This window comes from Muscardinus avellanarius (assembly GCF_963383645.1).
Source record: "Muscardinus avellanarius genome assembly, chromosome: 13".
Classification (NCBI taxonomy): domain Eukaryota; kingdom Metazoa; phylum Chordata; class Mammalia; order Rodentia; family Gliridae; genus Muscardinus; species Muscardinus avellanarius.
In genome coordinates, this window is record NC_137799.1 from 20,982,943 (window position 1) to 21,127,121 (window position 144,179).

The following is a 144,179-nucleotide window of genomic DNA, read 5'->3' on the forward strand; positions in this document are numbered from 1 at the left end:
CCCAGCCTGATTCAAGGTTTCCCATGAACTGTCTTCTGGTCTCAGACAGATCCTGTGCCTCAGCCATAATCATGCTTTCCATACCATGCTTTTTATGTCTTTGCCATTCCCTCTTACTTAGACTGTATTTCCCTATATTTTTCACCTACTCATATTCTCGTTCAAAATTCAGTCCACTCCTGGATCTCTGTCCAAAGAGACTAAAATCAGATTTTATAGTGATACATGCATATCCATGCTTCATAGCAGCACAATTCACAATAGCCAAATTATGGAACCAACCCAGGTGTCCATCAGCAGATGAATAAATTACAAAGTTATGGAATATACACACGGTGGAACTTTTCTCAGCAATCATTTTTCAGGAAAAGGAATAGACCTGGAGAACATTTTGTTAAGTGAGATTAGCCAGTCACAGAAAGTAAAGGGTCCTATGTTTTCTCTCATATGTGGAAACTGGAGTTATCAGGATACCCGAGTGACTTTAGATAATGGAGGAGAAAGCGCAGTGGAGCCAGGGAAATGGTCTAGGGAAAAAGTAGAGAGGGAGATCGATGAAGAAATCACTTCCACTGACATTGTATACCTATGTGAGAATACCATTGTCAATCTCTATACCCTGTATGGGGAGGGTGCTGGAGAAAAACTTACAAGTACTTTGTGCATGTATGTCACTACCACTACATTACGATGTGAAACTATGATGCCCAAATAAAAGTATAAAAAAATCAGTTCAGGTACCACCTCCTCCAGGATGTAACCTTGACAATGAAGTTTTAAAAGGATAATATTTATTATTTATTTTTATTTTTATTTTTTGTGGTACTGGAGATGAAACCCAGGGACACTGAACCTCTGAGCTACACTCCCAGCCCTATTTTTTATTCTTTATTTTGAAACAGGGTCTTACTGAGTTACAATCGCCTCGCTAAGTAACTGAGGCTGTCCTTGAACCATGATCCTCCTGTTTCTACCTTTCAAATGCTGAGATTATAAGCTGTGTCACCACACCTGGTAAAAAGAGGATTTTTAATATAGTGTGTTACCCCTATACCTTGAGCACAACTGCAATAAAAACCAATCTTCAACAAAGGACAAATGCCCTTGCCGTTCCTGACTTGGGTATCCCTTTGTCACCAGTTTTGTTTGTTCAGAAAGCCCAGAGCTTGGAGTTGTTTTTGTGCTTTCGCCTCTGGGCTAAAGCAAATCTGAGGGTGATGACATAACAGGAGAGGAGGAAGCCATCCCAGGCCTGGACAGGAAACCGTCTCAGGACACAGACTTCACGGAATGCCCCTGTTTTCAGAGGTGGCCCCAGGATGAAAGCATGCATTCCTTGGAGTTTGGAAAAACCAGTACCAGGGACAGAGGAGGTCTGTCTGGGGATTTGAGGTTAAGTCACAAGATATGGCTGGAAAGCTGAAGGTTATAACAGGGATCAATCAACAGCTAGTGGGAGGAATGAATGGGCTCAAGGATGGGATGGGGACAAAGAGTGTTCTATCTTTGTGCATAAAGAAAATCGCAGCCCAGGGGAAGAAATGCACAATGGCTAAGAGTATGGTTTTGGCATCAGAAAGCCCTGCGTGACCGAATTTGTTAACTTCTCTAAGTTTCATTTTCCTCTTGCATATTAAAGGCAAAATAATTGCCCCTATTTCAGAAGGTTGTCATGGCAGCTCAATGACGTAGTTCCTAGTGCACTTTTCAGAAGTTAGCATTCAAGGTAGGTGTTTGATTGCCGCTTTTGGTGTTGCCACCTGTCATTGAAACGGTTGTTAAAAAGACCCCACCAGAGAAGCAGTTCCCAAAAGTGTGTCTCGCGATCTTAAGAAAGAGCATTCTCATGAGGTACGTGTTAAAGAGTCTTCTGTGTTCTGTGGCCAAGTGAGTTTGAGGAAGGCTTGGCGCTGTCCCGTTTTTAAAACTTACAGCTCATATGTCTATTCGATATGTAGTTCTGAAGGACTGACAATACCCTAAAAAGGCAGACAAGATTTTTTTATTCATGAAGTTCACATTGCTGTGGAATGCCCTACCCCATATGGGCTTCTGTAACAAAATGCCATAAACCGGGTGGCTTAGAAACAACAGATACCCAGTTCTCATAGTTCTGGAGGCTGTAAAGTCTAAGAATAAAATGCCTGCAGATCTGGTGCCTGGGAAGGGCTCGCCTCCTGTTTCATGGATGGTACCTTCTAGATGTGTCCTTCAGTGACAAAAAGGCAAGGGAGCCCTCTGGGGCCTATATTTTATTTTATTTATTTATTTATTGGTACCAAGGATGAAACCCAAGGGTAGTCTACCTCTGAGCTACACCCCCAGCTCTATTTTATTTTTCTTTTTATTTTGAAACGGGGTCTTAAGAGGTTGCATAGAGTCTTGTTACATTGCCATGGCTGCCCTTGAGAAAGAGGATCTTTCTGTCTCTGCCTCCCAAGTACTGAGATTACAAACATGTGCCACTGCTCCCGGCTTAGGGCTTCTTTTATAAAGGCACTAATCCCATTCACAAGGTCATGCCATGCCCTTGAGACCAAATTACTTCCCAAAGGCCTCATCAGCTAATATTATCATGTTATTAATTAGGTTTCAACATATGAATTTTGGGGATTACATAAATAATAAAAAGGAGTCAAATATACTTACAGCACAATTTCAGGTTGTGATATTTGCTCAGAATAAATATAAAATAAGGTAAGGGAACAGACAGGGGCTGAGACACAGCACAGAGGTATCTTCAGGGCAGACATCTGAGTGAAAGTGGGAACAAGCCTGGTAGGCAGGGGCTGGCAGTTTGGCTTTTATTCTTTGTGATTGGAAGGGAAAGGAAGGTTTAGGGCAGCAGAGCACATGATCTGAGAAATTCTATGTCAATTAATCTGTTCATCTTCAGTGAACCTGGTATCCCCAAACCGATTTGACCACAGGCATCCTTTTCCAGAGGACCTGAAAATACCTTGGAACATAGTCTGGGGAACTCTTCAATGAAGTCCAGGCTTCATAGGTTTCTAGGCTTCATAGGTTTTAAAGGATCCGTAAGTTTGCTCTTACTTGTTTAAGTCTATAGTAGAAAGCCAAATAAACCACTTGGGCCAAAACAGGCATGCCCAGGGCAGGAAACCTAACTCTAGAGGTAGAGACACGCAGGGTGTCATCCTAATTAGCAAAACCTTTTGGCTCAGATAATCAGTGAGCACAGCCAAACTTGGGCAGATTCTAGAACCCTCTCTAGGCCAAAGGAAACTTGCCAGCATCTGCCCAGGAGCTAAGAAGCATTTGCAAACAGTACACCTTGGCTTAAGTGTTCCCTAAAGAGGAAGTGTATAAAGCTTGAGATCCAGCCAGAAGCTCTGGGGGAAGACAGAGGTCAAATACTTTGGTGTTTACACGTGGACAACCACCAGAGAGCCTCCGGAGAGCTAGGAATTGTAAGGTGAGGGCATCCTCTCGAACTCCCATCTCTCTCCCTTTATTGAACCCTTTAAATGCAGACATTTAAGGTGAACTGAAGTTGTCTGAGGAACCGAACCAGGAAAGTCCCTTGCGGTTGAAAGCATGCATTCGAGAACCACAGAGCAGGGTTAAAGTCGGTTCTGCCTTTTAAGCCAATTTCTGAGCCACTCCAGGTCTCAGTCTGATTCCAAATAGGCATAGTAATAATGGCTTCACTAGGTAGTCATGACAAATGACAAGATAAATGATTGTATGTGTAAAGAGCAATTAGTGTAAGGTTTGGCACAAAACAGGTATATAGTAGAAGCTCAACAACATTTTAGTTTCCTTCCTGTCCAGATGATATTTGGTTGGTGGTAGCTATCATTTACTGAGTGACTACTATATTCCAACAGGAATCAGCAGACTATGAGGTGGCAGCCTATTATTATAAATAAAACTTTACTGGAACATAGACGTGCTGATTTGTTTGAATGTTATCTATAGCTACTTTCTCTACAGTAGTAGACTTGAATAGCTGTGATAGAGACCATCTGAATGCAAAACTCAGCATATTTACTATCTGGTCATTTAGAGGAAAATATTTTCTGATCCCTGCTAGTCACCATAGTAAGTTTTAATACATAGTTTCCGGTCACCATCGCCTAGAAAATACAAAGAGATTGAAATAGAAATAAAGGTTCATCTAATAAGACCCCTTCCAAGAACATAATGACAAGTTCCATCCCTGAAGGAAGCTTAAAAGAATGATGAAAGAGTTAAGTAATTTGTATGATTCATCTTCTATTTACTCATCTTCTTGATTTGTATCTTTTTCTTTCTTCCTTTTTTTTTTTTTTAAATCATACGAGGGATCGAACCCAAAGGTGTTCTAACTTCAAGCCACACCTCCAGCCCTGTTTTATTTTTATTTTAAAACAAGGCCTTGCTAAGTTGCTGAGGGTGATCTCCAACCCGTGATCCTCCAGACTCAGCCTCCCAAGTACTGGAATTACATGTTTGCACATCGCCACACCTGGCTGATTTCATCTTTCTCTGGCTAAATTTATTTCCTGCCAGATAGTAAAATAAAGGATCCCATCTATGAGGAACTTTCTCCCTCCTCCCATCTAGAAGGAACTCCCCCCCTTTTTTACATATTTACATACAAATTCATGATTTCAAAGATGATAGTAATAATTTTCAGACCCTCTAAAATACTCTGACCCTAAACTGGCTTCATAGAAACTGTACATGTTTGGGGGGGGTTGTTTGTTTGTTTGTTTGTTTGTTTGTTTTTTGGTGGTACTGGGGGTGGAACCCAGGGGCTTTTCTACTTTCGAGCTATACTGCCAGACCTACTTTATATTTTATTTGGAAACGGGGTCTCACTTAGTTGCTGAGAGCCTCACTGAGTAGCTGAGGCTGGCTTCGAACGCGTGCAATCCTCGTGTCTCAGCCTCCCAAGCGCTGGGATTACAAGGATGCGCCACCACGCCTGGCAGAACTGTACATTTTTTTTAGACAGTACATAAGTGTAAGGCCCAGTTTTTCCAAAATGGTAGATTGTTAAGTTCCCCTGTCTGCTACTTCTCACTTCTTCCTACTCTCCCTTATTAACCTTCTCTTCCGGCCAGACTGAAGGAAAAGGAGGCCGCTCCCCAGGAACTTGAAAGACTTTAGAATACTCTTGGCTTTGTGCCTTTCCCTCAAGATCAAAACTGTAAATAAAATCATCACATGCGCCCCAATTTTCCAACTCCACCTTCTCACATGGTCCTGCTTGTGGAATCCAACAACTCTACTTACATTTATGACATTGATTTTTCCCCTTGGTATTTATTACATAAAGATTAATTATTGAAATCATATCATATCATAGCAGGAAAATACAAACACTGCTCCTTAATACATAAACTTGGCTTTGCAGTAAAATGGCATCTGTAAAGTCCCAGGCGTGGAATAAATACTAACTGTTTTCCTCACTTGGTTTAAATTGCTTGAGATCTTCCATCCAAGGCTTCACACTTCATCAAAGACAGGTGACAGTTAGGTATAGCACCACCCTTTCCATCTAATATATGAGGAAAAGAAAGGAGGAAGGGTCTAGAATTTGTTCTGTCCTTCACTTCCCCCATTGTGCGCCACCCAACCTCATCCTGTGATGCATTTCAAACACGAAATAATTAAATAAGTTTGGGAAACTCTCTATAAACTGCGCTCTTTCTTGGAGATTTCCACAAACACTAGCACGTAAAAGACCCTGGAAAATCCTGAAGGAAAGGAAGCTGTTTAACCTGTTTGGCTTAAAATAACATTGAGTTTAAAAATAGCACTTTCCAAGCATGTTTAATTAGGAAATATTTGCCCCCTGCATTAATACCTCTTAACATGTTATAGATTACGCTTCTGAAAAGGTTGTTTCAAGTTGCATAGTTGAGTTAATCCCAAATCAAGGTTGAGACTTATCTCTGTTTCTCGGGCCCTTTTGCCATCGCAGTCTGTTAATCATAAAGATTTCCATTGCCGGTAGTTATTTGGGACCCTGGCGCTGGGTCCTTTTGATGTTGTTCCTTTGAACTAAGTCATGCAAACCATCCTTTGACATCATTAAAATGCTGCAGTAAAGCTCATGGTTAAGAATGCAGTCTCTAACCCATGAGTCAGGCCGCCTGAATCCAAATCCAGTCCTCCCCCCTCCCTTTTTTTTTTAATAGCTGTGGGACCTGGAGCAATGTAAGCCTCAGTTTCCTCATTCGCAAAGTAAGGAAACTAGCTCTAGTTACCTCCGAGGTCTCAGAGAGGAGTCAATGAGATAGTCTACATAAGACAAAGAAGCACAGAAGTGTTCCATCGATGTTAGTAATTATCACAGTATGTAAATCGTCCCCCTGTGAGGGAAGAAAAGTGGACAGTATGTTTGTTTCTTTTTAAAAAAAAGTATGTTTGCCTTGCCTGAGGGCACACAAATTATTTCCTGAAGTAGTCTCTGTTTTCTCTGAGCATCCAGTTTTCTGCTAACAATCTCAGAGACCTATTTTCATGGCAGAAGTCATCCCTTCTATCAGAAAAGGATCCATTTCTATCAAAGTGTAACACACTTTACTCAATTTGATTCCTGGCAGCTTTCATAATAGCCTGTGGTTCCATCTGGCTCCCTCTGAGGCATACCTCAGTTAAGCAGAATGCTGTTCATTTGAACATCAGCACATTGGGTCAGAAAAGATTTCCAAACCTTTCTAATCTGCTATGCCAAATATGTGATGCATGTACCCACACTCCCCTGCTCCTCGGTTGAGCTACCTCTGTAACCTATCCTTCGTAGATAAATCTCTTTAATTTCTTAACCTTGGTTGGAGCTCTTGGGAATCCACTTTCCAAGACTTGTGAAAGAGCCAACTGGATTTCTTAAAATTCTGGATGAAGGACAAAATAGAGGAGGTCATTGTTCCATTGGGAAATGAGTTCAGATCTATTTTTGAAACAATTTTCCAGAGTTTTACAGGAATCTATATTATTGCCACTTGGTCAGACCCACTTTTTTATTTTCTTTTCTGTCTAGGCAAGAAATCGAAAAGGGAAAGCAAGTGCTGTGCTGAAGTTTTATTTCAAAAATTGAAACCAGACCATACTAGGCCAATTTGTGGTCTGAATGTATCAATGGATCTAGTCATATTTCATCTGAGCTTTTCTTAGGTATACTAAACCACAAATATGAATCTCATTATTGTGTCTAGATGGAAATATTTTATGGATTAAGTTTTGTGGATTTAATTTGGCTGGTAATGAAACTTCTGTTTAAGGGGTGGGAGGAAAGCAGAAGCCAGAAAGCACCGTCAACCAACACTTGTGTTGAACAACTTAAGAAAGAAACACCCATATTGGGGTGGAGTGGGGGGAAGGTATGCTTAATAGTGGCTATTTGGCTTGGGGATAAAGTGGAATCCAAATATAAGTTTGACCAAGATATTGCCATATTAACAATAAGCCACATGTTACTAGGCCCAAAGAGACCTTAGAATTGGACCACACAGAATTGATTATTTTACAGAAGAAACTGAGGCCTGAAATGTGGAGGTCACTTGCCCAAGGTCTCACAATGAGTGGTTGGCAGAGCTAGGGCTCAGAGTTACTCTTCCACCCTTCTCCTTGGTTACACGTTCTACTTCATGACCCCATGAGAGACTCCAAATCTCTCAGAACTTAAAATGCACAATTAAATGTCAATATTCAAAAAGAGGGAGGGTGACCTAATTTTAATGGGCAGAAATATTGCAATGAATATTGGAAGGGCTACTGATGGGTAAGCCAGGATATTTCCTTTATACCAAAATCAGAGACCCATGCTGACTATGAAAGGCCTGGGCAATCTACCTCTACCAACAAAGCTCACTTTGGTCATACAGAAAGCTCATCTCCAAGCGGACAGCTCTGGGCTCTCAGGAGTCTCTGGCTTATTGACTAGACTCTCATGGGAAGGAAGGAGGTCTGTCTTGGTCACTTCTGTTACCTCTGAACTTAATGTGGTGTCTGGAAGTGGGCATTACTTGTTGAACTCCTAAATAAATAAAAAATGAGCCAATTATAGGATGGAGACTATAATGAATTGCTTGCTATATATTGCCTTGAGATAACAGAACCAATTATATTAAGATCATCAGGAAAATTAAAGTCTTTGTTCACTCATTAATTCCACAGATATGAGGACCCACTGATGTGTAAGTTTAAACCAAGAAATATACTCAGTTTTATTTATTTAATATGGGAAATATGATGAATTTGTTATGTTCTGGACAAAGTATTTCATGCTCTTTGCAGAGATGAATATCTCAGATACAGTCCCTATTTCATGGAGCTACAGTCTACATATGGTTTAATTGTAAGCAGATAAGTTACATACAGACTACGTGTACATAGACTAATTGTAGTTCAATTAAGTTTAAGTAAGACTAATTACAGTTGAACGATAGTTTAACTAAATTCAACTAACCTCTAAATTCAAAGTAAAATTAGCTAATTTCCTAAGAATGTATACATACATATTTATGCATAATAAAGCTTCCCAAAATCTTTTTAAAGTGATACACAATTGAAATGATATCAGATGAGATGCTCAGTTCCCAAAAAGAATAAATTAATTTTGACTGAAGTTAACTGAGAAAACTTCTAATAATAAATTTTCATTTTAGTTTCATTCCATGCCACTTTTGAGCAACAATGTCTGCCATGTGTACCACAATGATAGGGGTGGGTACCACTGACTTGCCACCAGTAGACTCAGCCATCTGCAGTTGCCTCTAAGATGCTCAAATATGATTTTGCTCTATGATCTGATTTCTGTCAGTGTGTGGAAAGTGCTGAGAAGTTGAGCCAAGTGTTTCCCATTAGGAACACAGTCTTGAAAGACCAAACCACAGGCAATCTGTTCTGGAGAAATCCCTGGCTCCACAGCATAGATGACCATTCCAGGAGCAGCACTGTCCCGGAGTGGCCAGAGTACTGACCTCCCAGCAAAGAGCCCCACCCAGGCTCACTGTCCTGCTACAGAATTAGACTAGAGAAGCTAGGAGGAAACCAGGGCAGAACCCTCACCTCTCACTAAGTACTTCAGACTATGTCTGCTACGTGACTGGCTGAAACACTAGGGTTACACACTCCTATAGCAAAATTAACACTAGCATTTTCCTGGAAAACAAAAGTAGTGGTCCTTCTGGGCAAAGGGGACTTCCAAAAATTCTTTTATGAATCTCTCACTGGTCTGAGACAACTTTCTGCTAGTAGCAATCTTCAGACAAAAGACACAAGCAGTCATACACACACTTGCTAAGACCTGCTTCTTTTTGAGTGTTAGCTACTAAGTGTTCTGTGTGCATTATTTCATTTAATGGCTTTTTCTTACTTGCAGTAGAACGAACTTTATTATAGAGCTGATATTACTGTTGTCACTTTACAGATGAGAGAAACAAAGGCCCAGAGAGGCAACCTCACACATCCAAGGTTATAGCTCTTAGATGGAGTCACACAGAGTTGCCACCAGGCAACCGATTTAAGAAAATGGTGGCTCAAGATGGTCAAACTAAGAACAAATGGCAAAGCCAAGTTTTGACAGCATTCAGCTGATTCTAGAGCAGATTTCCTCAAACAGCACATACTGTTCTTGAATATTTGTCAATGTTAGCACTTATCACTCTTTCCATTAAGGATCTGCTGACATGTCTGCCTCCTTTACTGTATTGTGAGCTCATTGGGAGCAAGACCTGTCCATCATTGATCTCAGAAACACTCCATGACCCCTGATTATCTCAGAGCCCGTAACTACACTCATTCAACTCATCTCTGTTGAATATAAGAATAAATGATTTTTCATGAGTTAATTATCAGGCCTCTGAGATTATTACTGGCTCCACTAGCATCCTAATTGGGCACCTTCTAACTGTATCCTCTGGAGCCACAGAGACAAGCCAGCTTTTGCTTTCCTAGGATTTTTATATGGTAAATCTGCACCATGCTACCTAAAAAAACAATTGCTTCTTAGTGCTGGAATTCAGACACCTCAGGTTTAGAGGGGCTCTAGCTCATCAGTGTTTTTTCAGTTCTTTTATGACCCAGGCTGGGTTGGATTCACTTAACAATGGGGATAAGATGTATTTGGGGGGGGGGTACACATTTAAGGCTGTTTCCTGGCTTCTGACACATTCCAAGAGGGAATTTATGGATCTTGGGAAGGAAAAGGAGTGAGGAATTTCTAAAACACTTAAGAACATCCATGTAAGCAACTCTGTGCTTGAATGACTGGGCATAATAAAATTATTTTGCCTAGAAGCCAGAAGAAGAATGTAGTGGAAGCTGCCTCATGTATTGCCAAAATGGTGTGGAGACAAAGTCATCTGCATTTTTTTAAACAGCAGGAATCACCCTCGTCCCTCCAATCCCAGGGTATTTCTCATAGTACCTAACTCAACACAATAAATATATTCCATGAGTAACTAATTCTGAAATAGGTCTTTAGCCAGTTGGAAGCTTTCTCTTTATCTAAAAATGAAATTGCTGATTATTTATTATCCAGCTGTGACCATGAAAAAATTCAAAGATTGTCGACTCCTTTATCTAGCCATGGTCTTTGTCCTGTGGTGAGGTGCTTAAAAATAACCATTAGTTTACTGCATGTCGCTTTCAAAAGGTTAGATACCAGAAGCTCAGCTCCAAGACTCTTTCTTCCATGGGCTGAAATCTGCCCTCTTGTAAGCAACTCCCAACATACACACACTTTAGCACTTGTTCTGACCTGGGGTGCTATGGAGACAAGCTAGTTTCTGCTTCCCTGGGTTCTATATTTGGGAACCCTGCTCCCCTCAACCTGGGTCTCTCAACTACAGGGTAAACAAGCACAGTTCTTTCTCCTACAATGTTTTCCAGACCTTTTATTACAGGTCATATCCTATAAAGATAAGAATCTACTGTGCTCTTTTAAAGACCTTCTGTAGCACACTTGCTCAATCTGAAATTATAAAATCCCTACTCTCAGAACTTGATTCTTGATGTCTAACCTCAATCTCCCAAGCTACAGTCTCAAGTAATTTTCCTTAAGTCTATCCTCAAAGGAGACGTAAACCAGCCAGTAGTCTACGAGAGAATAGTTTGCATTCTTAAAGGCCATTACTGGCTCCCTAGTTTTCCCCTCTCTGAGATAAATAGTTTTAGTTCTAGTAAGCCGATCTTCACAAGGTTTAACTCCTCGCCCATCAGCAATTTCTGTAGCTCCTCTGATCCAGATCTAAGTTGTCGCTTAGCTTAGGACTGAATTCAACTATGAGGTCAAACTCCAGCTTAAGTAAAAGGAGGATATTGGTGTGGATTCTTACCTAGTTTTTTTTTCCCAGGAGTGCAATAAAATAGCAGCTACTGTTTAATGAATGCCTACTATGGACCTGACACCATGCTGAATGTTTTGTGTACCCATCTCTAATCCTTAATTTCCTCTGGAATGATTTTGACCTCCAGCTTATAAAGGAGGTCATGGTTCATAAAGGATAAAAGTTTGCTAAAGTTACAGGCTCAGTAAGTGGCATGAACCCAGGTGTGTCTAATTCTAAAGCTTAAGCATTTTTTACAACACTAAAGATATGATGGATATTTCCCACAATTACAAAACCCGCACTCAAACCACCATAAATCAGTGGGAAATATACAACACTCAAGAAAAATATGTTCTCCCTTCCCCCAAAAAACAGTGCCTAGTCTGACTGTGCCAGCACACATCTCTTAAATACACAGTGAGAAATCCTCACCGACCCCACACTCTGGCCATTATTACCTTCAACTCATTGCCTTAAGAGTCTCAACCAACAGCTCCAGGGGCTTTTTAGATGGAAATCTAAGTCATTTAGCAGCACACACAAAAGCATTGGGTAGAAGTCCAAAAGCATTTCAAGCTTGGCCCATGGCTCTTCCTCAAGGTCAAAAGGGGGAGAGCCAAGAATTAACAGGAAGAGGGGAGAGAAGAAAAAGTCTGTGAAGGCAAAGAGAGTTAAACAACAGACATTCCAGTAGAGCATGCAACCAATAAATACTTGCAGGATAAACAAAGAAGATGGACCATATTAGTCTGAGAGAAAAAATTGGCAAGTTCTATTCACAATAATCTACATTCATTGGCCTTCCCTACACCATAGATGTCCCCCTCCAAAAGTCATCATTTAGAAAACTTATTTGAATTTAAAAAAAGCATGCTCAGAAGTGTTTTGGGCCAGGCGTGGTGGCGCATGCTTGTAATCCCCGTGCTTGGAGGCAGAGACAGCAGGATTGCGCAGGTTCAAAGCCAGCCGTGCTGGCTTAAGAGACCCTGTTTCCAAAAAATAAAAAATAAAAAAGTATAAAATAGATTTGGGAGTATAGCCCAGAGGTAGAGGGCTTCCAGAAACCCCAGTACCACCACCACCACCCTCCAAAAAAGTAAAAGTGTTTGGGTTTTGTTTCTCTTCAATCATCACTTGGCTTGTTGGTAAATTATCAATATGACTATAATTAGTGTGTGGTATAAACTTTGGATAGGAAGTTCTTGATTAAATGCATAACTCATATTAAGCAGGTCTTCAGACCTCTGCTCATTACTACAGAAATTATTCTCAATTCAGTCCTCTCTATCACAATACCTTTCCAGGTTTTGCAAAGACTTTCTGTCATAGGACAAAGGCGATTATGTGTGATCATGTCAAAGCATTATATCATTGCAATAAGATCTTTTTTGGGGAAAAACTTAGGAAACTTCTTACAAGATTAGCTATCCAAATATCATGTCTAATTGACATAAATAGCTAACTTAGAATGTGCAAGAATAGCATAAGCATATGGAAACTTCATTTTGTGAAATGATTTACTAAAATTCAAATAGTTTAACTAGTGGTATAACTCTGTGATAGAGCACATCCTCACACACACAAGGCCTTGGGTTCAATCCCCAGCACTGTGTGTGTGTGTGTGTGTGTGTGTGTGTGTGTGTGTGTATCATTTTTTAAATTCATGTATACTTCCTAATTAAAGAGGTTCATGAACAACTTTATGCCATGTTTAGATAACTTACATGCACCTAAGGAATTTGTTAATATTAAAATTATTCAAGCTAGGCATGGTGGTAAACACTTGTAATCCCACACTACTTGGGAGGCTGAGATAGGAGGATCACAGGTTGGTGGCCAGCCTACACAACTTAGTGAAGTCCTTGGCAACATAGTGATATCCTATTTTAAAATAAAAAATAAAATAGAGCTGGGGCTATAGTTCAGAGGTAGAATGCTCGTGGTTCAATTCCCACGGACACACACACACACACACACACACACACACACATACACACACACACAAACGTATGTATATTCAAAGTTTAACTATGTCTTCTATCTTCACTTGCTAATTTCTCAATCACTTTTGATGATTCCCCTTTTCTCTGATACCTGACTGATTGCCCAGACAGGTGAACAGCAGCCATATGACAGATGAAGAAGACAACTTAGCAAAGTCAGAACTGCTTTGTAGTCCCATAGGCTCCTCCATACTCTGTTTTCTTCTTGCTTGTTAAACTCACCTCAAATTCCACCCTGTCCAATAAGCCACACTCTGCTATTCTTTTGTCTATTCGTTTTTCAAGCACCATTAGCCATTAAATTCTATAGCCATTAAATAAAACCTTTACACTCCTTCTTTTGTTTTCTAAGTATTGAATGGATAATTTCATTTTCTTCTGATTTCTATAATTAAGTCCCCTGAGGGCAAACATTTGGTCTTTTTTTTTATTTTTACCATCCACAGAACTCTGATTGCTGTAGAAAATTAGCAAGAAATCTATATATAGAGGTGAATTGGTGAAGGTTTCAGAGGCTCATGGACATCCTTTCTTAGTCATCTATTTCCATAAATCTTCGTTTAGATAATCAGTTCAGGACTACTCTATCAGGTTCTTCTAAAAACTGCATATCTCTGTTATCATTCTCACAGCTATAAACGAAAGACCTGACCATATGACTTAGAGGAAAGAGTATTTATTTGCTCAGAATATTTGGAGATTCTGGGGTTTAGTCCATGTGAGCCTAGAGACCAAAATTCTCAGGGCATGGTGGCAGGAAATAGAGAGAAGAAAACACAGGGCTTCACTCTGACACTGTGGAGGCTGGAAGCAAGATAGTAAGGGGAGAAGAAACCACATATAATCACCAAGGCCACAGCCCCAGGGATGCACCTACCCCAGCCACATCCTCTCAGCCCAGGCCACCTCTCAGATAAGTCCACTATAATGGATGTATCTACTTCTGAGTCTACAATTCTCAAGACCTAACTGTATTAACCCTGAATATTAATAAATGAGCTCTTTAGGGAACATTCTGTATCTAACTATAACACTAAAATTCTGAAGTTTTGGAATATAAACCAAGGAGAAAGGTAAGTAAGATGCAGAGAGAGTACTATGGAAATAGCCACACAACTAAAAAGAAGCTCATCTGGGATTGAAACTCAGTTTGCTTTCTGGAGTCCTTCACCTTCCCCTCTGCCCCCATGGCTGAAGAGCACCGGTAGATAGGGTTAAGTTCAGTTGGGAGGGTCTTTGATAAGAGACAGGAGTGAGTGACAGAACGTCTACTGGAGCTGTCACCTTCACATCACTCCTATACCAATTTACTCAGGTGGGTTGGCTAATAAATACTGAAGGAATTTATAACTTCCTGAGTGACTTAATACTCTTACTTATATCCATCTTTTTACCCTGACATTAGTCATTTTATATTCAATGTATATAAAGTGAAATAAAGAAAAGGAAACTGATAGAATTTACCCAAGGGCCCAGAGACAGATGAGATACCAACTCAAGTTGACCTTATTCCAGTAGTTTGCCCTTTTGTCTGTATCTTGCTCTCTCCCTAAATTCCACATTTTGGCCAACATTCTTACTGCTGTAATCCGAAGCAACTGACCACACAACATAGGGATGATTAATTTGCTCACAGTTACCTGGAGACTTCAGGTTAAGTCTATGTGAGGCCAGAATTTGAAGCTGAGGGAATGACAAAGGGAAACAGCCCACAAAGCTCTGCTCTCATATCATGGAGCCTGGAAAAACAGAAAGAACTAGCAAGCAAGGGGATTTGAGGACACAGACACAATCCCTCAGGCCATACCGCCAGGGACCCACCTTCTCCAACCACACCCCATGGATTTATCTACTGATGAGATTACAACCTTACACCCTCCATGACTACTATCTCAACTCTGAGTTCTTCAGAGCCACTCTATATTTGACCATAACCTTCTTCAGAAGATGAACAGTGAGTAAAACCACTTCTTCAAGACTACAAAATTCTTTTAAGGATCATTTTATCTCATCACTACACAGTATGTAATGAAGAAACATCAGAAAATCTTGAAACTCAAGAAATATAAAACTAATACTCACTTGGAAGTAAAGGTATCTGACAGATTCAGTTAGCAGAAAATACTAATACATTTATCTTTCTCTTTGTTTACTTGTAGAATATCATTCTTTCAAGAAGATTGGGGACAACTGATTTGGATTCTGGTTCTGCACATTCAAGTCCCCTGTTCTACTGAAAGACATCCTAGAACCTCAGAAGCACCTAGCCAAACCTACCTCCACCATGGGGGTCCTGACTCGGCTATTGCCGGGCATCTTTCTCGTCATGCTTGCCCTTCCTTCTGAAGGTGGAGTCCTCAAGAAAGTCATCCGGCACAAGCGTCAGAGTGGGGTGAACGTCTCCTTGCCAGAGGAGAATCAGCCAGTGGTGTTTAACCATGTCTACAACATCAAGCTGCCCATAGGGTCACAGTGTTCTGTGGATCTGGACTCAGCCAGTGGGGAGAAAGACCTGGCCCCACCATCAGAACCCAGTGGCAGCTTCCAGGAGCACACTGTGGATGGAGAGAATCAAATTGTCTTCACGCACCGCATCAATATCCCCCGGCGGGCCTGCGGCTGTGCGGCAGCTCCTGATGTGAAGGAGCTCCTGAGCAGGCTGGAGGAGCTAGAGGTCTTGGTGTCTTCCCTGCGGGAGCAATGCACTATGGGAGCAGGCTGCTGTCCTCAGCCTGCAGAAGGTAGGAGCTGGTGATGAGCACCACTACTCTCTGCACAGATGGGAAGCATAGGCGATCCATCAGTTGTTTCCAAAGTGGGTTCCCTGGGAAACTAGTCTGCCCAGACATCCATTTAAAAAAAATTTTAAAGCTGGGTGTGGGGATGCATGCCTGTAATCCCAGTATTTGGGGGGCTAAGACAAGAAGAACAGATTGTAGGATCCAGTTTAGGTTTAGCAACTTAGCAAGACACAGCAATTTGGTGAGATCCTGTTTCAAAATAAAAAATTAAAATGGATGGAGTTAGAGTTATACAGTTCAAAGGTAAATGTGACCCTGGATTTAATCCCCAGTGTAAAAAAAAGATACTTTAAAGTCAAATAAATGTAAAGAATGTGGCCATCTTTAAATTCAAATAAGTGTGGAGAATGTGGCCATCTCTCCTGTAAGTTATGTATTTGTGAATATTTCACAAAGAAAGTTTCAGGCCACTGAAAAATCTGTTTTTAAAGCCTATTTCACTTTAATTATATGTTAAAAAATATATTCTGGCCATTATCTGCCTATTCTTTTTTATTATTTTTATTTTTATTTTTTATTTTTTGGTGGCACTGAGGGTGGAACCCAGGTGCTTTCTACCTCCGGGCTATACTCCCAGACCTCTCTTTTATATTTTATTTGGAAACAGGGTCTCACTAAGTTGCTAAGAGTCTCACTCAGTAGCTGAGGCTGGCTTTGAACCTATGCGATCCTCCTGTCTCAGCCTCCCAAGTGCTAAGATTACAAGCATGTACCACTATGCCCAGCTATCTGCCCACTCTTTATCTCCAAACCTGTGAATGTATCATGAAATTTCTGCCAAAGGACATTCTATAAAAGGTACTGTTCTGGCTCCCTCGCCTCACAGTACAAACAGGGAAACTAAGGCCCAAAAGGAGGGTGGGATACTCAAGGTCCTGCAGTGGGGGGCTGAGGTCGGTCTTGGGCACTGTATTCTACACCCAAGTGTTCTTACAAATGAACAGTGCTGGAGGTGGCCGTGCTGAGTCTGTGGGACTTGGAGAAAAGGCTCCAATTTAACGGAGCACTAACTGCACTGATAATGGTGGTCTCAGTCATCACCAAGCCCCTGACGAGTACCAGGCTCTGTCATGGTTATCTTTTTTGATCTTCCCAACAACCCTTTAAGCTAAGACTTAATACTTGTTCTTCAGACCTAAGAATTGGGACTCAAAGAAGCTAAATGTCACAGATGACACAGAGTCATAAGGGATGGGGCTTTGAATGTGTCTATGTTTACAAAGCCCATTCTCTCCCTCTGACTGCTGGTTCCATGTGCATCCCATGTTAAGGAATTTTACTGCTATGGAGCTCTGTCTTCACTCCCAAAAGTCAATAGAGCTATGGAAATTTTGATGTTAAATCAAAAATGCAAATCTGCATTTCTACCCCTCAGAAAAAAATTACCAGAAAAGACTTCAACCATTCTTTTAAGAGCAGATCAAACTACTATAAGTAGAGAGTTTGGCAGAACATGCTCTAGGATCCTAAGGCGGCATTTTTTAAGAGGTTTTCTTTATGCATAAATTATTTTATAATTTATCCCTGTCAACTTTCTGTAAAAACACAGATTAAGAGGATGCACAGTAGTAATTCTGCTCAAGAGTAGGTTGAAATCATTGTTTACAAGAATGTTGTCCAATAAAACTGTAACATGACTGCATATATAATCTTAGATTTTTCAGCAATACATGAAAGAAAGAAAAAAAGATACATGTAAAAACACCTTCAGTTATCTACTGTATTTAACTCAATGTAACCAAAATATTCACTTTTCAGCCTAGAATCAAAATAGAAATTATTAATGAATGTTTTACATTTTTCCTTTTATGCTAAGTCTTAGAAATCTAGTGTGTATTCTAGGCTTAACAGCACATTTCAGCTCAGATGAGTCACAGTTTTCAATTCAGTTTCAAATTTCAATTCAGATGAGTCACAATTTTCAGTAGCCACATGTGGCCAGTGGCCACCATCATAGACAATACAACATTAGATTTTCATTTTCCAGATCAACATTAAAAACAATGTCTTCCTTCTCACAGTCAGGAAAGAGCTAGCACAGAATCATGCAACTGTATCTGAGTGAAAAGAATAGAAAAGCGCGTTTTGCTTCTCCTCCAGCTCCATGAGGTTGGGACCAGTGGCCCTTGCAACTTGAGCTAAGTCAGTATTTAGGATTCGAAAGGCTGGAGATGTGTCAGCCCTGACCCAGCATTCCCCAGGTCAGCCCACCACCGCAGCCTTCCAGAGAGTGAGCAGAAAAAGACAAGAGGCACGGGAGCTTCCTGGGGGCAGAGCCTAACCAAAGAGTGTCTTGACAGAATTAGAAAGCCACTGCTCAGCTGCCTCATTTCAGTTACAGAAAATTAGAAAGTTTTTGCCATCTAAGCCTACATACCAAAGTGAGTCAATTCCGAAAGCGCTTTGGGAAATAAAACAGTAAATCATAAGGAGCGAAAGAGTAAGCTGGTAATGTCCTCACTTAGCCCTGGCGTGCCCCTGGTAAGAGGGCTTCGGGCCACTGGACCTACCAGGATGCTGAGCTGCCAAGAGTCCACATCCCTTCCTGCACAAGGCACAGTTCTGGAATACAAAGTCAGAGCTCAGTTCAGTTCAGCAACTATTTCTTGGGCATCTCTGATGTGCCCGACCTTGACTAGGCACCAAAGAAGTAGCAACATAGCAGCACCGTGCATTCCGCAGGCAGGACCCTAACCCTAACTCTGGAGCCAGGGAACCCCTTGGAAATGTGATGGAGACTGTGGATCCTGTCCCTAGAGGTGGAAACACACACACACACCTACTATCTTTGCTTACTATAGACAAGTGCATACATGCACTATCTTTGCACACAATTTGAGAAATTCTTACATGTGTAACTAGAGGAGTGTCCCCATACTAACTTCATACATTAAGCAACAGGTTTTGAAACCAGGTAGAGCCTGCAGATGCAGTGGTCCTCTGGCTAAATTCGGACCTGGCTCTTGCAGACAGATAACAGGATATTCTGTTCATAGACAGCTGAAAGCCTCTGTCTGTTCACTGCAGGCCGCCTGGACACCAGGCCCTTCTGCAGCGGCCACGGCAACTTCAGCACAGAAGGCTGCGGCTGCGTCTGCCAACCCGGCTGGAAAGGCCCCAATTGCTCCGAGCCCGAGTGTCCGGGCAACTGCAACCTCCGAGGCCAGTGCATCGATGGCCAGTGTGTCTGCGACGAGGGCTTCACCGGTGAGGACTGCAGCCAGCTGGCCTGCCCTGGCGACTGCAATGACCAGGGCAGGTGTGTGAACGGGGTCTGCGTCTGTTTCGAAGGCTACGCCGGAGAGGACTGCAGTCGCGAGGTATGCCCAGTGCCTTGCAACGAGGAGCATGGCGTGTGCGTGGACGGCCGGTGCGTGTGCCACGATGGCTTTGCGGGCCATGACTGCAGCGAGCCCCTGTGTCTCAACAACTGCTACGGCCGTGGGCGCTGCGTGGAGAACGAGTGCGTGTGCGACGAGGGCTTCACAGGCGAGGACTGCAGCGAGCTGGTGTGCCCCAACGACTGCTTCGACCGCGGCCGCTGCGTCAATGGCACCTGCTACTGCGAGGAAGGCTTCACGGGCGAGGACTGCGGGCAGCTCACCTGCCCCCACGCCTGCCACGGCCGCGGCCAGTGCGAGGAGGGCCAGTGCGTGTGCGACGAGGGCTTCGCGGGCGCCGACTGCAGCGAGCAGCGGTGTCCCTCCGACTGCCACCACCGCGGCCGCTGCATCCGCGGGCGGTGCGAGTGTGACGACGGGTTCACGGGGGACGACTGCGGGGAGCTCCGCTGTCCCCACGGCTGCAGTGGCCACGGCCGCTGCGTGAACGGCCAGTGCGTGTGTGACGAGGGCTACACCGGCGAGGACTGCGGCCAGCAGCGGTGCCCCAGCGACTGCCACAGCCGCGGCCGCTGCGTGCAGGGCAAGTGCGTGTGCGAGCAGGGCTTCAAGGGCTACGACTGCAGCGAGATGAGCTGCCCGCATGACTGTCACCAGCACGGCCGCTGCGTCAACGGCATGTGCGTCTGCGACGACCGCTACACCGGGGAGGACTGCCGGGACCTGCGATGTCCGCGGGACTGCAGCCACCGCGGCCGCTGCGTGGACGGCCAGTGCGTGTGCGAGGACGGCTTCACGGGCCCCGACTGCGCCGAGCTCTCCTGCCCCAGCGACTGCCACGGCCGGGGCCGCTGCGTGGACGGCCAGTGCGTGTGCCACGAGGGCTTCACCGGCAAAGACTGCGGGGAGCGGCGGTGTCCCGGCGACTGCCACGGCCAGGGCCGCTGCGTGGACGGCCAGTGCGTGTGCCACGAGGGCTTCACGGGCCCCGACTGCAGCCTGCGCTCCTGCCCCAAAGACTGCAGCAACCAGGGGCAGTGCGTCTCCGGGCGCTGCATCTGCAGCGAGGGCTACACGGGGGTGGACTGCTCGGAGGGTGAGTAGCAGCATGCTTGCCCAGGTGACAGTGGCCCTGGTGGAATGGTACGTGTCGGCACACACAGATTCGTGTGCGTGTGCATATATACTGGTTATATAAAATACATAAAGGATAGATCGATGGATGGATGGATGGATGCTGGGGATTAAACTTTAGGGCATTCTACCTCAAGGCCACACCCTCAGCCCTTTGTAATTTTAATTTTTTTCTGTTAGTTTTGAAACAGTGTCTTGCTAGGTTGCTGTGGGTCTCCCTACATTTCTGAGATCCTCTTGTCTCAGCCTCCCAAGGACTGGGATTACAGGTATACATCACGCCTGGTTTACATTATATATTTATGTTAAATGCACATGCATGCACACTGCCTCTTTGAGGGGATGTGGTCCTTCTCTAGGTACAGGGCTGCCCGACTGAGGGCTTGAAGAAGCTATGTAATTGTTTCAAATTCACACAGTGAACACCTCACAGAGCTGGATCTGCCTAACTCATCTGAGTTTAACGTCCAGGGCCCAGGGGAGGGAGGTGAAGTGATGACTCCCCTTTTGCTGAGCATTAGCTTTATTCTCTACTCTCTACTGACTTCAAGCCAATAGTGAACAAAATCCCAATATTGGAGTAAATAATCATTTAGCTAAACCAAACAGTGGGATTACATGAAACAAATGTTTCTCATTGAACACTCAGCTAAAAACTGCCAGTCATCTCCAAGGTAGACCTGTCTCTTAAGTTGTCTTTTTTTGTCACTGATGTAACCCCAAGGGCTGTGTGTTTTTTTAAAGGAGCACTGTTCCCTGTTCCCCACAGGTAGCACAGGATATGGTATGTGGCAAGTGATCAGGAAACACTGGCAGAATGAAAACAAAGACCAACAACGCTCATGTTCAATGAGGCTTCTTTGTACCACTCTCATTCACCCGTATTATATTTGCAATGATAGTGAATTTCTGCCACTGGTAGCCAGGAATGAATAAATAGCAGTCTTCAACATAGCAGAAGCAGGGAGACCTGGTTGGAAAGAATACCAGGCTAGCAGAGAAGAGATCTAAGTCTGATGAAGTTAGCAAGTTAGGCAAGCTCACACTGGGCGGTCTTGTCCATGAGCGGGATCTGAGCTAGGATCAGGGATTGGAGAAGAAGGAAGAGCCATGTCACAAAGAGCACTGGCCGCCACACTGCTGGCCGGAGCGGCAGCCTGAAGGCAGTGTAAGGATGGCTCACATCCCAGCAGGGATCCCCAGTGAGTTTTGCATTGCAGAGATGACTGATGGAAGCTGGACTTCAAGGAAAGAGCTTCAGATCTCTGTGGAGGACAGAGGTCAAGGGAAGCAAGCCTAAAAGGTTCACACTCCTGACCCCAGGTGTCCTTTCTTATTCATGCCAGTGTCCCCTCCCAAAGACCTCATCGTGACTGAAGTGACAGAAGAGACCGTAAACCTGGCCTGGGACAATGAGATGCGGGTCACGGAGTACCTCATCATGTACACTCCCACCCACGCTGACGGCCTAGAAATGCAGTTCCGCGTGCCCGGGGACCAGACGTCCACCACCATCCGGGAGCTGGAGCCCGGTGTGGAGTACTTTATCCGAGTGTTTGCCATCCTGGAGAACAGAAGGAGCATTCCTGTCAGCGCCAGGGTGGCCACCTGTGAGTGAGCAGAGCTCGGTCCATGACCCGCCCATGAGCTACCCCCTCCTCTAGCCCCGAGTTGTCTTTTTATACTGATACCAACCATGAGCCTGGGACCCCATTGAGTCTACTGAATATCTTCTTAAAGAAATTCCTCATTTTCTCCTCATTCTTCCCCCATGCCCTCCCAACTTTCTTCCTACATTTCATTCAGGTAACACCCAGTTAGCAAGTTAGCAAGTCTTCATGGGGAACCAGTGTTCCCCATGCAGAAGACTTTGTCTTAAGCACCATACATATGCGAACTCATCTAACCCTACGAGACAGGATCTACTGTTAATCCCATGTACTGATGAGGGAACTGAGACTCTGAGTGGTTAAACATCTCACCCCAAATCCCACAGCTAACAAGCAGAGACAGGTTGACCTTGGTAGTCCTGGGGGACTTTTTTGCTCCTAGCCACTCCACTGTCTTTCTCTGAAGATCACTGTCTGTTTTGTTTTTGTTTTAGTAGAAATGTTAGGGTTCATATTGTTCCCTTAAGAGTCCAGCATCAGCATAATCACCTTCATACCTGAAAAGCAAGCTGTGGCTATAAGCTGGCCTTTTCTTGCTTATATCAGCGGCTGTGGTTTATTGAACTTGGGCTACATGCCAGGAGACAAGTCCAGAAGTTCTCATGGAATAAATCAGTGCCTTCCCAGCTAGTCATGCTCCCCTCCTTCCCATCAAGGAATACTCTCCAGGAAGTCTGTGCAACTTGCCCAAGATCACCATGTTAGTAATGGTGGAGCTCAGCTTCTGGTCCAAATCTGATTCCACAGCCTGTGCTTTATTAGAGTTAACCATATGAAACTGCAAGTATTTAATCATATTAGTCACACTATTAATTTCCATACTGCCTCATTGTGAACAACACCCTAAAAGAATCTTTAAGCAGCTGTGGCTCTGGTATCAGCCCCAGGATGATGGGCATCCGCCATAGATGGGCTTAGTTCAGTCAAGATTTTGTTGCCCCTACCACATGTGTCTAATCTGTCCATCCTTATGGCCCCCTCTGTGCTGTTTCTTATAGACCTGCCTGCACCTGAAGGCCTAAAGTTCAAGTCTATCAAGGAGACATCTGTGGAAGTGGAGTGGGATCCTCTAGACATTGCTTTTGAAACATGGGAGATCATCTTCCGGAATATGGTAAGAGACCCTAGGAAACAGGTATATTTGACCCCGGAAATATGAGAGTAGTTAAAAGATTCTGCAGAATTTTGTATCACTCAGTTTCCTTAGTGTTGGGTGGAAGACGGTCTCTAACTAGCACCTTGTGTGTGTGCATATATATTTTAAGTGATGCTGATTTTCTTCTCATTTTTTTTTTTTTTGGTGGTACTGGGGTTCCTGGAAACCCTTCTACCTCTGAGCTATACTCCCAGACCTATTTTATATATTTTTTGGAAACAGGGTCTCTTAAGCCAGCGAGGCTGGCTTTGAATCAGCACGATACTCCTGTCTCTGCCTCCCAAGCACAGGGATTACAAGCATGGGCCACCATGCCTGACAGTTTCTTCTCATTTTAATAAGTCAAAGTGTAGCATGTAAGGCTAAAAGCCTAGACATGTAAAAGTTAAGACATCTCTAGGTTTCTTCTTGCAAATCTCAGAGGCAAACAAAAGATGACCCAGTCTCTCCTGCAAAATATTTCCAGGTATAACTGGGATTAGAGCAGCTTTTTCCCCCCAAAAGTGTACGTAGGGCAGAGCACCTGGTTTCTGATTTTAAGCCCAGTTTCCACTACCAACTAGCTGTGTAACCATGAAATAATCACTCAGCTTCTGTGACTCTGGCCTCTTCATCTATCAAAGGAGGGGCTGAATTGGTAGCCTCAGAATACTTAGGCTCTCACATTCTGCATTTGACTTGCATACCCAGAGGTAAGTAGTGCAATTTGCAAGGAGAGATGAACTTGAGACCTGCCTATAATCTCTGTATCCTCAGCACCTACCATGCTCATCTGATACAGAGTATCCTAGTGAATAAAGGGCTGAGGACAGGAGGAATGACTGAACACAGACTGAGTGAGTCACATGGATGAAGAAGCTGGCTCCTTCTTTAAGTCTTACCAAGGCACTCCTATCTTTCAGAATAAAGAAGATGAAGGAGAGATCACCAAAAGCCTGAGGAGGCCAGAGACCACGTACAGGCAAACCGGCCTCGCTCCTGGGCAAGAGTATGAGATATCTCTGCACATCGTGAAAAACAATACCCGGGGCCCTGGTCTGAAAAGGGTGACCACCACCCGTGAGTATCCACTGCAATGGAGCCTTCCTCTGGTATTAATAAGTGCCCTCTCACATCCCATCCGCATCGAGTAGCTTTTCTGATTAACAAAAGTCCAAATGTAGAGGCTTTAGTAACTAACAATTCTGCAGGTTCGTAATTCACAGTTGGGCTCAGCTGAGCAATTAATCTGTTCTTCACTAAGCTCACTCATGCATCTGTGTGGTCTGGGGCCGAGTGGCCTAGGATGGCCAAAGCCAGGATGGTGACATTCTGCACCACGTGAGGCTGTCCACCTGGCTGCTGAACAGGCTGAAAACCAACACTACATCACTCTGTCAAAGCAAATCCCCAGGCTGTGGGCTTTGAGAGGTAAGGAAATTAATCCATCTCTTAATGAGAGGAGCTTCCAAGGGATATAGATGCAGGCAGTTAAATAATCAAGGCTATCACAAAACATGTACCACATCATCTAATTTAATACTAGCACCCAGGCCCCTGATAGTCAGGGCAAATATTCATATTCTTGTTTTTTAGAAGTAGAAACTAAGGCTGATATCATTTTAACTAATATCATAGGGTTAATACAATCAGGGCCACAACTTCAGGCGAGGGTTCACTTTAGATGTTGACCTCCAGCCAGGCATGGTGGCACACTCTTGTAATCCCTGTGCTTAGGAGGCTGAGACAGGAGGATTCCACAGGCTCAGCCTTAGGTACTGAGTAAGAGCCTCAGATACTGAGTGAGGCCCTCAGCAACTTAGTGAGACCCTGTTTCCAAATAAATTATAAAATAGGCCTCGGAGTATAGCCAGGAGGTAGAAAGCCCCTGAGTTCCACCCCTCAGTACCACAGGAAAAAAAAAAAAAAAGAAGTTGACCTCCATTGAATAATCTGTATTTTGCAAAATATTGATGCCCTTTATTCGACAGAAACTTATCAAACCCAATGTTGTCAAAACTTCTGGGAGTGGAATAGGATTTAGTACTACTAGTCATTTGGTGGGTAGGTGGTAGGCAGAAAATCTAAATTTGGAGCTGCTCTACCAGGAAGCAATTTTTTTAAAAGAAAAGAAGAAGAAAATGATTTTGCATTGCTATTAGGGGAAAAAAACCCTCTTTGTTTTTGCAAGATAACATATGTGCCAACTCTGTAAGGAATTGAGTCTTCTTGGCAGGGGGTTGTTGGAAAAATTAAATCTGTTGACTAATAACAAGACAGAACATCTTGCATTTAAATGTTTGCACATTTTGCCTAGCTCAGAGCAAGTTCATAGGACTGTCTCCTTCGTAAGCAAGTGTTTTCCATCATGCTGACAACATCATGCTGTGGTAGGTAGAAGGCAGGTACCAACAGGAAGAAAATCATTAGGTCACCAGAAAGGCTTAGAAAAGATGAAGCAAATGCGTATTCACTGTGGTGAAAGCACATGGAAAACACAAAAGACATTTCTTTCACCTGCTCTTTTGTTTTTAACCTAAATTTGAGGGTTGTCTGCTTTGTTTTCTTCTTATTGAAGAGCCCAGCATTCCAAGATCATGTAAATATCCACACAATGTAAAGATATTTACCTGTTCATCTTGTTAATATGCCTAAAGTTTTTCCAAGATTTTAAAGACCCTAAACCTTCAGTGCAAAACATCTTAGGCTTCTTCTTTCTGGCATGTGGACAGAGGTTGTATTATAACTATTTTCAACATATGAATATTTTTGAGAGGCATGGTCAACTGTAAACTATCCATCACAAAAAGGGAAAGAGCATAGGCTTTAGATCCAGTCAGTTCTGAACTTAAATACCTTTTTCCTCATTCATCATTGCTTTGGAAAAGCCCATTCCTTTAATCCTCAGATCCAACACTGGGGAGATGGGTTTATAGTACCCTCCTGGTCAGATTGTCCTAAAGATAGAGTCACAAATTATAAGGTTCCATGCTTGAAATATGGTTAGCACAGATCAAAGCTAGTTTCCACTATTCAAGGGATCCAAATTAAGAGAAAGATTGTCAGTATTCTTGACTGAATCACAACCTCTTCAATAAAAGGAGTGCTGAGGAGGTCAGACATATTTGATGTGTGCTTGCTAACAGCTCTAAGAATATAGGATGGGGAGCATTACTGTTCAAGTTAGAGTAGCATTTTTATCGGGCATTTTATGGTCTCATCATCTGAGAGCTGAAACTGATATATCAACATCTGGACCTCAAGAAATAGACCGTAGCATCTCATGGTCAACTATGAACTATCCCTTCTCATTCTTTGCAGAAAGCCTAGAAGCCTAGTGTCTTTTTTCTTTCTTTTCTTTTCTTTTTTTTTATTTTTTGTGGTTCCGGATCGAACTCAGGGGCATTCTGCTTCTGAGCTACACTCCCAGCCCTTTTTATGTTTTTGTTTTGAAATAGGGTCTCATTAGGTTGCTGAGAGTCTTGCTACATTGCTGAGGCTGCCCTCCAATCTATGATCCTCCTGTCTCAGTCTCTCAAGTACTGGGATTACAAGAATGTGCCACTAGGCCTGACTAAGTCTAAGTGCCTTCTGTTTAAAATTTTTATTCATCCAATGTGAAAACAGATATCCAACCATATTAAAAAAGGAATAAAGAAACCTTAACTGAATGCCTGGCATGTGCCTGGCTCTATCCTGGGGTTCCAGAAAGGCCAGTGACTCATTCTTTGAATGAATGAATGGACAATCCCGTCAAACTTGATTCAAAGTACAGGAAAATCTGCTATAGGACAGAGACAAAAGTAATGTTAGTTACAAAGTTCTTTAGGGGCAGTAACAGCCACTGCATGGGATATGTAATTACCTGGTTATAGTACAGTGAAGGAAACTCCTTGCTAGGGAGCACCATGTAAGTGAAATTTCAAAGGATGGACAGGAGAGTTTTAGATGGGGGAGGATAATCTCAGGGAGAGGAAACAAAGGAACAGCATGTTCAGAAACCAAGAGGGGCCACACAGCACGGTAGTGTGCCCCCAGAGCTCTGAACAGCCATCTGCTGTTAGAGCATTGGATACCAGGGTAGGTGGGGCAGGAAGCAAGCTTAGAGAGACAGGCTGAAAACCAAGATGAGGATACAGGATGGTCCAGGCTTAAGATAGCAATGACTTTCTAGACTGAATTATTTTCATCAAAAACAATCTTCCTATATACCATCAAAACAATCTACTGCCTTATAGCTTGGTTCCCTAATTCTGATGAAAATTTCCCTACTATTCAGGAATAAGTTAATTGTAATTTTAAAAATATCAGCAAAACTAGATCACTTTTGTTCAAAGGAAGTATATACTAAACATGTAGCTTAAAAGAAATGAAATAATAACAATACCCACCAAGGAAGGGCCTTTGGTGATGCCAAGCCCTGAGCCGGGTTCTATGCTGGATACTTTGCAAGACTCACCATCTCCTTTACTAACTGAAAACAGCAAAGACAAAACCCTAGAGGTGGCTTCACAATCCTTACTTACAGTTCATCAAACAGGAAACAGGCTCAACAACAGGCTCCATAGGTGAAATGGAGTCAAATGTCCCGGATGTACCTAAATATTCACCCACAGGTCTGAGGATGCTGCAGCATCCCCTCCCTGCTCAGCCCCTGGCCTTGATCTCCAAGACACTTTTGTCCTCTGCCCATCACAGGCTTGGATGCCCCCAGCCAGATCGAGGTGAAAGATGTCACAGACACCACAGCTCTGGTCACCTGGTTCAAGCCCCTGGCTGAGATTGATGGCATTGAGCTCTCCTACGGCATCAAAGATGTGCCAGGTGACCGCACCACCATCGACCTCACACATGATGAGAACCAGTATTCTATCGGGAACCTGAAGCCAGACACAGAGTATGAGGTGTCTCTTACCTCCCGTAGAACTGACATGTCCAGCAACCCAGCCAAGGAGACCTTCACAACAGGTAACGGGCCCTCCCCTCTTAACAGGTACAGACAGGGAAAGATGGCGAGATTCCTATCCTGATTCATGCTGGGTGTTTTTGAGGCTCATTTTACAGTAAGAAGAGTAAGAAGGGGATTTCCACTCCTTTGCATTTATTTAAAGATATGGTCACAATTAATTTTCCAAGAAAAAAATTCCAAATAATCTTTTGAAGCCAGGCATGGTGGTGCATGCCTTATAATCCCAGTACTTGGGAGGCTGATACAGAAGGATCACAGGTTTGCAGACAGCCTCAGTAATGTGTGTGTGTGTGTGTGTGTGTGTGTGTGTGTGTGTACCAGATTCAGGTCTGATATTCTCAGAATTCTCAGACAAAAAATTCTATTTAAAATAAAATTCAAATAAACATTTAAAAAGTAAAACACAGTATAGAGGAAACATGAATGACAGAGAAGCACCTAGACTCAGCCTATGGCATTATTTTAAAGTACCAAAGTGTCAACTGTTTATTCAATAAATATTTTTTTCAGAGCTCAGTAAGCTCTGTGTAAATTATTTCAGATACAATGAGGGAACGACAAACCAGCTTTCACACTCATGGCCTTATTTGTAATTTTATTGTTCTATAAAAAATCAAAAGTCTGAGAAAAACACAGATGATTAAAACATCTTGCCCATCAATTATGGGAAAAGATGCCAAATCTGTAGCATTTGTTTAGATCTGTGTATCAGCTATGAAGACACAGAGGTGCAGGGGCAATTTTGTTCTTTCTTTGCAGTGGCAGGTGTATTTTATATGTCGTCTTGAACTGCCAAAGACACCTGCTCTCCTGGTGCCTGGCATCTTCGGTGCAAATGTTCCTTCTCCCACACAGGTCTGGATGCTCCCAGAAATCTCCGACGTGTCTCCCAGACAGACAACAGCATCACCTTGGAGTGGAGGAATGTCAAGGCAGCCATTGACAGCTACAGAATTAAGTTTGCACCCATCTCTGGAGGCGACCATGCTGAGGTTGATGTTCCAAAAAGTCAACAAGCCACAACCAAAACCACACTCACTGGTAAGTTCTGCATCCTGATTCAGGGGGCCCAGGTAGGACCCCCCCAAAGGTCAGGAACCTGCTCCTGTGTGACCCCATTTTGCAACCCTCTAGAGAGAGAAATAAGCCCAGTGCCCAGCAGCTCTTCTCCCATAAATGTCAATAAGTTTGTTTGGACACATCCCAGATATCGAAGATTCAGTGTCTAGGAACCATTTTCATGGTCCCATGAAATCCTTTCCAGTTCTAGGCTAACTCTCAACCTGTGTATTCTCGGTTAGGTCTGAGGCCGGGAACGGAGTATGGCATAGGAGTTTCCGCTGTGAAGGAGGACAAGGAGAGCGACCCAGCAACCATCAACGCAGCCACAGGTGAGGGGCACCTGGGATTTCCACCACAATTGAGCTGACACAGTATGTGACCTTTTGAAATTGGCTTTTTACCTTTCATATAATTATTTTTAGATTCATCTAAATTATATCTCATGTCAAGAGTCTATGCCCTTTAAGCGCTTTTAACTGAGTAGCATTTTGTGGGATGGCTATGCCATCATATTACTTTTAATTTTCCAGAAATATCACAAAGTAATGAATAACTAGGTCCATTTATGAAAAAAGAAACCAAAACTCAGAGAGGTGACCACCCTGTAGCCATACGGCCCCTGCGGGCAGACCCAGGAACCCAGCCCAGTCAGTTAGTTGACTTTCTGCCCTTCAAGCATCTGTGCCTCACAGCATAAACATATCTATCTCTGCTTTCTCCCAGAAATCGATGCACCTAAGGACCTTCAAGTTTCTGAAACAACAGAGAACAGCCTGACCTTGGTCTGGAGGACACCAACAGCCAAGTTTGACCGCTACCGCCTCAACTACAGCCTCCCCACAGGCCAGCCATCTGAGGCCCAGCTTCCGAGAGACACCACCTCCTATGTCCTGAGAGGCCTGGAACCCGGACAGGAATACGCCATCCTCCTGACAGCCGAGAAGGGCAGACACAAGAGCAAACCCGCACGTGTGAAGGCTTCTACCGGTGAGTCCCCCAGACCCCCTGAGCCCTCTGCTGATCCTGAGCTTTCTGGACCCCTTCAAGCCAGTTTTCCTCATCTGAGAAGCCAGACAGGGAAATGTGTTGCTCTCTCTACACATGAAGCTTCTAAATTCCACTTTGAAAGAGCTGCTTATCTTTCTTTCCCAGGTAATGATTTTTTTTTCTCAAATCAGCTGATTCAGCAAAGTTTCCTCACTGAATTATAGTGGGTTTAAATATTTCTTTCTAGGAGAACTTAAAACTTAAAACATTGGAGCTTGTTTTTATTTGATATGTTTTTTGTTTGTTTTTATCTTCTTTTAAAGCTATGTGTTTTATAGAATCTTCAAAATTGTTTACATCTCTTCTCTAACTCAACAAATAATTTACCTTGTGTTATTTTTAAAGGTGAACAATATGCTAGTAATAATTTTTGGTTATTTTCCATAAAATGCTTTTATTTCAGGTCTTTCCTCTCTGGTTACCTCTGAAGAGCTGCCTGTGGTTCTCCTAGCCACCCCTCGATACTCTTCTTGTTTTCTCAATTCTTTTAGTCATGGAGAGGTTAACCTAAGTTATCCATGGTGACAGCTGAGTTCTGACTTGCGGTTCTTCTATCTCTTTCCTCCTGTTCACTGACCCTGCTGCCACATTTTCTCAGTAACTAATTCAAAGAAATAAACAGGGAAAAAAAAAGAATTGTTCCTATATGAAAAATAACACATGCAGTTGGGGCCACTAAATTTTATTCATGATGTGTGGATGGAAAATATATTTTTCAGGATGGAAAATATTATTTATTCAGGGTTTAACAAGTAATCATCTTAATTTTGAACTTAATTAGTAAGCATGTATTGAGCACCACCAGCATACATAGGAGTGTGCTGACAGTTGAGCAGTGGGTAACAGACCATTGTAGAGTCAAGTCTCCTGCTCGGAGACCTTGGGGAAAACTAGATAATCAGAAGCAGAACTCAGATGAAGGAAGGGAGTGATTAGAAGGTGGGTCAGGAGAGCTAGGTTGAGGACATCATGATGGAGCTGTTACCCCAGCTGAGCCTGGATAATTAGATTACAGTGGGAATATTTGGCAATGCCTCAAAGCATCTTTGTCATTTATAAACATCTTCAACTAAATCTAATAGGACACTCCAGAAACAATCACCTAAAAGAAAAGTTGTTTTCCTCTCTCGTAAAATGAATCTGGAGTGGGATGGTTTGGGGGTAGAAGAGCAGTTTCAGATGATCAGGGACTCAGGTTTTTTCTGTCTTTCTGGCCCCACGTTCTTAGTCTTGGGCTCTCATCTCTTAATATCACAATAGGGCTGCTGCAATCCAGTCATTACCTCTGTGATCTAGGAAGCATGACCCAGGGAAAACCAAAACTGCAAAACATGACGGTCTTCTGCAGGAGTCTTTTCTGAAACTATCCCAATCACTTTTCCCCAGGTCACTGGACATTCTTAGATCTAAGTGATGATGAGAAAGGTAGTCTGTCTGAAGATATTATGGGCATAGCATCATGGTTCTTTGTAAAAAAAAAAAAGCAAGAAATTTAGTAGACAAAGAACATTGTTTGTCAGGGAGTATAACATGAGCCAAACAGACAACCCTCTGGACTCTGTGCATGAACCACTTTCTGCTCAGACATGGGAAAACTGTGGAAGATGTTCTAAGGCAGAGTTTAATCAAATGTGGAGGAGACACAGAGCAGAATCAAGAAGAAATAAATCTATAGCAGAAATGTGAATACTTCAGCTCATTTTAAGAAATTGAGGAAGAAAAAAATATACCCAAAACATATGAAGTTTCTCTCCTCCCTTCTCTTTCTACTTTTTTGTGAGTTTGACAAATGCTATATCGTAACACCAGTCATCCCAGCCATCTTCTCTCCCTTGTAGCACTGTCATCTTCTTTATCCAGTGGGGAAGCCAGAGACCTTAGCAGCTCAGGGAGAGAAAACTTTCCTAGTAAAGCGGCTGGAAACCCTTTGCTTCCAGCTGAGCAGGTCCCAAAGCCTCAGTGATCCCATCTCCCTCCCTCACCGTGCCTGCTTACAGCCGGGCGTGGTGGCGCACGCTTGTAATCCCTGCGCTTGGGAGGCAGAGACAGAAGGATTGCACAGGTTCGAAGCCAGCTGTGCGCACTGGCTTAGGAGACCCTGTTTCCAAATAAAAATGTAAAAATAGGTCTGGGAGTGTAGCCCGGAGGTAGAAGGGCTTCCAGGAACCCCAGTACCACCAAAAAAAAAAAAAAAAGACATCATGTTTTATGTTTAAAGATGTTCTTCATTCATTACAGGGGGAAAAAAGTGCCAAGTCTTTTTTATTGGCTCTCCTCCATTATGTGTAGAACACCTTCCACCATGGCTTTCTCCACAGAAATTTATATTTTATTAAAAGGAGAGCAGATGTGTCTTTGCTCTCTTGAAGACTGCCTTTCAAAGTCTCCTGCTTTCATTAAGCCAGCGAAATACTAGAGTACCACACTCTCTGTGCCAAGTTCTGGGGCTACCAGAGCAAAGAAGGTAGACCTGTGTTCCCGGAGCTCAGTGTCTAGTGTCTAAGCCAGTGCCAGCAGAGCATTGTGCTCCCCACCACCCAGACATTTGCACATGCAAGTGGTCCTACTCCCCGGAACTCCAGGGAACTCTCTACTCGATTCTCTTCTTTATTTCAATCAGCTCAAGTGTCATCCAAAGCAGAAGACGTCTCTGACCACTCAGTGTGGAAAGGCTCTCCTCCTCACCCCCTCTCCATGCTGCTCTTGACGGTAGGCAGTCACTGGCTTAGTACCTAAGTGTGGCCTCCTCATACTGCCAGAACGCAAGCGCTCTTCCTTCTACCCACTGCTTAAGACCCAAGGGTCTTAAGCACAGCTAAGCACATGGTATGAGCTCCGTGAGCATCCGGGGCCCCAGCTACTCCAGCCGGCATGGCCATTAAATCTTCTGGAACTTCTTCCACCTCTATGTTAACAGCCAGTTATCTCCCCTAAGGACTAACGAAGAAGAAAGAAAATCATTTCCCTGAAAAGTCTTTAATTCATTGTAATTCATATGGGAAAAGGGAAGGGAAAGGAAAGGAGACTCTTTCTGTTAGAACTGAAGAAAATCCATGTGTGCCAGGCATTTTTCCCTCTGTACCCTTCCCTCTCCCTCTCTTCCTCTCCTTTTCCTCTCTGTCTCTCTGCATGTAGAGTCGGATAAGCCCATTTAAACTCTGCTTAAGGTCAAACCAATGAATTTGCTGTGAGCCATGGGAGGGTTAAGGAGAGATGATGGGTAGAAACACAGAAGCAATAAAGCATCTTTCCACAGCCAAAGATTTAGCAGTGATGGCCCAGTAACTCACGTAAATGCTGAAAGTGGGAAAGTAGAATTTCACTGTTAACTACAGCGTGGATACTGGAGAAATTTTTACTCTGATGTTCCATTTTGATTATCTAATATAGCAAACTGAAATGTATTCAAATATTTACCTTGCCAATAAACATGTATTTCATACATACATACTGTGAGTCAGGCAATGTCGGTAGAGAGGCAGAAAGACACAGCTGCTGCCCTCAGGAAATGATGCTCACTGCAATGAGAAAATAGAGAAGCAAAGCCCAAAGTGGAAGACTGGAGCTCACCTGTTTTAGAGGGGCATGTGGGATCCACAGAAGGATAGAGGCAGGAGCCTACCTCACACGACCAAAGCGGGAAAGAGCTCAGAGAAGGCTGGACATGGTGCTGCACACCTGTAATCTCAGTACTTGGGAGGCTGAGACGGGTTCGAAGCCAGCCTCAGCAACTTAGTGAAACCCTAGGCAAGTTACTGAGACCCTGATTCAAGATAAAAAAAATAATAGGGCTGAGTGTGTAGCTTGGAGGTAGAATGTCCCTGGGTTCAATACCTGTTACCACAAGACAGATGAATAGATAGATAGGATGATGATGAAGAAGAAGAAGGAAGAGAAGGAAGAGGAGGAGGATAGATAGATAGATAGATAGATAGATAGATAATAAGATAGATAGAAGTTTGGGAAAAGATGATAATGCTTGGCTGAATCTTCAAAAAGGAAAAGTAGTTGGGCAAGTAGTGAAGAAATAGTGGCCTTTCCAGCAGGAGGAACAGTATCTGAAAGGATCAAAGGCCTGAGAAATTTTATACTCAATCTGTGTGGTCCTTCTGTGTGACAGAATGGAAGGGGATCCGGCTATAAGGCTAGCGATATCATCAAGAACATCTGCAAAGGGCTGTGAATATTATGTTAGGGGACGTGGTCCTCATTCTTGATAGTTACAAAGATTCCCTAAAAGGTTTTAAGGCAGCTCATTTCAATTGTCTTATCTCTAGATTGAGGCCATTTAATCTATTCCTTAGAATCCTCAGGCTAAGATTCAACCATCCCTTTCTGTGGGAGAATCACCCTTTTTCCCATAAGCAAACAATCATCAAGCCAGCACTTGGTAATTACCAAGAGGGTGGGAATCTAAAGATGTGAAATTGACAGTGCCAGAAATTCTTCTGGCCAGCTGCTCTACCCACCATGAGCACAGAGATTGGATTTCGAAATCCTAGTTTCCCAGGCCCACTGACATTGTTTAGAGGGTAGATTCCAGTGCACAGCTGTAAGAAAAAGACAGCAGCCTTTTCATCAAAAAATGCCAAGGAAGTCTGTGTGCGACTGTACAATGGAAACACTTGGCTTCTAGGGCAGGAAGCCCACGAGCATGTCATTTGCTATGGAAATGTGGAGTCAGCGATTATGAGAAACTTCTTAGTCTACACCTCAATTGTTGTACTTTAATTCATAGCATCCCCCCTCTTTTATAATTTCAATTCCTCTCTCTTTGATTTATGTTCATATTTGATTCCTAAAGTCAGACCTCTTATTTAATCTGACTAGCATTTGTTCCTTGAAGTGTTCTGGGTGGGGTACTAAGAGCACACACCTGCCCACATGCCCACAATACTTCTCTTAAGTAATAAACCAGTGCTCTTTCTTGATTTACCTACCAAAAAAAAAAAAAGTAGAATAGCCAAAAACTATGAGAAGATCATCACTGTGACTATTACTATTTATTGACCGGTATGGCATTATGTGAAAATTCCTCTTTCAAAAGACAAAAGAGGATTGTGTGGGTCACTGTACAAAAGCATCAATGACATGTACCAAAGCCAATTCAAAGAGATGAGATGATGCTCATCGAGGAGAGGTGTCTCCAAGGTTTAGTGCCTCTTCTGCCTCTTCTCTTTCTATCTGTATGTAGCAGCTTAATTTGTGAACTCTAGTCACCTCTTCCCTTCCTCAGTTGGATAAGTCTCCCCCACATCATTTGCAAACTGGAATTTGAAATTTTCATCATGGGGAAAAATTTTTATGACATAATTAGAGATCAGGTTTAAAATACAAATACCTGGAGAGAAAAGACAGAACCTTAATTCACACAAAGGTATAAATTGTTCATGTTAGATATGTTTCTGGCAAAGATTTTGGAAAGTGGGAGAAAAAAAGGAAGGGAAAGGAAGCTAAGAGGGAGAATTTAAAATCCCTAAAATCAATTTTATCTTTTGCTTGGATTTGTTTCTGTCCTGCATCTCTTTATGAACAAAGACTATTAGAATATGCAAGGAAGAAAGCTCCCAAGTTTAGTGGTGCTTGAATCAGAAGGTCAAGGTTATAGCCGGATATAATCATTATATCTGGAAGCACTGTTTCTGGCCCTTGTGAGGGCAAATGGCTAAGTGTTGAATGGGAGCTGCTTCTTCCTTTTTGTCCCCTGAATCTAAACACATCCCTTTGGTGTGGGGTCCTTTCCTTCTCATAGGGATCATGCTTAGGTGGGCCAAAACTGCAATACAGCCTTTGGCATGAGATCCAAGACATGAATTTGGTTTGAACGAGGTATCCATAAACTGTAATTCAGAGTCAGGTATCACAGATATTTTCTGAACAGGGCCAAATGGTAACTATTTTGGATTTTGCAAGCTCTACACTTTGTGTAACAACCGCTCAACTGTGGCATCACAGCACAAAGCAGCTATTGCCCATATGTCAGGGAGTAAGCATGACTGTGCTCCAATAAAACTAAGTTTATGACACTAAAATTTGAATTTCATTTGATTTTAATGCATCATAAAATATCATTCTTGTTTGGATTTATTTATCAATCAGTTAAAATGTAAAACCCAGTGTCAGCTTGCTGTCAAAGTGGGAAGCAGCCAGATGTGGCCCCCAAGCTGTGAATTGTGTAACTATGACCTAGAAATTTGAATGAGTTTAAGGTTTGTCAATATGAAGCAACTACACAAAAAAGTTTCTCCAGAATTTGGAAAACAATGAATTAAATAGATCCTAGAAAAGAAACGTTTTCATCTCTGAAAGGATGCCTTCAGTCAAATTATAAGCTAACGTTTTCAAGTTAAAAGATTTCTTTCTTGGACATATAGGACTCGTTTGAAATAAGCAGGAATGGAGAGGCATACAGAGATAAACTATTTGTTATTCTGAATGCATAAAGGCAGTTGATAGGGTTCATTTGCAAAGAAATCCTTTCTTCTTAGGTCACCCAAAGTCCACTTAAGCTCAGCCCCAGGCAATGATCTCCCTTAAGGCAGATCCAGACAAGTGGGTTTTTACTGAATTCCTGTATCCCAGAGATGAATAAAGAGGGTGCATTCAATTTTAATTGAGCATAGTAAGCGGTTCTCCCAGGACTTCAGGGTTTTTTTTTTCCTATCCAATAAGGGAAACGTTTTCAAAGGCTGGTCACCTTTCTCAGTTTAACCTTAAGAGTACTGTGTTCATTTACCTCTAATCTTTACTGAAGTGGCCCAATAAGACTGATTCAAACTCTAGAAACTGACACAAATCATAAGATAAACTATAGTATACTTGCCAGAGGCAGCACAAAAAGAAAAGAAATCTAAGAGAAGCCAATTTCTTCAACTGCCTTCAAATACAGCAGGTTGAACCAAGACCCCAGCAGCAGCTGAGGGCCACCACCCTAGGATGAGAGATGCTTCCCCAAATGGAAAGGGAGCCTGGAACAGAGGTAACATGATGTGTAGCGTGGCCTAGATCTGGAGAAAAGTTTTCCTGGAGATGAATCTTGATATGCATGAAGGCAAAATAAGCATCCACTTGGTTTTCTGTTGGTGTTCTATTGGGAACAGCACTGCTAGGTGATAGAGAGAGCTAGACCTTGCTCTCAGATTCCCAGGGCCTTTCAGTACAAGCTATGGGGTTGTCATTTCTAGGTTCGCCCAAGGAAAGAATGTTGAAGAATTGTTGAACTGACCCATCTCTGTCATTATCCAGAACACATCCCCGAACTGGACAACCTCACAGTGACCGAGGTCAGCTGGGCTGGCCTCAAACTCCACTGGACCACAGCCGACCAGGCCTATGAGCACTTTGTCATTCAGGTGCAGGAAACCAACAAGCTGGAGGAGGCTCAGAACCTCACGGTGCCCGGCAGCCTCCGGGCTGTGGACATCCCGGGCCTCAAGGCTGCCACCCCTTACACAGTCTCCATCTATGGGGTGATCCGGGGCTATAGAACGCCTGTGCTCTCTGCTGAGGTCTCCACAGGTACTTTCTACCTTTATACCTACAGCTACTATTTTTTCCAATGGGAACCTGCCCAAGGATGATCAGAAACAAGTAGATTTTGAAATGCACTGGCTCTGCTCCAAGCTACAGAGCCATGAAGTCTGGTAATGGACAGCCAGCCCATTAGGTGACACAATTCCAAGGCCACTTGAATATTTCACTCCATGTAAACAATATCCTTTGGAGCTAGACAGAGCCTATCCTGTGGGACAATTTGCATGGGGTCCCCCATTGGCCCCAGAAACAGGCTTTCTCTTGTTTAAAGGATATCAAAAGAGTATGCAGCAGGAAAAAGTGGCAAATTAATTTCTTTATCTAATGATATTTAGAGAATTCTTTAACAAGATAAAGAAATATTTTTACATACCTCATCCTCTGTTCCACTTATAAAATTTAGACAGTTGCATGATGCATGTTTATCTAAAGAATGTCACATTTTTTTAAGTGATACAAAGCCGATCCTTGTGTTCAAGATGCCCTGGATCTTGGTGTATGGTTTAAACCAACTCTTTGTCCTTCTCCAGGGGAAACTCCTAATTTAGGAGAGGTCACGGTGGCCAAGGTGGGCTGGGATGCCCTCAAGCTCAGCTGGACTGCTCCCGAAGGGGCCTATGAGCACTTTCTCATTCAGGTGCAGGAGGCTGATATGGGAGAGGCAGCCCAGAACCTCACAGTCCTGGGGGGACTGAGGTCCGTGGACCTGCCTGGACTCACGCCAGGCACTCGCTATAACATCAGCATCCGCGGGGTCGCTCCTGACTTCAGCACAGCCCCTCTCTTTGTCGAGGTCCTGACAGGTATTCTAGACTAATTCGCTTATTTGCTCCCTCCTTCTCTGTTTCAGCAACTGAGTTTAGCCTCTACCACGTTGGGGAAATACTGGTGAATCATCCCTGCTTCTCTCCCAAATGTCATATCCCTTATTTGGCCCTGATGGAGTCGTAGCTCAGTAGCCAGTCCTGTGGAAAATTCCACCTATTCTTCCTTGACCAAAGTGAGAAATTATTCTTTCCTAAGTAAGTTTCAGCCACAATACCTAAGAAGTTAGAAAGCACAACTAGTAAGTAAAAAAAATAAAAAATAATTTTCAAAAAGCTCTGAGCTCATTTTAAGAAAACTGAAGGACTCCCCAAAGCCCTATTTGTATGTCAAGAATAGAAGTGGTGAAGAAAATTAAAAACCACCTTCCATTCCCAAAAGCCGAATAGAAAAATCCTGGATTTAGAGCCCACAAATAGAGTGTGCTCAACACTGCCATAAACCATGCATCTGTAATCAACACTAACCAGACACCTCATCCTAACCTTAGCCAAAATGCCATCTCACCTGAGCTCCAGCATGCAATCGCCTTTGTTAGTAACTCAGCAACTCTGTGTCCTTATGCAGAGGAGGTTCCTGATCTGGGAAACTTCACAGTGACCAGGATTCCCTGGGATGCTCTCAGACTGGACTGGACCACACGAGAGGGGACCTATGACCAGTTTATCATTCAGATCCAAGAGGCTGACCGGGTAGACGAGGCTCACAATCTCACAGTCGCTGGCAGCCTGCGCTCCATGGAAATCCCAGGCCTCCGGGCCGGAACCTCTTACACAGTCACCCTGCAAGGCGAGGTCAGGGGCCGCCGCACTCGACCCCTGGCTGTGGAGGTCACCACAGGTATATGACCCCTTCCAGAGCAGAGATGTGATAAGAACCGACCTGTCACCGAAACGGAAAAATATTCTCTATGTGACAGGATGTCCTTCCTCGGTGAGATTGGCAGGCAGCATGAGTCTCTGACTCAGGAAGGCTTGGGCTAGAATTCCATCTCACTGTCACAATACCTAAGAATACACGATATCTGAATACTCTTGAGTATAACACTTTCTGTCTCTGAGCCTTCTTTTCTCATCTTCAAATCAGAGATAATAGTCCTACTTCAGAACACAGTCTATGAGCAATAAATGAGTTCATAAATGAGTGTGCTTAACAATGGGCCTAACCTGTATTCCGTATGGAATAGTAAACAGCAAAATGCATTGCATAGAAACAAGCATCATGAAAAAGAGCAGAAACAGCAGGGCTTTGGCAGGAAGGTAAGGTGAGCATTACTGGCCTCAGTGTCCCTAGCATTCAGCTCCTAGTCTCATCTCTCCAGAATGGTCTAGGCATCTTCTACTGAAATTATCCAAGTCCCTCTCTTCATCAGATACCCAAGACAGTAACATTCCCAGGAAAGAACAGCACATTTGAATGAATTGCTTTTCATTCAACTCGGGGAGAAAAAAAATTCATCTTAATTTATCCCCTGAAAACGTGCTTGTTTATCTATAATAGAGAACTCTGTGCTCGGTTCACAAGGTTTCTAAAAATAGCTTCAAAAGATATTATGAGCAAATGAACTGAAGCCGTGGTAAGAAGGGTTTTACTAAGCCCGTGCCCCTCTCTTCATACACGGTCATTTGATGCCAACCAAATTATCCCAAATAAAATGGGTTTTCTTGTTCATTTATACCAAATATATCTGATGAGTGCTAGAAGCTACACATGATTCCATAAAATAAGAAAAATAGCATTAGCACTTACATAAGTTGGCCAGGTTATCATCCCCTTGTGTTCCTTGAAATATTTTCAGACCAAACAAGAGCAAAGAGGACCTTTGAGACGTGCGTGGTCTGGATACAAATGCTGATGGTCCACAAACCTTTCTTTTTAGCGGAAACACTTTTTTAGCAAATGAAATCTCTCAGGGATCCCCTCTATATGACAGACAAAGATCTGTTCTTAATAAGCTGGGAAGGAAGAAAGGGATCATTGCATCGGCGTCTCTAAAGCAGTCCTTCCAGAAAAGTGCCAGCTTTGCACAGAACAGAATTAAAAAAAAAAAAAAAAAAAAAGGAAGAGGTTGCTCAGACTCTCAGAGCCCACTGAATCCTGGGATACCTGAGGACAAGAATTCCCCCCTCCTTTTTTTTTTTGTTGCAATCCCTGCAGATGTTTTCCTCCCCAATTTCTAATCCATAGTCACCTTAGCCTTAAAAAGAGAAACTGAGAAATTGCATTTAAGCCCAAGAAGCAACTCACAAAATCAGTAGGTTTTTTTCTCTATCTCAAATTCAAATATTTCAAATGAGCAATAGTAACTATATCAGATGTCCTTCCTATAGCATAGAAAAATTAATAGCGGGTCCTGTTCCACACCATTTGCTGAGCAAAACATAATCATTTTTAATTAAAAGTAGGCACACTCATTTCACAGGAACAGCCTTGCTTTCTGACACCACCATTCATCACACAAAGTGCAACAGAAGAAGGTGGGGGAAGAGGAACCATGCAAGTGTCTGGTACAACACCTCTACTCTCTGAAAGCAGAGAAAACCCAGAGATAAACATCACTTCTATTCAAATTTGCGACCACAGATGCTCTATCAAGCCAGGCAGGCAGCAGGCAGGCAGTAATGAGGTGCACTCTAATTTCAAATAAAGAAATGAAGCAGGTCCATCCCTACAGGTGACTCAAAAGTTCCAAGAGGAAACACCTGGGCAATGGTTTAATTTCTAAGCTGCCACTCTACGGTGCAATCCAATGAAATGATAACATCAGCTCCATTGGAAGGCAAAGACAGCGAGGCTCATAGAAGGCAGTGATATGCCCAAGAGGATGCAAATAGCAGTGTTGGAATTCTAACCCAGTTCTGTCCACCTGCCAAGCCTGCACTTTTAACCATTCCCAATCCCTTACCCACAGCCTCAGATTTTCCCTGCACCCTTCAGCAGCAGGCTGTTCATGCCCAGAGCTTTCCAAAGGCTCCTGTATCAGCAGACCCCTGTACCCTCTGAAGGCTGAATGATACAGCCTCTGCCCTCTCTGACCATCTCCAACTCCTAGACAAAGCTGTAGCCAAAGTACCAAGTGCCAGGCACCGGTGCCTGAAGACCAGAATTGTCAATCAGCTCTTCTTTCCCTTTTCTTTCTTGGAGGTGGGCTGTGGGTTGCTGGGTTTCCTCCTTTTTTGTTTGCAGAACTGACAGATACTTCTTTGTCCTTCAGAGGAGCTCCCCCACCTGGGAGACTTAGTCGTGACCGAGGTCAGCTGGGCTGGCCTCAAACTCAACTGGACCGCAGCTGACCAGGCCTATGAGCACTTTGTCATTCAGGTGCAGGAAACCAACAAGCTGGAGGAGGCTCAGAACCTCACGGTTCCCGGCAGCCTCCGGGCTGTGGACATCCCGGGCCTCAAAGCTGCCACCCCTTACACAGTCTCCATCTATGGGGTGATCCGGGGCTATAGAACGCCTGTGCTCTCTGCTGAGGCCTCCACAGGTACCCACCCCTCCATCGTTCCTGTTTTTCCCCCAAGGTTCCCTGCTTCTTCTATAATAGCTGGCTCTCGGAGTCAACTTCCCTTCATAGCTGAATCCTTTCCATGTTCCCTCAGCTGCTGGCCATGCATGCTCAGAGACCTCCCTGTGCGCTGCACCTTTGTCATGGCAATGATGAGCCCTACAGGTACTGCCCTCTGGCCTCCAGCCCCCCAGCCCCTCTCTCCCATATTTACCTGGCCAATCCTATTTCCTTTGCATGGTAGCTTTTGGTCTCAGGAACCAGCCTGATGATTTTAATTCCTTCTCTAGGGCTGACATATATGTAGAAGTCCACCCTTCTCCCACTATGTAAGCTGTGGTGGAACACGGACTATTTACGTTAGAGAGTCTTTTGTCACTTGAAAATGGTGCTCTACTACCTCCAGATTCCACCAGAGTATGGCCCCTGTGGTTCTTGCATTTAAGAAATGTTTCTTTAAACAGCACCGAGTGGAATAAGAATACTGAATTACCCTCCCCCAGGCAGTTGTCTCAGATACTGAGTCATTGTTAGAACATCAAATTAGCAAATACCTAGACTCAAAAGAAAAAAAATAAATCATACAATTATGACTAAAGACTGTACCAAAGAGAAAGCCATTCATTAGCAGAAGTATACTCAGTAGCATTGGAAGTAAGAATTGTTCCAGGCTATGAGTTCACATTCACAAGAACGGATATCTTTTTTGCTTTTTGAATCAGGAGTCACTCCCCAGGGTGTTGACCTTCGAGTGACAAACTCCCAACCTTAGATCTGGGGGAGTATGCCATGGTTTACTCACTGCTCTGCTCCAGTTTCAAGGCAGTCAGTATTTTCTTACAATGTGCCTACTCGGTTTGCGGCTCAGTTAAGGCTACGCTGCTTTTGTTTTGCACATGACTGCCTCTCTTTTTATAATGCCATTGCAACAGACCCTTCATGGCCAACCTGTACATCCTCCTTGCTTAAAAAGCATAGCTCTGCAATTTAGCCTGTCATTTCAGTAACACACACTGAAATAAACATAAACCGCAGGCCACCACCGCACGGGCACCAACCCTAGAACAACTAGAAATTGCAGTAGTGTCTGCCCTGAATGTTCCCGGAGCTCTTTTTATCTGACATCCACAAATCATCCTTTCCGAGAAGGCAGGGGAATCACCCACCACTTCTGATCTTTCCTGCAGATCTATGGTTTGGACTGCCATTAGTATTTTTATGTGTGTGTTTTTCTTTTTAATGATAGCGACATTCTTGCCTCTGATGACTTGGCCGGTGGGGAGGAAGGGCCATAATTCCATCTGATCTGTGTCTCCACAAATCTGTTAGGATGGTCTCAGAGGCCAGGAGTCTCCCTGCTTGCTCATCAGACAGTGCTAGCTTTTCAATCCCTGCTCCTGCCTGCCCCCTGCATGTTATTTCTATTGCTTAGAAAAGCACTGGCAGGACCATCTCCGAGACAAAATATGATGTCTTGGCCTGAAAGCATAGCCTACACTGCCTTGTCCTGGCTTAGCTCTGTTGGTTGGCAAGACGCTGTGAGCCTTCTTGGCAATAAAGAGGAGACTAGCTATTTTAACAGAATATGAGGACAGCTGGTAGCCCTTATCTGAAGTAGGAAAAAAATACCAAGAATTATACTGGGAAATTGGCAAATCCCTTCAAGTCACAAAATCAGAAGTCTCCAGGTAATATCGTGGGAGGTTAATGTGTCAGAATTATTTAGCCCTTATTTGAATAGATGGGAACTCCTTCAAAGCAAAGGATGTCTCCGAGAGGTGTCCAAGTAATCTTGGCCTCCTGAGTGCAGTTCAAGAGACTGGAAGCTGCCAACACTCCTGTCTTTTGATCAATGGCCACCGGCCCCAAGGTGGACCTTCTGGAGGGGGAAGGGAGCTAACAGAAAGCTGTTCCCGGGGAGATTATGCAGCCCATCTTCTCTCTTGAAGGATCTTGCCAGGGCCTGACCATGCATGGCAAGTGCAGAAGGGAAATCTAATTGCCATGCCTTCTTTTTTAACTTTTAACAGAACTCCTTTTTCTCTCTTATTGTCCCTGATTGGTAACATGGCTCCACCTCTCCATAATCCTGAACTATGGAATCTCTCTCCCCAGCAACAGTTCTATTAACAACCTAAATTTTAAAATGCAGCCAAATAATTAACTCAATTATTTTTTTCTTCTCTCCTACCTTCTCTCTCTCTCTTTTCAGCTGAAGAACCTGAAATTAGAAACTTAAGTGTTTCTAACATAACTTCTGAGAGTTTCAATCTCTCCTGGACAGCTACTGATGGAATCTTCGAGACCTTTACCATTGAAATTATTGATTCCAATAGGTTGCTGAAGACAGCAGAATATAATATATCTGGTGCTGAGAGAACCGCCCACATCTCAGGGCTCCCCCCTAGTACTGATTTCATTGTCTACCTCTCTGGACTTGCTCCCAGCATCAGTACCAAAATCATCAGTGCCACAGCCACCACAGGTACATGTGCCTCTCCTAATTCTAACACTATCTATCCTCAGTTTTCTCTGCAGGGTGAAGCCACTCCCTTTTCTTACCCACCAGAGAACATGCCAACGCGTGCTGAATCTTCTATGATTCTAGGCTGGAGCGCTTTTTAACATGCCTTTCTCCCAACAGCAGCCCGCGTGGTGGATCTTCATAAGGCCACATACCTGACTACTTATCATTGAGGAGAATGTTTGCAGCATGCAATGTAGTTTGGTCCAGCTTGCCATAGAGAAAAGAATTATCTCCTTTAGTAATTCATATCTCATAATGAAAACTGTCCTTCCTTGGAAGGTGTCTACACCAGTCCAAGAGATCTTAAAAGTGTATTTTTGTGATACCCTCATGTCTTTGTCTTCCTAGAACCTCCTCTTATCCAATATCCTAGTGATTTAAAGAAATGGTTGATAGTGCTGTACTTTGTTTCATTTTTGAGAATATGAAGAAAAAGAGCAAAAGTTACTATCAAAAGTGTACATGAGGTAGCCAGGCCACGAGGGAGCCCCAATTTCAACGCCATGTCTAAGAGATAAAATCAGAGCACGCTGTCTTGTTCCTCAAACAGTGACTAGTGTATGACAAAAACGAAAGTAGAATAGCCATGTTCAGACAAGGAGCTTGATGATAAAAGGAGTAAACTGTGCTCACTTTGAATTTGTGGTGTCTGGGCATGTTCTAAAAAGAACCCTACACGAATTTAAAAGGGGAAACTTTGGCCATTCAAAATAGCATTCTTTGCACATTTTAGACAAGGCCTTCTCTTAATAGGTAAGCTAAGACATCACAAACTGAAAATAAAAGAAATATTTGTAGAAAAAATACTGGAAAATTCTTCCTTACAATTCACAAAAAGAGGTTCCATCTTCTGGAGAATCCAAGAGAAGGATTGACATTGTATAATCAATATTACTTCATTCTACATGAGAATGGAGTTGTTATCAGGATGTTCCCTAAAAATGTTAGGGAACTGGCATCATCTAATTCCTACCCAGCTTAGCCAAATTAATGAATAAAAAATCCTAGGGGAGAAATTTGGTCAACCATATATATATTTGGCTCAAATTAGTCTTCAGCAAAGAAGTTCCTAGACTAGAAGGCAAAGTCTAAAATGTTATGGATTTAGTCTGTTTTGAGTTTTTATTTATTTATTTTTGGTGGTACTGGGGATGGAACCCTTCAACCTCCGGGTTACACTCCCAGACCTATTTTATATTTTATTTGGAAAGAGGGTCTCTTAAGCCAGCAAGGCTGGCTTCAAACCTGGGCGATCCTCCTGTCTCCTCCTCCCAAGCGCGGGGATTACAAGCGTGCGCCACCACACCTGGCTGGTCTGTTTTGATTTTGAACTGTAATAGTGCTTTAACTTGACACACTTTCCTGGTTTTCTTCTCAACTTTGGTAGCTGAACCTCTGTTTAGTCACCTCACTGCCTCAAGTGTTACCTAGGGCAGTGTATTCATCTCGTGGAAAGTTCAAGTCTGCCTTTGATAGCTCTCTTATAGAAATTAGGAATTCTGACCACCCCCAGGAGATGGTGGCGCACTCCCTGCCCAGGGCATCCCACAGCTTTCTCATCAGGAACCTCAAAGCTTCTAATTACATTGCCCAGCTTCATGGGTTGATTGGTGAGTAGCATGTTCAGACCCTGATGGTCCAAGCAACCACAGATATTTCCCACCGTAGATTCTTTACTTGCCATTGAACTTCCTAAGAATGGCCTTCCAAATATCAACTCACTTTCATCCTTCTAATTCCACGAGAAACTTTTCAGATTTGATGGAGATAACTAACTTAGATTCTGAAACCTTTGAAATAACCCTCACCCCCAACTTAAGGAACTTCAGTGTCTAATCTCTTTTTTTTTTCTAAATATTCATTCCTATTTGGAGTTGCTCGGCTTGTTTATATAGAGTTAACATGACTTGTTTTGATCCAATTTCTAAACCATCCTTTCATCCCATCATGAATAATCCTTTTCTTTGCCACCCATTATCATCTGCCTGTGGTCTTTCTAATCAAAGTTTGCCTGTGTCACATGCAAAGAAATGCGTGCATGTCACTTTTTGGTACCATGGTCAAAATGATGTACCTTCTCTTTTCTATCTGCCAGAATTTTAAATGATGGTGGCCCCAGCATACTGAGAGAAGAATTCCAACCACAATCCAAGAACCACATGAAAGGACCCACTGGTCTAATCTTGGTCTTGGGATTTTTATTTTCCTGGATTCCTTACAGACAGCTCTTTTGTTGACATTTCCTCTGTTAAGCATGTGTTATCAACCACTGATATCTGTTACAAAGTGTCAGAATCCTCTTTGCATCTATCATCTTATCTAAATCTTGGTGCATGTTGTACAGATTCAGAGCAGTCAGTTGTTTTTTTTTTTTTTTTTAACACATCTATCTTTCCCGGAAGCAGGGAGCATGTCAAGGTACTGTTCCAAAAGGTTAGAAATGGTGGGGGAACAAGATCCCTTGCTTGCATGGAACACTGGCCATACCCTAACTAGCATTATTTTTCTGTGTTTTCTTTGCATCTCCCATTTGAGCTTGGTTGTGCCTTTTGGAAGTCAAACAAAAGTACAACTGACCTCAAGAACTCAGGTCTTATTCTAGATAATAATTATGTTGTCACCTCCAGTCTTTGACAAGTAGCATAAAAAGAATCTCAGCATGTACCCTTAATTCAGGAAATTGCTTCTACAACAAAATATAGGAAAAGAACAAATTGCATTTGGAGTTTCTTTGGTGTAGTTAAAGAAAGTTTCCAATGCTAAGGCTCAAATTTTCAACATCATTAACTTTCCAAACTAATTGATAACTAGGAAATCCCATGCTATTGCTTATGGTTATATTCTGTTTCTAAGCCAGGTCCTATTTAACCTTAGAGACTTTAGAGAATTGAGTTATGCCATGTATTTGTAAAGTTTATCCAAAGGAGCCATTTTCTTTTCTTCAAATGTTTGAGCTGAAGCAAAACAACTCCCTTATCCTTGGGAGAAATAATCTGCCTCTTCCCAATCCCGAATCCAGTCCCTAAAATCTCAACACTTCAAGATTGTTGCCTCTCTATAAAATACAGTCTGGGCTGAACTTATTTTATTATTTGTATTATTTGAAAAATCACATATATTTCCAAATTATCCAATCAGTAAATTTCCTAATCAGAAAATGCAATGCTTAAATTCAAGTGTTCTCTTGGCTTTTGCATCCACCAGCAATTTTTAATGGAATCCATTCTTCTTCTTTACAATAATTAGGATGAGATCTGGATTTTCCTACAATGCCTACATCTTGATTACTAAATACTGTTGGCGGAATATCTCTTATAAGAATATTAGCCTTAAATCTAACTAGATCAAAAGAAGACTACGAAAACTCAGAAGAGCAATTTTTAAACCATGCTCAGTCAAGCACTATCTTTTTTGGATGTTAAAATAATATTCCTTCTTAAGATAGGGGATCATTAAGCAATAAGTTCATGATGGGCTAAACAAAATTAAATTGATTTATTTACTAAGCCAATTCATCAGAGCTTTGAAAATGCTAACACTCTCTTTGAATCTCTACATTAAGATACAAGATTTAATGCCATATATATATATATATATATATATATATATGTATATATATATATATATATATACACACACACACACTTCACCGTGATGCTGGCTATTCTTGGAACATCTCATAAGGCTACTGTCCTATTAGACTTTTTGAAAATGTAGCCATTAAAGCCTTTATCTTAATCCTATCTACTGCTCTAATGACTTCTTCACTTCTTTTTGTCACTGTCAAATGGCCGTGCCGACACTGTAAGACAATGCACATCAACACCTGCAGAAAAAGCAACATATTCTCTGTCATTAGAAGAAATGTGGGGTAAAGCCTGACACAGTCTCTTTTCTGCAAATGTTTGGAGGTGTAGGTGCACTGATCGTCTATGGCAACATCCTAGAGAAATCTGCTGCTTCCTCTAACAATGTTTCTCTCGCTCTGTCCGTGTTCCTTCCCCTTCAGAACCAGAGCCACAGCTGGGCACGCTAATCCTTAGCAATATCACTCCTGACAGCTTCAACGTGTCATGGACCGCTCAACCTGGGCTTTTTGCAAAGATTATTATTAACGTGAGCGACGCTAACTCGCTGCATGAACCCCAGCAGTTCACGGTCCCAGGAGATGCACAGCAAGCTCACATCTCAGGCTTGGTGGAGAACACTGGTTATGACGTTAGTGTGGCAGGGACCACCTGGGCTGGTGACCCCACCAGACCCCTCACGGCCTTGGTCCTTACAGGTATTCGGAGGTTCTCACTTGTCTGTTTAGAATTATGACGCAGGGAAAGGGAAAAAGGACATAGACACTCTAAAGGAAATTTCAGTCCAAAATGTGACCTTTGCACTAACTATAAACTTTTATTCATTCATTCATTCATTCATTCATTCATTTTATTTAAAGTTTCCTCTTTAAAATATTTATTATTTAAAATATTTGTTTTTAAAGTTTCCTCTTTACATATAGTATGGGGGATTGAACCCCCATACCATATGTAAAGTAATTTAAATATTAAATTATATTTAATATAATATTTAAAATATATAAATATTAAAAATAATATTTAAAATATTTAAAATAATAAATATTTTAAAGTTTCCTCTTTAAAATATTTATTATTTAAAATATTTATTTGTTTTTAAAGTTTCCTCTTTACATATGGTATGGGGGATTGAACCCAGGGGCATACTACCTCTGAGCTCCACCTCCAACCCACTTTTTAATTTTTATTTATTTATTTATTTATTACTTTGAAACAGAGACTCGCTAAGTTGCTGAGTGTCTTGCAAATTTCTGAGACTGACTTTGAACCTGAGCCTGTCATATGTTAGCCTCCCAACTCCTGGGATTACATGAGCATGCCACCATGCACACGCATTCTTAAAACTGACATAACAGATGGATGAAGGTTCAGCCTCAGACCACAAACAAATCATAAAGCTCGTTAAAATCTTACCCATTTGTTAAACATGACTCCTGACTCTGAATCACATAAAGAAATGGTCATCTATTTTCTCTATTGATAGGATATTTACTGATATTTGTAACAATGCCTACAAATAGTGTGAGTTTACCAAATCTCTAGCTTGAAAAAAAAAAAACCTCAAAAATTTTAGATATTAAATATTTAGAAGTTAAATATTTAGAAATTATTTAAATATCATTTAATTATTTAGAAATTAAATAGTTAGAAGTCTAGCTAATTGTCTTTAGCTAATGATAACATTCAGGAGACATTTGTGCCATTTGACTTTCATTTTAAACATATCTTTCCCAAAGTCTACATTTAATAAATACAATTAAATATTTACTTGGAGGCTCTAAGGTATCCTGGAAGAGTGAGGGTTTTGAGATCAAGCCTGTGTGGTTTCTAATCCTCTCTCACATCTTCTTCCCTACATAGACTTGGCAAGTTCCTAACTTATTTAAACCCCAATTTCCCTATAATGGAGAGGATAATAAGAGGATGCCCACAGGTGCCTTTGGCACCTGGTCTCAGGGATAAAGCAGATATGATCAAATGGAACTTCCTGGCATCCCAGTGGGTGTTTTATATTTGTTTTTTGGCATTAGGGATTGAGCTCAGGGGCATTCTGCCTCTGAGCGACACTTCCAGTCATATTTTTAATTTTTTATTTTGAAACAGAACTCACTAAATTGCTGAGGCCCTCACCAAGTTGCTGAGCTGGCCTCAAATCTGCAATCTTCCTGTCTCAGCCTCCCAAGAACTGTTGTTATGGCATGCACCGCCACGCCTTGTTCAGTGGGTGTTAAAGATGCCAGGTCCTTTTTGATCTCTCCCAAACAGCATGAGGAAGATGGTTTTCTTAATACTAGCCCACAAAGCTAGGGGTCTAGCTCAGTAGTAGAGTCCTGACCTTGGATTAAATGCCCAGCACTGTAAATGAATAAACATATAAGTAGATAAAAGAGGTTAAAAACAAAGAGAGCTATGCAATCACCACTTAATAACACTGGTGTTCCTAAAACTAGCCAAGAAAACTTGGGGTGCTGCTCAGTGGTAGATCACTCAGCGACTTAGATTCAATCTCCAGTGTCACAAATGAATCCGTGAATGAATGAATAAAACCAAGGCATCAAGGTTAAAAAAAAATAGAGCTATGTAATCATAACTTCCCTATCATTTCTAATAGGACATTGGATATGTTTTTTGTTTTTTTGTTTTTTGTGGGTCAGTCTGGAGATGGAATCCAGGGGCATTCGACCTTCAAGCTACACCCCCTGCCCTATTTTTTATTTTTTTATTTTTTTGAAACAGGGTCTCACTAAGTTGGGGAGGGCCTCACTAAGTAGCAGAGGCTGTCCTTGAACCACGATCCTCCTGTCTCCTCCCAAATGTTGGGTTTACAAGTGTGCGTCACCACGCCCAGATTGGATGTTTTAATGTAAAATTAAAAAGCACTTTTTTTTTTTTTTTTGCCCAGTCATGGAATGTGAATTGAATCATTTAAATCCACTTTCAAAGGCAAAACATAGGAATTTCTGAAGGAGCCTGGGAGGAGGAGGTTTGAGATGAGTGTCCCACTGGTTAGAGGACAGGAACAGGTCCCATCAGGCCTCTTGCAGGACCTCCCACAGAACAGAGAAGAAAGAGAGGCTGAAACTTTGAGTCTCAGAATCCCAGATCCAGTTACAGTATTGTCTCTGTTAATCCTGGATATGAAAAGACTGCATTTTAAAAGAAGCATATTAAAACAAAATCATGAACAGGAGGCATTGCGGGGGGAAAAAAAGCCCTTGATGGACTAATTAGCCTGAAAATCTTTATTTTCATTGAAATTCCCTGCTTGGAAGGCAGGAGGGTGCAAAGAAGCCAGCTATCAAAGAGAGCTCCCCTTAATTTAAACAAAACCTCTAAACACAACCCAGCAGCAGAACTTGAGCCCTTGTCTCAGACAGCATGAAGACTGTTTGCATAGTATATGTGATTTCATCTGTGCCTTTGATAGACTTGTGATTCTTGGGAAATCTTTACAAGAAAAAAAAAACCTCAAAATAAACACAGGAAGTCTGAACCACAGCAAAATTTAACTCTGCATAGGGACCGAGGATATCCATTCATTTACTCATTCAGTCACCAAACACCTCTTTTTAAACATTTTTTCTTTACATCCCATGGATTAGACCATGGGTATTAGTGCAAGGGCATTTCTCTCTTTGAAAGTTTCCATTTAGCTGCAATGGAAAAGAAGGTGCTTAACTGGATGCCCCTACAGCAGCCTTGACCCGGGAACTGCCATCCCCTTCCCACCGTCAGATAAAAACAAAATACATTCAGCATTATTGAGTGCCGATTTACTACAGAAAAAGCTGGACTTTCTCCGTTAATCCTGCTAGGCTCAGGACTTGCCAGCACTGATTTTGTTTACTAATTAGATGTTGGCTTGGAATATGGAAAGAGTATAGAACTTGCAATCAGAAGGCCCTGCTGAAGAGCTCAGCGTGGTAGCACAGGTTTGTAATCCCAGTACTTGGGAAGCTGAGACAAGAGGGTCACAGGTTCCAGGCCAGCTCTTGCAACTTAGCCAGTCCTTGTTTCAAAAGGAACAATTAAAAAAAAAAAAAAAAAGAGCTGGAAGTGTAGCTCAGAGGTAGAATGCCCCTAGGCTCAACCCCCCAGTTAAAAAAAAAAAAAAAAAAAAAAAAAAAAAAAAAAGCCTGTTGGATCTCAGCTTGGCCAATTAGCAATCTAGCAAAGTCACAAACTTTCTGTGTCCTTAGGTGTCATGGAGGGTGAGGGTTAAGGTAGCAGCATCTACTGTATAATATCATTGTGACAACTTAATGATAAAATAGGGAATAGACACGAAGCCTTATTAACTGAAAGGTATTGGCAGAAAACTGCTACGAGCTCAGTCCTTTCGGGAATCCCAGTGTTTGGAAAGACCCCTCGGCACCTGAGAAATCATAGCACCCAGGACACAGATGTTTAGTGAATGAATGAACAGAGGATGATAACTGAACTTATTGAAGATCCAGATAATTTCCTTTTTTTTTAACCATATCCAAGAAAATAAACAGCAAGGGAATTAGCAAATCTTAGAATTTCTTACCGGGCCACAAACCATAAATTGTTTATTTTGACACATTAAAAAAAAAAAGAAGTCTCGTGGCCTTCCTTTATCTGAGCTAATGAGTATCTGTCACTAATTGGCCTAATTGACTTGATTTGAAATGTGTACCAAGAGTGAAATAGAAACATATAAAGTACAACAAAATGGAAGTATACTTATAAAAACCAAAAAAATCTCCTAATTTTCTATTTACTTCAAACCGAGAAAGAATAAAAAGTAGAGAAAAGGGCCCAAACCCAAAACAAGACATCTGTTTGTACAGACAAAAATAACATGGACTTTAGAGTCAGACTCAGTGGAAAACTTTCCTCTACTATCTACTAGCTCAAAATCTGGGGCAGTCCTCCAACCCTTTCAAATCTCAGTTTTCTAACCTGTGAAATGGGGCTTATACCTACCTTACAGGGTTGCACTGGGTAGCACCTTCCGTCACCCAACAAGCTCTTACTAGATACTCATTTTCTGGGCACATCATACAGTGAATGATTGGTTGGATCTGTCGCTGTTCTTGGGATCTTATGCTGCCCTCGCAGAGTCAGTGCTGTAACCTGAGTTGTTTTCGCTCCCCTTCTTTCAGAGGCCTTGCCCCTCCTGGAAAACCTAACCATTTCCGACATTAATCCCTACGGGTTCACAGTTTCCTGGACGGCATCGGAGAATGCCTTTGACAGCTTTCTAGTAACGGTGGTGGATTCTGGGAAGCTGCTGGACCCCCAGGAATTCACACTTTCAGGAACCCAGAGGAAGCTGGAGCTTAGAGGCCTCATAACTGGCATTGGCTATGAGGTTATGGTCTCTGGCTTCACCCAAGGGCAACAAACTAAGCCCTTGAGGGCTGAGATTACTACAGGTATTTCCATTCTGGTCAGCCATTCTCTGTTCTTTCTGGCCCTTCCCATGTAGTCTGTCTCCAGCCTCATCATGATTTTTAACATCCTCGTCCATATTCCCTTCTTAACCCATAGATGTGGCCTGTTCTTGGTGCTCTCTCCAAACTCCCCATGTCTTCTGTGTGGAATGAGCACTCCCTACTCCCATCCAAGAGATGAGAAGGTCGAAATGTTTCCACTCGGTGTCTCAAATCCTTTCGCCTGTGTCTTGTCCATAGTTCTTGTGTGTTTACTTTATACCACCTTCCCTTGAGTTCATCCTGGCTGGTCCCCAGCTACATTTCAGCCTTCTCGACAAAATATATGTATATAAACCAATGAATATATTTTGAAAATGTTTTAAAAACCTGTATCGTCTCAATGTCTCAACCATGATCTTAACAAATTTACCCAGCTCATCACTAGAAAACTAAATGGGAACTTATTAATTTGATAAACACTAATGTCAGAGAGATTGTTCAACACGGACTAAATCCATAATATTCTCAAGACTAATACTCCCCAGAGAGATACAGAATTAATGACTTAACCTTAACAATCCAAATTTTGTGTTTCCCAAAGTCCGTCCATTCTAGAGATTAATTTTGCAGACTATTCAAAAGTTCTACTTGGTGAAGAAGTTGTATGTTCAAAATAAGTTTGGGAACTATAGAATATGTGCACAATGGAATTTTACTCAGCCATAAAGAAAAGCAAAATTACATCCTTTGTAGGGAAATGGATGGAACTGGAGAACATTATACTAAGCAAGATTAGTCAGTCACAAAAAGTAAAACATCGAATGCTCTCTCTGATATGAGCAAGCTAGGGAGAAAAGGTTCATGGGAGGAACTCTAGACTAGGAAGAAAAAACACAGATGAGCAAATAAAGCAACCTGACGGGGGTGGGATGGGGTAAGAGGGAAATTTCATAATGTACATGATGTACATTCACAAATATCAAAGTCATTCATTAAGTCAAACATGAGAAGGAGGGAGGGGGAGAAAATGGGTGGAGAATTGGGGAAGGGCTAAATGAGTGATGTGTGCAGGTATGCCTCTACCATCATGTACTCCATTAAGATGCACGACTATAATGCACCAATTTAAAACATTTAAATAAATAAGTTTGGGAACACCAAGGTAAAGTTAAAACAGGATCCTTGACCACAAGGCTTTTCAGAGCATCCTACTGTGTATCTCCAAGAGGTAAGGATTTCCCAAACTACTTTGACAGTGAATACTTTTAAAAGAAGAATATCAAACAGGAATAGTTTGCTTTGATCGCACTTTGGGAAACACAGCTCCAAATTCACCTTAACCTTGAGTTTTGTCTAGTTAAGGCAATCCAAGATGAACCTCTGGGTCCAAAGTATCTATCTCAAGTAGTTCCAAGCCTCAGTTCTACCATCTGCATGCTTATGTACCAGTTAAAAGTAGCAAAAAAAAAATAACTAAATAAATAAGAAAGAAGGAAAGTCAAAAGTAGGAGCCTTCTTTAGTAAACCAGCTCCAAGAACAAAGCAAAAAGCCCTTAGCATTTTCAAAGGCATTTTTTTTCTTAGCCTTGATGGTATTATAATTAACAAAATTTGTATGGGCAGCTCCACAGACTGTTAGTGCTGGTTTATTTGTCTTTTCAAAAAGAAAAGAAAAAAGGTCTCAGCAGATGGGCACCCGGCCACTGGAAGACAAGGAGCAAATGTAAACAAGTTACTGGCTTTGAACTTGTTTAATAGGGCATGGGAGGGGCCAAAGTGGAGTCCAGATGTAGATTTATGGAATTGCTTTTAGACAAAACTCACATATGTGAGCATATGCCTGGCTTGCGCTGGGTGTGTGCCGACTCTCCATCTTTCCCTGCCCTAGCCCCACTGAATTTGTTAATGTCAAATGGTTTTGTTTTGGGTATCTCAGGATACTTCTTGTCTGAAAGCCGGGGCAGCATTGTGAATTGACACCCCCACTGGAGAGAAGATTGCACGAGCTGCCGAATGATGTTCTCTTTCCTCCTTCTTCCACCATTCTCTCCCCTTCTAGAAGCAGAACCGGAAGTTGACAACCTTCTAGTTTCAGATGCCACCCCAGATGGTTTCCGTCTATCCTGGACAGCGGATGAAGGGATGTTCGACAGTTTTGTTCTCAAAATCAGAGATACCAAAAAACAATTTGAACCGCAGGAAATAACCCTCACTTCCCCCGAACGTACCAGGGACATAACAAGTCTCAGAGAGGCCACTGAATATGAAATTGAACTCTATGGAATAAGGAATGGAAGGCGATCCCAGCCAGCCAATGCCATAGCCACGACAGGTACCATAAACAAATAGGAGAGGAGAGAGGAGAGCCGTGACTGGGCACTTCTCCTTCTAGGGCTGGGTAATGCCGAGAGCTTTGGATGCAGGCAAGTTTGCTGGCAGATCCTGGTTCCTCTATTCTAGACTGTTTCCTCGCACAGTGTGGCTACATCCTTATGCAAAAAAAAAAAAAGATTTCATTTACATAATAGGATTGTAAAGATTCAGTGAGATAGTGCACATGAAATTCAAAGCAGAGGGCCTGGCACCCAGCCAGGGTTCAGCACAGGAGAGCTGGTCACATCTCTCTATTCGCTATTTCAATTACCACATTTTCTTTTTAATCCCAAAGGCTCTTCCTTCTGCCTGTTGTCTCACTGAATTTTATTCAATGAATTTTATTCAATTTTATCTTACTGGATTTTATCTAAAATTCCTTGTTCATGGGTCCAAAGTTTGAGCTGTACTAGGTGAGGGACAATGAGGAGCAGCGTGTCTACCTGTGAGGAGTCCTATTTATAAGATACAATTGATGAGTGAGAAAGAGGCGAGAGCAGGCAAGAACACTGGGATACTCTTCAGGAAACTGTGTGTGTGTGTGTGTGTGTGTGTGTGTGTGTGTGTGTGTGTGTGTGTTTCTGCGGATTGAACCCAGGGGCATTCTACCTTGAGCTATACCCCCAGTTCTATTTTAACTTTTATTTGGAAACAGGGTCTGGCTAAGTTGTGGAGGCTGTCCTCAAACCCACCATTGTCCTTCCTAAGCCTCCCGAATATTGAGATCTATTAGGTATTTCTAACAACTATAATAGCCACATGGAGGGGGGCCAGGCCCCTCCATGTGAGCCAGGCCAAAAAGAAAAAATTTAAAAAAGACTGTATAATAATACTAGTAAGGTTACTATGACTTTTTAGAGGGAAAAGGGAAGGCCCACAGCTGAATTCTTTCAGGAAAGCAGTAGGAGAGACAGAAACAGCATTTCCCAGGGACGGCTGGTTCAAAGTGGATCCAGAGAAAAGAGTCACAGAATCCCAGAGGAAATAGAAAGGAAACTGAGATGTGGCATAGCTCAGCCTCCTCTGTTTGCACATGATGATGATGAGGCCCAGCAAGGTGGAGTCATTTGCCCCAGGTCACACAGCTAGATTTGGAGTAAAACCCCAAGGACACCTCATTTTCATGCTGTGAAATATAAACAGACTGGTGACCAATGACCAATGAGTATGCATGCTTGCCACTTCTGATGGGCAGATTGAGCCCAAACCCTTTCCTCTTGGTGTAAAAAGAGAACGCCTATTAAAGCAAGTTTCAGGAACTATTAAGCTCCAAGGAACGACCCAGAGAAATCATAATTAACATTTGTAGACATGAAGAACATCCTGGGATCTAGGCAGCAACCTAGTAAGGAAATAACTCCTACTTCTCGTGCAGAAGGACAAAGGCCTCCTTCTCCCTGCGGCAGGTCCGAGTCTCCTCCTCCTGTGGCTGCTCGTTAAACAGCTACAGATCAGAGGCAGAGCCTGACTGTGACCTTAGTTTATAAACACTGCTCCTCAAAGTTTACTTCTGAGCTCTGATTTCATGTTTCTTTTTTCTAGAAGCCCTGCAGTATTAAAGGAGAGAGAGAGAGAGAGAGAGAGAGAGAGAGAGAGAGAGAGAGAGAGAGAGAGAGAGAGGGAGGAAGGAAGGATACGATCTTAAACTGCTTTTTTATTTTATTTTTAGAACAAAAGAAAATAAAGGCAGAGCCTCCTCTTTGGGGTGGCCCTCTGGTTCACAAAGAGGGGGAAGAGAGAGAGAGAGAGAGAGAGAGAGAGAGAGAGAGAGAGAGAGAGAGAGAGAGAGAATGAATAAATATGTGTGTCCATGAGCGCCTGCATATATTGTGCTCTGGGACTAGGAGAAGCCAGGAGAGGGGACTCAGGAGCTACAGAGATCTAACTTCCACCTCCCTCTCCTCTGCTTCATAAAGTTTCCCTTCTCCATTCATAGTTCTTTCTCCTCCCCACTCTCACTTCCTTCACACCATTGTGAACCCTACTCTGAGAGGCCAATCTCTTCTCTCATAAGCAGCTTTTGAGACTCCTCCTACAAGACCCCTCTCCAGAACACAAGGTGCCCGCCCTGGGTGGCTGGAATACAGCCCGGGCAGTGTCGTCTGGTGGTTAGTCAGCAGTCTCCAGACAGATTCCTGGAGTATGTTTGTATTTCTCCCCCCCTGTATCAGCTGTGTGGACTTGGGCAACTCTCCTTTCCTCTCTGAGCCTCAGTTCCCTCCTCTGGAAAATAGAATTGAATCTGAAGTTCAGGAGGTTTAAATAAGATTGTGAATGTTGAGCATTTAATAGAATCTCCTTGTCACCCTAACAATAGTAGCTATTTTTATGTTTGGTGTTTTAAACTTTATTTTTAATGAGATGCTTGGTTCAAAATTCAAAGTTGAAAAGGATTTACAGTGGAGTGGATTCATTCAACTATACTCAGTGAGTCTAACTAGAAGCAACCAATATTGTTGTGTTCTTGTCCTGCCAGAAATATACAAATAGATAAATTTTGACATAAGTTTAATTACTCTTTACTCTTTTTGAAGAGCTCAGTGTTTAACATATTACCTTATTCCATGCTTTGTTCTATGTGTTTCTTAATCATAGATCTCAGAGGTAAGTCCATACGCATTTTTATTTAGCCATTCCCCTACTGGTGGCAACTTAGGTTATTACTTGTATCCACTGGCCACTTGCAATGGCTTTTCTTGCCCTTGTGTGGTAGGAGCCACTTCTTTTCAGTCATTACCGCTACCCTTAGAAATAAGCTTTAGCCGGATGTGGTGGCGCACGCTTGTAATCCCAGCATTTGAGAGGCTGAGACCTGGAGGATCGTGGTCCGCGGACAGCCTCAGCTACTTAGTGAGGCCCTCTGCAACTCAGTGAGACCCAGTTTCAAAATAAAGAATAAAAAAAAAACATAGGTCAGGGGGTATAGCTCGGAGGTCAAATGCCCCTGGGTTTCATCCTCAGCCCCGCAAAAAGAAAGAAAGAAAGAAAGAAAGAAAGAAAGAAAGAAAGAAAGAAAGAAAGAAAGGGGCTTTATTCTCCTCCAGGAAATTGAATGCCAAACTGTACACCATCTTGAGGGCCCCTGCAGTGGGCAGAAAGTAGGGAAGGACTCCAGCAACTTCATGAGATGACTATGCTGTTTTCTCCTAGAGGCTCCTATAAGCCCATGAAGGATGATTGATCAGAGTGAGGACCCCAAAACGCTTCTTTAACCTGTCCCCATCCCCATGCACACGCACATGCACAGAATTCTCTTCTTATACTTTGGCCTATAGTCAATGCCACTTTTCCCAACAACCAAAATATGCCCTACTCGTACCCTGCCCTGCCTTTCCCAGCCAGGCAGCTGCTCACCCCCTCAGCTTCAGTTCCATTTCAGAAGAACATGGCACCACATCCCCAGAGCTGCAGTGACATTGTTCCTGGGAATTGGATCAGTGGTCATAGAAAGACCTGCTCAGCAGTCCTTCCATCCACATGGCAAGGCCCTCTGGGCTCAGCACCTCTGACTCAGGCTCACACCTTTCCCCAGGAAGTATAAAGATGATAATCACCAATGATAGAGCTTGTGCTTTCTGCCATGTGCGTGCAGACACCTCCCTGCACCTCCTAAGACACTGGCAGGCCAAGGTGTGACACATTCAACTTTATTTCACCTATGTAGGAGCTGAGGTCCAGGGGCTAAGCCGTTTGTAGATAATAAGGTCAGAGTAGACTTCAAAACCAGGTTTATCCAGCTCTAAAATCCTTGCTTCTAAAACCCTACTGCCCACAGCAGCTGTGCCCCAACATAGCACAGCACCTCATGCTTGTTAAGTGTTCAATAAAAATAGGTTGGAGGGGAAATAATTTTTTAAACTACTCTCAATTGCCACCTAATTAAAGATACTTGCCACTGATTTGAGGAGGCAATTTTTATTCAGAGAACAGGTAGACGCCCTTTTCAGCTTCCTTAAGAGTTTTTCACAGCAAAAGGAGATATGCTAGAATAGCAAGTATTCCTTAATACCTGGGAAGTTCTGTGGTCCAAACCTATTAAGCTCACCAACCTTGGAGTTCCACCACTACTGTGCCATTCTTTCAGGTTGTGTGCAGGTAACTTCCTACGGCTACATTTACCAAGTGCAACCCCCAGGAGTATGATAGGTGAGGTCACTGGTCGCCATGGCTTATAAGACAAGACAGATATTACTGCTATTTTTCAGATGAGAAAACTAGAGTCTCAAGAAGAAGGCTTTGGCCATAAGACTCAACTTCTTTTCATTTTTTTTTTTTGTCTTTTGTTTTGCCTTATTTTGTGTTATTAGGAATTGAATTCTGGGGCATTCTACCTCCAAACCATACCCCCAACCCTTTTTTATTTATTTTTTAAATAGGGTCTCACCAGATTGCTGAGAATCTTGCCAAGAGTCTTACCAAGGCTGCCCTTAAACCTTCTATCCTCCTGTCCCAACCTCCCAGGTACTGGGAGTACAGGCATGTACCACCACACTCAGCAAGACCAGCTTCTTAAATGTGCCATAACTTACACAAGTGAGGTTTCTACTCAGTGCAAAAGTTGGCGTGTACTTGGTTGGCAGAGGAAGCACCTCTAGGTCTGAGTTTGTATTCCTCACTAGGGTTTTCTCTTAGCTTAAAGAGTCATCTAGATCTTTCTTGGGGAATATTTTTTCTTTTCTTTTTTTTTTTTTTTTTTTTTTTTTTTTGGTGGTACTGGGGTTCCTGGAAGCCCTTCTACCTCCAGGCTACACTCCAAGACCTATTTTATACATTTTTATTTTTGGAAACAGAGTCTCTTAAGCCAGCGCGGCTGGCTTCGAACCTGCACGATCCTCCTGTCTCCGCCTCCCAAGCCGCGGGGGATTACAAGCTTGCACCACCACACCCGGCCTTTTGGAAAATATTTTAAGATTCAGGTGGCTCGTGGAAGAAGGATCACATGAGAAAGAAAGTTGAGAAAGGGCAATCACAGTTGCTGAATTCTTACTGTATGCCAGATGTCATACAAAAGGTTTTGCATCCATTATCTCTGCTAATCCTCAAGACATTCCTGTGGGTGAGCACCAACCACTCTCCCCACTGGACAAAAGTGATGGGACTTGCCCCAGGTTGCCCAGCCTCCCAGTGGCATTTGGACAATCAAGATCTTGCAGGCTCCTGAGACCTTGTGGTTTCCAGAACTTTCCACAGACAGGGCAAAAACCCAGGCAGCCACAGAGTCCTAGGGTGGTTCGCAGGTCACAGAAGAAAACTGTAGGAGGAGACTGATGTCTTGGATGAGGGTAAAAGACAGAAGTGGGTAGAAAAAAAAACAACTCTCCCCCAATTTCTGCGGATTTCAGAACTTAATGATCAACGTGGGTTGAAGGGGGGAAAGGATGAGGATGTAAGCTCCCTAGAGCCTGGAAATTGCTTCCTGAATTCTCTGGTTAAGCATGGTCAGCTTAAGTGGGCACGAACCTAAGCCAGAAAACACAGAGAAGAAAGCCAAAGTCAACTGGGTTTGTAGAGGAGACATTTAGAGAGCAGAATTCTCCCCCTTCCCCAAGAGTAGCCCCAGTGTCTATTGGGTGTCTGTCTTGGCGATGACCCAAGGTTGTCCCCTGGCTTTGGACATCCTTCCAGTCCTACAAGTAGGTTTTCCAGGTCAGTTTCCATGTGAACCTTATTTTTAGGATCCAGGGCTCTGTGCCTAGGCTACCTAGTACTGGGATACTGAAAGGTAACATCACAAAAATGTTGGTTGAAAGGCAGAGCTTCACTTTGGTCCTGTGTACAATGGCTTTAACCACATCTTCTCTTTTGGAGATTCTATCTGAGAGTTAAGCCTTAAAAGTTGCAAAGAACTGCATACTTGTCAGGTCTTGGTATTGTTTAATTTAAAAAAAAAAACTAGAAAGCAAAGATTTGGAAAAAAATATTAAACATAAAAATTTAAAGGGGAATATACCACCATCTGCAAAATCACTCTCTCCATTTTCGTTGTGATGTTAATGCTGTCTGTGAATAAGACCAAATGACTGGAAGACAGCCCTGGGGCCTGCACCTGGAGTAAAAGGATGTTTCTATTAAGTCACAACTTGACCACAGTTCACACTTTCTCCATCCTAAAGATGTGGTTCAGACATAAACAAACGCTCAGCACTAAATTTCCCTGGATAAAGAATCTAGGAGAAAACATTAGTGGACCGTAAAATTAACTGTTTCTGGGTTTCTCTTGTGTTTTTTCCTTGACAGCCATGGGTTCTCCAAAGGAACTCATTTTCTCAAACATCACTGAAGACTCCGCCACTGTCAGCTGGACGGCACCTACTGCCCAGGTGGAGAGCTTCCGGATTACCTATGTGCCCAGTACAGGAGGTAGGGAACTTGGAGAGGGAAGGGGCAGGAGCAGCAGGGAGGGTTTAAGTTAAATAGTGATAAAGATCTTGAAAATTATAATGTCCTGTACATCATAGCTAAAGCAAACTACTTCCTTAGTTTTGAGACCATCTAGAGAAACTCCATTCATATAGTTATAGAAGATCTGAATAAACTACCTTCGAAAGGACTGTTTTATAAAGACACTGCTTTCTTGCCTTGAAATTCTAAAATTCTACAAGAAATTTAATCTCAGCATTGCTTAAACACAATGAACAAAATAAACTTTATATACACTGACCTTTTTCTCTATGAGCCATTCATCCGAAAAGTTAGTTGTGGGCATGTATGACATTTTGCTCTTGGGTACCAAAATCTGTCTGTTTCCAAATAGGACAGGAAGTTGTGATTTAGCAGAGTCACAAGTTCCTGTTCCAAATATATGGACTATGATAGAGACCACAGTGGAGTCTGTCTAAAGACATTCTGGCAGGTAGCAAGCTCTCTCTTAATAGAGGTATGTAAAGAAGGATGATTGGTAACAGGAATGCTGTGTCATCCCCATGGGGAGTTTGACCAGCTAATATACAAGCTCTAGACCTGCCCTGAAATTCTAATAAGCATAAATTCTAGACTTTCTAATAAATATAAGAGCACAGACTTAACCATTTTCTCATCATAAATAGATCTCTGCTAATAAAGGAGTCTATATAATGCCAACCCAAAAAATAGGTTATGTAGTTCAGATATGCATTAAATAGCAAGCTTCCCGTATACTTTATAGGAAAAAATATTAAAGAAAATAAAATTTGCAAAACATGCCAGCTCTCTACTGAACGGAAACTTGCCATTTTTAGTGTGCTGTGACTTCATGTTTTTTTCCTCTCCTGGCTTGGCTTTTGGCCTCTGGACCAATGGAAAAAGCATTATACAAAAAGTAAGGTCTTTTCCCTCATGCCAGAGGGTGGGAGAAAATGAGAAGTCATGAAAATGGTATTGGATAAGGATATAATTTCATTTCCAAATGGGATACACCCATTCTTGGGACAACAGTGAGGGTCACCGCTCCTGCCTGACTTTGCCTTCCCTGTGTCCCAGGCACACCTTCCATGGTCACCGTGGATGGAACCAAGACTGAAGCCAGGCTGGTGAGGCTCGTACCTGGGCTGGAGTACCTTGTCAGTGTCATTGCCATAAAAGGATTTGAGGAAAGCGAACCTGTCTCAGGGTCGCTCACCACAGGTGTGTTGGTTTCTATTTGGGGGTTTCCAGGGATCACTTGTACATGGTACTTTTTTTTTTACTTTAGCCTTATGGTTCATGACTTGACATCTGGAGAAAGACTCTTTTATAAAATCTGAGTGAACGGTGATCTGGACTTTGCCAAACATCTCGTTTGTGGCCCATCTCTGGCCTCTGATGGGTCAGATAACCTTAGGCATATCCTTAATCTCCCAAAGCCTCCATTTCCTGGACTATTGTAGAAAAAAGAAAAAGAGGCCAAGCTTGGGAGTTATACTGACCAGGGTTGAAATCCCATTTGTTAGCTACATGAATTGGTTCATTTCTCTGGGGTCCAGTTTCCTTCTCTATAAAATGGGAATAAATCTGTTTTCCTAGCACGATGTCATAAAGACGTGTACATGTGAGTGATTATGCAAGTTCACTTGCCTCCTCCTTCCTTTGCCTGGAGCCCTTGTGAGGACACTCAAAGCCAGTTCCCACTTCAGACATGTACTGGGGACGACTGTAAAGTTGCTACTGTCTGTTTGGAGGCTCCCGTATTCCAGGCACTGTTGCTAAATCCTTTCCATGTAATTCCCTCAGCTATTTTCCTTCCCATTTTAGAGAGGGGGCAACTGAGGCATGGGGAAATAATCAAGACACAGAATTAGTAAATGTTGAACTCAAGTTTGAACACAGGTCATTCTGATGGCAAACCCTGTATTCTTCTGAAATAAAGGGTTATTTTCCTATTGAAATCAGACTTGCAGTATGCTGTAAAGGGAAAACATAATGAATTGTATTGAAGGAGAATGAAATGGAAAATCTCTCTTCAGACCTCTGTGTGTCTCAACAATTTCTCCTTTGAGATGTGAGCAACTGTCCAGTTCAGTCCATTAAGAGATCCGAAGAATGGGGCTCGTAAGAAACATTTAAAATATCCTTATAGGAGGAAAGAGCTGATAATATGCAATTAAAACATCCCATCAGAACATAGAGTCCTGTCTGCCTTGCCACACAGTCCTTTATTTTCCCAAAGAGATCTTGTATTCATGCATTCTCCATAGCAACAGATCACAAAAGCTGGGTGTTTCCCTCCTGAAGTCCCTGGTCATCAAAGTTAAAGGAGATTCCCTACATGTAGAGCGAAACAGGAAGGAACCAGAGCAGACAGTGCCCCGCTCCTAAAAGTTCTCTGTCACATCCCAGATCTGGAGGCTCAGGTGCTCATCTGCAATGAGTTTATGGGAGTTGCCCTCGCCTTCCCTGGGCAATCAAGTTGTAAGCACAAGAGTGCAACATCCAACATAGAGATATTGGGAAGGGAAGGAGGCAGATAATGAAAGCCAGGGACAAAAGCTTCCTCAGTGCCCTTTCTCAGTACAAGATATTTGAAAAGCATACCTAAGACTCCAAGTCACGTTAATAGACATATCAATAACAACTGAAATTAATGAGCTGCTCCCTGGCATGTTTCATATGCATTGCCTAGTGGATCCTTATTGCAGCCCTAAACAACCAAAGAAAGGAAAGTATAGAGAAAGGAAATTACCTTCCCAAGGGCACAGTTATCAGGCAAAAGAGCCACAATAGTACCTGAGAACAACAGCCTCCAAAGCCTGGTTCCATATTACCTTCAAATCCCGAAGCCAGAAATATCATCAAAGTTCAAAAAAGTGTCAGAGAGTCTCAACCTTATGTCTCCTAAGCATCTTCCCTGGAGAAGGAATATGAATGCCAATGAAAATCCTTATTATCCATTTATTCCTTCTTATTTTACATAGCACCTTTCCACCCATAATACATGAAAGTCAAAATAGTACTGAGGAAAACATCATCCCCATTTTATCGGTGAGGAAACAGAGACCCAAGGGAACAGAGACAACAAGAGAGGTTTCATGGCTCAAAGCCAGGTCAGCCCAGCTCCAGGGTCCAGACTCTGAGCCATTCCACACATTTGTCCCTGTGAACTAACCCCAGGAGTCTTTGGGCAGTGCAGACCGCAGAGCAGCGGTGGTCTGATGTCCTCTCCTGTCATCTGTCTCTGCAGCTCTGGATGGTCCATCCAACCTGGTGACAGCCAACATCACCGACTCGGAAGCCTTGGCCATGTGGCAGCCAGCCATTGCCCCCGTGGATAGCTATGTCATCTCCTACACCGGGGAGAGAGGTGAGTCTTGTCTGAGACCCTCCTCACTGCCAGGGCTGCCTGTCAAGCTGCTGTCTCTTCCCATTCTCTCTCTCCATGCCATATTTCATACAAGATGACAAAAACCCATGGGTAGGTTGGAAAAGCCACTAATATCCTGTGGTTCTCAGTTGCCACCCCAGGACAGTCAGGTAGGACACTTAAAGAAAAATAAAGGGACATGTCCAGCCTCTGCCTGTCTTTCTAGCCTGACCCTCCCGTCCTTCCTGTGTGAGACACCCTCTCTAGGAAGCAATTCTCATTCTCTACTAAGAAAAAGCCCCAAATCTACAAGCTTAAACAGAGTGTGTCAGGTGGCAGTGAGATGCTGGGCTTCTCAGGGAACACAGGAGAGGCCACTGGGAGCAAGTTTCATTGAAAAATCTGTGGTTGCTTTTCCCTGTTTTTGTAAACACCTGTACTAATACACCCGGCTGGCAGGTTAAACACTTGCTTAAGGCACTGGCCAACCATGGCCACAAGCCAATCAGGCCACCTGACCGCAAAATCATACACAAATGAGAGAGGGAAGAAAGAGAGAGTTCTTTTCAATGAACCTGTCCACAATTTTGTACTGAGCTCCTCTAGAGTGTTGCTATTTAGACTTCCAAGTCTAGGTAAGTTTTGTGTTTTATGGCTTGGTCTTGCTTTGTTTTTAATGACAATATGAGACAGCACCTGGGCTTCTGAAAATTTTACCTCAGCCCTGGCACTAACCTGATAGAGCTCTATGTGACCAAAGCAAAGGCGGGAATAAGAGGGTGAGATTTGGGTCTATTCTTTTTCATCTTAATTCTTATTAGGTAAACTCTTCTGAGACAAGGAAGATGGTATTGTCTCCTCTAAAAATAAAAGCCAGGGTACAGTTCACAGGTATTAAAGAAATTATCAATTCAGTACTAATAAAGGGTGCTGGCTAGAAGGGGAGGGAGACTCACGGATAAGGAATGAGGTGACTGACTTGTTCCAGTTTGCCAGGGGTTTTCTGGTTTTAACACTAAAAGTTCCACACTTAGGGAACCCCTCCCTGCCATTAGAAAATAAATATATTCACTAGGCCACCTAGTCTGCTTTCTACCATTAGACATGAAGGAGATACCAGGCAGGAGAGGTGGTACCCAGGCTCTGAGGTGTCTGATAATTGTGAGCCCTCAGCCTTAAAAATTTTGTGATTCTTGATTTGGTCAGCTATAAACAGATACTGAAGTAAATGCAAAAGAGGAAAAATCAGGCAATGGGACATATTAAATGTGGGTTATTCATGGGCTTGAGATGTTACTGGCCACTCTTCTCTCGCTCCTTCCTGTGTCTCTGGCCTTGCAAAGTTGTTCCAGCCCTAATACCACAAGGAAAAAAAGTCTCTTTCCTTTGGCCTTGGCATGTGGCAAACCCAGTCTCCATCTTAAAAAAAAAATCTTTTGCATATGAGCACAAGAGAGAAGTGGAATGAGGCGTTTCAGGAGTCAGACCGGCTTTTCTGCAGGGTCACAGAGAGTTTCTGTGTTAGATGGAGGTGGGTGCAGCTGGGCATGGTGGTGCAGGCCTCTAATCCCAGTACTTGGGATGCTCACACAGGAGGTCACAGGCTCAAGGCCAGACTCAGCAACTTATCAATGCCCTCAGCAACTTAGTGAGACTCTGTTACAAGATTAAAAAATAAATAAATAAAACCGGGCTGAAGGTGTAGCTCAGAGGTTGAATGCCCTTAGGTTCAATCCCTGATACCACTATTTAAAAAAAAAAAGAAGAAGGAGTAGGATGCCCTGTTTGCCACATTCAAAGATGGCTGAGACAGCAACAGGTAACTGCCTTGGTGTGCATATTTCCTGTTTAGTGCCTGAAATTACACGCATGGTGTCTGGGAACACAGTGGAGTATGCTCTGAGTGACCTGGAGCCTGCCACGGAATACACACTGAGAATCTTTGCGGAGAAAGGGCCCCAGAAGAGTGCCACCCTCGCCACCAGGTTCACCACAGGTACAGACACGGAGCACTGGAAACCCTCCTTCCTGACACCCCCACCCACAGCCTGCATCCTAAGCGGCAGCCCCCAGCCAGTCCTTCCCGCTAGAGTCAGATCCTAGCAGTGGAATGACGTGAACAACCATTAAGTTCACCAGGGCCCACTCAGTCAAAACCCAAGGAAACACGCCATTTCCTTTTGCAATGACCTGGCTCTCCCCACGGGCGAGGAAAGCTTTTAAGAGGGAGACTTCTGAAGTGGGAAATAGTCCCTACTGAACCTAAACCCAGCATTTAATGATCCGTAGTCAAGCTGGGCAAATAATTTTTTATGAGAAAGACCTTTTTATCAGGCAAGTTTTCCTGGCTGTCTACTAGGTTTGGGTGCATTGAAGATTTCTGCAAACTTCAGCCACTGGGGAAATGGAGGAAACGTCCTTGCCATCAGGATGTCTCACCTGTCCTTTTATCAGAAACAAGAGGAGAGTTCATCATGATCTTCACAGCTATGTCTTTCTCCCAAAATTCCATCCAGAACCAAGCAAAGCCATGTTGGGCTCATGGAAGTGGAAGCCTATCCTTTGGGATGAGATGAACCATAGACAATCTGTCTTTGGAGATCATGGGACTCAATCTCCTCACCTGTAGACAGGAAATTTTGGCCAAGGTGGCAAGAGTCAGTGTCAGAGAAAGGACTTGAATTCAGCCCTCTTCATTCTCTCCATATACTTGCTGACTTACTAGCTATTAATTTTTTCCAGACCTTGATTCTCCCAGAGACTTGGCTGCTACTGAGGTTCAGTCGGAAACCGCCCTCCTCACCTGGCGACCTCCCCGGGCATCGGTCACCGGTTACCTCCTGGTCTATGAATCTGTGGACGGAACAGTCAAGGTATCATGCTAGATGAAACATGTGCCTGATGTTCAGAGTAGGGAAGAATTATCTGATGCTGTTTCTTCACCCCAATGCAACTAGGGAGCTAAAACCCCCCTTAGCAGGGACTGTTGTTATGCCAGACCTTCTGAGTCATATTCTCTGGGCTCTCATTTAAACCAGCCCCCAGTTCTGATAGCCAGCCAAGATCAAGAGCCGCTGCTTACAAGAGTTGAGGACATTTTATGAGCTAAACTCTTGGTCTTTGGATGTTTTATTGGGACCAAGAGCTTCTTCTGCATCTTTGCCATGTGTATTACCTCACTGATGGTATCATTACATTATGCATTACAGTGTATTCCATCAAATACTTATGACATCCACTATCAGTACCCTTTACATGCACTGTTAATACTATTCATATCCTCTCCCTGTGATTTTTTTTTTATTACTGGAAATTGAATCCAGGGGCATTCTACCTCTAAGCTACATACCCAACCCTTTTTTATGTTTGTAACAGGATCTCACTAAGATGCTGAGGTCTTGTTATGCTGCTGAGGCTTTGACTGAAAACTGGCAATCCTCCTGTCTCAGCCTCCCAAATATTGGGATTAAAGGGGTACACCCACAGCACCTGGTTTCTCTTACTTTTTAATCTGCAATAATTTTGGACCTTCAGACAAGTAAGAGATTTTTTCCAAAACTTACCTCCTGAACTTGTGATTGAATTTTTTACTCTAGTATTTTATATATCCAAGGCTTAGTCTGCACATTTATCTTTTTCTAGCATCTTGTTTGTGGTCCGTGTATTATCTCCTCTTTATCTCTGTTATTGGTATTTTATTTTACAACCTGCAGAGCATTTCTTCCAAGCGTCTTTCCTCTGATTCTCTTGCTGCTGTTTGATTTTGCTTTGTTTGGGTCTCCCTCTTCCACATTGAAAACTTCTACCCAGTGTTGCCTTGTCCTGATTTATACTTGAACCAGTAATGAAGGAGCTGATTGGGGTTTCCAGTTGCACAGATTGGACTTTCCAAACACTGGGCTTGCTCCAGAGAGAGAAGCTGGGCCACTCCATAGCAGTTTTGTTGGGGGACCTCGGGAAGGCTGGCTCTCACTGCATCCAAATCTTCCGTTCATCTGACTTTTCCTGCATAGCACTTGGACCTCCCTAACAGCTGGGGCTGATGGATTTAAACCCAGAGCCTCCTCTCCTATTCAGCCTTTCCAAAGAATGATCCTCAGCTTCCCTTCTGGACTGGGAGAGGATAGAGAGATCTGGAGATTTAACTGTTTTTTACACAAACCAGACCTTTGGTCCCCCTTCAAAGGCTGCCTTCAAAGGCATCTTTGACTTTGTAAACATTCATCATGAACTCGCTGGACTCTGCAGCATCCATCAATCAGGCCCTGGTGGCTCTGCCCACCCTAGTATATGAGCCCGAGCTCGCTCCATTATGCCCATCAAGAGTCACTCCCTCACCCACATTCTGTCTTCTGAGGTTCTGCTGACATGGGATATTTCTTACTGTCTCCTCTCTCTTCTACCTGAATTTATACCTTGTATTTCCTTACTCTCATTTTAGCGAGTATCAGAAGGAAACAGGCATAAACAGGCTTATCTCATCTGTCATGTTAACCAGAAGCACCCCACACATTCCTGGTTACTATCGCGGCCCTTCCAGGAGTTGGTATACAGTGAACTAGCTCACTGCGTGCACTGAGGCAGGTCCTAGATCATCTCGGGTGTCAGCACTCGCATTTGTAAAATGAGAGCTTCATGCTCTCAGATCCCCCGGGTCCCCTCCTAATCAGGTCTCCTAGGATTATGTTTACCTGAATCATGAGTCTCATTGTGAGGTTCCCTTATTGCCTAAGAGACAACTTTGCCTAGCAGCCTAGAGAGATGACAGGTAATTGCATCTCCAGGTCCTTCCGTGAGCCGAGCTTGGTCCTGACAGTTGATCCCTCCCTGGGGACCAGACCTGAAGGCCACACCCAGGCCACTGGTACGACATGGACACACACTCTGGTTTATTTTTCTGCATGTCCAATCCCCAGCTTTATATGTCTCAATCAAGAAAATCAATCTGCTATCAGAGAAAAGCATCCTGGCTATAGTGCTGGGAGACCAGGATGCAAGATCATCTCTGCCACCCACAAATGACAAAGCGAGAGAAATCCCTCTGCTTCTCAGAAACTCAATTTTTTCACTGGAAAAAAAGATAGGCTATCATATCTTTCTAGATCCCAAGATGCAGAAGAACCTTCCAGCAGCCTCCACAACAGCCCACTGCTGCCTTAACCCAGCCATGTTTATATGAGAGGAGCTTTGTCTTTGGTTTACCAGGATGTAGGCTGAATTCTAATCTCAGACATTAAAGTCATCTGCTAAAAGAATTGGAAGCTAGAGAGAGGGCAAAACCACAGAGGATTCTCTGCAAATAGAAGCCAGCCACCCCCTCTGAACAGCAGCAGTTAGAGTGGGCTTCATATCTGCTTCACCTGGACATCTCTTTCCCGGCAGGGGCACACTAGGCCAGCTCAAGTCCTCCTCATGCACTGCCCACTGAGCCATTAGGATCATCTCCTGACCCAAGAGGTCCCCGACCTGACTGCACGTCAGCATCTTCTAAGGAATGTCTTAATTGTGCACCTGGCCAGGCCCCAATTCTGTCTCTGACAAGCCCCAGGTAGCATGGAGTCCAGTGTCATGTTGTATTAAAGCTTGCCAAAAGGCTGAGATAAAGAGCCATATTTTTGTGCTTGTCTCTTCTATAATTCGTCTTGCCACCAGTTTACACCTCTTAAAGCACACCTTAGTTCATATCTTTCATTTGATAAAAAAAAAACTTTAAGATCTCCCCATTCTTTACAATGATAAATTTCAAATTCCATACTCTGGCATTTAAGGCCCTCTATCGCCTAGCCTGTACCTACCTTTCCTGTTGCTCCCCACTGGAAACCAAGCGCCATAGAAGTAGGATATTGCCTCCCCATATTATTTTAACTCACTCTGCTCCTCCTGACCCCAGGGTCTTTGCTTATGATACATTGTCTATCTCTGATATACCAGTGGTGCACAAGGAGCCTGGCCCAGAGTGAGCCCTCAGTGGATGCTTATTGAACAAATAAATGAATGTGTGGAAGAGGGAAGGAATACATCACCTGTACCCAGACAGTGTCTGTGACCATGCTGCTGTATTTTTTTCTTCGTAGGAAGTCATCGTGGGTCCAGACACTACCTCGTACAGCCTGGCAGAGCTGACCCCATCCACCCACTACACAGCCAGGATCCAGGCATTGAATGGAGCCCTAAGGAGCAAGCTCATCCAGACCATCTTCACCACAAGTAAGGACACCAGGGTACAACCAGGTCTTGAGATCTGACTTAGTGAGACTCAACAGACCCTCTGCTTCCTTTACACTTTGTAAGCAAAACTCTGCAAAGTATCACTTTCTTACCATTAGTTGGAAGGCATCTATACTCACCACTATACCATGAACGCTACTCTGTTGTTATCTACTTGAGGAGTGTGAGTGCTTGAAGTTATGGGCATAGTAGCAAAAGATAGTGAGCCCATCTGGATTCAGTCTTCATCTCCATCACTACTCTGTGCCTTTGGAAGGTTACTTTCAGTGTATAAACCTCATTTTCTTCATCCATACAATGATTAATAACATCCCTTCCTCACAAGGACCTTGGGAAGGCAGACAAGGTCTTGTATAGAAACTCCTGGCTCAGTGTGAAGCCCTTGTATAGTCCGGTGGGGCAGAAGCTCGAGTTCCTTTCTCTCCTCCTTCAGCATGTCAGCATTCACACAGGCTGTCCATGTTCAAAGTCACCAGTGCTCCTCCCTAAGCCAGCCCAGTGGGCCAGGATTATCATGCCCAGTCTCCAGTGGGGAATGGACCCCAGGGACTGGATGGCCTGCTCCTCAGGCTGCTCTGGAGCCAGAATCAGAGCTGGACCCAGGTGTTCTGAGGCCTGGGAGCCTCCCCTGAATCTCCCCTGGGGCATCTTCCACAGGTAGCAGATGAGTGAATGGCTGTGTTGGTGGATAAGAGGTGGAAGCCACCTGTGAGGAAGGGAAGAGCTGGCCTGAGGACCTGGCTCCTGGCCTTCTCTCTTCACTAGGCAGCCATTCTGCACCCATCTGCCGATCCAGGTGCTTCATCTGTCTTCAGCAGAGCTTAAGCCAGGGACTTGGAACACAAATCATGAGTGTGCCTTAAAGGTGCTCTCAGGACAGGGCTGAGAGATAGACAAGAGAAGCGCTCATGCCACAACCTCAGACAAAGATGGAGCACAGTGAGGAGACGTTGGGTCAGAAAAAAGAAACGCTGTGACCGTAGGCTCTCCGGCCACGTACAGCCTTGAGATGGTCCACTTTTAGCAAGTTTTAAATTTTTTGTGTCATAGTATGATGATTCCCTCAGCATTCTTGTTTTACTCAAGATCCTAGACTCAGAAGAGTTCAGTGGTTTCTCCAGTGTCCTATAGCAAGCCAAGTAGTCTCTGAAGAAACTGAAATGTGTCCACACCGAGGGCTGAAACACATGTTTCTGGCAAGCTCAAAATTCCAAAGCTTTTCTCAGACTCTGAAAGTGGCCTGCCCTAATGAGCAGTGAGCCGCCTTCTGGGTGCTGGAAACCCAGCCTTCCCAGACAACAGTGTGTGGTATTCACCAGGGGATGGGTTGACCTTGCAGGTGTCCCCCACGACAGCTCTGCTGGCCTCCCACCAATGACTCCCATTGATGGTTTTCATCAGCAAGAGTGACCAAGACAACTCTTCCTGTCAGTAACCCCTAAACCTCGTAGCAACCCCACAAAGTAGATTTTACCCTCATCTTGCACAAAAGGGAACAGAGACTCCGGCATGACCTTGCATGCCCAAAGGAATCCAGACCACGAGCCGCTGAGCTGCAATCTGGATTCTCCTTCCCGGTCTTCCTGCTCTGACAGTCGCTCTTTCTTCTTACCCTGCAGTTGGACTCCTGTACCCATTCCCCAGGGACTGCTCCCAGGCGATGCTGAATGGAGACACAGCCTCCGGCCTCTACACCATCTATCTGAACGGCGATAAGGCCCAGGCACTGGAAGTCTTCTGCGACATGACCTCTGATGGGGGCGGGTGGATCGTGAGTATCTCAGGGCTCCGGGCCTCTCCAACACAGGAGGGAAGAGAGGGACAATGTCTTCCTCCCTGTGCACTCTGACAACCATGTACAAGAAGGCTTGCAAGACAGTCTCAGTCACATGGAGGCACTCCAGAATTATCTCCTTAAACAAATGGGATGAAGCAGGGGATAACATGAGAACTAATTTTCTTATAATTTATCTCATCTGATCTCCCTCAAGCAACTGTGTCATCTATAAATAACAGTGTTCATCAAGCTCATTAGTTATAGTAATTAGTACTGGCCTAGCACTTATTTTTTACCTGCAGAAAGTACTAAGAGTTTTATAGGAATTACTTCAAACCCCATTAATTTGTGAGCTGGGTAGTATTTTCTTTTTAAAATAATAAGATTTACTTTTGGAGTAGTTTTAGGTTCACAGCAAAAGTAATGAGAAAACAGAGTTCCCAGATGCCCTCTTTCCTGCGCCATTAGCAACATCCTATAACATAGAGATGCAGTTGTTAGAACGGACACAGTACTGTCATCCAATGCCAGGTGATCTTTCCAGTCCTTCTGCCTCAGGTTAGAAAACAAGGCAGAGAGCAAGGAGCCAACCTGTCCAAAGCCACATGGCAATTTAGTGATGGACAGAGTGGGAGAGTGGATGCTCTTACCACATCCTGGTGTTTCTTCCTCTCAGAAAGCTGTCTTGATGCTGGGCATGGTGGCACATGCCTGTAATCCCAGTTTTTGAAAGGCTGAGCATAGGAGGATCACAGGTTTGAAGCCAGTGTCAGCAACTTAGTGAAACCTTGTTTCCCAATAAAAAGGAAAATAAGACTGGGGTAGCTCAGAGATAGAATGCCCCTGGGTTCAATTCCCTACAAAAAAAAATTTAAAAAAAGAAGATGTCCTTTTACTCCATTACTGGGCATAGTGGTGCACATCTGTAATATCAGTACTTGGGAGGCTGAGACAGCAGGAATCGCAGGTTCAAGGACAACCTCGGCAACTTTGCAAAGACTCTTAGCAACCTAGCAAGACTGTGCTCACAGGAAAATATAAAAAGGGTCAGAGGTGTAGCTTAGGAGGTAGAATGACCTTGCGTTCAATTCCCAGTACCCCAAAAAATAGATAAAAGAAAGACACCCTCTCCTTCAAAAGCTTAGGAGTACCCAGAATCATCAGATATGTCCATAGGTGTTCCTGAGACGCAAGAACGGACGTGAAGACTTCTATCGAAACTGGAAGGCCTACACTGCTGGATTTGGAGACCGCAGAGAAGAGTTCTGGCTTGGTAATGTGGCCTGCATGCCGGTGCTCAATATGCCTATTTCTGCCCATCTTCATTGGTCCTAACCTACAGCGACCTATGTGGGGAGGAACAGATTAGGAGGAAAGGAGATCTGCAGGTAGGGTAGGAGCTCTGGTGATGGACACAGAACATCCAGTTCCCAAAGACTACTTAAATGCTCTGATTCAGCTGGGCGTGGTGGTGCACGCTTGTAACGCCAGCGTATGAGAGGCTAAGACAGGAGGATCATGGTCCGCAGACAGCCTCGGCTACTTAGTGAGGCCCTTTGTAACTCAGTGGGACTCTGTTTCAAAATAAGGATAAAAAAAATAGGGTTAGGGGTGTAGCTTGGAGATAGAATACCTCTGGGTTCCATCCCTTTTACCACAAAATAAATTAAGTAAGTAAGTAAGTAAGTAAGTAAATAAATAAATAAATAAATAAATACTCTGACTCACTAAGAATAAAAAGCTGTCAAGGGAGAGCCATGACCAGACCTTTAGAATGACCCTAGCTTACGGAGGCATTCATGGAATGGTCCACGTGGCTAACATTGACTGTTCCCTCCTGGGCCCAGGCACTGAGCTGGGTTCCTTAAAATAACCTACAAAGTGCAAATTCCCATCTTGTACATCAAGAAACAGAGAGCTCAGGTGGCCAGAGGCAAAGGGCAGTAGAGATGAATTTGAAACTTCCCAGGCCCTACTACAGTGCTGTCATCCATCCATTTCCCATGCCACTCCTTCCTGACAAGTCACCTGTACACAGCATTGTCCCCTGAGGCATCGCCTGAGCCTGGGAAAGTTCATTCTGGTATCATCTGTTGCCTTTAGAATTTTAAGGGTGCATTTACTATCGTATCCCTTTGAATCTTCATGATAAACTAGGAGGCCTGGGAGTGGTGGCACACACCTGTAATCCCAGAACTTGGGTGACTGAGGCAGGAGGATCGCAGGTTTGAGAGCAGCCTCAGCAACTTAGCAAGGCCCTCAACAACTTAGTAAGACTCTGTTCAAACAAAAAATAAAATAGAGCATTTAGGTAGTCTTTGCCTTTGGTGTAGTTCCGAAGAGGAATGCCTCTAGGTTCAATCCCCAGTACAAAAGAAAATTACTTAAAAAAAAATACACTAGGAGGTTGGAAGGGCAAAGATGTTCACCTGATTTTATGTGAGGCTCAGAAACATCATCTTTTATCAGGTTTTCTACCAGTAAGGAGTAGAACAAGTTTTTAGCCCAATTCTGTGAGACATACACCTCTGTCAAGTGCACTCTGCTTCTACCTACAGCAGAGCACAGAAGTGATGGCCTGGGTCACCTGGGCTTACTCACAACCCATGCCTGTCATCCATAGGGTTGGATAACCTGAGCAAAATCACGGCCCAAGGGCAGTACGAGCTCCGGGTGGACCTGGAAGACCATGGGGAGACAGCCTTTGCCGTCTATGACAAGTTCAGCGTGGGAGACGCCAAGACCCGCTACAAGCTCAAGGTGGAGGGGTACAGCGGCACGGCAGGTACGAGGCTGCCGCGACCCCACGGATGTCTCCTTGGTGTTCTCAGCCAATCCTCTCTTCAGTATTCCTTCATTCCTCCCCTCATTCTTCCATCTGCTTGTTGGATCAACAAATACTTAAACAAGTACAAAGTCCTTTGTAGTTGAAAAGGGCTAGGTAACTGTTTTGGTCACAGAAACACAGAGTAGCCTAGAAGCACTCAGAACTGATTCAAAACTACCTTCATTCGGAAAATAAGTTTCCTGCCTGGTATGGCAGCACATGCTTATAATCCCAGTACTCAGAAGGCTGAAACAGGGGGATCACAGGTTTGCAGTCAGCTTCAGATACTTGGTGAGGCCCTCTACAACTTAGTGAGACCCTGTTTCAAAATAAAGAATGAAAAATAGAGCTGTGGTGTAGCTCAGAGGTAGAATGCCCCTGGGTTCAAATCTCCAGTACCACGAATAAATAAATGAATTAATTCCATACTTAGGAGACTGAGACAGAAGTATTACAGGTTCAAGGCCAGCCTTATCAATTTAGCAAGATAATCAGCAACCTAGTGAGATCCTGCTTCAAAACAAAAAGTAAAAAGTGCTGGGGTATAACGAAGAGGTAGAATATCTTTGGGTTCTACTCCCCAGTACCACCCCCACACACACACACACACATTCACTAAGTACATTTCTTATCCCAATGTCAGATATTAGTTATAGGCTGATTTTAAAAAATAGGCACTCAAAGGCCTCAGTCTCCATCTGATCCAATGCTTTTCTGTTCTTAAGGGCATCAGAGCCCCTGGGGGTGGTGTTCACCGCAAAGGCAGACATGGGGTGTCCTGAGTGGGACTGAGATTATGGGTTTCTCCCAAGTTTGCTGGTAACGCTGATGTTGATAGTGTCGAAGGTGTCGCTAGTCCATGGACTGCAGTTTCAATAGCAAACAACCCACTCCATCAGCTGCCTGCTTAAACTGCTTCTAAGGCATCCCCACCATGTGGTCCTCTAGCCTCAGTTTACATGGTCCCTTGACTAGAAGCTCACTACCTCTCAAGTGGCCCCTTGTCTGGCTCATAATCCTAGTTCTGCTTTTGAGATGCCTTTGATCTGAAATGGCTCTCGTGCAGCTTTCTTGCTCCACGTTACAGGAGAAATAAGTATGGAAGCCGGGCATGGTGGCGCATGCTTGTAATTCCAGCATTCAGGAGGCTGAGACCAGAGGATCGCGGTTCACCGACAGCCTCAGCTACCTAGTGAGGCCCTCTGCAACTCAGTGAGACCCGGTTTCAAAATAAAGAATAAAAAAAAATAGGGCAAGGGGTGTAGCTCAAAGGTCGAATGCCCCTGGGTTCCATCCCCAGACCCCCCCAAAAAAAATAAAAGAAAGAAGTATGGAAACAACATGTGTTAGGCTTGTCGGGTAGCCTTATTTTTCCAGGACACTCTACCTATACTACTCCATTCCATCTTCACACAAACCTCTCCAGAAGACATTGATATAAAGAAGGGGAATCAGAGCTGGGCACAGTGGCACATGTCTATAATCCCAAAACTTGGGAGACAGAGACAGAAGGATCTCAAGTTTAAGGACAACCTCAGCAACCTAGCAAAAATCTGCTTCAAAAATTAAAAAGGAATGGGGTATAGCTCAGAGGTCAAATGCTCCTGGGTTCAGTCCCCAGTAACAAAAACTACAAAGGGGGCGAAACAGATGCAGAACAGCTCAGTGAGTTGCCCAAAGAGAAGCACCTACACAAGGCAGATGTAAAAGCTTGCAGAGGTCTGTGGCCAGAGGTTTTGGGGGATATAAAAGGGGGTCAGGATGAGAGTATGGACCACCTCATGCAAGCCATGGTCACGTTGGGTGGCGCTCTTTTATATTTTTTGACCACAGAAGAGACAGAGGCTTTGGTGCATTTCCAACCTTTCTGGGCCCTTAAAAACATCCAAGAAGGGAAAGTTTCCAGACAAAGCCTCGCCCATAGCCAGGCAGCAGCCCAAAGAGACACAAAGCTCCTTTGAGATGGCAGTTCAGTGGGAATGAAGAGAAATAGCCAGGGGTGAAAATGGTTTTAGTTCTTGCATGCCTCAAAGAGTCCTGACGTTTTATTACCTGACAAGAAATACCTCTTTGGTTGAGACAGCTTCAGGCAAGACGGATAGTGTTACACGGCAAGAAAATCTACCTCGCAGCAGGAATGTGGCCTCCCTCCTCTTCCCTTTGTATTTCCAATAGCAGAATGCACCGTAATAGGTGTAATAGTTGCCTTTTCTAGGATAGCACTAGCTAGGTTGTGTTTCCCTGTCTGCTTCGCTGGCAGCCAGGCCATCCACAGGACAGCATCCCATTTCATCCTTATCTACCTGCTGCCTTCATGCTCTGGGGAGCAGCATCAGTTAAAAAGGTCCCCCGTCCCTCTGAAAACTTGCTGCAAAACACCAGCCTAGAATTCCTGGGCATCTCGAGGTTGTTCTGCAACGACACTTGGTCTGGGTTGAGAGGGAGGGGGAAACGAAAAGGGATGACACCAACATGCTTTCAAAATTTAATATATAGCCGGGCGTGGTGGCGCACGCTTGTAATCCCCGCGCTTGGGAGGCGGAGACAGGAGGATCGCGCAGGTTCGAAGCCAGCCGCGCGCTGGCTTAGGAGACCCTGTTTCAAAATGAAAATGTAAAAATAGGTCTGGGAGTGTAGCCCCGAGGTAGAAGGGCTTCCAGGAACCCCAGTACCACCAAAAAAAAAAAATTTAATATATTAAATTACAAGCTACATTCCCAGATAGCATTATGTTAAAATGGGCTTGTCATTCTAAGAATCAGGTGTGATAAACATTTTGATGATAAATAAATGATTTGACATTTGACAACATCTCAAGGACTTAATTTTACGTATGGAGCCGGGGACGGTGGCACACACCTGTAATCCCAAGTACTTGGGGTCTGAGACAGGAGGATCACAGGTTTGAAGCCAGCCTCAGCAACTTAGTGAGACTCTATCTCAAACTAAAAAATTAAATAGGGCTGGGAGTGTAGCTCAGAGGTAGAATGCCCATGGGCTCAATTCCCAGTACCATATATGTATGTGTGTGTATATATATATATATATATATATATATATATATATATCATATATATATATACCATATATATATATACCATATATATATATTTGTGTATGTTATATATTTGTATGTCTAATATATATATTTGTGTGTGCAATATATATTTGTGTGTAATATATATGTATAAATTTATACATATATATGTGTGTGTATGTATGTGTATATATATATATATATGTGTGTGTGTGTGTGTGTGTGTGTATGCATATGACTATAAATGCTTACATATGGGAGGAAACACACATCATTACTAAAAATCAGGTTTCTCAGCTCACTCCATGAGTTCTTTTTATGTAGTAGGAATGCAGAAAATCATAAAATGACAACAATCCTACGTAATTATTTCCTCTACTTGTTTAGGGTACGCCTTCATATCTATTGTCACAGAACTGTGAGGTAAATAGAATTTGTGTGTGCTGGTCCCATTTTAAAGATGAGAAAACTGAGGGCCAGCAAGAGGCTTGACTTGCAAAACGTCACACTGGAACGTGAAAGAGGTAGGGTTTGATGATGGACGCAGGCATCTTTCTACTGGGGGAACACGTATGTCCCAGGCAATATGGTCCCATCTTCAATCCTGACTGGGTCTCAAGCTCAAGGCCAGCTCACCCCAGGACCTTTCAGATGTCACCTCTCGGTGCATCCTTCACAGCCCAGGAGGGAAGCTGCAGCAGGGATTTCTCAGTCCTTACCTTCTCTCTTGCCCAGGTGACTCTATGGCCTACCACAATGGCAGATCCTTCTCCACCTTTGACAAGGACACAGATTCAGCCATCACCAATTGTGCCCTATCCTACAAAGGAGCTTTCTGGTACAAGAACTGTCACCGTGTCAACCTAATGGGAAGATACGGGGATAATAACCACAGTCAGGTGAGTGGACGGTGACAGCCCAGAGAGGCAGAGCTTGGGAGGGACACTGGCTGGAGGAGAGGGAAGGACATGTCAACCCCTCCAGTCGGCTGAGAGGAGGAGGCAGCAGCCTCAGAGATATGAGGCCATGTTGATGTTGTTGTTGTTGCTGTTGTTATTTTCCCCAACACAATGAGAAATCTCAGTGACTGGCGGGTCAGCTACATAGAAACAGCCCATGTTCACCCCTGTGACCCTAAGGATAACCAGTGGTCAAATGCCTTCCAAACTTAGAAAGGCTTCCTCAGATGAATCTTTGTCTGAATCTCAAAAGTAAAGCAGATAACAGTGGAGAACACTTAGGTAATGAAGGATAATAGAGATCCTGGAAGAGTCTTGCCCAAAGGCACCTTCAGAACCCCAAGACCACCTTGGGGTGAAATCACAGACAAAATCCCTTTACATTATGAAGGGACCATGGCCCACTCATGGAAAGGTGACTTTCCCAGCATCATGGAATGAAGTTAGGGGAGAGACTGAAGTTGAGGAGGTGGGTCTCGAAAAACGCCTCTTAACCCCCGGGCTCTTTCCATGGGATTGGCTTGCATCAGTAACACTCACTCTGAGCATTATTTGTTCATCTCTGCTGCCCTGTCTCCTAAGACAAGAGTAATACAAAGCCCAACTGAAAGCAAAACCAAACCTGCTACATGTCAAAAAAGAAATGTCTTTTGTCATCCTTCATCCAACTTTAGAAGAAAAGCAGAGCTGCCACAAAGGAGCCACAGAGCTTGGTCCCAGCCTCTGGCTGCTGTGTGGCATCAGCGAAGTCTTTTTCCCTCTCTGCTTTCAGTCTCCCCCTCAACACAAGCAGGACTTGGCTTCCGGCCCCAAAGCCAAGGATATCAGAGAATGACAGGGGTGGGGACATGCTGCGGTCTCTCACTGTAACTCAGTGATAAAGAGCGCATTTGCCAAGAAATGGACCAGCCGTTTTTATACCACACCTCCCTGTCATACAAGAGACCAGCCCACGTCAGTGACTGCCAAAAACTAGAATCAAGTAATGAGTCTGTATTTTTCTCCTCATTCCTATGGACTTGTTCCCTATGGACCTGCACAACTTGCAGAGGAGAGGGGCCTGTCCTAGCAGGGGTGGCTTTCAGAAGCTTGTCTGCAGCTGTGGTCATCCAGCCCTGGTCCTCACTAAAGAGTCACACATGGAACCAGGAAGCCCAGACCCAAATATAGTCTTTTCTTGTAGAAAATCTTCGGCCAGAATTTCAAGGTGATTTTCCCCTTCTTGAGATTAAGGAAATAATGTTTACTGAGCCCTCTACAGAGTGCTCAGCACTGTGGTAGCACCTTTACAAACGATTTAATCCTTATAGCATCATTCAAGGTTGATGTTCTTAGATCTTAAGAAAACAGCTGGGCATTTTTTAAGTGTGGTACATGCTTACAATCCCAGTACTTGGGAGGCTGAGATGGGAGGATCACAGGTTAGTGTCCAGCTTCAGATACTTAGTGAAGACATCTGCAACTTAGTGAGACCCTGTTTCCAAATAAAAATAAATAAATAAATAAAATAGGGCTGAAGGTGTAGCTTGGAGGTAGAATGCCCTTGGATTTCATCCCCAGTATCACAAAAAAAAAAAAAGATAGAGAAGCCAAGGTCCAGAAAGTGATGATAATATCTGTTCAAGACCATTTATATATCAAGAAAACCACTAGTATTTAACTCTGGCTGTCAAGCTACAAAGCTTGGGTCCTACCTATATTCATTCTGCTATTCCCTATCAAACGCTTATTGAAACAGCATAATTCTATGAAACACACACACACACACACACACACACACACACACACACACTGCACTTAGCTACTCACTTTTGTAGCTTCTAGTCACAACCTGAATCCCTGCCGAACCCACTCCTAAAAGATGGTAAGTGTCATCTGCCCCAATTTTTTTCAAGATGGCAAGCTCAGTGCAAACCCTGGTAACTTCCAACTAAGTGTAAAATACTGGGTCAGATTCAGCCAGCCCCTTTGAAAATCGTCACAACACCAACCCACAGAGAGATAGCAAGAGAGTTACACAAAGCAAGAGATGTCTGTAACTGGCCAAATGGTCAAATTGACACAAAGCTCTTTGAGTTGTTACACAGCGAGGCTCCTTAACACTTTGCCTAATGCGCACTGAGCTGGGCCCTTCTCTCTTTGACAGGGCGTGAACTGGTTCCACTGGAAGGGCCATGAATACTCAATCCAGTTTGCTGAGATGAAGCTGAGACCCAGCAATTTCCGAAATCTCGAAGGTCGGCGCAAACGGGCGTAGATACCAGGGACAACTGGGTGAGAGAGGAGTAGGGCCCAGAGAGAGGAGCGGATTTACCAAAGCATCAGTACAACTGATCCAACCACCGAGCTGCACCTGGGCACCTGGAGAGAGTCGAAGCTGACTGTGGACCAGGGAGGCGCTAGCATCGGCCCCTCTGCGATTGCTTCTTTCGCACCAAAGACAACAGTCTTCAGTGAAAATCTTCCAGTGGCAGCAACACAATGGTTTTTACTTCTCTTGGGTGGCTCTGGGAATGGGAGAGGGGTAGGCTGTACAGTGGTAGTTTGTTTTAGAACCAGCCATATTTTACACAAAGCTGTATAATTAATTATTATTTTTGTTAGCAGAGATAAAATGTGTCATTGGAAGTTGTCCCAACCCCCGCCTTTTTTTTTTTTTACATTTCATACAAAACCAGAAACCAGAAAAGCAATACTGTTTCCATTTCCAAGAAGATGATTAATATTATTAATATAATAATAATGATGATGAAAACTAAGGATTTTTAAAGAGATCTTCCTTACCCAAACACATCTGGACAGTACCTGATTGTATTTTTTTTTTAATAAAAACACAAGTACTTTTGAGTCTGTCTGTTACTTTGCTTTTTCTCATGGAGTCTGAGTCTATGAAGCCAATGTTTTTGATCAAAGGGAGGATGGGTGGAAAGGAAAAAGGGAAAAAGGTGCCCAACTCAGAGAAGAAGAAAAGAGAGACCAAAGATTGGGAGGGAGGAAAACACATTCTTGAACTAACAACTTAACATTCATCTTTCTTGCTCAGTATTTCCAAGATTCATAGTTGATGATTTAAAAGGTGTTATTAGCACCACTTTTAGTGTAACCAAGAAACTCTATGATGTCTATGATGGTGAGCATTGTTATCATACAAGGGTTAAAATCCCCAAAGATGACCTGCCCCAGCTCTACCATTCCCAAGTTCCATAACTTCTCCATACCCCATTTCCTCTTCTGCAAAATGAAGATTCTCATACTTATCTTATAGTATCTTTGCTTTTAGTTTTTGAGGGGCTGGCAATTGAGCCCAGGGAAACTTTACCACTGAGCCACATCCCCAGCCCATTTTATTTATTTATTTTTATTTTGAGGAAGTTTTGCTAATTGGCCTAGGTTAGCCTTGAATTTACAGTCCTCAACTTACTGCTTCAGCCTCCTGAGTTGCTGCAATTACAGGCATGGCCACCATGCCCAGCTTCACAGCCTTCCCATAAGAAATAAATTATTATCCATAAAAGGCCCTTGGTGTGGTGCTTAGAATATATTAAATGCTAATAAGGGTTAGTTATCTCTATTTATGTTTTAATGAGCAGTACTGGGGATTGAACCCAGGGCCTTGCATATACTAAGTAAGCACCCTACAATTGAGTATATTTCTGTTAGCTTTGAACTTACGATCCTCCTGCCTCAGCCTCCAGAGCCATCATGCCCATCTTCCACAATCACTGTATATGGAATAGTGTTATACAGCTACAATGACCTGGCTGTGCTACTTATCCTAATAATAATAGAACTGTGATTTAAACCCAGGTCTACTGACTCTGTATTCCTGCTCTCTTCCAGGTAAAAAACCTCTATTTCCCTGGGTCATGGTATGCTGAGAGTACATGTTGCAAATTGGCAGTAGGGACAATTTCAATCCGATCCTGCATCAGGTTCCTATGGTCATAAATTCTTAGAACTACAAAGAATGTATGTCAGGCATATCTCCTTCCACCCTACACCAAAGCCTCCTGATAGAAAGAGAGCCTGGCCTGACTTTCTCTTAGGCTGGTCTACTAAGACTCAGCAACACTCTACCCCCTTCTCTCTTTTAAAACCAGGGAGAGGGTGACTCTCAACTTTTTCTCTTAGAGATTTTCAGCAAATTGACTTATTTAATGAAAATGTTCGGGCTGATGGGCCTCATCCAAATGGAATGTGATGTCTCAGAAGTACAGATCAGAGGAATCTACAGCTCTAGCCAGATCCTTCGCCACTGAGTTTATCTTACTTTAATAAACGTTGTCATGTTATATACACAACTTGCTGTTCAACATCGTAAGACCTGTTGCCCACGATTCAGCCATAGCAACACTCTTTTGACTGCATAAACCCAAACAAATGAGCCCCGTCTAACAATCAGGCCTCAAGAGGGAAGCTAAACTCCCAAGGGCCGCCAAGTGGAAAATGTCTCAGCCCAAATTCTGCCCTGTCTCCAGAATTGTGGATATGCCTAAACCGCCCAAGCATCCCCCAAAAAGCCACCCAGGAGTCAAATTCTGGTCCATGAGGAAGCCATATCAAACAGGTGTCCATCATCTTGGGGTCAGAAAGGTTGTGGATGCTCCCGGTTGGGGACCAGGTGGCCAGATGGGTCTGAGGCCACAGAACTCAAAACTCACTCCTTCTCAAGACCTCCTTTGGTCTCTAACTAGCTTTTTCAGGCAACTGCCTCCATCTTTAAAGTCTCTTAAAACTCTGCTCCACCCACAAGTTCCACCCTATGCCTCCCCCATGAAGCAATGAAATGCTCTCCACCAAGAGCTAATCTCTGGATGTTCAGAATGCCCCTCCCCTTTTCTCCCTGCTTGGTGCCCTTCAAGGCCACCAACAGGAATCATATCAATGTCCTTCAGCTCCCAGTTGGGGAAAAACATGGAAGAAATAGCAAGACACTGAAGGAGAGACCAGCTGGGGTGCTCAGGGTACGTATTCTCCAACTCCATTATCTCTATAGCATGAAGGCTCCCCTAAGAGGCTGACAGCAGCAGTTGGTCAATGGACTTCCTACATATCTCTGTCCCTCTCTCCTCTCTCCCTCTCTCTTAGTTTCAGATAACTGATTAAAAAACTGTGTTACTCATTTTTGGAAACACCTGGGCAGGTGACTTGGGTGTCACACAGGTACAATGTTAAAATGGAGTGGTCAGACAGGGTGGGCTTTGTAAAAAAAGAATATGGAAGCCGGGCGTGGTGGTGCACGCTTGTAATCCGAGCATTCAGGAGGCGGAGACAGAAGGATCGCGGTTCGCGGACAGACAGTCTCAGCTACTCAGGCCCTCTGCAACTCAGTGAGACCCTGTTTCAAAATAAAGAATAAAAAATACAGCAGGGATTATAGCTCAGAGGTCAAATTGCCCTGGGTTCTATCCCCAGACCCCCCACCAAAAAAGAAAATATATATATAGAATAATAGGAGATGTGTTCTATGTGTATTTGTTGGATTGAGTCAACATCCTCCCCCTCCACTCCTCTTTTTTAGTACTGGGAATGGAACCCAGCATCATTCTACCTCTGAACTATTCCCACAGCCCTATTTTTTTTTTTTTTTTTTTTTTAGCTATACACATTCAAAACTATATCAAGAGAATAATACATCATGACCAAGTTGGGTTCATCCCAGAAAAACAAGGCTGGTTCAACATACACAAATCAATACATGTTATCCACCACATAAATAGAACCAAGAACAAAAACCACATCATCATAGCAATAGATGCTGAAAAATCATTCGACAAAATCCAACACCCATTTATGTTAAGAACACTGCAGAAAATTGGGATAGAAAGAACGTACTTCAACATCATTAAGGCAATATACTATAAACCCACAGCCCTATTTTATTTTTGTATTTTGAAACAGTGTTTCGCTAAGTTTCTGAGGCTGGCCTTGAACCTGCAATTCTCTGTCTCAGCCTCCCAAGTACTAGAATTATAGGTGTCCCCACTGCGCCAGGCATATATTCCTTAGGTTAAAGCAGAGTAAACAGCACCCAGAGAGTGAACCGGGTTGGCAATCAGCAAGTTGGCAATAAATTCTAATAAGAATACAGGTCTCCTTGCTTCTCATCTATTATAGAATGGCAATTCACCCTCCAAAAGGAGCAGAACCCTGTAGGCTTCTCCTCACTGGGCCTCTCAATGCTGTCAAACATCTCCCTACAGCTGGACTTTTGGGACTAGGATCCCACCCGTCCCTTCTCAGCTTGCTCCACCCATGAGGTTCCCCTTCCCACCACATCAACAACCCCAAAGAATACTGGGGCTTTTTGGGGGCCTGGGCTTATTTGGCTTCTTTCCCCAAGATTCTCATTTGCCTTTTTGTTTAAAAATCAGTATTTGGCCACACCCCTCTCCCATAATCCCAGCTGTAAGCAAATAAAATAGCCAGAGTCCTTGCCTTTGTGTAGCTTCCACACAAAAAGAGGCTGGTGACAGCCACAGGACCAGACCAGCTAACGTACAATCACAAACCAAAGACAGAGCTTTTTGAGTATTATAGTTACATATGAAATGTCCTCTAAAGAGCTCATATATTAATGTTGGAGCTGATGTAATTGATTCATGAGGGTTGTAATCCCAGCAGTGGAGAAATCCATTGTAATCGATGTATCTGGGATTTGACTTGGGCTGGCAAGGTGTGGCTGGAGGGGTGGCTCCCCGGGGGTGCAGCCTTGAGAAGTTTGTATGGTTCTTCCCCCAGCACGCCCAAACTCTCTTTATTGCTTCAGCCTCCATCTTGTGAGGAACACAGCTCATGCTCTCCCTCTGATTCCTGCTGCCATGTCCTGAGATCTGTGGTCCCTGGCCTCACATGGACTGAACCCCAAATCAGAATGAAATAAATCTTCTTTCCTCTAAGTTACCTGGTCAGGTTATGGCTGTGAGAATGCTGACAGAACAGAGAGTGAATGCAAACTAATAGGGAACCCCACAGGAGAGGAGAGGCTTCCCTGAGGAAGTCATTTGAACCAAGATCTAAATAGGAGGAAGGAAGCAGGGGAGGCAGAAGGCGAGGGGCATGGCATCTCTACAGGCCCCAGGCTGCTGCCACCTGCTCAGAGAGACAGCCTGGGTCCAGGCATGTGGGGCACCGGGAAGATGTGGCTGCAATGGGCAGCAGGGCTCTGTCTGGAAAGGCAGGTCTGTCTTGTCCAGATAAAGGATTTTGATCCTTTTTGTAAATGCAATGGACAGCTGCTAAGGAGTTTTAAGCAGCAGAATACTGTGATCATGACTGGTTTGGGGGGACCTTTTGTTGTTGCATTTTGTCATTGCAGTTCGCATCTGGACTGGGAAGTATATTGGAGGCCCATGGAGAGCTTTCCATAGGGACTCGGGTGAAAAAGGATGGAATTTGGCCAGGCGTGGTGGCGCATGCTTGTAATCCCCACGCTTGGGAGGTGAAGACAGGAGGATCCCACAGGTTCGAAGCCAGCCGCGCTGACTTAAGAGACCCTGTTTCCAAATTTTTAAAAAAAACTATAAAAATAGGTCTGGGAGTGTAGCCCAGAGGTAGAAGGGCTTCCAGAAATCCCAGTACCACACACACACACACACACACACACACACACACACACACAAAAAGTGATGGAGTTTGACCACATGTGGTGTGCAGATAGAGGATATGGTTCCAAGAGATGTTTGGAAGTTAGAACTCATAGTACTTGGGGTCCTAGAGGGCTGAACTATGCCTTCTTCACTCCAGTTCCTAAGCTGCTCTCAATTTCTACTGGGTTTTTTTCTCCTGGACATGAGAGTTAGTTTTAAGTAGGCCATCCTAATGAGGAATGTGGGGAGCTGGAGTTGAGACCTCAGTAACTCTAGAAGCTGGAGATGGCAAAGATCTGAGTCACTCCAAGGCATTGCTTCTTGGAACTGGGTTAGGGTGGATAGCAGGAACAGCAAGGCTAAGAGAGGGTCCCTAGAGGTACCCGTGCTTAGCAGGAGGCGGTGACGATGCCAAGGTGAGACCTGCAATGAATGCAAATGGCAAAAGGGCAAGGGGCAGAGGTGAGGGTGGTGGCTCACCTCAAAGGCTTGGTGTCCACTGGCCCCAGTTGCTGAGGTTCTAAGGCTAAGACTGATATGATCAATGTTGCTCTCTGAAAAGCTCACTCTCTCACTAAAAAGGCATTTGCCTGTCCACCTCATCCTCGAATGCTGTGTATTCAGTATGTGCACACGGCCAGGGCTTGGGCTAGTGATGTTTATTGATGGCTGGCAGTGAGTTCAATGCCCTGGGTCTTCTTCCCTCCCCAGTGAGCCCTACAGAAGAATTGGCTCCCTGTAAAGGAAATGGGGAGGGGCTTTCTTGAAAATCACTGTGGTCCCGGCTGCACTAGAAAATAGAGTTCAGTATTTTACAGAAAACACATACAGATGCACAATCAAAACAAGTAGCTCTGTTATGGTTAGATATAGAATACCCCCTGGAGAGCTCATATATTAATTATCAGAGTTGATGTAATTAAGTCATAAGAGTTGTGAGCTCATCACTGGATAAATCCATTAAGACAGATTTACTGGACAGTAACCTAGGCAGGTGGGATGCGGCTGGGCAAGGGAGGTCCCTGGGGGTGTGGCCTTCGGTACTGTGCTTTTGTCTCCGAATCCCCTTGCTTGCTGTATTTGCTTCCAGCCTCCAAGTTTTGTGATTTGAGGAGCAGAGACCTTGTGTTCTCCCCCTCTCCCTGCTTCCCACTGCCATGCCCTGAGCTCCACAGACTCAATCTAACAGGGATTGAACACTGAAACCTCCAAAATTGTGAGCAGATAAATCTTCCTTCCTCTAAGTTGTGTGGTCAATCATTTTGAATTATACCAGTGAGAATGTCAGCTGAGACAAGTTCCCACATTTTCTGGGCACATTTCCAACTAGAGGTGAGGAACTGCATCTCAGAACAGTGAAATGACGTCCCCCAAGTTTCTCCAGCCTCTGAGTGCAACAGCTGAGTCTTGAACCCAGGTCTTCTGGCGCCTTAAACCATTGTGCCTTGAGGAACATCCCCCTGCCTATGCATTCCTTTATCCATTGTTCTATTGATGATGCTCAGAACACCTGCCATTTCTTACCACACCTCACAGTTTGCAAGGCCCATGTAAGCCAACATCATAGCAACTTCTTTTAACAACCATCTTTGCAGTGAGATCTGAGCTTGCAGCCCAAGTTTTCTAATCACTCAGTCATCTTGAACTTGCCACTTAACTTTTATGAGTATGCCTCGTAAAATGATAATGAAAAAGCCCTACCCTGATGAGAGTTGTTGATCATTTAAAAAGAAAATGCTATCACCATAGTTTTCTCTCCTGAAAATCAAAGACAAGCTGAGCATCTGGTTGAACTACCTAAGTGAACCAGTAGATGGCAGCCTCCTCCCGGAGTTAGGAGGATGATGGCAGCGCTGCTGGTAGATGTGTTGATGAGGACAGAGCTTTGCCAACTGGGGTCCCAGGCTTGCAGACAGCTTTGGAAAAGCAGTGGTTTCCCATTTTCCCGCCAAGCCTTCTCTCCATGAGAGGCTCCAGTTCTGCCTGGATGTGAATGTGGACTGCTTCTGCTCTTGTTTCTCTGCTTACTGCACAGAACCTCCCATGAATAACTCCAAACACTTCTGCCTGTCACTTCTTGGAAATGTATATTAGAGTGGGAACAGGAGTGTGAGGCACAGGAAGGGAGTGTTTCTGGCCTAATGTCCAGTCTCCATTCCAAGTCTTCATGAGCCACATGTTTGAGGGCTCCACTATATCCATGACCCACTACTAATTTATTTTTCTCTACTAACCCCTTCTTATAAGTTGTGAAGTCCAGACTCACGTATTTTCTATCACCCGGTGCTTGGTTTTTGTTTTTTGGGGGGGGGGGGGTTTTTTGGCTTGTACCTAACTCCTGGAGCAACAAGACTTCTAATCCCCTTCCCACCCTTAACTTCCAAGCACAGAGGGAGATGGTGGACAATAGCGCTTGACCTCACCCTTGCTACTCCTCTTGCTGTTCACTCTCTCTTCCTCTGTAAAGCCCAGGTGAGATGTTGATTCCTGTGAATTACATTGAGCATCTTGAGAGACACTGCTAATGAAGGCAAGGGTTCTGGCGTTCTCTGCACCTATCTCCTAAAGCCAGTCTATACCTCACAGTGCTATAGAGTATCTTCTTCAACAGGGAGTTGTGCCATTACTCTCCACTGCTCAAACCTCCCATGCTAGACTTCCATCTCAGAGTAAAACCTGCAATCGCACAACAAGTTTGAGGCTCATACTTCCCTGACCTCAATCCCCATCTATGGTTGCCTGGGAAGTCTGGTGCTGTCCCAAGAAACCAGCAAACACATGCCACTGAGAACCAGTGTTCTAGAATGCTCTTTCCCCATACATGAAGGAATTCCTCTCTTGCTTCCTTTAGGTCTAACCCTTCCCACCCTTCCCAGCCAGGTCTAACCCTTACCACCCTACATAACACACAACATGCGTGCATGTGTGCTCCCATCCCCAGTACTCTCTTGTTTTGCTGTTCACAGCACATATTACCCACCTGAGTTATTATGTGTGTGCTTTCTGGAAGCCGGGCTCTGTATATAGGAACTTTCTTCATCTTTCCCCTGCTATATCTCCAGCACCCAGAATACGGTCTGTTCTGTCATTCCCAGACATTGCCTGTTCACTGATTATGCTACCAGACCCAGGAGGAGAGCAAAGCAGTCCTATTAGTCTCTCTGTCTGTTCAATATATTGGTTGCTGATTGTATGCTGTATTCCCACATCATCATTTTACAGCTTAACCAACCAACAGAAAGTGATTTTCCCAAAGCTGCCATGTAGTCTACATAGATTCAAGTTCAGTTCCTGCTCACCCACACCAGAACAGCCACAAGAGGGAAGCTAAGGGTGTGATTTAACAAAACAGCAAAGAAATTGCTCTATCAGGAACTCATAAAGATAGCCTCTTCTACCAGGAAAAAGATTGTCTTCCAGGGGAGGAACAAAACGGGACATTTAGAGAAAAAACAGCATAAATATTAGGCATTTCAAAGACAGAGAATGTTATATGTCCAACCAAAAAATAATTTCTTCCAGGAATTTCCCTACATGTGGTCGTTTCGATTTTTGTCCTACCACTCAGCCACCCCGAGAACCATCATTTCTCAAGGTTTAGTGGCACAGTAGGTAAAATTGACTGACTTCTTAAGTATTTTATTTAAAGCCCTCCCCCATCAACCTAAAATGGTTACTAAGATGATGAGGGAGAGAGGGAATTTCCCAGATGTGGTAGGAGCAGCATGCATCTGGCTTCATCTTGCCATGTATTCAAGAGATTCTCAATAAGGGCCTCTGTCTCCCAGTGTCATCAAGGCCTTGATTACAGGCAGAGGCCTTGGATTTCTATGTATCTATTTGCCTTAAGCCAAGGCTTTCTAAGCAGCTAGTAGAGAGAAGAAAAGCAGGCTCCAGGCATGTAAAAGGAGCTTGGGAAGGAAGGAGACTATAGCCCACTGACACTCAGTCCACCTGCAGGTGAGTGGCAGGGTCAGGTTTGGAAAGGTGTCTCCACCCAAAAGCTCAACCCAAAGATGCTAAAGAGCTTTCAACTTAGTGTAGCTCTCAGGCAGCTCCAAAGCAGGCCCCAAATGCACGAGGGCACAGCAGCTCCAAGGCCCCACCTCCAAAGCCACTCCCCAGGGCATAGCCACTGAACATGGTAGTTGCACGATTAAGACATCTTTGCTAAAAATAAAAACAATCAACTTATTATAACTGCCTAAAAGTTATTGGGGAAAATTCAGAGGTCACAATGAGGGGCACTAGAAAAGACATGAGGACTCCATTAATACGTGCCTTATTGATAATATTTGCCATCCTTATGACAAATGAAAAATGATACATATTTAGGCCACCAGGATAGTAGGAAGGCTAAAAACTCTATCTCTTCAAAGGAAAATGGAGTAGGGTGCAGGGACATGATCTCTGTCTCAAAACCTCTGAAAGTCTGTCAGAGAGAGGAGAAGCCAACTTGCCACTGTGTGACAGAAGAACTAGGCTCTGGTGGTGAAATTTGCATAGAAAATAACTGCACAAAATTTAAAAATGAAGAATTTTAAATGAACAAAGACACTGAAAGAACAAACACACTATCATAGCCGCAGTGAACATCTGATACTAAGGGATTTCTAGCTGTTGGTGGTAGCTCAGATATTTAATAAGGTGTGATTGTAATGATCCTCCCCACCCCTGTCCTGAAATGCACCCCTTCCACACCTCTGGCTCAGTAAGTTGTTGCATACAAAATGTGAAAATGATCTGCTCCATATCTTTAGATTCCAGCCTACCTCCCAAACACAGCAAAAAGAAAGACTGTCATAGAGAAAACAACAGGACACACAGATGTCATCCTCAAGTAGACAGGAGGAGCCCAGCATGTACTTGGGAGGCTGAGATAGGATTGCAGGTTTGATGCCAGCCTCAAACAATTTCAAAATAAAAAGGATTGAGAATCTAGGTGGGAGAAGAAGAAGGAGGAGGAAGAGGAGGGGGAAAAAAGAAGGAGAGGAGAAGGAGGAGAGGAGGAGAAAGGGGAGGAGAAGTTGTTTAACTGATTTTTCCAAGGCACACTTCTTACTAGAAAAAAATTTTGCAGGCTTAGCCATAATTTATTATGGTCCAAAAAGGTCACTGCCTCTGTGTCAGGATCATCTCTGCAAGAGATTGTTCTGGTGAAAAATTCACTTTTAGGTGAGCACTCTTTAACTTCGCTTCAGAAGTTACAAGCTCTTGCTCAAAGGCTCAGTCTACTTCATGAAAGAGCTCCTCGGTGTAAACAGAGATAGACATGACCATCCTGCTCCCAACCTCATCACCACTCAGTCCTTTTGCTTTCCCAGTTAATCCCCAAGGCCCTTCAAATGGAATTTAAATAGCTCACTGTGCCTCATAGAACCCATGATTTCAATACTGAAACTAGATACTGGGTATCACAAGACCCCTGAATCCACATTCAGGGAATTGCCTGCTGATGCAGACCAAGGCTGTGCTGGAAATAGGAATCATTTCTTAGCAATCTTTGTAGTGGCATCCCCTGACAAGAAAGATAGCAATATGCTAAATCATTGGACAAACCCAACACTTGATTGTTACTAGTCCTGCACCTACTACAGAAATAGCCATGGCATCTTGGTCAAGTTATGTAACTTCTCTGAGCCCCACATTTTTATCTGTACAAAAGAAATAATAACTTCCTCCACAATTTCAACAAATTCAATACTGTACATAAAATGTCTCAGACTATGTCATATCTCTCTTTACTCCCCGCAACCATCTTTCCGCACAAAGTGAATGGTCAATAGGCAGAACTAATATGAATGTTCTCAGGTAAGTTAGCAGGCAGGAATCACAGGTAGGTCATGTCAGGCGCTTCTGATGATGCAGCTGCTTCATGGGAAAGTTTGGGGCAGAAGGAAGAAAGCAAGTATAAAACGTAAGTATGTAGCCAGGCATGATGGGACATGCCTGTAATCCCAGAACTTGGGATACTGAGGCAGGAGAATCACAGGTTCAAGGCCAGCCTCAGCAACTTAGAAAGACACTCAGCAATTTAATGAGACATTGTTTCAAAATAAAAAATAAAATAAGGCAGGAAACTGGGTGTGGTGGTGCACACTTGTAATCCCAGTACTTGGGAGGCTGAGTAAGGAAGATCACAGGTTCATGGCCAACCTCAGCTACTTACTAAGGCCCTCTGTAACTTACTGAGACCCTATTTCAAAATAAAAAAATAAGACTTGGGGGGGGGGGTAGCTCAGAGGTAAAATGGCCCTAGATTAAATCCCCAGTCCCACCACCTCAAAATATTATAAGCATATCTCTGCCAAGTTTGTGAGTCAGCAAGTACTTATAGTTGTTTTACATTTACATTATTTTTATTCTAGTATTTGAGTTCTATAAAGTCCCCAGACCTTTCACACAATCATATAAGGTTCACACCTTTACTGACATATCATAGGAAAGCTGATTATATCGATACAATCAACTGTACTCAAAGTTATTTGTACTTAAGAGAACCATATAATAGGTTCTACCATATTTGGTCCCCTCTAACCTACCCCCAAAGAATTTATTTTTGCAAATGAATACATATTTGATGCTATGATCAGAAAGTAAAATGTATGTCATCCACTGTGTTTAGCTGTGTGTCATCAGCTTCTTTAGCTACAAGGAAGTTAAGGACAGATTCATTGGCCACTTGAAGAAATTAAGGACAGATTCATTGGCCACTTACGCCAATCACCATGACTCAGATCTGTGGTATAATTGGCTCACTCTAGTTCCTTCCACTGGTCTTTATCTTCTTATTCATTTATTCATTCATTATCTCTTCCCCCCCCTCTCTCCCTCCCTTCCTCCCTCCCTCCCGCATATTGAGGACTGAACCCAGGAGTATACTACCTCTGAGCTGTACCCCCAGTCCTATATTTTTTGAAATGGGGTTTAACCAAGTTGCTGAGGCCCTCCCTAAATTCCAAGACTGTCCTAGAACCTGTGATCTTCCTGATTCCTCCTCCTAAGTACTGGGATTACAGGCATGCACCACCACACCTGGCTTCCATTCTCTTTCTAATCTCAATGGATCAACTTTATTTTCTTTAGTCTATAAACCTCTGCCAATCCTTCTGCAAAAAGGTTAGAAAGAAGAATACTAAAAACATGTAACTGCACACAGATTCTCATCTCAAAAAAGATACCTGACTCTGTGTCGTCAGATTTACTATCTTCAAATGAGTCATCCTGTTGAAAAGTAGCATCAAGCCCTTAGAATAATCCATGATAATCGCCGGCCACGACTATCCGTGCTTGCATGTAAAAACCTATTTAATCCTCATACAATTCCTAGAGGTTAAGTAGTTTCAGTCTGCACTGAAGAGGAGGGAACTGAGGCATGAAAAGTTCAGGTAACCTCCAACTACACCATCAAGGAGGTGTTCCATGTATTGCAATTAGGACTAAAATTGAACACTTTAATTTAGAGCCTCATTCACTGTGGGACTTTGAAGATGGCTGTGAACATAATTAACATCCTGACAATGGTGGAAGGAGTATCAGCCCACACAGTCCAGAAACTAAATGTGAGAAAAATCTACTTTCCTTCCACCCCTAAAATTCCTCCCAGAGGAATTACAGAATGTGTGTACAGAAATAAGGGCAGTCGGGAGGCTGTTTATTGTTGTAACCCTGTTCAAAGGAGGGGGAAAATCATGAGGCCAAAGGACAGGCAGGTCATTGTGTAGACTCCTCCTGCAGAATAGAGATGTTTTCCTGCCACGTGCAGAATTGAGAAAGGATCCTGAGGTCACTGTGAATGAAACACACAGTCCCAGCTGCTGACCAGTCTGGAGGGTGACTCATGCCAGACACAGAGGAGCAGGTCTTGCTGAGCTGGTCGGCTGGAGGAGCGAATCTCCATCTGTGGCTCAAGAAACGGGGTCAGGGAAAGATGCTTCCCTGCTATTCTCAGTCCATGCATCTTCAGAATTCCAGGAGCTCAAAAGGATCTGAAGAGGCTATTTTATTCTGGGGAAAAAAAGAAAGAGAGAAAGAAAGAAAGAAGAAAGAAAGAAAGAAAGAAAGAAAGAAAGAAGAAAAGAAAGAAGAAAAGAAAGAAGAAAAGAAAGAAAAACAGCCTATATCCAGGTCCTTGATTCATATCACCTTCAGAGTTGTTTGAGGATGAGCTACACTCAGGTAGACACACATCTGCACGACGGGTGTTAAGGAAGTGGTCACTTCTCTCAACGTTTTGTGGCATCATCTGTGTGGCCACACTGAGGGAATGGGACCCAGGTACAGACACATGCTGTCAAATTGACCCAAAGGGCACATCTTACCCATCCCCAAGAGATCCTCCTGCCAGCCCCTCCACCTGCAGAAACAACACCAGGCCTGTCTGGCCTCCACTGAGCCCCCATCCTTGCTGCCTACTGACTCCTGCTAGCTGCTCACCTTGCTTTCTGTGCCTGACACTGACTGTAGAATTCCTTTCCCTCACTTCCTGACATGCTCTACCCTCTACCTGACCATCACTAAAGTGTGAGGTTTCTTTGGTGCCAGCTTCCTAGCCTGGCATTGGTATCTGAATCTTTTCTTTCCATAATGACCCAAGCCAAGTCTGGTCCGTGTCTTTGAACCTGTTGCACAACAAGGACATACTCGTGGGTAGGTGGGTCAATAGAATTTAAGACATGCTGGCCTGGCTGCCACGAAACAGTTGTAGGAAGACAAGTCGTATGGCTAATTGTCATGTGGAATAACCCCAGGTAGGGGCCTTCAGACAGGATGCCAGGAAATTCTCTCTGGATAGGAGGCATGTGAGAATAGACCTTCAGCATGACCCAGGGTAAAAGGCCTATGGGGGAAAACAGCTTGCTAAGTCAAGTGGCTTCCATAGGTACCTTCTATGTCCATATCATGGAGCACGTGGGTGGGGTCTCCTTCAAGCAGGTGCCTCTACGTTCCTCTACCACCCTACCTGGGACCTTCTCAAGATCCTAGGAACCCAACTCAGATTGGAGCCAGGGTCATTTTCAAATTTAAATACCCTGGAGGGCCCTCCCTAGTGAGGGAGGGGTGCAGTAGATGCATGTTGCAGGTTCCTGCAGCAGGACAATTCAGAGGCACATTCAACATGCCCCTGTCCCTGTGAGACCCAGCAATGGTTGCCCAGCTCAAGAACTCAATAAGCAGCAGAGCACACATTGGCTTTTCCTTTCTCCCTGTCTCTTGCTGTCCACTCCCTTGCTCCTGGGTCCTGGAACCACCTCCCTGGGCTTTGTCTTAGGCTCTGCTGTAGGTCTGATGAGCAGAGGAGGACACTCACTGTGATTGAAACATATGAGAATTGAGATCAAACTGATGTGGTCAGTATGGGTCAAATAATGAGCAACCCATGGAGAGTGCTGGATTTCAGATCCCAGTGGCTGGGCAGGCACAATAGTAAAGCCCCTATCATCATGGGATGTGGTGGACAGCACTTCGGGCATGGTGGTGGCAAGGGAGTAGAGAAGTGAGGTATAGGAGGTGTCCACACCTGGGCTACACAGGAGCTTTCAGCCTCAGCTAAGCTGAATATGGTCAAGCATACAAATATAGGTAGCAACAAGGAAAGAACATGGAGCCCACAGGCTGCTCATAGAAATAGGGCCAACCAGGAGGCCACAGGATGAAGATCTGACTCAACCCTTATGCAAGAGCCCAGAACTCATCTCCTGTGCATTGGATATGGCAGTAACCACAGCTTTCCTGCCTGATGCCTGTTTACAGTCAGTCTGCTAAGTGGTTTTCATAATGAGCTCATAGAGACCTCAAAGCAACCTTACAAGTTAGCCTCCCCATCTTATACATGGGGAAAGCAAGGCCTCGGAGCACTAGAACCAAGGTTCAAATCCAGAGTCGCCACTAGATTCCAAATTCCACTCTGGTCAACCAACCACCTGGTCTGATGGTGCTACAGCCAGGGTTCCTGGTCAAGGACTGACCCTGGAGTCATCAGCTTACCGGCAGCAGGTGGAGGAGCTGAGAGAGGTAGGAACTGATTCTCAGTTGTTGAAATGCACACACAATGTGGATTCCCCAGCATGATCAGGACAAGGGATGCTCCTACCCCATAGACTCACAGAAGGTGTCTGTGTCCTCTCAGGTCATGACATACTGTCCTTCCACTCATGAGAAATGTGTCTCAGCTTAGTCATTTACTTGAAAGAAAAGGACTCCAGGTTGGTCAGGGTGTACAGGATGTTAGCTTTTTGTCAGATATAATAGAAAGCATACCCCACCTTATATTTGTAAGGCATATGCTCATTTACAAAAGCTAGTCCAGTACCTGAACTCACAATCCTGAGGGTGGGTAGAGCAGGCTGTCTGATTCCTGTTTCAGAGGACAGTAAACTGAGAATCAGACACATTGAACAGCTGGACAGTGTGCTAGAAACCGCAGTCACTGCACTCAGAACCAAGGATGCCCAGCCTCATCCAAGCTCTGCCTCTGACTCTGTGTCTCACCTAGGGCTCCCTATTTGCCTGAAGCCCACTTTTCAGGCTATATGTTGAGGAGGGGAGAGTATAAAGTTAGAAAGCGCCTGACTCTGAACAAGTACACAGAGAAGAGATCAAGTTCACCAACAAACTCACTGGGCCCCAATGTAGGCAAGTGAAAAATGTTTATAGTAGCTGGGGCCAGCGAGGCCGGCATCGGAGCCTGCCTTGAGGCATGACCAGTGCTGGGGCCTCTGAGGCCGGGATCGGAGCCTGCCGAGGGGTTAGGCCGCTGCTGGGGCCAGCGAGGCCGGCATCGGAGCCTGCCTTGAGGCAAGGCCGGTACTGGGGCCTCTGAGGCCGGGATCGGAGCCTGCCGAGGGGTTAGGCCACTGCTGGGGCCAGTGAGGCCGGCATCGGAGCCTGCCGTGAGGCAAGGCCGGTACTGGGGCCTCCGAGGCCAGGATAAGAGCCTGCTGAGGGGTTAGGCCGGTGCTGGGGCCAGCGAGGCCGGCATCGGAGCCTGCCTTGAGGCAAGGCCGGTACTGGGGCCTCGAGGCCAGGATAAGAGCCTGCCGAGGGGTTAGGCCAGTGCTGGGGCCAGCGAGGCCGGCATCGGAGCCTGCCTTGAGGCAAGGCCGGTACTGGGGCCTCTGAGGCCAGGATAAGAGCCTGTCAAGGGGTTAGGCCGGTGCTGGGGTCAGTGAGGCCGGCATCGGAGCCTGCCGTGAGGCATTACCAGTGTTGGGGCCTCCGAGGCCGGGACTGGAATCCTGCCAAGGGGTTAGACTGGTGCAGGGGCCAATGGCCAGCATCGGAGCCTGGCGTGAGGCAAGTTCACTCCTGCGGCCTCCATGGTCGGGACCAAAGCCAGCTTAGGGGTTTGACCGGTTCAGGGGCCAGCGAGACCAGAACTGGGTCCTCCCATGAGGCAAGGCCGCTGCGTGAGCCAGCGAGGTCTGGATCAGTCCACTGAGTAGCCAGGCCACTACTGGGACCATCAAGAGTGGGATTGGTACTTGCAACCCAGCATGCACAGAGAAATATCACAGAAAATATAAATCAGACGCTTCTCTTAATCAGCAATAACTAGGAGGAAACGGGCAACAGGAAGAGGTTGAGCTATAGAAAGGGCCCTATAGTGAAGCAACTAATGTGACCAATCAGAGGGTATGTAATACTGGAGGACGGAGCCTCTTTAAAATGCAGGAGGTACATAAACAAATGTATCAAAGTAAATCACCAAAGAAGTGTGGGATGGAGGGAGGGGGAGGGAATGGGACGGGGGCTGGAGGAGGGCTAATTGGATGATGTGTGCTTGTATATCCTCTCAAGTCTTGTACTCCAATGTGATTGATATATGACTACAATGCACCAATTTAAAAAATAAATTAATTAAAAAAAATAATGAGATACCATTAAAAAAACAAAAAAAATAAAATAAAATGCAGGAGGTATATATAAAAAAATGTTTATAGTATCACACCGTGGAGCTTTATGGAGCTCTGCGTTATGGCAGATAGCCTACCTTGACTGATGCTCTCCCTCTGATGCAGACTGATACAGTCCAGTCTGCCTTCTCCTCTGACCTTGGTCCAGCAAATTCAGCATTGTTTGGAGCTTCCACCTGGCGCTTTCCAAGCCAACTTCACTGTCAGCATGTTCCTTGGTTTCTGTGATGTCCATTCCCAATCCCTAGTCCTTGCCCAGTGCTCTTCTTTATTGCCCCTGAAGTCAGCAAGAAAGCGACGCCATGTACCACCCAGATCTGCTCTCTGACAGAAAAGAGCCATCCCTATTAGATAACCCAAAGACTGATCAAAGACCTGGTCACAGAGACCTGTAACGGACCACACATTGTCACCCTGAGCATGTCTCTTCAGTGCTATCTCTACATTTAAGGATTTGGGCTTCACTAATACCAAAGCATCCTTCTGACATTTTAGGTTTCTAACATATAGACTCAAAGCACAAGAAAGATGTAGGTCAATAGTCAAAGCTGTGGGATAATCAATGAAGGTGATTTCCCCAGACTCAGGGGGAAAACAGGTTTCATTGAAAGGGGAGAGAACTGTTAAAACTGATAACATACTTATGTAGGCGAAAAAAGATCAGACTGTTTCCATAGAGCGAATCCTACCATCTGAGCAGTGGCAGAAGTGCGTAGAGAGTCCAAAGGGTCTGGATTTGGGCAGACCTGGGTTCAAGTCTCACCTGTACTTCTACCTGGCTGTGTGATGAGAGGATTCACTTCACCTTTCTCAGCCTAAGTGTTATTGCTTACAAAATGGCACATCTTAAAAAGTTGCGGTAAGTAATTGAGATACCATGAGTGACACACATGGTAAGTTGGGGCAGGGAATTTCCTCTACTTGATCATGCCAGAGTGAGGAATGAAGCTAGTCTGGAAGGGATGGAGCCTTCTCATTTATTCACGTAATTATTCATTTATCACAATATCATGTTTCAGATGCTGGCGATGCATAAATAAATAAAATGCAGCCTTTGACCTCCAAGGACCCAATGTCTGAGTGGAGATACAGGCACATCACATGAGTTATTGATCCCTTAGTGTGATAACTCTCTCAGACAAGCATCAGAAGGCCAACACTAGAAGCCTGGCATGGAATGATGTACACAGGTGTTGGTGGAAACATACACAGTGATGTTCCCTGAAATTCTGGATAAAATGTTTAAATTAGAAAAGAACTAAGTGTCCATCAATGGGATCTAAAATAAAATGGAATAGATGAATACCTAGAATCATTAACATGTAGTCTCAAAAGATAAGATTGAATGGAAAATCCAGTGATCAGATTATATACAGAGCTGGGTCTTGCCTGATTAAAATTTAAAACAAAACATTCTGTATTTATCATGGAAGCATGCAACTGTGTGTATAAAATATTTTAATAGACTAAAAGCTGCAGCTTCTGGCAGAGGTAGAAGAAAATGGCTCCAGGGATAATGGCCAAAGGGGACAGAAATATCACCTGTCACAGCCCACTGATGTTTAAAAAGGCTAGAAGCAATTATGATAAAGTCTTAATGATTGTTGATTTGAATAGTGGTGAGGAGCATGACATCCTTCTTTTACACCTTTCTCTACCTTTTAGATTTCTTAAAATACAAATGGTGAAAGTATAGCTCCCAGGTTGTACAAAAAAGGGATGAAAGCGTCCATCTGTCAGCCTCAGTGACTTGAGGGTAAACTTGGGAAGCTGTGGCTGGGAGGCAGGACAAGATGGTAGGAGTTAGCCAGGGATGACGGAAGCTCCTGGGGTATGTGGATTAGTCATGTGGACAATGTCAGGGACACAGAGCCAGAGCTCGGTGGGAGTTCATGAAGACCTAGTTTTCAAACTCCCAGTCTCACCTCCTCCTAACGTAATGAGGTCACGAATGCAGTTGCAGTGCAAACCTAATAAATAGTGTTTCATCTCGTGAAGTTTTCATCTTCGTGAATCCAGTTCTTCATAACAGCAGATGAAATGTGGACTTGAAATTCTCTATAATTTACATGTAGTGTAAGCTGTTAATTTTAAAGAGATCCTTTAAGGATTTCTCAGTCTTTATAGGAAAAAAAAAAGGCACAAGTACTATAATGGTGGTTTCCTACCTGCCATCCCAGATCCTTTCCAAAGTATTACCTGGAACCTAGTATGTTAGAAATTCAGGAGTGTGAGACACAAAGGCCGGGGAACATAGGTATCAGAAGTAACATGCATTCTCTACCTTATTGCACACCTTCCTGCTAGTGCTGGCAACTGAAGTCAGCGCGTGAGACTTTAAGTTTGGTTGCCTGCTCTCTCTTTTTCTCCCCGTGGTCAAAGTCTATGTGCTCCCAGGCTAACTCAGCCTCACTGTCCTAAAACTTTCTGGTCTCTAGCTGAGAATCCATTCATGCCCAGCCCCAACTGCATATTGTCTCTGCAGCCTTCTCTATGGAACGACTTTGATCCTGCCATTGTGAGAACTTCCAACAACACAGCCCCAGGTCTCAAACTGTTCCTAGGTTCCATTCACAGCACATGGGAACCAGGGTCTTTTTTTTTCTTTATAAGAACCAATTTTCAGCCAGGTGTGGTGGTGCCCATCTATAATCCTAGTATTTGGGAGGCTGAGACAAAGAGATGAGTGGCCAGCCTTAGCAACTTAGTGAGGCCCTCCACAACTTAGTGAGTCCCTGTTTCAAAATTTAAAAATAAATAAAATAGAGAAGGCCAAACCTTGAAGGGACTACACTGCCAGGTTGATGTGGAGGTACTGCCAACCTTAGTGAGCATCCTATGCTCTGACTCTGCCTGACAGAAATTTCTTTCATTTACCTAAAGCACTTTCCTTTTCTGGATCAAATGCCTAAATGGTGACAAACTAGAGCATGGGATGGCCTCATCCCCTCTCCTCCCCTCCCTGCCTTCTCTTTTCCATAAAGCCTTAGGCTGCTATGAAACTGTGTGATGTGTCTGTCAACTTAGCTGATGTTTGTACCCAGATCAACTCAGCTGATCTCTATACCAGGAGATGTTTGGTCAGCATCCATGTCTTGCTATGAAGCTATTCTAAACATAGGATTAGCATTTAAATCTTCAAATAAAGCAGATCAGCCTCCATAACAAGAGTGGTTCTTGTCCAATGAGTTGATGGCATTAAGGAGAATAATGACAGTCCCTAAAGGAGTAAGGATTCTTCCAGAAGACAGCTTCCAACTTGAGGTGCTCCATCAGCTCTTCCCTGGGTCTCCAGCCTGCCAGCCCACCTTGCAGATTTGGGGCCTGGCAGCCTCCACAATCATGAAAGCTACTTCCTTAAAAATCTCTCTTCCTATCTCTCATTATTCTATTGGTTCTGTTTCTATTGGGTTTCTATAAACATAAATGGCACCTATTGGTTCCACTTGTCTAGAGAACCCTAATACAATTTGAGTGAACTTAATGCCTTAATGATGTAAAGAGGTATATAATAAGTCTCTGATGCTATAAATGGAAGATAAATGAAATTAGCAAGTCTTTCTTTTTTTATAAGAGCCAATTTTCAGCCAGGTGTGGTGGTGCCCATCTGTAAGATTTGAAAGTATAGCTCAGAATTAGAATATCCCTGGGTTAAGTCTCCAGGACCACACAAAAAAATTTAAAAACTGTTTAAGGAGGTGCAACACTTCTTCTCTGAGATAGGAAGATAGGAATTCTAAGGTCTAGGTAGGGAGTAAAATTGGGACATGAAGTCAGCTATGAAGGACAGGTGATCTGGGGGCATTAGGATCACAGAAGAAAAACAGAATAATGACAGTGACTCTTTCCACCATCTTTGTCCCAAATTATATGATGCTAAAAAATTTATCTCTGATCCAAAAAGACCTGTGTGCTATAGCCAGCTTTAGTGACTGCCCTGCTGGGTAAGGAGCAAGTAAACTTTCAAACACCTTCACCTATAGAGTCGGAGAGGGATGGGAAATTCCCCTGGAAGCCCAAAGTGAACCGACACTAAACCCTGGGCTTTTTCTGAGCAAACATTTTGAGAGAAAACAAAGTGATGATGATGTGGAAGGGTGAACGGGGATGTCCCCAAGCGCTGAGGCAGGGCTGCTGCAAACACAGGGATCAGCACAGATGAATCATTGCCAGCCCTCTCCCTGAGAGCATCTGCCCATGGCACCTGTCTCCAAAAGCGCTGACAATTCACTGATGGTTAGAGAGATTGCTTCCAAAATCGGTGGGAGGAGAAAGCAGGGTCTGGAGACATGGGGGCGTATCCCCCTTCCAGAATTCATCTTCCTCCTTGGTAAGATAATTTCCTCCTCTCAGAAGTGTGGGTGACTCTAGAATCTAGATGAATGATGCCTATAATTCCAGCATTTCTTTCCTTCTGTGTGGGTGGGAATTCATACGCCTCTGTGATTTCTGCCCTCTGACCAAAACAAGGAGAATCCTGTGCCTGGTGGGAAGTTTTAAAGGCACTAAGGAGCTGCTTTGGGTCTGATCACAAACATCAAGAAAAAAAAAGTCTCTAGCATGCCATCATAAACAATCTAGAGAAACAAGCTTTAAAATGGGCTGTATTGTGTTCAGCATCTTGACTATGGCAATGGCTTCAGTAGCTTCATAGACCTCTACACCTGTGATAAAATGTGTAGGATTATAACAGAGAGCAACAGACAGAGTATAAGTAACAACAGAGAAATCTAAGTAAGATCAATGAATTGTCAATTTCAATATCCTGGCTTCAATTTCCTGATCTACTACACTTTTGCAAAATATTGCCATTGGAGAACTGGGTGAAAGGTACACAGATTCTTTCTATATTCTTTCTTATGTTAATAAAAAAAGACTTTATTGAGAAATGATTCACAGGCCATACAATTTCCACACTTAAAATATACCATTCAATGGCTTTCTAATGCATAGAATTGTGCACCCATCTCCACAATCAATTTCCGAACATGTTCATTATCCCAAGAAGAAACCCAAACCCCTGAGCCATATCAATCTCCAACACCCACCCCATCCCCTAAGCCCTAGACAACTACAATCTACTTCCTGAGTCTGCAGATTTGCCTATTTTGAACATTTCACACAAATAGAATCATAACATACATGCTCCTTTAGAACTGACTTCCTGACTTCCGGGAAGAGGGCGACCGAGAAAAGCGGGGCTTAAGAGCCCCGCTAACAACAAATCTCCATTACCACAAAATCAGCGCCTTTCATGGCCAGAAAACACCATCACCAGTGAAACAAAGAATCACCAGGCTCCAGAGAGAAAGCGGACTGAGAACGGAGCCACGGAGGAGATACACCGGCCTCACGCCCGAGGACAAGGCAGACGCGGCAGCAACGCCATACTGCCAGCGGCACCGGCAAATTCACGGGACGGCTACAGCAAGCCGAGGTGAGCCACTGCGGAACAGCCAGGCGAGATTTCTCCGCGCAGAGAGCATCTAAAGCTCCCAGTGGCCGAGCTCAGCACACGCTGCAGGGATTCAGAGTGGAAATCAAAACCAAGAAGAAAAACACCAGCCCCACAGCCGAGGGCGTAGCAGCGGCGCCATATTGCCACCGGCAGCAGCAGCACCAAATTCAGCGAGGCCAGTACACCTACATCTGCGTACTCAAGAACAGTGAGTCAAATTGCGGGCCACAGAGGAGAAATCCCAGTACTGTACTCCCTGGAACTTGACCCAGTGGGGGAGGGGCGGTGGCAGAGATATCACACCATAGGAGAACGTGCAACCTGGCACCCCCCCACAGTCTAAAGCAGCCTCTATCGACTCTCTGGGTCGGAGACTCTGTGATAAAACCCAGTAAAGGAGTAGTGGGGTCTGAGATACTACTGACTCGAGATCCAGAACACCTTAAGTGAAGTCATAGTGACCCAAGGGAAGAACCCAGAGAAGGCACAAACTTCCGAAATCATGGGAAAGAGGAATAATACTGGAGCAATAAATGCCCACAACCCCACAACATCAGAACCCGATAAAACTGAAAATCAGAGATTTCTAGAAGATCAAATCAGGAAAATAACTGTAGAAATAATAGAGGTGCTTCGAAAAGAACTCAGAGAGAGCCAAAAAGAGATAAAGGATGCAATTAATGAAGTAAAGGCCTCAATTCAAAGCACAAACAACCGATTAGAACACATGGAGAACAGAATCTCACTCTTAGAAGATGATCATTCCAAAAATGAACGCATAGTTTCTAATCTAGAAAAAAATATCCGACAGCAGGAATCTGACATTGAAGAAATATGGGCCCATTTTAAGAGAGCTAACCTAAAAATAATTGGAATAGAGGAGGGAAAAGAAAGTGAAACCAAAGGGATCAACAATCTCTTCAAGGAAGTAATAGCAGAAAATTTTCCAGACATAGAGCAAGAGGTTGATACACAGGTCCAGGAAACTTATAGAACTCCCTTTAGACAGGATCGGAGAAGAGGATCCCCACGCCACATAATTGTCAAAATGACCAATGTGGAAGCCAAGCAGAGAATCTTAAAGGCAACAAAAGCAAAGGGCCAAGTGACATTCAGAGGCAAACCAATTAGAATCACTCCAGACTTCCCAAACCAAGTTATGAGAGCCAGAAGGGCTTGGAGTAACATATTCCAAACTCTGAAAGAAAACAACTTCCAGCCAAAAATTTCCTACCCAGCAAAACTTTCTATCAAATTAGATGGAGAAATAAGAAGCTTCCATGACAAACAGAAACTGAAGGAATTTATGTCTTCAAAATCAGCACTAGAGAAAATACTCAAAGAGATTAACTACAAAGAAGAAATAGGTAACACACATCAGAACTAGAGAAACAATATTTTCCATCCAACAGACAACTAAGATTGGTTATCTGTGGAGATTCATTATTTATGTTAATCTTTTACCTATCTCTAAAGGGTATTGTTTGCCTTTATTGTTGTTAATTTTTAGGATTTCTAGTAGGAATATTAATATACCTTCAGATATAGCATTTGGAAATATTTTATCCCATTCTATTAGTAACTGTTAACTCTGTTTACATTGTCTTTGGATATACAATATTTTTTTTATTTTTTAGGGAGTTTGTATACTCCTCTGTTGCCTGTGCCATTGAAATCATAACCAAGAAATCACTGCCAATTTCAATGTTGTGAGGTTTAATGACCCAGATTTTCTCCTAAAAGTTTATAGTCTTAAGATATATATTTAGGTCTATTATCTATTTTGAGTTAATATTTGTATATGGGATTAGGTAAGGGTCCAATTTTATTCTTTTCCATGTAATTATTATTTTTAACAATATTTAGTTAAAAGATTAATATTTCCACCACCAAATGTTCGTGGAAACCTTGTCAAAAATAACTTGACAATATAGGGAAGAATCTAGCTCTAGGCTTTTATTTAACTCCAATGGTTTATATATCTGCCTTTAGAATAGTACTACACTGTTTCAATTATTGTAGCTTTATATGGTTTGAAATCAGAAAATATATATCTTCTAGCTTTGTTCTTTTTCAAGATCGTTTTGGGTACCTAGACTCCATATTCCATATTAGGATAGATTTTTTTCTGAAAAATAAATATATAAATATATGATTGTTTCACCTAAAAAATAGAAAAAAATATTCTCTGGTAAGAAAGAAAGCACAAAGAAATATTGAAATGTTATCTTTAAGTCATCAAAAGCTTGGTATCAGACAAATGAAACTGTTATGTGAGATTATCATTTTTAATTTTAGATAAACTGCCATAATACTAGATGCCAACTACTAAGCCAAGCATGGGAGGGAGGGATAGGGAGAGAATGGGGTGGGGATTGGGTGGGGGCTGACTGGGAAAAGTGTGCATGTATGTCTACAAAAGTATGTATCCTACTATGATGTATGAATACAGTGCACCAATTAAAAAAATAAATAAAAATAAAAATAAAAATAGAAAAAAAATAAAAGAACTGACTTTCTTTACTAAACATGCATTACAGGATTTATCAGTACTTTTTATTGCTATATATAATAGTTTATTGTATACATGGAACACATTTTATTTGCCCATCATTTGATGAATGTTATGGTTTGAAAGAGAAATATTCCCTGGGCCTGATGCTCTAGAGGCAGCCATACTTGAAGATGGGAACCTGGGGAGTGGCCGAGTATAGTGTGTGTGTGTGTGTGTGTGTGTGTGTGTGTGTGTGTGTGTGTCCTGTTCCCACTCAGCCACAGCATCTGACTCTGACCCTACTCTGACCTTTTGTCTCTTGCTCTCTTTCTGCTCCCTGTCATCATGCCCTAAGGGCCTGGCTCTTGTTTGACAGCCAGTATAAAATATAATAAAATACAACCGAGTATAATATATATTGAAATCTCCAAATTCATAAGCAAATAAATCTTCCTCTAAATTTTGTGTATATTTCAGGGGTTTGGTATCATACTTATAAGAATGCTAACTGAAAAAGAAATACAAACATTTGAGGTTTTTCTATTTCAGAGCTATTACAAATAATGCTACTATGAATGCTCATGTACAAGATTTTGTGTGCACATGTGGTTTTGATTCTCTGGAGCATTTATCTCAGACTGAAATTGCCGAATCATATGGTAACTCTTGACAAACTGTCAGATTATTTTTCAAAATACTAGTACCATTTAGCATCCTCAACAGCTGTATATGGTGGTCTAACCTCTCTATATCTTCATTAACATTTGTTATTATATTTTATTTTGCAGGTCTGGGGATTGAACCCAGGGTGCATTTGACCTCCTCCTATTTTTTTTTAATCTTTATTTTTGAAACTGGGTCTCACTGAGTTGCAGAGGGCCTAAGTAGCTGAGGCTGTCCGTGAACCACGATCCTCCAGTCTCAGTCTCTGGAATGCTGGGATTACAAGTGTGCGCCACCATGCCTGGCTTTGTTATTATATTTTTATCATAACAATTCTAAAGGTATGGTGAGTGGTTTTAATTTCATTCTACTGGTAGATAATGAGGTTGGGCATCTTCTCACCTGCTTATTGGCCATTTGTATATCATTTTGCATAAATGTGTATTCAAATCCTTGCACAATTTTTCATTGGAGTTTTCTGTTATTGATCTTGATTGTCTTTTATGATTGCACATGAACCTAGAATTATCTAAAAGTATTAATTTCTTTAAAAAGAATATTGACAAGAGTTAAAGTGAATTTGGAATTAAAAAATAGTATTTGACTTCTGGGAAGATGGCAACCGAGAAAAGCAGTGTTTATGAGTCCTGTTAACACTCGATCTCTATTGCCACAAAATCAGTGCTTTTCATAGCCAAAAAACACCATCAGCAGAGAAAAACTGTAAATACAAGGGACAGAGAAAAAGAAGGCTAGAAGAACAACCAGAGATCAGAAAAGGAACTAGCCCACACTGTGGTGGCAGAGCCACACTGGTACCATCTTCCCTCGCAGCACCAGGCTCCAGAGAAGAAAGGGACTCAGAATGGAGCTCAAAACCAGAAAAGAAATATGCCAGCCTCACAGCTGAGGGCATGGCAGCAGCACCATATATCCAGCAGCAGCGGCGAGTTTACTGATCTGCTCACTCAACAACCCACCAGGTTCCAGAGAGGAAAGGTAAATAAGGAGCTGAAGTGAGCAGCTGTGGATCATCTAAGTGTAATTCAGCAGTTTTTTTTTTTTTTTCAGCACAAATAATGTCTAAAACTCCCAGTGGCCAAGCTCAGTACACCCTCCAGGGACTCAGAACAGAGCTCAAAACCAGAAAAGAAATACACCAGTCTCATGGCTGAGGGCGTGGTAGTGGTGCCATATTGCCAGCTGGTGGAAGTGAGTCCACCAGGTCCATGACAGTTCCAGATCAAAGCATTCAACAATCGTGAGTGAAATTGTGGCCCCTAAGGGAGATATCCCAAGGAATTGCACAGCTTTGATAATCTCCCTCGGTCTGAGATTTTGCAATACCACCCAGTAAAGGAGTAGTGGTGGCAGAGATACCACATGCTAGTCATGCACCCCATGGGAAAACACCCAGGGTGGCACCTCCATGGTCTAGCGCAGCCTCAGTTAACTCCCTGGGTCTGAGACTTTGCGATACAACCCAGTAAAGGAGTAGTGGTGACAGATTACCACAACTCGAGATCCAGAGCATCCTAAGTGAAGTCATAGTGACCCAGGGAAGAACTCAGAGAAGGCACAAACTTCTTAAATCATGAGAAAGAGGAATAAAAATGGAGCAATGAATGCCCACAACCCCACAACATCAGAACCTGATAACACAGAAATTCAGAGATCTCCAAAGATCAAATCAGAAATATAACTGTAGAAATAATACAGGACCTTCAAAAAGAATTTAGAGTCTAAAAGAAATAAAGGATGCAATCATTGAAGTAAAGGCCTCAAATCAAAGTATATGCAATTGATTAGACCACATGGAGAATAGAATCTGGCTCCTAGAAGATAATCACTCCAAAAATGAACGCATAGTTTATAATTTAGAAAAAAAAATCCGACAGCAGGAATTTGACAGTGAAGAAATATGGGCCCATCTTAAGAGAGCTAACCTAAGAATAATTGGAATAGAGGAGGGAAAAGAAGGTGAAACTAAAGGGATCAATAATCTCTTCAAGGAAGAAATAGCAGAAAATGTTCCAAACATAGAGCAAGAGATCGATACACAGGTCCAGGAAACATATAGAACTCCTTTTAGACAGGATCAGAGTAGAGGTTCCCCATGCCACATTATTGTCAAAATGACCAATGTGGAAACTGAGGAGAGAATCTTAAAGGCAACAAAAATAAAAGGCCAAGTGGCATTCAGAGGCAAACCAATTAGAATCACTCCAGACTTCCCAAACCAAGTCAAGAAAGCCAGACAGGCTTGGAGTAACATATTCCAAACTCTGAAAGAAAACAATTTCCAGCCAAAAATTTTCTACCCAACAAAAATATCAAATTAGATGGGGAAATAAGAAGCTTCCATGACAAACAGAAACTGAAGGAATTTATGTCTTCAAAACCAGCACTAGAGAAAATACTCAAGGAGATGAACTACAAAGAAGAAATAGGTAATACACGTTAGAACCAAAGAAACAAGATTTTCCATCCAGCAGACAACTAAGTGAATAAGAATAAACAGTATCTAGAACAGAAATAAAATCTTAACATGTTAGGAATTAAAAATTATCTCTCAGTAACCACACTGAACGTAAATGGCCTCAACTTCACAATAAAAAGACATAAAGTGGCAAAATGTATTAAAAACCAGAATCCATCCATCTGCTGCTTACAAGAAACACATCTTACAAGTAATGATGGAACAAACTCAAGGTAAAGGGCTGGAACAAGGTAATCCATGCTAACAGAACTCGAAGGAAAGCAGAAGTAGCAACTATAATATCAGACAAGTTAGACTTCTAACCCAAACTTATTAGAAGAGACAAAGAAGGAAGGTCATATTTTACTGGTAAAAGGAATAATACAGCAAGAGGAAATAACAATAATCAACATCTATGCCCCAAACATAGGTGCAGCTACTTTCATAAATCAAACTCTATGTGACATGAAGTCCACATAAATCCCAATACAACAATACTGGGAGACTTCAACACCCCTCTCACAACATTAGACTGATCTTCCAGACAAAAGGTCAGTAACGATGCTTCAGAACTAAAGAACACCATTAATCAAATGGACCTTTTGGACACATATAGAATATTTCATCCAACTACAGCGGAGTTTATATTTTTCTCAGCTTCTCACAGAACCTTCTCCAAATAGATCACATCCTGGGACACAAAATGAGCACTAGCAAATTTAAAAAATGATACATACTTCCCTGTGTCATTTTAGACCATAATGGAATGAAACTAGAAATCAAGTATAAGAAGACCCAGAGAAACAACATAAACATGTGGAGACTGAACACCACACTTCTGAATAAAGAATGGGTCATAGAAGATGTAAGAGGTGAAATCAAGAAATTTCTAGAAACAAATGAAAATAAAGATACAACATATCAAAACCTCTGGGACACTTTGAAGGCAGTATTAAGAGGAAAATTTATAGCACTGAGTGCTCACATAAGAAAAACAAAAAATCTTCAAATAAATAACCTAATGACACACCTCAAAGCCCTTGAAAAGCAGGAACAATGGAACCCCAAAGTCAGTAGAAGACAGGAAATTATTAAAATTAGAGCAGAAATTAATGAAATAGAGAATAAAAAACAATACAAAAAATCAACAAAACCAAAAGCTAGTTTCTTGAAAAAATTAACAAGATAGATAAACCACTAACTAACCTAACTAAAAAAAAGAGAGAATCAACACAAATTATGAATATAAGGGATGAAAAAGGAGAAATTACTACTGACAGTGTAGAAATTCAGAGGATTATCAGAAACTACTTTGAAAAATTATACTCCAACAAAATGGAAAATCTGGAGGAAATTGACAACTTCCTAGATAAATACAACCTTCCTAAACTGAGTCAAGAAGATATAGAACACTTAAACCAACCAATAACAATCAAAAGATTGAAACAGCAATAAAGAGCTTACCATCAAAGAAAAGCCCAGGACCAGTGGCAGGACCAGACGGCTTTCCAAGTGAATTCTATAAAACCTTTATAGAAGAGCTAACCCCAATATCTCTCAAACTATTTTGTAAAATAGAAAAAAGTGGGACTCTCCCAAATAGATTCTATGAATCCAACATCACACTAATACCCAAACCGAATAAAGACAGTTCAAGGAAGGAAAGCTACAGGCCTATATCTCTGATGACTTGGGTGCAAAACTATTAAACAAAATACTACCAACACGCATTCAAAACCACATAAAGAAAATCATACACCATGAACAGGTAGGGTTCATCCCAGGGATGCAAGGCTGGTTCAACATATGAAAATCAATCCATGTAATTCACCATATAAACAGAATCAAAGACAAAAATTACATGATCATTTCAATAGACACGGAAAAAGCACTTTATAAAATCTAACATGCATTTATGATAAAAAAAACACTACAGAGAATTGGAATAGAAGGAACATATCTCAACATCATTAAGGCAATCTACAATAGGCCCACCACCAACATCATATTAAATGGGGAAAAACTTCAAGAATTCCCCCTAAAAACAGGAATGAGACAAGGATGTCCATTATCACCACTTCTCTTCAATATAGTACTAGAGATTCTAGCCAGAGCAATAAGGCAAGAAAAGGAAATCAAAGGAGTACAAATAGGAAAAGAAGAACTCAAACTTTCATTATTTGCAGATGACATGATACTACATTTAGAAAACCCAACAAACTCAACCAAAAGGCTTATAGAACTGATCAACAAATTCAGCAAAGTGTCTGGATACAAAATCAACCTTAAAAAATCAGAAGCTTTCCTGTACACCAACCATAAATCCACTGAAAAAGAAATTCAGAAAACACTTCCACTCAGGATCTCCCACAAGAAAATAAAATACTTAGGAATAAACTTAACCAAGGAGGTAAAAGATCTCTACAAAGAAAATTATAAAACATTGAAAAAAAAAGAAATCGAAGAAGATCTTAGAATATGGAAAGATCTTCCATGTTCATGAATTGGCAGAATAAATATCATTAAAATGGCCACCCTCCCAAAAGTGATCTACAGATTCAACACAATGCCCATTAAACTACTAAGATCATTCCTCACAGACATAGAAAAATCAGTCCTTAAATTTATTTGGAATAACAAAAAGCCCACAATAGTCAAAGTAGTTCTCAGCAACAAAAACCATGCAGGAGGAATCACAATACCTGACTTTAAACTATACTACAAAGCCATTGTAATAAAAACAGCATGGTACTGGCAAAAAAAAAAAAAAACAGATATATATACCAATGGAGAATAGAAGACCCAGAAACAAGTCCACACACTTTCAGCCAATTGATTTTTGACAAAGGAGCCAAAAACATACACTGGAAAAAAGATAGCCTCTTCAATAAATGGTGTTGGCAAAACTGGTTAACAATATTGTTAACCATATGCAGAAAATTGGAATTTAATCCCACTTTTTCACCCTGCACAAGAGTCAATCCAAGATGGATCAAAGACTTGGAAATCAAACCAGAGACCTTGAAGCTCCTTGAAGAGGGCAAAGGTCCAACACTGCAACACATAGGCACAGATAAACACTTTCTCAAAAGACCCCAAAGGTACAACAAATTAAAAGGTGAATCAACATATAGGATTGCATGAAACCGAAGAGTTTCTGTTCAGCAAAGAAAACTGTCAAGAACCTCAACCGAGAGCCAACAGAATGGGCTCTCCATTTTCACCACCTACATCTCCGATAGAGGACTAATATCTAGAATATACAGAGAACTCAAGAAACTCAACACTAAGAAAACAAAGCATCCAATAACAAAATGGGCAAGCGAACTAAATAGACACTTCACGAAAGAAGAAATTCAAATGAACAATAAATGAATGAAAAAAAATGCTCAATATCATTGGCAATCAGAGAGATGCAAATCAAAACTACCCTGAGATTTCACCTAACTCCAACTAAAATGGCCATCATTCAAAACACAAACAACCACAGATGCTGGCAAGGATGTGGGGAAGTGGGAACTCTAAAACATTGTTGGCGGGACTGCAAATTAGTGCAACCAATTTGGAAAACAGTATGGAGAATCCTCAGAAGAATGGGAACAAATCTACCATTTGATCCAGCAATACCACTGTTGGGTATCTACCCAAAAGAAAGTAAACCAAACTACCAAACTAAAGCATGTGTATCTATGTTCATAGCTGCACAATTCACCATAGCCAAAACTATGGAACCAGCCAAGATGTCCATCAAGAGATGAATAGATTGCAAAACTGTGTGATATGTACACAATGGAATTTTACTCAGCCATCAAAAAAATCTCAATTACATCATTTTCAGGGAAATGGATGGAACTGGAGGACATTATGCTAAGTGAGATTAATCAGTTACAAAAAAATAAGAAATCAGATGCTTTCCCTAATATGTGAAAGCTAAGGAGAAATGGGTCATAGGAGGAACTCCAGGTGAAAAAGGAAATCCTATAGAGCAGCAAACAAGACAACCTAAAGGAGGAGAAAGGAGGGGGAAGAGGAAAATCTCTAAAACACACAATGTACTTAAACATATCGAAGTCAACCACTAAGCCAAGCAAGGGAAGGAGGGATGGGGAGAGAATGGGTGGGAATTGGGTAGGGGTTAAATTGGTGATGTGTACATGTATATACACACAAGTCTTTTACCCCAATATAAGGTATGAATATAATGCACCAATAAAATTTAAAAAAATAAAAAAACAGTATTTCATCCATGGGGATATACAGATATATAACTAAACATGCAACTACCATACAGTTGAAGAAATTATCTCTTGAGATTAATCCCAGAGAAACAAAGACTTAAGTTCACACAAAATTCCTGTATATAACTGGATGCGGTGGTATACATCTTTAATTCTCAGTACTTGGGAGGCTGATACAAGAGGATTACAAGTTGAGGCCAGCCCCAGCTACTTAACAAGACTTTCAGAAACTTAAGGAGAAGCTGTTACAAAATTAAAAAATAAAATGGGGTAGGGCTGTAGCTCAGAGGTAAAATGCTCCAGGGTTCAATCCCTAGTACTAACCAAAAGCAAAACAAAACTATACATAATTGTTCACAAAAACTTTATTCCTAATAGCCAAAAACAAAAAAAAAAACAATTCAGTTGTCCTCCAGCATGTAAATGGTTTAACAAATTGAGATATATTCATACGATGGAATAAGACTTTGAAATAAAAAATGAATCATTATTAAATGAATATCTAAGGAATTAAACCGAGTGAGAAAAAGCCCATCACAGAAGTTCACATACTGTTCTATTTATGTAATGCTTTTGAAATGACACAGTTACAAAAATGAAGAAGACATGAGTGGTTTCCTGAAGTCAGGGATGGGAGGGGTGCAGGAGAGAGAGGCAGGTGAGGCTATAAAGGTGGGACTTCAGGAGATGGATCTAGAAAAATGTCTAGCATCTTGACCACATCAGTGCTAGTCTCCTCGTCCTCCTGTTGAACTATAACTTTACAAAATGTAACTACCGGGGGCGGGGGGTGGCAAGTCCAGGAATACGTTCAGATCTCTGTATTATGAAATACAACAGCATGTGAATATACAGTTATCTCAATATAAGCAGTTTAATTTTTTTATAAAAGGGAGAGTCAGTAAGTTGGTGGCTTCATTTATAGCTCTGCCAATTATTAATTGAATGCTTTGAGGAAAATTAACATTGTTGATCTTTTTACCTGTAAAATGGGAATAATACTCATGTAATTGTGGTAAGCATTTGACAGAAATCAAAATGAGAGAGCCTATAACTAACAAAGAAACTGCTATAAGTATTGCTAGAGCATTTGCTGTTCCCAGTCCCTCAAAGGATGCCACAATGTCAAAAATGTCCATTTGTCCCCATTTGACTTCTCCTACACGTGATGGTGCAGCCATTGTGAGAGAGGTTCCCGGCCACACTAATGCTGGGGGTCACAGCCAAGTGGGGTGATCGCAAGCTACTAACTCAGAGGCATTTGGGTACTTTGGAAGAGCTCAGCATGAGAAGGAGATATACCATTTGTAAGCATTTGTCAGGGTCTCTCAGCGAGAGGAATCGAGTCACGAGTTCTATAGATTTTTGGTATCCAGAAGTAGGCATTTCTGGTCCTCCTGGCTAACCTTAGGCTTCTGTTCCGTGCTGCAAGTTACCATTCCTTGTTAAACAGAAACAACATCTCCCTTAACAAGGCTGGCATAAGAAACACCTGGGTGAAATAACACATTTCCCAAACTCCAAACGCACCTGTGCCAAATTCACTTAAAACTGAACTGTTATTTACTTTCCACGAAATCGATTCTCTTCTTTACATTAATAACTTTATTTGTCAAAGAAAACAAAAACAGACAAGCACTTCTTCATGTTTTAACATCTTTGAAAGCACCATGCTTCTTACAATCAATAGTATATGCTGGTTTCATTAGAATTATTTTTCTTTCTTAATGGAATACATAATAATGGTGTTTTTATAAGCAGTGACATTTTAGATTCTATTAAATACAGAATGTCACATCTTTAAATAGAAAACCAGCTTTGCTTATTAATAATAGGGGGAACCATTTAAATAGGTACATTTTGCTAAATTACACTTTAATTAAATTTTCAACATAATTAAATTTCAGCTAGAGTGCACTGCCGGTGCACTGCTTTCAGCCTGAAGCCTGCTTCTTATCTATTAGGAAAGGGGAGCCCATCAAGCACAGAGAAGCAGTAATGACTTTCTAATACCAAACTGATAGATCTCTACCGTGTAAGCGGGATGTAACACCACGTTATTAGTAGCAGCACTGTGTGGCAACTCAAATGTACTCTGTCAGTAGCAAATGTCTGTTTTGAAAAACAACAGGGAAGCAGCTGATGGAAGACATACATGGAGCAATCCTGCGTCCCTGCTTCCGGTCACTAGAAGTTGTATGCAATAGACAGACCATCCCTGGGAGAAGGAGGGGTGAGAGCAGCATCTACAGTGGAAAGACGGATGACGGGACAGCAGGAAGAAGTGTTCAGTTAGGAGCATATCTGCTGATATGAGCAGAATCCTGAAATGTCGAGTGGAGAGATAGGAACTGGATTGATATGGGCATCACACCAATGCCTACGTAAATTAAAAGCTTACCCATTTGCCATTGATGTGACCCATCTTTAAAAAAATATGTACAATTCTTATGATGGGTGGGAGGAGACCAAAGTTTAGAGAAGATAACATTAAGAGATATAAAACGGAGCCGGGTGTAGTGGCACACACTTGTAATCCCAGCACTTGGGAGACTGAGACCAGAGGATTGCAGTTTGAAGACAGCCTCAGCTACTTAGTGAGGCCCTCTGCAACTCAGTGAGACCCTGCTTCCAAATAAAGAATAAAAAATTGGGCAGGGGGTGTAGCTCAGAGGCAGAATGCCCGAGTTCCATCCCCGGTATCTCAAAAAAAGAAGCTATTTGAATCAATGATAATCCTGTGCATTTATAAGTATATGCAACCATAAATACAAATGCAAGCATAAAATGGTATCACAGGGGTATACAGTAGATACTCAGTAGGTTGCCTTTAAGACCATATAAACAGGCTGCTCTGGTTTTCTTCAAGGATTCCAAATGGCACTGCATCCCTGTGAGTGTCCCTGAGCAGATGCCACACATCCTTTAGCAGACCCTGACAAGTCCTCATCTCCTCTACCCCACCCTCACACACCCCAGATGCTCATAGTTCAGGATGAGTCATCAACAGTGTCCCATCCCCAATACTGTGGGACACCAGAAGCCAGGATGACTACCCTGAAATGAACTCACAGACACTAATGCTGACCCCGGCAGAAGCTGCTCAGGGATGGAGTCACCAGCTCACTGCACAGATGGGAAACTCAGCCAGAGGAGCAGACCCCTGCCAGGATCAGGCAATGAGAGGTGCTCCATCCCTGGGACAGGCTACTTTCCTTCCTCCAGCATGTCCCTCCCCTGACCACCACCACACAGGGCTTGCAATGCCCTTCCCCTGACCTACTAATAAGAGAACAGCAGGACCTACTAATAAGAGAACACTCACAGGGGATGCAGTGCCATTCGGAATCCTACTAATAAGAGAACAACAGTCGCAAGTATACCATTGAGAAATAACTTCCATCATCATAGGGGCAGATATTCATGTCCAGGCTGCTGTCCACCAGACCCTAAGGGACTGAGGCCTTAGGAGGCCAGGAAATCACTATGAGGAAAAGAAGAGACCTACCACATAAGACAGAGGCACAAACAGCCAAGGATGGCTTCCTAACAATGCTATCACTAAAGAGCATCTTCCTAAAGCTGTCGTCTCTAAAAACTATTGGGTCCCTGGAAGAAGAGTGGTAGAAAGTCTGGCCCATAGCTGCCTGATCTCTCTACCTTGGGAAGTCAGGGGAAGCAGATGAAAGAAAAGTGGAGAGTTGTTTCATTTTCCCAAACTATGTAGTATCCCCCCATTTTTTGTACTACTTGGAATGGAACCCAGGGACATTGTACCTCCAAGCAACACCCCCAGCCCTGTTTTTTAGTCTTTTTTTATTTTTGAAACAGGGTCTCATTGAGTTGCGTAGGGCCTCACTAAGTAGCTGAGGCTGTCCATGAACTGCGAGCCTCCCGAATGCTGGGATTACAAGCGTGCGCCACCACAGACTTTTTCCCTTTTTATAGCTTAATAGGAGCTCCAAAAAGCCAAGTAACTTGCCAACGTTCACAAAGCTGGAAAGAGAAGGAAAAGGGACTTCAACAGAGCACGTCTGTCTCTAAAACCTCAATCCTTCTTCCACATGGCTTCCTGATAACCCAAAAGAAAGAGCATGTGCTACAGGAGTTGAGAGAGAAGAGAGATCAAATCTGAATGGGAGACAGTCCAGAAGGATTTCTTGTACATCCATCAGTTGACATAGCTTTACTTCTCCAAAGAAAATCCAAACAGTGTTGTCAAAAATGGGGGAAAGATAAAGGTTATAAAAGCAAATAAATACTTGCTCTAGCTTGGAGAGACAAAACTAGCTTACCACCAAGCCTCCTCTAATTGGGTTCAAAGAGACTGACACTGTGTTGGAATCCCCATCCCCGGCTCTGCCACTGACATCCTTATGACTAAGAGCAGTTGCACGATCCAGTTCTGGTCCAAGAGACGTAGGCAGAACTCGAAGACTGGAGCTCCTTGGTAACTTCTCTTAAAGGAGATGCGCACTTTGGCCTTCAGTTCTTCCCTTCCCTACACTTGCTCACACTGCCTGATGCCTGGAGGAACAGTGGCATCTAATGACTTGAGGTGGAAAGCATCATTCTAGGGTTGGGAGCAAGAGGACTCTGTAGAAGAAAGGAGCCTGGGTTCTTGATGACTTTGCAAAACTACTGGCCTTTGGGTAGAGACACGGAATCTCGGCCAGTCTGACTCTAGAACCCATGTTACAATTAGTTTGACAAGTGTTGAGTATAGGTTGTTGGGAAGCAGGGTGGTCTCCTTCCGTTGGAATTCAACTTGAATGGCTCTATGCAGAAAACCTTGTCTGCACCCTGGAATGAATCAGGATTCCTCCATTTTATAGGCTGGTGGCTTACCAGTCTTCTCCATCTAGGCTGTTACTACAATTATTTGTATCACAACTAAGAGACATGGAGCTTTATAAGAGTCCAGTCTATATATCTACACCTATATCTCTATCTGTACCTCTATCCATATCTACCCATATCTATATATCATCTATACCTGAAGGCATATTTATATCTCCATATCTATCTTCTGATATAACGTATTTGTATCTGTGATGTCCAGCATGGTGTCTTGAATAACACAGGTCTTTAAATCTTTGCTAAATGAGGGAATGAATGATTGAATTAATAGACTAGTTGAATAAAAGCCATGAATTTTAATTCTATCTTCAAGATCATCCATCATCTTTATTTCTACCAAGAAAAACAAGAGCCGAAGAAACAAATGTGAATCCCTCAGTTCTTTGAAGAGCACGGGTGCCCTTTAAGATTCAGAGGCTGAATGTCCACCATGTTGACCTGTGAGGGACTTCCTTTAGAAATTGTGTGGCTCCTCAGGGTGCATACAGGTTACATGCATGTCCTGTTTCCTCTTTAGAAGAGCAAAGAGCTTTGGTGGAAGAGGATGCCAGTCCCACCCAAAGTCTGGGACGACACGAGGTGTGATGGTGGAGGTTCACCCTCTGTGACATTTCCCTGATGTCCCCTCCATCGCCCTGGGAGAAAGCAGCAGGCCTTTTCACAGATCTGCATCCGGGCTGCTTCTGCTTCATGTGCTTTCGAAGCCACATCAAAAGCTGAGACTGGGTTTCCAGGAGACACTGAAAGTCCTCAGGAGCCGCAGCTCAGGAGGCAGGGCTCCTCAGGAAGCCAGCGCCCTGGGGGACCAGGTACTTTCCTGCAGAGAACACATCATTCAACTCTTCCTGTTCTTTTACTGTAACACACTGAGTTTATTATACACCCAAGAAAGGACAGAGGATGAAGAGGGAGACAAACACAAGACACAGGGGAGGTTTGACCTGAAAACAAACATACAAAATAAATAAATTCATCACAAATAGTAACAGATACTTATATACCCAGAGATATGAGTGACAGGCACCTGAGAGGGACACTCACAACAAAGACCTCAGGGTGGAGAAGAGTGCGTTAGGAACCTGATGAGTGACCCCTGTGACGAACGCTTAGCTTTTGTGTTGGAGAAGTTGTACACACCTGACTTGGAAGGTGATACCTTCGACCTCCGAGGCCAGGAGCCTGGCCTTGTCAGGAGTGGGTACAGAAGAACCAGGCATGGAGGAAAGGGCAGTGGGCCTAGGATTGCAGGATGAGACCTTGGGTCTTGAAAAAGTGTAAAATCATGGTAACAGCTTCATCTCCTGCTCTCTGCAGTTTGTGCAGAAATCCCCCAAAGATCACCAACAAATCAATACCTGTGAAATATCTCATATTCCAAAACAAAGAAATCCTACCTAAGACTTGAGGACAAGGGTCTGACAGAGGTCATTCACCCATCTTCAGGCTTTATGAAGAACTTATGACCAATTCATGCAGAAGAATGAAGAGGTAAAAACCCGAGGCCTTCTCAGAGACACAATTTTCAGGGGTGTTTGATTTTTCCTCTCCCCTCATCTCATCATATGGGAGCAGAGGAAGGGTGCGGTTCCCCAATTCAATCCAAATGAAAGGCCTTTCAGAGGATGCACAGAAACTGAGCGCAGTGAGGCATGCCAGTGAGCCCAGCTACCCAGAAGGCTGAGGCAGCAGAATCACATGTTAAAGGCCAGCCTGAGCAATTTAGCGAGATTTTAAATTTTTTTGAATTTTTAAAACCAAAACAAAGTTTTTAAAATTTTTAATGTAAAACTTTTTTAAAGGATGGGAATATTGCTCAGTGGTAGAGAGTTCAATCCCAGAGAAATAGATGGATGATATACACAGATTACTTAACCTGTGGCCCCTGGAGTTTGATGGTTTTGAACACTTGCAGGGAAGGGGGATATTATGTACTGGACCTGTTGACTTCAACCCTTTAAACTAGAGTCATTGGTAGCGTGTCTGCAACAAGCTTTAGTTGTTCACTGAGATAATGTGGAGATTTCTGTCTGCTGCCCCACTTACATAAAGATCTGGTCCATTCATTTTCATTGCTATTATGGGAGGCCATAACATTCTATTTATTCATCTCATGCATTATTTTTTTTCCAAAAAAAAGGGAATATGTGATGAATAAAGAAAAGTTGGAATTTACAACAGGAAACTTTTTAAAAGCCTTGTCACACAGAGCGGTGATTTAGACAAGTCCCTCAAGCTACAGTGTGAGGGTGGGAGTAGACGGAGCAGAAATAGGGCCAGGGAGAGTCACTCGGGTCTGAGATAACAATGAGCTGGGTCACTGGAGTGGTGACTGGAAGCTAGACATGGCACTGACCCCAAACAGCAAGCTTTTTGTCATTCTGTCATGTCGGGGGCTGGCAATACAGTGCCTGTCACAACACCAGACAGGCATCTGTTGAGGAGATGGATTTACAATGAATGCTGGCCACTCTTCTGCTTTGGAAATGGAAATTACCTGGATACAACACTTTGATGGGCTCCTCAAGTTGCGGACACAGGGGATGCTCACAGTGTGGTAGTGGGATCTGTCACTGCCTCCAGGGACCAATGGCCTGCAGTGCAGCTCACCAAGAGAGAGGCTGATTTACATGTGGAGTACAAGGGGGGTCTGCTTATTTTGGTGAAATTTCACGCATGTGCCATTTAGCTACCATTGGATCATGACATTCTGAGGAATCAAAATGTGGACAGATGCAGAGAAAACAGGAAACATTTCTCCCCGGAAACCTCCTAGCGTTAGTGTAACTCACCCCCGTGTAGTTCTATATAGTTGAGCATTTTACATAGTGAAGCATACATCCACTCTGTTCATGGGGAACAAACAAAACCACTACCCATCCAAGTTCCCATCCCTTCCTGCCTTCTTTGTCCTCTGGAATCTTACCACCTGCCGTTGATAGAAAGAATGAGGTGTATTGGGAAATCCAGTACCAACACTGTACCACTCCACTGCGTGTGTGGCTAATCTACAAATCCCAAAAATGCCAAATGGAGTTGGATAAAAGAAATTTATGCAGATAAGTGTGAATTCTTGCTCTGCTAGTGAACGCTGTGACCTGGGTCAAATTACTTAAACCCGTGGAGCCTAGAAGTGGATATAATCTCATATCTTTTATACTAGCGCTGCTCTGAGTGCTACATGAGATGACACTTATTAGACAATGGTGTGCACACAATAGGTAAACAGTGAATGGGTGCAAGCGATGTGCTCATCTGCCTGCTCCTCCTCATTCCTCTCATTTTATCAACTCCTCCCTGGAAAATTCAATTTTAGGCTCACATGTTAGGCATGAAATGCTAATGAGGAATGGTGAACAGCAGTTGGCAAGCAGTACCAAATATTCATGGCAGGTATGTTCTCAGTGGGCATATTCAGCACCCACACAGCCCTGGGGGAACCAGACTGTGTGTGAGGGCCTCCAGTCAAATCCCTGGTGCTGGGCCGGGCCAGGCCAGGGTGCTCCAAGACAAGGTGGAGATCCCCAAATGCCAATACCTCTACCTCAAGTGATCTCATAGATCTCAACAGTTCCAGCATTTAAATTGGGCGTGGGCTTAACACTAAAAAAAAAAAAAAAAAAAAAAAAAAAAAAAAAAAAAAAAAAAAAACCCAATCAAGAAATGGGCAATTGAACTAGACACTTCACAAAGAAGAGATGCAAATGGCTAATAAATATATAAAAAATATTCAACATCCTTAGTAATCAGGGAGATGCAAATCAAAACTACACTGAGATCCCATCTAACCCAAATCAGAATGGCAATCAGCAAGAAATCAAGCAACAGTAAATGCTGGTGAGGATGTGAGGAAAAAGAAACTCTTCTTCTACCCTGTTGGTGAGATTGCAAATTAGTTCAGCCACTATAGAGATCAGCACAGAGATTCCTCAAAATATTGGGAATGGATCCATTGTCCAATCCAGCTGTGCCACTCCTGGGTATTTTTCCAAAAGGACTGAATCCGAACATTATAGTAACATATGCATACCTATGTTTATAGCAGCACAATTCACAATAGCCAAATTATGGAGCCAAACTATGTATCCATCAACATATGAATGGATTACAAAATTATGAGATATGTACACACAATGTAATTTGACTCCACAATCAAGGAGAACAAAATAATGTTATTCTAGGGAAATGGATGGCTCTGAATAAAATTATGTTGGGTGAGATTTGTCAGTCACAGAAAACGAAGGGCTGTATGTTCTCTCTCATATGCAGAAACAAAGGAGTAATCAGGATACTAGAGGGACTTTAGATCATGGGGGAGACACTTCAGAGGAGCCAAGGAGATGGTTTAAAGGAAGAGAGGGGAGAGGGAGGATCAAAGAAGGATCGGTTCCACTGACATTGTGTACATGTGTGAGAATACTGATGTCGATCTCAATGCCCGATGTGGGGAAGGTGGAGGGTGGAGAACAAGCAGGGGGAACCCCACCGAGTGCTGTGTGCATGTATGTCGCTACTACTATAAACTACATTATGATGTAAGACTTTAATGCACCCATAAAAGTATACAAATAAAGAAAAAATAAAACAAAATGGGCATGGCCTGGTTATCTTAACTCGTGTTAATATCAATCAAAGAGGCACTTTGAAAGGGGAGTCCTAGAAGATCACGCATTTGACCATTTCTGAAGCATGTATGTATCTACTTTCCCTTTCGATCTTTACAACAAACACATGAGGGTCCCTGGTCAGGTGCAAATTCATCGCTTTTGCAGATCAAAAAACTTCAAATAACCACTGAACTTGGATGATCATCAAACCCCACAGATGGGGCCATGGGATTTTGCCCCCAGCGAGACGTCTGGCAACGTCTAGAGACAGTTTGGGTTGTCTCAACTGGGAGGTGGTGCTACTGGCGTCAGTAGGTGGAGGATAAGGATACTGGTCAGTATCCAGCAACACTCAGGACAGCCCCCTCGCCACCACAACACAGGTTTATCCATCCTGAAATATCAAGAATACTAAGTTAAGGGACTCCTATCTATAAGAAAATGAAGATTCACTCTGAGGAAGGAGAGGAGAAGCAGGAACTGAGGACAAGAAAGCTAATCTCAAGCTTCCAGATTTTTGTTTAGACTGAGGATTAAACCTGGGGGTTTTCTACCTCTGAGCTACATATCCGTCTCTTTTTAATTTTTTAAACAGGGACTTCCTAAGTTGCTGGGGCTGGCCTTGAACCTGCAATCCTCTTATCTCAGTCTACCAAATACTGGGATGCACCACTACACCACTATACCCAGCTAACTCCAGATTTCTGTTCTCTTTTTCATGAAATTATTGTAATAATGTCTTGGAAGGTCAGAAAGTAATCATCTCCCTAATGATATCCTAGAAATAGAAGAACTTTAGTCTTACTTTTGTATCAAGTGATTTCATTTGAATGAAAAGAAGAATTAGAAGTATCTAATTATATAGCTTCCAACATAGATATAAAATGAGAAAGGCAAAATCTAAAGAGAAGATGAAACTATTAGTCTCAATGAATCAGGGGAATGTTTAAAGCAGTACCGTTCACAATTAACAAGTTATGGAACCAGCCTAGGTATCCACCAACAGAATGGATAAATAAAATGTGATACACACACACACACACACACACACACACACACACACACTGAAATTTTACTCAGCCATAAAGAACAATATTATATCATTTGTAGGAAAATGGATGGAACTGTAGAACATCACGCTGAGTAAAACAAGACTCAAAATGTCAAGGATGGTATGTTTTCTCCCATATGTGAAAGCTAAAGAGAAAAGAAATTTAAAAAGTAAGCTCATGAAAAATATATCAATAGAGGAGGAGAGAAAGTGATCACAGGGAGGGAGGAAGGGAGAGAAAGAGGAGGTACTGGGAAATGAAGTTGACCACATTTTGTTATGTGCATATACAAATGCATTACAATTAATGCCACTATTATAATAGCATTATAATACAATTTAAAAAGCTGAGGTACATACAATCCAAATTCTTTATTTATTTATTTATTTTTTTTTTTATTGGTGGTACTGGGGTTTCTGGAAACCCTTCTACCTCCGGGCTACACTCCTAGACCTATTTTATATATTATTTGGAAAGAGGGTCTCTTAAGCCAGCGCGGCTGGCTTTGAACCTGCGCGATCCTCCTGTCTCTGCCTCCCAAGCGCAGGGATTACAAGCGTGTTCCACCATGCCCGGCCAAATTCTTTATTCTTCATCCAATGTTATTTTACCCAAGTCTAGCTTCCAAGACATAAAGATTTTTAAAAAATGCCTGTTTTGACAGATAAAGAAATTGAGTTCAGCCAGGTGTGGTGGTGCACGCTTGTAATCCCCGCGCTTGGGAGGCAGAGACAGGAGGATCCGCGCAGGTTCAAAGCCAGCCCTCCTGGCTTAAGAGATCCTGTTTCCAGATAAAAAATATAAAAATAGGTCTGGGAGTGTAGCCCGGAGGTAGAAGGGTTCCATCCCCAGTACCTCCAAAAAAAAATTTAAAAATGAAATTGAGTTGAGAGGAGGTAAGCAGCTTATTCATGATGACATAGCTGGTGAACAGAACTAGATCCCAACCAGTTCTCTGACTTGGCCCCAGTGTAAGGGCATTTGGTCAGATCTGTAATGACCCAGAAAAATAATGGTCTGCGGTCTCTTATTCATAGGAAAGCCACTCAGAAAAAGCAATATCCTCTTTCACCTTAATGTAGATTATAACGCTAAATATGAATTCATTAATTAGCAGAGTGTCATTGTAACAGAATAATTTATCTGTGCACGACGGTGCCGTTGTTCATGCAGAGTGCACTCTCCTACAGGAAAGCCACTAGCCAAATACGGTTGAGTTGTGGAAACGCGGCTAGTTCAAGCTGAGACACGCTGTAAGTGTAAACTACACACTAAGATTTTAAAATTTGAAAAAAGGAATATAAAATATTTCATTAATAATTTTATACTAATTATATGAACTTCAATAAATTTTTACATGATTTTTAAAAAATTTTGTTGGTACATTAAAGTTATACATCATAGTGAGATTCAAAGTGACGAATTCATGTATGCACACACCACCTCTTGCTGAGTTGCTTATTATCCCTCACTCCCTCCATCCCTTCTCCCTCTGCATGCATGTAGTAGGCTTGGTAGTGATACACTCATATACAAACATGACATTGGTCTGTTTCTTTACTCAAGTATCATTTTCCCTCCCTGAATCCCTCCTCAAATTCCCTTCCACTATTCTACTGGTCTCTTTCATTTTCATTACATCTCTTTCCTATTTTCTCTCTAGCTTCCTTGTATAAGAAAAATATGTGGCTCTTGATTTTCTTTATTTTCTTTATTTTTTATTGGTGCAATGTAGTCATACATCTTAATGGTCTACAAGATGGTAGAGGCACACATGCACACATCACTCATTTCGCCTTCCCCAATTCCCACCCCATTCCCTCCCCGCTCCTTTCTTTTCATGTTTGGCTTAGTGATCGACTTTGATAAGTTTGCAAATGTGCATCATGTACATTAGGGAATTTCCCTCTTTCCCCCTTTCTCATCCCCAGTTAGGTCTCCTTATTTGCTCATCTATGGTTTCTCCTCCTTTCTCTAGAGTTTCTCCTATGACTCCTCCCCACCCTACCTCCTGCATATTAGGAAGAACATCTGATTTCTTACTTTTTGTGACTGATTAATCTCATTTAGCATAATGTTCTCCAGTTCCATCCATTTCCCTGTAAATGATGCGACATAACAATTGCTGGTGAGGATGTGGAGAAGTGGGAACTCTAATACATTGCTGGGGGGATTGCAAATTAGTGCAACCACTTTGGAAAACAGTATGAAGGATTTTCAGAAAAATGGGAACAAACTTACCATGTGATTCAGCAATAGCCCTTTTGGGTATCTACCCAAAAGAATGTAAACCAAACTACCAAACTAATGCATGCATATCTATGTTCATAGCCACACAATTCACAATTGCCAAACTATGAAACCAGCCAAGAAATCCATCAACAGATGAGTAGATTACAGAGCTCTGGGAAATGTATACACTGGCCCTTGATTTTCTTAGCCTAACTGATCTCACTGAACATGCTATTCTCTATTTCTATCCATTTTTGTGCAAATGACATAATTTTGTCCTTTGTGCCCGAGTAAAACTCCATTGTGTATATATTACACATTTTCTTTATCAATTCATCTGTTGGGAAAACACCTATATTGGTTCCATACCTTGGCTCTTGTGAATTGTGCTTCTATAAACACTGATTTGAATGTGTCACTAAAATATTCTAACCCCGATTGTTTTGGAAAGATGCCGAGGAATAGTATAGCTTGGTGAAATGGTGGTCTCATTACTAGTCTTTGGATGAACTTTCACACTGATTTCCATAGTAACTGCACTAATTCACTATTTCACCAACAGTAGAAAAATGTTCCTTTTCCCTCCACATCTTTATCATTTTAACTCTTTGTATATGTGATGACTGCCATTCTATATGAAGCTAGTTGAAATCTCAGTGATGTTTTAATTTGCTTTCTCCTAATTGCTAATGATGTTAAGAATTTTAATATATTTTTGGTCATCTGTGGTTCTTATTTTGAGAATTATCTATTCAGTTCAATTGCCCATTTATTGAATTATTTTAGCATTAATTTTTTTCAGTTCTTTACATATTCCAGATATTAGTCCTCTGTCAGAAGAGTAGCTGACAAAAGATTCAACCAGAAGACTTCTAGAGCTGGATAAGCCCAATCAGCAAAGTAGCCAAATACAAAATCAACTTACAAAAAACAATAGCTTTCCTATACAGTAATAATGAGTTCACTGAAAACTACCTCTGGGAAAAAAATCCATTCACAATAGCCACAAAGATATTTAGGAATAAGTCTAACCATGAAAGTAAAAGACCTCTATGATGAAAATTATAAAACCTTAAAGAAAGAAATTGAAGAAGATATTAGAAGATGAGGAACTCCCCTATATTCTTGGACAAGTAGAGTAAATAATGTCAAAATGACCATTCTACCAAAAGTGATCTTCAAACTTAATGTAATCACTATAGAAATAACAATATCCAAATTAATTGAATCAACCTAGGTGTCTTATCAGTGCATGAATATAAAAAATGTGGCATATACACACACAATAGAGTTTTACTCTGTCATAAAGAACAACCAAATTATATCATTTGCAGAGAAATGAATGGAGCTCAGTAATAGCATGCTAAATGAGATCACCCAATCTCTGAGAGTCAAGAATCGTGTTTTCTCTCAGATGCTGAAGCTAGAGATAAAAAAAAAAAAAAAAAAAAAAGGATTTCAGATAACTGAGGATGGCGGACAGTAGAAAGGGATCGGGGCAGGAGGTAGAGAGTGAAAAGAAAGGAGGACTGAGAAAGGAAATAGTTCAAATAATGTATTGTTCATATATGAAGATTGTCACTACCAATCTCACTCAGTGTACAGGACAGGAGAAGGGGATGGATGCAGAGGGGAATACACCAAGAAATATATACAGGGACACTTGTATCACTTTGAATCTTACCATAATTTACAGTTACAATATACCAATAAAAATATTTTTAAATACCAGTATCAAGCCGGGCGTGGTGGCGCAAGCTTGTGATCCCAGCATTCGGGAGGCTGAGACAGGAGGATCCAGGTTTGTAGCCAGCCTCAGCTACTTAGTGAGGCCCTCTGCAACTCAGTGAGACCCTATTTCAAAATAAAGAATAAAAAATAGGGCTGGGGGTATAGCTCAGAGGTAGAATGCCCCTGGGTTCCTTCCCCAGTACTGCAAAAACAAAATAAAACAAACAAACAAACAAAAACAGTATCACTCTTCACAGAACTCGAAAAAACAATCCTAAAATTCTTATGGGATGACATAATATCCAGAGTAACCAGAGCAATTCTGAGCAATAAGAATTAGGCCGGAGATATTACAAACCTAATTTCAAATTATATTGTAGAACTATAGTAAAAAATAAAATAAAATAAAAGCATGCTTATAGCATAAAAACAGACTCATCAACCAATGGAACAGCCTAGAAGATACACAGACAAATTTAACTACAGCCAGCCAATTTTTGACAAAGGTGCCAAATATATATACCATAGGGAAAAGATGGCCTTTGTAGAACAATGAAACCTATCTCTTACCCTGCACAACGTCAACTCAAGATGGATCAAAAACTTAAAAACTAGAGCAGAAATTTTACAATTACTAATAGAAAACATAGGACCAACTCTCCAACATATAGGTACTGACAGAGACCTCCCCAACAGACCCTTAAAGCTCATGAAAATAAAATCAAGAATAAATGGATATCATTAAATTAAAATGTTTCTTCATGACAAAGAAAACAAGAAATGAAGAAAGAGCCACTGAATAGAAGAAAATCACTGTTGCTATTAGAATTTTAAAAATTTTTCTCTGGCCCCATTAAGCTTCTACTGGACAACACTGGTATAAACTACTTGCTGATTCTGTGATCAGGCATAGGGCATCACTCAGTGACAGGCCCCCATAGATGAAGGCTGATTTGATGCTGATCATTCAAGCTCCTGGCAACACCTGGAATCCTAGATTGGTCTGGAAGGTACCAGAAGAGACTTGTCATTGTTCTAAAATCCAAATTCTTCCCATAGAGTGGTGGAACTCCAGCTTTTACCTGGCAATCAAGAGGCTAAGAATAAAGACTACACCAGCTGGGCATGGTGGAGCATACCTGTAACCCCAGTACCTGGGAGGCTGAGACAGAAGATCATCGGTATAAGGCCAGCCTCAGCAACTTCACAAGACTCTCAGCAAGTTAATGAGACCCTGTTTCAAAATTTAAAAATTAAATCAAACAACATAGGGCTGGGAATGTGACTCATATGTAAAATTCCTCTGGATACAATCTTCATGACAGAAGGAGGGGGAGGAGGAAGAGGAGACAATTAAAAACTATATCCCCACATTTTCCAACCTACCTGGCATTTTAGATGAAATCATGTGGCAAAGTTCTGGTAGGTAGAAATGAAATACTACATATTACCTGAAGCTCTAATCATTAGAAATGGTATGTTTTTCTTGGTTCTTTAGGCTTTCCTGCTTTCTGGACGATCATAAAAGGATCCTGGGTTCTTAAGGACTTCCTGAGTCATAGAACTGGTAGCCTATCTTAAGATCTCTACATGAGACAGAAGGACATTTCTATCCTAGTTCAGTTGTTGCTTCTAACTTAATCTTAATTCAGATCCTGGAAGTATTTGCTTAACTTTTTTTTTTATAATGCTGGGGATTGAGCCCAGGGCCTCACCCATGCTAAGCAAGTACCTCTACCCCTGAGATAAACCCTCAAATCCTATTTAACACCCTCACATTACAGGATATTATTGTCAGAAGGGACAAGAATGTACCCACATTCAGAAAGCAGCTTGGCAGGGTAGCTAGTCTTGAATCCAGGGCTTCTGTTTACCCTGCCATTCCATGGGCTGCACTCAGCTAGCTGATCCAGTTTACAGAGTCTATAAAAATACATTCCAGAAGATATGATGTATAAATAAATAATTCTCCTTCAGCTCCTAGAGATAAGAATCTCAGTTCGCTCATGTAATTGATGCTTTAAATTGTTTCCTTAAAACACCGATTTGTGTAAACTATCCCTGGTATGAAAGCAGCTTCCTTAAGCAAGAGACAGACAGCCATAAAATGAACTTATCGATGACATCTTGCCGGAGGCACCAAAACAATGAAATATAATCCTCATGTCACTTGCTTCTTCCCCGTCCTTTCAAACTCAGATAAAGTTGATGCAAACCATCAACTCCAGGCTCCCTGGAAGATCAAAGACTGCAAATACCACAAAAGCTGCTTTTTCCACACTGCTACAACTTGGACACGAAGTCGAACCCCTCCAAGATTTCTGTGTTCACATGCGCACATCTCAGAGCTGGGCTGTGTAATTAACTCACTAGAACAGTTCTGCACGAGATAGGAAACCCATGATTACATCACGATTTAAGTGGAACATTAGGCATCTTCGTGTAAAACTGGCCACCATCTTAGGCACCTCAGGCCGCTATAACAAAACAGACTGGTGGCTTCAACAATAAGGGCTTGTCTTCTCATTGTTCTGGAGGCTGGAACTCAAAACCTAAGGCACCAACAGAGCTATGTCTAGTGACAGTGCTCTTCCTAGTTTGTACATACGCCTTGTCTTTTACATACTCACATCCCAGAGAGGGAGAAGAAGGAGAGGAAGGGAGAAAAAGAGAGGGAGAGAAAGAGAGACAGACAGAGAGACAGTAATTCTGTTTACTCCTTTTCTTATAAGGCTACTGATCCCATGATGAGGGGGCCCTGCCCTCATGACCTCCTCTCACATTAATTTCCTCCCAAAGGGCTCATCACCAAATACTATTGCACTGGGAATTAGTATTTCAACAGATAAATTTTGGAGGGACACCAACATTCAATCCATAATAGCTACCATGATTTCTCAAGGTCACCACTAGACCATGGTAATGCCCTCTCTAGGTGCTGGCAGACACAGGAAATACAAGTCAGGGGGCAGAATGTTGCAGACCCTGGGCCAGCCCGTTTGAGCAATGGCAACCTGCACAACCATGCCTATGGTGGCTCCAACCTTACCCTGTGGCGTCCTCTGCCATAGACCATCTTCCTAGTCCACCCTCCCCTCACCCCCTTATATGCCCCTGGTCGCTCCTATTCTTCATTTAAATAAAGTTAGACATATCTCTAAACTTTTCTTATATTCTCTAGTTTCACTGCTAAAATGTTTTTCTTTTGCTCAAGCTCCCGTCATGGCCGCTGGGTCTTACCTGCTACTCAGAGTGGCTTGACATGATAATTCCTAATAACAAGGATCCTTTCTGCTACAGACTGAACGCTTGCCTCCCCTCCCTACAAATTCAGATGTTGAAAAGAATGAGATGGGGCATGAGACCTTTGGGGGGCGACAGAGCCTCCATGAATGGGATAGAGCCCTTATGAAAGAGAGTCCAAAGATCTTCCTGGCCCCTTCCACCAGGTGAGGACACAGACAAATGTGGCAGTCTGTGCCAGGAAGTGGGCTCTCACCAGACACTAAATGTGCTGGCGTCTTGATCCTGGACTTCCCAGCTTCTAGAACCGTGATAAACTAATGTGAGCTGTTTATGAGACACCCAGCCTGTGGCTTTTGTTTTAATTTTTTTCTACTGGGGATTTACTTCAGGGGATTTCTACCTCTGAGCTATAACTCCAGTTTGATTGGTTAATTGATTTAAACAGTGTCTCAATCAATACTTAGTTGCTGAGGATCCCACCAAGTTGCTGAGGCTGGCTTTGAACCTATAATCTTCCTGGCTCAGGCTCCCAAGTACTAGGATTACAGTCTTGCACCACCATGGTGGATCCAGTCTAGGATATTTTGTGATAGTAGCCCAGATGGACTTAGACACTTCATAGATGAGTTCTGGTATATAAGCAATTAAGATATTTAAAAGTTTACTAATTTAGAAAGCAAAAATATATAGTAACTTCAGGCCATCTTTCACAGGGTAAATATATCTTCCTGAAAAGCTGAGGCTGAGACCTTTTCTAGAAGATGGAAGAACTAGCAAAGCCCTGTTAGGTACCCTGTGCGGTAGTCATCTCTCCTGGATCTATCTCTAATGAGGAGCTGGCCAGACACAGCATGATGGAGAGTCACTGTGTCCCAAGGCACTCCTGACCCATGGGATCTGCTCCCATTGGACCTGATTCCATAATAGGATGGGGGAAGGATCAATACCCTCTCTGGCTCCCATGGCATAGTTTTAAAATATTTTAGCAAAGAATTCAGGACCTCACACTTGGGGGACCACTTAAATCTCAACCTTCCTTCTTCCCTACAAGACCAACTTTTTATGCCTCCAGCCACTCTTCATACTGTTCTTTATGCCAGAATCCACTCTGTTGCATTTCCAAACCTGGAACAGGTCAAACTCCTTCATGCCTTCCTAGGGCAAAGTAGTTCATTCAGCCCTTGGTTTTCCTAGAGGTCTTCTATGTGTCTTGTGGTAACACGCATTAGGCCATACTGAATGCTTGGCTAAGCCCTCCGCCTCCCAATACAGAGGGGAAACTGCATCCTCTATGTCTGCAGCTCTTAGCACAAGGCCCAGGATCTAACGCGTAACATACATTGGTTGGAATTAATACACAGCAACTGCAACTCCTCTTCTCCATGAAAGCCTTCAAACACATCTTGGGTCATCTCTTCCTCACAAAAAGTCTTGAGTTTGAGCTGTAACTCTAGCAGATATGCTCTAGTAATCTTTGGAAATTCAGTGAACTCTTTTAAATAACTGAGAAGATCTTGCCTTGCCTAAGTGTGAGTAACCCAGATTACAAGTGTAGAAATTTGCTCTGATTGATGGGACTTAACCCAAAAGTCAACTTTTTTTTTTCACCCAGGACCAGTGAGGACTGAGAAAAATAGGCATTCTTGATATTTCACTGGGAACGTTCATCTAGTCATTATTCCACTCTCCACTAGAGGGATAATAAAGAGCTCCCACTTCCCAAAGAGGCAGTTCATGATGTGGAATGGTTTGAATCATACACTGCCCAAGGCTATTCAATTCTGGGTTTATTGGCTAAGAGATAATTTTAAACTTTCTCAAAAAGAAAAAGAACAATCTTTTAAAACTTAGACTTTTGGGGGGAAAAAACCTCCCTGTGCCTTTTTGCATCCTTTTCTCCAGAATAAGTTATAAGCAGTAGATAAAAACCACAGGGACAGCCCCAAGCCACAACTAATGCATCTGCAGAGACATTTAACTGAGGATCCAAAAAAGAAATGATGGCTCTTTGGGCAGAGTGTCACTCATATGGAGGGGCTCTAACCAGTCTCTCAATTCAAAAAAATAAAAATTAAATTAAAAATAAAACAAAAAATAAAATTCAAAAAAATTAAAAAGCCTGGGGCATCTTAATACAAGAATGGAGTATCTGCTTCAAAACTGCACTGAATACATTGTGGGCTTGGTTGATGTACCATATTCCCAAACTCACAACTCACAATGGCTCAAAACAGCATATTATTTCTCTTTCCAGGGCTGGTATGGCACCTTTATAGTTATCGGGGACCCGGATTCCTTCTACCTTAACACATAGTTCCATCACCCTTAACACACGGTTTCAATCCTAGAGCCAAAATGTCCAGTTCCACTATCATATCTGCATTCTAGCTATCAGAGAGTGAAAAGGAGGAGGGTGTGTCTCTTACTATAAAGCCATCATGTGTGACTTTCATCCTCACCACTAAGTTTACCACTTTCATGAGCCCACTGGGCCGCATGAAGGTGGCTGATAACAGGTCCACTGATAGCAACTTACTGAGTCATTTCATCTCTTTGGTTTTACATGCAATCCTATTTCCTACCTATCCTTGTAGTTTCAGCCACATGCCTCCAACTCCGTGTTTCTCATCTTCCCCTCAAGCTCCTTCCTGGCCCCACCCAACTATCCAAGTGATCGCCACTGCCCATGAGTCTATGTATATTCTAACCACAATCACTTCTCTTTCCATAGAAAGTGGATGACAGTTGCTCAAATCTCTGCCCAGTGGGAGAACGTCCCCTCACACTGTCTTTTAAGGCCATTTCCAAGTGAGGCCATAATGCTGTTTCCATTTTAGTTTGCCCCCATGATCAACGCAACCCAACCGGAAAGCAAACTGAAGTGTTCTCCTTCTTCCATTAGATGTCCCCACCCACCCTTATAAATGTGTAGGTGTAATCTAAGGGAGGAATCCTGGCACAATGAGGTGGATGGCATGGGGATCTGATCACCTGTTAGTGGAGTTTATGTGAAGGCCCAGGCCCTGCAGTATTGCATCCTATCTATCTTTGACCTTTCAACATGCCATTTCTACCTTAAAAGAAATAGCTACTGGTTCTACCAGCCTTATGATTTGATGGGTACAGAAAAATCAGAACCTCAGTTCATGTCCTGGCCAGCGTCACTTAACTAATGGTAAACTATTCCATCTCTACCTGGGCTATCAGGTAAGAAAAGAGTTAGGAAGTATTTTTCTAAGAATATAATTCTTCACTGCAAATGTCACGGGAATGTTGTACTCTGTCCCTCCCTCGGAGCCTGCTATAGGATCCTAGCCACTGCCTTACCTAATTGCATCTAATACTGTATGGCCTGCTGCATTTTATGTCTTAAGCAACAGGGCCACTTACATAAAAATGTGGACCTGCTAGGAAGTAATTCCACCTGTAAGCCCCACTCAAACCTGGCAGCCTTCTATATCAGTCAGTGCAAAACAGTATTCCCAGTCTGGAATATGCTGCCTTCCAAACCCAAAGAGGTCAATTTCACTTCCCTTCCTTGCAGCTTTGTAAAGCTTTCCTTTGTGAAGGATAGCTCAGCATACCCAGGGTAATTAGACCTCTAATCATTTGACTGATGTGGAGGGCCCGTGAATCTTCAGTGTTGTTCCCTTACCTTCTGGAGTGCATGTCTTATCAGTACCCCCAACGCACTTGACAGTTCCTGCGTACACAGTCTAATGATCACGAAGTCATAAATACGAGTATGCGAGATGCTAGTCTCTCTGATATCCAGGCACTTCAGGTTTCCTCAGACTATACCATGACAGAGGTCAGGAGAGTTGACCTGGCCCTGGGGCAAAACTAAAAGGATGCAGATGTATGATCCAAATGAATATAAACTGTCTCTCTATTCCTTTTCTGTTAGTGATAAGGAAAGAACACATTTGTCATGGTGGCCAGGGGTCACTCCGAAACTGTGTGACCTTATTCTACTAAGTCCACCGCATATTGCGTAGCAGCTGCGATTAGGTGTCCTATTATATTGCATTTGCAGTGGACTCCTTCAACCCCAGGAACCAGCTGGCTTTCAGAGGGGCTACAGTGATGAATTAATGCAGATATGAGAGGTTCCACCAACCCTGTGTCCTTCAGGTCCCTAAGGGTAGCACTGATCTCTTGTCACTCCTCACAGCCTGGGATACTGTTTTGATCCTAAAAGGGAAACTAGAAAGCATTGTGAATGGGCTGATAATTAAACACACACATCAAAACCTGTACTTAGAGGTAGAGGCTCAGGTCATTTACTCTTAATCATTTTTCTTTTTGAATATTAGCATTTAAATATAAATGTTCCCTTTAAGTTCCAGTTTTTAAAACGCATCTATTTTCTTCTATATTATTTTTTCTGGGCCTTTGAATTATTTAGAAGGGCATTGTTGAATTTCTAGATATTTGGGAATTATTGTTTTGCTACTGATTTCTAATTTAATCCTGACATTGAAAAATAATATACAATATATTATTAAAGCCCTTTTAATTTTAAGGAGTTGTTTCATGACCCTTATATACAATCTACCTCCGGGAATATCCCATGAGTGACACAAAAGAATGTGAATTCCACTGTGATTGGTAAGTCAGGTCAATCTGCTTGATATTTCAACCAGATTTGTTCTTCTATATCTTTAGTGATTTTCTATTTTTACTTGAAAAAGCATACTAAAGTCTCTACATATAATCGTAGATGTTACGAATTCTTTCAATACTGTACATTTTTATTTCATATGTTTCAAAGCTCTATTAAGAGGGTATGAGCCAGACGTGGTGGTACACACCTATAATCCCAGTACTTGAGAGGCTAAGAGAGGAGGATCTCAGGTCTGAGAGTAGCCTCAGCAACTTACAAGACTTGACAACTTAGAAAGACCCTGTTTCAAAATAAATAAATAAATAAATAAATAAATAAATAAATAAATAAATAAGGTCTGGAGGTGTATCTCAGAGATAGAATGCCACTGGGTTCAATCCTCAGTAACACAAGGAAAGAAAAAAAACTGAGGGTATAATTTAGAATTGTTGGGTCATCTCAATGAGTTAACCTCATATTATTAGATAACATTTCTCTTTAGTCCTGGTATTATTCCTTGTTTTGAATTCTACTTTGTAAAATTTATCTAGACCTTTTCTTATAACCAGTGTATGCATGTTGTATATTTTTCAATCCTTTTCATTTTAATGTATCTGTATATTTATTCATAAGTTTCCTCATAGGCAACATGATGTTGGTCATGCATTTTTATCTGATTTTTAGGGGAAATATTCAGATCACTTATATTTAATATAGTTATCAATGCAATTGGGTTTTTATTTCTTATTTATATTTGTGTGTGTGTGTGTGTGTGTGTGTGTGTGTGTGTGTGTGTGTGTGTTTTACTGAGGATTAAACCCAAGAGTATTCTACCTCTGAGGTACAGAGGGCCTCGCATTCCTGAGGCTGACCACAGATCCTCCTGTCTCGGCCTTCCAAGTCCTGGGATTATAAGCATATGCCACCACATCCAGGTCTTACTATTTGTTTTGAATTTTCCCCACCTATTCTTTGTTTCTTCTTTTCTCTTTCCCTTTATTTTGGTTAAAAATGATATTTTACTCATTCTATTTTAACTACACTATCATCTCATAAGCTATATTTCTACTTCTTTATGTGTTTATTTGTTCACTGGGATTCATAATAGGCATCCTTAATTTATCACATTCTACCTTCAGTTAACATTATACCACTCACATATAAATTTAAAACCTTACAATAGTATGCCTTAATTCATTTTCTCATGTGTTTTGTACTAATTTATCATAAAGTTGACTTAAAAGGGTTAAAATCTGATATTTTTGCTTTAGACAAATATTTTTAATAAATTTAACTTTTTTTTTTTTTTTTGGTGGTACTGGGGTTCCTGGAAGCCCTTCTACCTCCGGGATACACTCCATAGGCTACACTCCAAGACCTACTTTTTTAACTTTTTTATGTGGAAACAGGGTCTCTTAAGCCAGCGAGGCTGGCTCCGAACCAGTGCGATCCTCCTGTCTCCGCCTCCCAAGTGCGGGGATTACAAGCGTGCGCCACCACGCCCGGCTAAATTAAAATTATTTTAATCTCTACTATCCTCAGTTTTTCATTCTTCTTCTATTAGAACTTCTTTTTTCTTCCTAGGGATTGAACCCAGGCACATTCAACTTCCAAGCTACAGCCCCGGCCCCCCCCTTTTTTTTTTAATTGAAACAGATTCTTACTAGTTTGCTGACAGTCTGTTGCTCAGGCTGTACATAAAGGTGCGATTCTCCTGTCTCCACCTCCCAAGTACTGGAATTATAGGCATGCACCATTATGTCTGGCTTTGGAAAACTTCTTTAAAAAACATTATTGGTGTATTGTAATTGTACGTGATGACAAGATTCATAGTGACTCATTCATCGATGCACACAATACAATTTGGCCTGCTTCTTTTCCTATACCTCCCTGTTCCTTTTTCTCCTCTCTCCCCAATCCCACTCCATTACTCTCCTGGTCTCTCTCCTCACTTCAAGGGGTCCTTTCTTTCCTTTTATCTCTCTAGCTTTCATATGTAATAAAAAAAAATATGCAGCCCTTGAATTTTGAAGTCTGACTGAGCTTACTTAGAATGATGTCCTCCAGTTCAATTCATTTTCCCACAAGTGACATAATTTTGTTGAAGAATTTTTTGCTTATCATTTCTTGTAATGCAGATCTGTAAACCACAAATTCTCCCAGTTGTTTTTTTCTTTGCTGAACTTTATTCTACCTTTAGTTTTGAAAAGCAATTTCTCAGATAGCGAATTCTAGACTTAGAGTTTCTTTTTTCTTTTTCTTCTAGCACTTTAACAAGTTTATTTCATTCTTCTGGAATGCATGGTTTCTGATGAGTAACTGGATTTACATTTCCCCCTGCTCTATAATTTTGTTCTGTTTTTAATAGTTTCTCTCTCCATTGCTTATATTTAGAAATTTAATTAATACTTTCCTTTGTGTTGTATTCTTTGTGCATTTTCAGCTTAAGATTTACTAAGTATCTTGGATTTGTTTCTTTTTATCAAATAAGTAAAATTTTTACTCCTTTTTAAAAAATATTTATACATAGAAATTTAACATATAAGTGGCAAAACATTTAATGGTGATAAAACATATATTCAGTACAATAATTTGAAATAACTATCTTTTCTGTTTCTCTGAAGTTAGATTTCTACCTCATTCCATTCACAAAAATAAACTTTTTATAACTCAATGTAAAGAACAGGAATATAAATGTTGTTGGGGGGGGACAGTGTAGGAGCTTAATGTAAAATATTCAAGTAACTGTCCAAGACAATATTTGTGCAAAGGTAACTGGCCCTGCTAAAAATTAAATGTCCAACTGGGTCGATACCCTAGTCATCACCAGGTCTACCCTACTGCTATCTGTGATTGTGGAGTTATTGTAACCGTGTTTTTATTTATTTATTTACTTATTTATTTTTATTTTATTCATTTTTGTGTATGTGTCATACAAGGGATGGAATTCAGGGGCATTCTGCCTCTGAGCTACACCTCCAACCCTATTTTATTTTGAAACAGGGTCTCACCAAGTTGCCTAAAATATTTTAACAGCTGTTCTCTGAAAGAAAAATATATGAAGGTCATATACTTTAAAAAATATATATATTCCCATGTATAAGTTTCAACTTTTAAAACTCATATACCAAAAGCAATAGTGTTTTAAGCAAAATACCAATCTACTTCTTATGCTTATAAAAACATCAGCAGTTCAAAGTCTGTTTAGAAACTGGACTACTGTTAGATACTTAGACCACTCTATTATTACCAAAATGCAGATTCCTTCTTATTACTCACATCCCAATCACCATATTCATTTACCCATTTAAGCTAGCCGGAGGGAGAAACTGGAAGGAGGAATCATGCCCTTTCTCTTTAAGAATATTTAAAAGAAAAACTTTAAGGTCAATACTAATTCCATGCATATACCATTAGTCAGAAATTAATCACATGATCACATCTAGCTGCAAGGGAGCCTGGGACATGAAGTTTTTCCTGTACTGTGTCTAGGTAGTTTTAGGTGCTACGCTCTTGAAGGAGAAAGACAGAAGACACCGGAGGACAAGCAGCCTTTTTGCACTGCCCTTTTGTTCCTTCAACAAAATCACCCGGCCACCTACATATAAGGCATAAGTAACAAACTGTGAGACATAGCACAAACAAGGCAGATGCAGCCCATTCTGCATGATTACAGCCTAGTAAATACATACAAGTTGAGTACCTAGGAACACGCATCTTCTGTCCACTCCTACATCCTATTTCAGTCAGTTTTGTGTGTGATGATACTATGTTGGTTTCGTTCTCACAAATGAGTAACACGGGTGCATCTACCTACCATCCGGCATACTTTAGGACTCAGCATTATCCTTGAGTGTTAGAATGAAAGAAAACTTCAGAGACCATCTCATTCCTTGTGGTTAAAGAAACTGAGGTCCAGAGAACAAGGGACTTACCCAAGTTCTCTCCTTTCATCTCTCGTAGTCAAGGACTCATATCTCTGTCTGCCATCAACGCAGAGTTGATCCGGACTCTCAAATTCAAGAAGTAAAAGCTCAGCTTCCCTCAGGATTCCCCAGCTGTGTATGAGTCATGGGGAAAGTCCCCCGGGGGCAGCCACCAGCCAAAGATGCTGCTTTATTAAAGAATAAAACTTGTGAGGCTTTCTAACTTTTCATTATTGAATGGGGGCAGTCTACACAGGTTGTTAAAACAACTTCAAACTAGCCTCTGTGCCTAGAAAGAAACTTGTTTTTTATATATTCTGATTTCATCCCTTGCTTCAGAACTTAATACCTGAGTGCCCTGAGCACATTGCTTAAACCAGCTGAGTTTTCTTTTTTTTTTTTTTTAATCTCTAACTTGGAGATGATTATCCTTAAGTGATAGTGTAAAAAAGATCAAGTGAAATACCATAGATAATACTGTTAGCCCAACACCTTACCTGGTAAATGTTATTTTCATTCACTTAAATTCATACATCCTTGCCTTCAGGGAAACTTCCCTCTGAAAAAAATAGTTTGGATAATTCCTCCAATTTTTAATCCTTCAATGGCTCTCAGTCACTTATAGAAGAAAAGTCTAAGCCCGTTGAGATGATATTTTATGGATATTTTTGGTTTATTTGTGTGTGGGAGGGGTAACTGGGCCTTAAATACAGGGAACTCTATCTCTTAGTTATACTCCCAGCCCTTTTTATTTTGAAATAGGGTCTCACTAAATTACTGTGTGCTGACCCAGAGCCTGCAATCCTCCTGTCTCAGCCACCCAAGTACTGGGATTAGAGGTGTATACAGCATACCCAGGTTTTCTTCTCCTTTTCTTTCTTCTTTCTCCTTCTCCTTTTTTTATTCTTTCTTTCATTTTTTTTCTAGTACTAGGGATTGAGCCCATTCTATATTTTCTTTTATTTTGAAACAGGGTCTCTTGCTAAATTTCTGAAGATCTCTCTAAATTGCTGAGGCTGGCCTCCAACCAGTACTGGGATTACAGGTGTGTGCCACTGTATGTGGCTTGTTTCTCTCTCTCTCTCTCTCTCTCTCTCTCTCTCTCTCTCTCTCTCTCTCTCTCTCTCTCTCTCTCCTTTCTTTCTTTTCTTTCTTTCAACCTTTCTTTCTTTCAACCTTTCTTTCTTTCTTTCATTTTGTGGGTCTAGGGATGGAACCCAGGGGCATTCTACCTCTGAGCTACACACCTCTACCTTATTTTTTTATTTTGAAACAGGGTCTCACTAAGTTGAGGAGGGCCTCACTAAGTAGCTGAGGCTGTCCAGAAACCTCGATCCTCCAGTCCCAGCCTCCCAAGTGCTGGGATTACAAGCTGTGCCACCACGCCTGGCTCTTTTCTTTAAGAAGCTTCCTCAAATTAAAAAATGGAGCTAAAGAAGGAGCTAAAACATAACTGACTCCTGAGCCAGGTGTGGTGGCACAACTTGTAATCCCCGCATTTAGGAGGCTGAGACAAGAGGACCACGGTTCAAGGACAGCCTCAGCTACTACTTAGTGAGGCCTTTTGCAACTCAGTGAGACCCTGTTTCAAAATAAAGAACAAAAAAATAGGGATAAGGGTGTAGCTCGGAGGTAGAATGTCCCTGAGTTCCATCCCCAGTACCACAAACAAACAAACAAACAAACAAACAAACATAACTGACTTCTGTACAAATAATCACTGGTCAATAACTAGAGTCAAATGTTGAACATGCCATAATTACCATAGAACAGCAGTAGGGAGGGGAGGCCCACTAGTCATAATAATGCTTAGCTCTCAGCCACTCACCCTCAGAGACTGCAGTACTTCCTAAAAGATTAACTGACTGTAATCATTCCCAGGTGACAGACTTCTAGGTGGCTTTTAATAATTTTGTTATGTTTGAATACTTTCCAATTTTTTTTGTGTGGGTCTGGGAATGAAACCCAGGGACATTTGACCTCCGAGCTACACCCCCTGCCCTGTTTTTCATTCTTTATTTTGAAACAGGAGCTCACTAAGTTACAGAATGTCTAAGTAGCTGAGGCTGTCCGTGAACTGTGATCCTCCAGTCTCAGCCTCCCAAATGCTGGGATAACAAGCGTGTGCCACCACGCCCAGCTACTTTCCAATTTTTAACCGCAAAACTTTTTTTTTTTTTTTTGCAGTACTAGGGGTTGAACTCAGGGACATTTTACCCTTGAGCTATATTTTCAGTCCTATTTTTTTTATTCTTGATTTTGAAACAGAGTCTCAGTAAGTTTGCAGACGGCATCG

The 144,179-nt window shown here is 42.6% G+C and overlaps 1 protein-coding gene across 5 annotated transcripts; it reads left to right on the forward strand.

Annotated features, from left to right (window-relative positions):
• Positions 1–15,578: 15,578 nt before the first annotated feature.
• TNC (tenascin C) lies at positions 15,579–83,047 on the forward strand (the record flags this gene model as incomplete). 5 transcript variants are annotated; one of them, XM_080708442.1, is made up of 27 exons in its annotated part: positions 15,579–16,035; positions 19,123–20,532; positions 21,917–22,180; positions 23,239–23,354; positions 24,299–24,455; positions 28,074–28,343; positions 29,200–29,385; positions 29,646–29,735; positions 30,130–30,393; positions 37,699–37,971; positions 38,517–38,789; positions 39,379–39,651; positions 42,026–42,298; positions 44,532–44,804; positions 53,563–53,835; positions 55,895–56,167; positions 62,446–62,568; positions 63,667–63,810; positions 65,843–65,962; positions 67,815–67,958; positions 68,705–68,835; positions 72,037–72,169; positions 73,810–73,961; positions 75,144–75,240; positions 76,591–76,752; positions 80,567–80,730; positions 82,937–83,047. In XM_080708442.1, the coding sequence occupies 27 exons, from the start codon at positions 15,579–15,581 to the stop codon at positions 83,045–83,047; spliced, it is 6,606 nt and encodes a 2,201-aa protein (XP_080564568.1). The 5 variants fall into 5 exon arrangements, with proteins under 5 accessions (XP_080564568.1, XP_080564569.1, XP_080564570.1 ...); XM_080708443.1 differs by lacking the exon at positions 39,379–39,651; XM_080708444.1 differs by lacking the exons at positions 39,379–39,651; positions 53,563–53,835.
• Between the last annotated feature and the right edge of the window lie 61,132 nt (positions 83,048–144,179).